Raw genomic sequence first — 144,179 nt, 5'->3', positions numbered from 1 at the left:
AACAGGCCCAAAAAACGAAAATCACTGAAAAATCACCACAATCCCATGCCATGATGTTTATATTCAAGACAACCCACAGAAAGACTAGGCACATGCACCACTCACTACCCCTGGGCCCTGGGCATAATGGATGAAAGCTAGGCAAAATGGGTGCAGGCCTGAGAACACTCCCTGCATTCAAAATGGCCCCCTCCATCACAGCACATGGCCAGGGCCTGTAGCAGCACTCAAAATGGCCCCCAACCACATGGCCTGTCCATCCACAACAGGCCCAAAAAACGAAAATCACAGAAAAATCACCACAATCCCATGCCATGATGTTTAAATTCAAGAAAACCCACAGAAAGACTAGGCACATGCACCACTAACTACCCCTGGGCCCTGGGCATAATGGATGAAAGCTAGGCAAAATGGGTGCAGGCCTGAGAACACTCCCTACATTCAAAATGGCCCCCTCCATCACAGCACATGGCCAGGGCCTGTAGCAGCACTCAAAATGGCCCCCAACCACATGGCCTGTCCATCCACAACAGGCCCAAAAAACGAAAATCACAGAAAAATCAGCACAATCCCATGCCATGATGCTTAAATTCAAGACAACCCACAGAAAGACTAGGCACATGCACCACTCACTACCCCTGGGCCCTGGGCATAATGGATGAAAGCTAGGCAAAATGGGTGCAGGCCTGAGAATACTCCCTGCATTCCAAATGGCCCCCTCCATCACAGCACATGGCCAGGGCCTGTAGCAGCACTCAAAATGCCCCCCAACCACATGGCCTGTCCATCCACAACAGGCCCAAAAAACGAAAATCACAGAAAAATCAGCACAATCCCATGCCATGATGTTTAAATTCAAGACAACCCACAGAAAGACTAGGCACATGCACCACTCACTACCCCTGGGCCCTGGGCATATTGGATGAAAGCTAGGCAAAATGGGTGCAGGCCTGAGAACACTCCCTGCATTCAAAATGGCCCCCTCAATTACAGCACATGGCCAGGGCCTGTAGCAGCACTCAAAATGGCCCCCAACCACATGGCCTGTCCATCCACAACAGGCCCAAAAAACGAAAATCACAGAAAAATCACCACAATCCCATGCCATGATGTTTAAATTCAAGAAAACCCATAGAAAGACTAGGCACATGCACCACTCACTACCCCTGGGCCCTTGGCATATTGGATGAAAGCTAGGCAAAATGGGTGCAGGCCTGAGAACACTCCCTGCATTCAAAATGGCCCCCTCCATCACAGCACATGGCCAGGGCCTGTAGCAGCACTCAAAATGGCCCCCAACCACATGGCCTGTCCATCCACAACAGGCCCAAAAAACGAAAATCACAGAAAAATCAGCACAATCCCATGCCATGATGTTTAAATTCAAGACAACCCACAGAAAGACTAGGCACATGCACCACTCGCTACCCCTGGGCCCTGGGCATATTGGATGAAAGCTAGGCAAAATGGGTGCAGGCCTGAGAACACTCCCTGCATTCAAAATGGCCCCCTCCATCACAGCACATGGCCAGGGCCTGTAGCAGCACTCAAAATGGCCCCCAACCACATGGCCTGTCCATCCACAACAGGCCCAAAAAACGAAAATCACAGAAAAATCAGCACAATCCCATGCCATGATGTTTAAATTCAAGACAACCCACAGAAAGACTAGGCACATGCACCACTCGCTACCCCTGGGCCCTGGGCATAATGGATGAAAGCTAGGCAAAATGGGTGCAGGCCTGAGAACACTCCCTACATTCAAAATGGCCCCCTCCATCACAGCACATGGCCAGGGCCTGTAGCAGCACTCAAAATGGCCCCCAACCACATGGCCTGTCCATCCACAACAGGCCCAAAAAACGAAAATCACAGAAAAATCAGCACAATCCCATGCCATGATGTTTAAATTCAAGACAACCCACAGAAAGACTAGGCACATGCACCACTCACTACCCCTGGGCCCTGGGCATAATGGATGAAAGCTAGGCAAAATGGGTGCAGGCCTGAGAATACTCTCTGCATTCCAAATGGCCCCCTCCATCACAGCACATGGCCAGGGCCTGTAGCAGCACTCAAAATGCCCCCCAACCACGTGGCCTGTCCATCCACAACAGGCCCAAAAAACGAAAATCACAGAAAAATCACCACAATCCCATGCCATGATGTTTAAATTCAAGAAAACCCACAGAAAGACTAGGCACATGCACCACTCACTACCCCTGGGCCCTTGGCATATTGGATGAAAGCTAGGGAAAATGGGTGCAGGCCTGAGAACACTCCCTGCATTCAAAATGGCCCCCTCCATCACAGCACATGGCCAGGGCCTGTAGCAGCACTCAAAATGGCCCCCAACCACATGGCCTGTCCATCCACAACAGGCCCAAAAAACGAAAATCACAGAAAAATCAGCACAATCCCATGCCATGATGTTTAAATTCAAGACAACCCACAGAAAGACTAGGCACATGCACCACTCGCTACCCCTGGGCCCTGGGCATATTGGATGAAAGCTAGGCAAAATGGGTGCAGGCCTGAGAACACTCCCTGCATTCAAAATGGCCCCCTCCATCACAGCACATGGCCAGGGCCTGTAGCAGCACTCAAAATGGCCCCCAACCACATGGCCTGTCCATCCACAACAGGCCCAAAAAACGAAAATCACAGAGAAATCACCACAATCCCATGCCATGATGTTTAAATTCAAGACAACCCACAGAAAGACTGGGCACATGCACCACTCACTACCCCTGGGCCCTGGGCATAATGGATGAAAGCTAGGCAAAATGGGTGCAGGCCTGAGAACACTCCCTGCATTCAAAATGGCCCCCTCCATCACAGCACATGGCCATGGCCTGTAGCAGCACTCAAAATGGCCCCCAACCACATGGCCTGTCCATCCACAACAGGCCCAAAAAACAAAAATCACTGAAAAATCACCAAAATCCCATGCCATGATGTTTATATTCAAGACAACCCACAGAAAGACTAGGCACATGCACCACTCACTACCCCTAGGCCCTGGGCATAATGGATGAAAGCTAGGCAAAATGGGTGCAGGCCTGAGAACACTTCCTGCATTCAAAATGGCCCCCTCCATCACAGCACATGGCCAGGGCCTGTAGCAGCACTCAAAATGGCCCCCAACCACATGGCCTGTCCATCCACAACAGGCCCAAAAAACGAAAATCACAGAAAAATCACCACAATCCTATGCCATGATGTTTAAATTCAAGAAAACCCACAGAAAGACTAGGCACATGCACCACTCACTACCCCTGGGCCCTGGGCATAATGGATGAAAGCTAGGCAAAATGGGTGCAGGCCTGAGAACACTCCCTGCATTCAAAATGGCCCCCTCCATCACAGCACATGGCCAGGGCCTGTAGCAGCACTCAAAATGGCCCCCAACCGCATGGCCTGTCCATCCACAACAGGCCCAAAAAACGAAAATCACAGAAAAATCGCCACAATCCCATGCCATGATGTTTAAATTCAAGAAAACCCACAGAAAGACTAGGCACATGCACCACTCACTACCCCTGGGCCCTGGGCATAATGGATGAAAGCTAGGCAAAATGGGTGCAGGCCTGAGAACACTCCCTACATTCAAAATGGCCCCCTCCATCACAGCACATGGCAGGGCCTGTAGCAGCACTCAAAATGGCCCCCAACCACATAGCCTGTCCATCCACAACAGGCCCAAAAAACGAAAATCACAGAAAAATCAGCACAATCCCATGCCATGATCCAGCCCCTCCATGATGTTTAAATTCAAGACAACCCACAGAAAGACTAGGCACATGCACCACTCACTACCCCGGGTGAAAAGGCCACAACAGGCCAAAAAAACGAAAATCACAGAAAAATCTGCACAATCCCAAGCCACCCAGCCCCTCCATGATGTTTAAATTCAAAACACCCCACAGAAAGACTCAGTGCACCCACCACTGAGTACCCCTGGGCAAAAGGCCCCAAAACAGCCCAAAAATCGAAAATTCCAAAATTGTACTTGCAGCAACTGTAATGCCCCAAACAAACTTACTTGTGAAATTTCTAATCCAAAAGTGATCCAAAGAAAGTGTCAAAAAGGCCTCAAATCCAAATATCCAGCAGCATCCACAAAAAGTAATCCTTCCAGCTCCAGATCCAAATGAAAAGTGACCAGGAGATGGACAAAGCACTGGGAGGAGCCTGCTGGACAGGAACAGGAAGTTGAAGACTGTGGGGCACTTCCTTCCTCCCCCCCCCCCTCCCCAAAATGGACTCCTCGCAAAAAAAGTGCAGGCAAATGTCAACCTAAGGAGTTATTCAGATAAAAATCAGCATTTCAAGAAGGTTTATGCTGCTTGCTGGTGGATTTCTTGTGCAGAATTGCAAATTTTATATTTTCGCGCGTGCGAGATTGTTGCTGCTCGCCGCATCTCAAAGCTCGCAATTGCGAAGTACCGCGATACGTGATCACGGCGTACTCGCGTTGACAAACGCTCGCTGTAAAAGTTGGCAAGCCGCGATTACGTATCCGCGCTTGCCAAATTCCCGCGGGATCCCGCAGCAAGATACAAAATGGCGCAGCACTCGCAAAATATCAAGAAAAGTAACTCGGCAAACAATGATAAACGCCGCGCGCCGCAAAATTGTATCACCGAGAAAAAAAAAATCCGCTGCGTGCGAATTTGCGGATTTTGCGGGAAATTTGCAAATCTCGCGGATTGCGAATTTACCGAAAATCCGCAAAATCCGCGAGCGTAACGGATTTTCCGCCCATACTTAGTAATGACATGCAATGTAACAACATGCGTTGCAATGGATTATGCGATGAAAAAAATGTGTTGTAATGACACACGTTGTAACGCGTGCGTTACAAAGTGTCATATTCCATTCAGTCGTAGAAGTAGTGATCTGTTACCTATGTAGGTATCACAGAAGTTGTACTACTGTTTTTAGTAGCGAAAGTCAGATCATTTACCTAGGTAGCAAACATAGAACCTCTATAATTTAAAGTAAAAAATCTGACTGCCCTATAAAATAAGAAAAAAGTAACGCATATTTTTTCTTGTACACAAATATAGAAAATTAAAGTGTACAGTAATTTATAAATGGTTTTCCCCAGACTTTCAAGCATTTAAAGCTTTGCAAAAGTGCATACTTAGGTAGTGTACATTTGTATTTGTTACTAAGAGAATAGCAATGTAATTGTAAGAAATTGCTTATTGGGTATTATGAATATTAATATATAGTTAATTTAAAATTGTTAATTGATGTAACAAACTATTGAAACCGGTCTTTGTTTTTTAGATATTTATTTCATTTGGAACATAAATTGAAGATGGGAAGAAAAAATGAATAGAAAAGAGAACAAAGAAAACAGTAATACTTAAAGAAAAGTGAAAAGAGCATATTAGAAAAAGAGCAAAATGTTATGCAGGAGAAAATCTCTTCTGGTAAGAGCACTAAACAGTTTCTTAAAACAGTTGTAGAGAAATTTAAAAAAAAGTCATTAATGATGAAAAAAAAGAAACGTTTTACCACAAATCAGAAGGAAAGGAAGAATTGTCATGGTAAAACAAAGTTATTTTATTGAAAAACAACACATATTAAAAGAAGGCAAAAAGAACATAAGGAGATACATACAAGAATGTTTCGAAATAGAATAATTCATAATGTATAACAAAAATGTTAAAAATATATAGGAAGACCAGCAGTATATAAGAAAAAGCAACAGATTGAAAGTGTGGCAGATAGTGCTTTTGAATTGAAACAAAAATAATTTATATTAATATTGAAGAGAATAGGAACATTGGATAAAACAATGGTGTTTATGAAGGATAAAAGCAAAAGAAAAAGACTGGTTAATAGAATTAACTTTTGTAAAACTTTTACTGGGAAATGGAAGCACTCTTTTAGTACTGAGTCTTTCTTCAAGGAAGAAAGCTATTTTCAAGAGAACACATTACTACATGCAGTTGATACTAGTGGTCTCTGCTATGAGATGAAAGATGGTTCTCCCATTGCAAAAGAAAAAATGGTTCCTAGGAATGTGGAGGAAGTAATAGCTGAAGAAGTTCAAGGGAGGCATCACAAGCTCATGTATATAACTGGAATTGCAGCAGTATTTACTTAAGTTGCATCGTCATTCTCTGGCTTGTCTCTCAAGAAAAGTCTGTCAAAGTACTTTTTGTCATTTAAGAATGTTAGCTGTACACCACTCTGAAATGCGGGAGTTAGTAAGAATACTCTATTATGTAAAAACTCCTGCATTATGTTTAAGTGAAATGAATACAGCTCTTTTGCACGGTTATGTATCAGATTTAGAGAAAGTTTGTGATGATGTACAGTTTTGTTTTTTTTGTTCAGAAGAGGAGTGTAGGAAACTGAGAGTTTGATAAGTGTAGTTGTTGAAGAACACAAGAAAGAGATTAGTATTGATGAGTTTGCAGAAGAAATTACAAAGTTGAACAACAGTTTAATCTGAAAAACCAAACTATATTTGTATTTGTTGTCAACAAACTCACTATAGAAGTCAAACTAGGAGTGTTGATTTATATTTAGGAAGTGAAATAGAAACCAATGATAAGTGGCAACAATTTGGTAATTATTTGTTGGTAGAAGTTCAATTTGAATTGGCTAGTGATCAAGTTATTTGTAAATACTGTTACAACAAATTAGAAGAAAACAAAATGCCAGCTAGAGCAGTAGATAACAACTTAGAGTTGGTACCTATTCCTCAGGAACTGGCAGATTTAAATGTATATGAGGCTATTCTTATTCAACCTGTACCCCCATTTCAGGCTGTATAGATCCTAAAACAGGTGGGATGCCACCAACAGATTTACAAAAATGTCTCAAAGGAAGAGTTGCGTACTTACCTTTAGATTGTAAGAAAGACATTGAAACTGTTTGTGTAGACAGAGAAAAAAACGAGCCAGCAGTTATTCTAGAAAATGGTGCACCAACAAAGAGAAAAATTTGGCAAGAGTGTGTAGATATTTATAAACTTCAAAAGGCTATATTATACCTGGTATACAATAATATTTATTATAAGAATATAAATGTTGATGAACAGGTAATATGCTTACAAGCTGAAATAGTAATTTCAAGTGGCCAAATTGAAAAAGTGGACAAGTGCAGGACTGAAGAGATTTATGAACATTATACAATACATCCTCTGCATTCAAAAGAAATAATAGGAAACAGTATTGAATTATTTAAAATGTAAGAAGCAAAGGGAATTCCCATGAATGTATGGGGAAAAAGGTTTAGAAGCTCATTGTTTTCCACATCTATTCCCCACTGGAGAAGGTGAACGATTTGATGAGCAAGCTGTACGGGTTCCAGCTTCAGATTACTGATCAACAAGAATGTATTGTGAAGATCCAAGATTTCAGCAGTGCATTCCATAAATATTTCATCTTCTGTTTGAAAGTGATTTATCTGCACTTTCATATGTAGTGAACCATATATTAAAAACAAGAGTTAATCTTCAACATGTTTCTGCAAAAGTGTTCATGAACAAAATTCAATAAAGGGATGAAAATTTAGAATCTAAGTTAATTAAAATTGATGGCGTGCCAAAGTGGTACCAATGAATATTGGTATCATTGTAATGGTGAACTTAAAGGCATGTTAAGAAACGTAGGTGCACCTACATGGTTTGCAACACTCAGTTGTGCTAAATATGTGTGGGAAGATTTGCATGAATTTCAACGAGAAGCAAATTCAAATGTTACAAACATTGAATTCAAGACAGCTGGAGAATTCTGTTCCTTTGATCCTGTAAATGTGTGCAGGTATTTTAACCATAGGTTTGAAAGTATGATGTAATTTATCTGCAATAAAAAACATTTCACCTCTTGGAGAGGTAACTGATTTCTTTTGGCGAAAAGATTACCAAGCCTGAGGTGCTGCTCGTATACATATGCTATTATGGATAAAAAATTGCACCAACATTTGGAACAGATCGCGATGAAACTTTTGTCTTTCATTGAACAGGATGTTACATGTGCCATTCCAAGAGATGGAGGAGAAAAGAGCTTGAGAAAACAGGTTTTATGCTTTCAAAGTCATCGATGTGGGAAATACTGCAGACGAAAATACAAATATAAAGGGACATTTTATACAATTTGTTGTTTTGGAAGACAGAGGAACATCAGTTCAGTTATACACCCCAAAAAATAGAAAAAAAAACTGAAAAATCAGCACAATCCCATGCCCTCCACGATGCTTAAATTCAAGACACCCCACAGAAAGACTAGGCACATGCAACACTCACTAGTCACTACCCCTGGTGAAAAGGCCACTACAACAGGCCAAAAAACGAAAATCACAGAAAAATCACCACAATCCCATGCCATGATGTTTAAATTCAAGACAACCCACAGAAAGACTAGGCACGTGCACCACTCACTACCCCTGGGCCCTGGGCATAATGGATGAAAGCTAGGCAAAATGGGTGCAGGCCTGAGAACACTCCCTGCATTCAAAATGGCCCCCTCCATCACAGCACATGGCCAGGGCCTGTAGCAGCACTCAAAATGGCCCCCAACCACATGGCCTGTCCATCCACAACAGGCCCAAAAAACGAAAATCACTGAAAAATCACCACAATCCCATGCCATGATGTTTATATTCAAGACAACCCACAGAAAGACTAGGCACATGCACCACTCACTACCCCTGGGCCCTGGGCATAATGGATGAAAGCTAGGCAAAATGGGTGCAGGCCTGAGAACACTCCCTGCATTCAAAATGGCCCCCTCCATCACAGCGCATGGCCAGGGCCTGTAGCAGCACTCAAAATGGCCCCCAACCACATGGCCTGTCCATCCACAACAGGCCCAAAAAACGAAAATCACAGAAAAATCACCACAATCCCATGCCATGATGTTTAAATTCAAGAAAACCCACAGAAAGACTAGGCACATGCACCACTAACTACCCCTGGGCCCTGGGCATAATGGATGAAAGCTAGGCAAAATGGGTGCAGGCCTGAGAACACTCCCTACATTCAAAATGGCCCCCTCCATCAGAGCACATGGCCAGGGCCTGTAGCAGCACTCAAAATGGCCCCCAACCACATGGCCTGTCCATCCACAACAGGCCCAAAAAACGAAAATCACAGAAAAATCAGCACAATCCCATGCCATGATGTTTAAATTCAAGACAACCCACAGAAAGACTAGGCACATGCACCACTCACTACCCCTGGGCCCTGGGCATAATGGATGAAAGCTAGGCAAAATGGGTGCAGGCCTGAGAATACTCCCTGCATTCCAAATGGCCCCCTCCATCACAGCACATGGCCAGGGCCTGTAGCAGCACTCAAAATGCCCCCCAACCACATGGCCTGTCCATCCACAACAGGCCCAAAAAACGAAAATCAGCACAATCCCATGCCATGATGTTTAAATTCAAGACAACCCACAGAAAGACTAGGCACATGCACCACTCACTACCCCTGGGCCCTGGGCATATTGGATGAAAGCTAGGCAAAATGGGTGCAGGCCTGAGAACACTCCCTGCATTCAAAATGGCCCCCTCAATTACAGCACATGGCCAGGGCCTGTAGCAGCACTCAAAATGGCCCCCAACCACATGGCCTGTCCATCCACAACAGGCCCAAAAAACGAAAATCACAGAAAAATCACCACAATCCCATGCCATGATGTTTAAATTCAAGAAAACCCACAGAAAGTCTAGGCACATGCACCACTCACTACCCCTGGGCCCTTGGCATATTGGATGAAAGCTAGGCAAAATGGGTGCAGGCCTGAGAACACTCCCTGCATTCAAAATGGCCCCCTCCATCACAGCACATGGCCAGGGCCTGTAGCAGCACTCAAAATGGCCCCCAACCACATGGCCTGTCCATCCACAACAGGCCCAAAAAACGAAAATCACAGAAAAATCAGCACAATCCCATGCCATGATGTTTAAATTCAAGACAACCCACAGAAAGACTAGGCACATGCACCACTCGCTACCCCTGGGCCCTGGGCATATTGGATGAAAGCTAGGCAAAATGGGTGCAGGCCTGAGAACACTCCCTGCATTCAAAATGGCCCCCTCCATCACAGCACATGGCCAGGGCCTGTAGCAGCACTCAAAATGGCCCCCAACCACATGGCCTGTCCATCCACAACAGGCCCAAAAAACGAAAATCACAGAAAAATCAGCACAATCCCATGCCATGATGTTTAAATTCAAGACAACCCACAGAAAGACTAGGCACATGCACCACTCGCTACCCCTGGGCCCTGGGCATAATGGATGAAAGCTAGGCAAAATGGGTGCAGGCCTGAGAACACTCCCTACATTCAAAATGGCCCCCTCCATCACAGCACATGGCCAGGGCCTGTAGCAGCACTCAAAATGGCCCCCAACCACGTGGCCTGTCCATCCACAACAGGCCCAAAAAACGAAAATCACAGAAAAATCACCACAATCCCATGCCATGATGTTTAAATTCAAGAAAACCCACAGAAAGACTAGGCACATGCACCACTCGCTACCCCTGGGCCCTTGGCATATTGGATGAAAGCTAGGGAAAATGGGTGCAGGCCTGAGAACACTCCCTGCATTCAAAATGGCCCCCTCCATCACAGCACATGGCCAGGGCCTGTAGCAGCACTCAAAATGGCCCCCAACCACATGGCCTGTCCATCCACAACAGGCCCAAAAAACGAAAATCACAGAAAAATCAGCACAATCCCATGCCGTGATGTTTAAATTCAAGACAACCTACAGAAAGACTAGGCACATGCCCCACTCGCTACCCCTGGGCCCTGGGCATATTGGATGAAAGCTAGGCAAAATGGGTGCAGGCCTGAGAACACTCCCTGCATTCAAAATGGCCCCCTCCATCACAGCACATGGCCAGGGCCTGTAGCAGCACTCAAAATGGCCCCCAACCACATGGCCTGTCCATCCACAACAGGCCCAAAAAACGAAAATCACAGAGAAATCACCACAATCCCATGCCATGATGTTTAAATTCAAGACAACCCACAGAAAGACTAGGCACATGCACCACTCACTACCCCTGGGCCCTGGGCATAATGGATGAAAGCTAGGCAAAATGGGTGCAGGCCTGAGAACACTCCCTGCATTCAAAATGGCCCCCTCCATCACAGCACATGGCCATGGCCTGTAGCAGCACTCAAAATGGCCCCCAACCACATGGCCTGTCCATCCACAACAGGCCCAAAAAACAAAAATCACTGAAAAATCACCAAAATCCCATGCCATGATGTTTATATTCAAGACAACCCACAGAAAGACTAGGCACATGCACCACTCGCTACCCCTAGGCCCTGGGCATAATGGATGAAAGCTAGGCAAAATGGGTGCAGGCCTGAGAACACTCCCTGCATTCAAAATGGCCCCCTCCATCACAGCACATGGCCAGGGCCTGTAGCAGCACTCAAAATGGCCCCCAACCACATGGCCGGTCCATCCACAACAGGCCCAAAAAACGAAAATCACAGAAAAATCACCACAATCCTATGCCATGATGTTTAAATTCAAGAAAACCCACAGAAAGACTAGGCACATGCACCACTCACTACCCCTGGGCCCTGGGCATAATGGATGAAAGCTAGGCAAAATGGGTGCAGGCCTGAGAACACTCCCTGCATTCAAAATGGCCCCCTCCATCACAGCACATGGCCAGGGCCTGTAGCAGCACTCAAAATGGCCCCCAACCGCATGGCCTGTCCATCCACAACAGGCCCAAAAAACGAAAATCACAGAAAAATCGCCACAATCCCATGCCATGATGTTTAAATTCAAGAAAACCCACAGAAAGACTAGGCACATGCACCACTCACTACACCTGGGCCCTGGGCATAATGGATGAAAGCTAGGCAAAATGGGTGCAGGCCTGAGAACACTCCCTACATTCAAAATGGCCCCCTCCATCACAGCACATGGCAGGGCCTGTAGCAGCACTCAAAATGGCCCCCAACCACATAGCCTGTCCATCCACAACAGGCCCAAAAAACGAAAATCACAGAAAAATCAGCACAATCCCATGTCATGATCCAGCCCCTCCATGATGTTTAAATTCAAGACAACCCACAGAAAGACTAGGCACATGCACCACTCACTACCCCGGGTGAAAAGGCCACAACAGGCCAAAAAAACGAAAATCACAGAAAAATCTGCACAATCCCAAGCCACCCAGCCCCTCCATGATGTTTAAATTCAAAACACCCCACAGAAAGACTCAGTGCACCCACCACTGAGTACCCCTGGGCAAAAGGCCCCAAAACAGCCCAAAAATCGAAAATTCCAAAATAGTACTTGCAGCAACTGTAATGCCCCAAACAAACTGACTTGTGAAATTTCTAATCCAAAAGTGATCCAAAGAAAGTGTCAAAAAGGCCTCAAATCCAAATATCCAGCAGCATCCACAAAAAGTAATCCTTCCAGCTCCAGATCCAAATGAAAAGTGACCAGGAGATGGACAAAGCACTGGGAGGAGCCTGCTGGACAGGAACAGGAAGTTGAAGACTGTGGGGCACTTCCTTCCTCCCCCCCCCCTCCCCAAAATGGACTCCTCGCAAAAAAAGTGCAGGCAAATGTCAACCTAAGGAGTTATTCAGATAAAAATCAGCATTTCAAGAAGGTTTATGCTGCTTGCTGGTGGATTTCTTGTGCAGAATTGCAAATTTTATATTTTCGCGTGTGCGAGATTGTTGCTGCTCGCCGCATCTCAAAGCTCGCAATTGCGAAGTACCGCGATACGTGATCACGGCGTACTCGCGTTGACAAACGCTCGCTGTAAAAGTTGGCAAGCCGCGATTACGTATCCGCGCTTGCCAAATTCCCGCGGGATCCCGCAGCAAGATACAAAATGGCGCAGCACTCGCAAAATATCAAGAAAAGTAACTCGGCAAACAATGATAAACGCCGCGCGCCGCAAAATTGTATCACCGAGAAAAAAAAAATCCGCTGCGTGCGAATTTGCGGATTTTGCGGGAAATTTGCAAATCTCGCGGATTGCGAATTTACCGAAAATCCGCAAAATCCGCGAGCGTAACGGATTTTCCGCCCATACTTAGTAATGACATGCAATGTAACAACATGCGTTGCAATGGATTATGCGATGAAAAAAATGTGTTGTAATGACACACGTTGTAACGCGTGCGTTACAAAGTGTCATATTCCATTCAGTCGTAGAAGTAGTGATCTGTTACCTATGTAGGTATCACAGAAGTTGTACTACTGTTTTTAGTAGCGAAAGTCAGATCATTTACCTAGGTAGCAAACATAGAACCTCTATAATTTAAAGTAAAAAATCTGACTGCCCTATAAAATAAGAAAAAAGTAACGCATATTTTTTCTTGTACACAAATATAGAAAATTAAAGTGTACAGTAATTTATAAATGGTTTTCCCCAGACTTTCAAGCATTTAAAGCTTTGCAAAAGTGCATACTTAGGTAGTGTACATTTGTATTTGTTACTAAGAGAATAGCAATGTAATTGTAAGAAATTGCTTATTGGGTATTATGAATATTAATATATAGTTAATTTAAAATTGTTAATTGATGTAACAAACTATTGAAACTGGTCTTTGTTTTTTAGATATTTATTTCATTTGGAACATAAATTGAAGATGGGAAGAAAAAATGAATAGAAAAGAGAACAAAGAAAACAGTAATACTTAAAGAAAAGTGAAAAGAGCATATTAGAAAAAGAGCAAAATGTTATGCAGGAGAAAATCTCTTCTGGTAAGAGCACTAAACAGTTTCTTAAAACAGTTGTAGAGAAATTTAAAAAAAAGTCATTAATGATGAAAAAAAAGAAACGTTTTACCACAAATCAGAAGGAAAGGAAGAATTGTCATGGTAAAACAAAGTTATTTTGTTGAAAAACAACACATATTAAAAGAAGGCAAAAAGATCATAAGGAGATACATACAAGAATGTTTCGAAATAGAATAATTCATAATGTATAACAAAAATGTTAAAAATATATAGGAAGACCAGCAGTATATAAGAAAAAGCAACAGATTGAAAGTGTGGCAGATAGTGCTTTTGAATTGAAACAAAAATAATTTATATTAATATTGAAGAGAATAGGAACATTGGATAAAACAATGGTGTTTATGAAGGATAAAAGCAAAAGAAAAAGACTGGTTAATAGAATTAACTTTTGTAAAACTTTTACTGGGAAATGGAAGCACTCTTTTAGTACTGAGTCTTTCTTCAAGGAAGAAAGCTATTTTCAAGAGAACACATTACTGCATGCAGTTGATACTAGTGGTCTCTGCTATGAGATGAAAGATGGTTCTCCCATTGCAAAAGAAAAAATGGTTCCTAGGAATGTGGAGGAAGTAATAGCTGAAGAAGTTCAAGGGAGGCATCACAAGCTCATGTATATAACTGGAATTGCAGCAGTATTTACTTAAGTTGCATCGTCATTCTCTGGCTTGTCTCTCAAGAAAAGTCTGTCAAAGTACTTTTTGTCATTTAAGAATGTTAGCTGTACACCACTCTGAAATGCGGGAGTTAGTAAGAATACTCTATTATGTAAAAACTCCTGCATTATGTTTAAGTGAAATGAATACAGCTCTTTTGCACGGTTATGTATCAGATTTAGAGAAAGTTTGTGATGATGTACAGTTTTGTTTTTTTTTGTTCAGAAGAGGAGTGTAGGAAACTGAGAGTTTGATAAGTGTAGTTGTTGAAGAACACAAGAAAGAGATTAGTATTGATGAGTTTGCAGAAGAAATTACAAAGTTGAACAACAGTTTAATCTGAAAAACCAAACTATATTTGTATTTGTTGTCAACAAACTCACTATAGAAGTCAAACTAGGAGCGTTGATTTATATTTAGGAAGTGAAATAGAAACCAATGATAAGTGGCAACAATTTGGTAATTATTTGTTGGTAGAAGTTCAATTTGAATTGGCTAGTGATCAAGTTATTTGTAAATACTGTTACAACAAATTAGAAGAAAACAAAATGCCAGCTAGAGCAGTAGATAACAACTTAGAGTTGGTACCTATTCCTCAGGAACTGGCAGATTTAAATGTATATGAGGCTATTCTTATTCAACCTGTACCCCCATTTCAGGCTGTATAGATCCTAAAACAGGTGGGATGCCACCAACAGATTTACAAAAATGTCTCAAAGGAAGAGTTGCGTACTTACCTTTAGATTGTAAGAAAGACATTGAAACTGTTTGTGTAGACAGAGAAAAAAACGAGCCAGCAGTTATTCTAGAAAATGGTGCACCAACAAAGAGAAAAATTTGGCAAGAGTGTGTAGATATTTATAAACTTCAAAAGGCTATATTATACCTGGTATACAATAATATTTATTATAAGAATATAAATGTTGATGAACAGGTAATATGCTTACAAGCTGAAATAGTAATTTCAAGTGGCCAAATTGAAAAAGTGGACAAGTGCAGGACTGAAGAGATTTATGAACATTATACAATACATCCTCTGCATTCAAAAGAAATAATAGGAAACAGTATTGAATTATTTCAAATGTAAGAAGCAAAGGGAATTCCCATGAATGTATGGGGAAAAAGGTTTAGAAGCTCATTGTTTTCCACATCTATTCCCCACTGGAGAAGGTGAACGATTTGATGAGCAAGCTGTACGGGTTCCAGCTTCAGATTACTGATCAACAAGAATGTATTGTGAAGATCCAAGATTTCAGCAGTGCATTCCATAAATATTTCATCTTCTGTTTGAAAGTGATTTATCTGCACTTTCATATGTAGTGAACCATATATTAAAAACAAGAGTTAATCTTCAACATGTTTCTGCAAAAGTGTTCATGAACAAAATTCAATAAAGGGATGAAAATTTAGAATCTAAGTTAATTAAAATTGATGGCGTGCCAAAGTGGTACCAATGAATATTGGTATCATTGTAATGGTGAACTTAAAGGCATGTTAAGAAACGTAGGTGCACCTACATGGTTTGCAACACTTAGTTGTGCTAAATATGTGTGGGAAGATTTGCATGAATTTCAACGAGAAGCAAATTCAAATGTTACAAACATTGAATTCAAGACAGCTGGAGAATTCTGTTCCTTTGATCCTGTAAATGTGTGCAGGTATTTTAAACATAGGTTTGAAAGTATGATGTAATTTATCTGCAATAAAAAACATTTCACCTCTTGGAGAGGTAACTGATTTCTTTTGGCGAAAAGATTACCAAGCCTGAGGTGCTGCTCGTATACATATGCTATTATGGATAAGAAATTGCACCAACATTTGGAACAGATCGCGATGAAACTTTTGTCTTTCATTGAACAGGATGTTACATGTGCCATTCCAAGAGATGGAGGAGAAAAGAGCTTGAGAAAACAGGTTTTATGCTTTCAAAGTCATCGATGTGGGAAATACTGCAGACGAAAATACAAATATAAAGGGACATTTTATACAATTTGTTGTTTTGGATTCCCACGGCTTATAATTTTTAAAGAAAGTATAAATAGGTGTTTGTCAGCAGTAGAACATACAATAAGTCAAAAATCTCCCAAGAATACATACAACTTAAAAAGAACAGATGTTTCAAAGTACATTAATTACTACAATCCAGTTATTTTGAAAATGTGAAATGCAAACATGGATATTCAGTATATTGCAGATAATTCAATTGTTGTTGCTTGCTATGTTACATAATATATTCAAAATCTCAAATGACAAATATGGAAGAAATGTGGGAAAAAATTTCAGCAGAGAAGAGTCTTAACAAGAAATTGTACAGCATCAGCTTAAAAATGGTTACACATAGAGAGATTGGATTCTATGAATGTTCAGATCTCTTGAGCTCAGCCAGTTTATATTCAAAGTCAAGAGGAATCATTTGGGTAAGTTTAGGTCTTGCCTCCCCATGAAATAGAGTTTTGAAATCTTTACAAGAAAGTGAATACTTAGCACAGTATGAACCAGAAAGTACTGATATTGTTAAAACTAATATTTTGGATACATACTATCCCAAAAGGAGTCCACAACTTGAAAACCTATTTCTGTATGAAATACTTCAGCATACATTAAAAAAGAAGTAAGAGAAAATACAAAAGAAGAAAGATATGCAGCCATTTGATGTGATGGATGTCTAGTGAAACATGTCAAAGGGAATCTTATTAGTCACAGAAAACTAGTTGTGTTAGTGCAGATGAGAGAGACTCTTTCTATTTAGCACTGTTGTGTAGTTCCTATATAACCTATACAGGATCTGTGCATTTTCAATAACATTAACTGTGGGATTGGTGGCAGACTTGTTCCGTGCACCCCCACGGGATATTCTGGCCTGTCTGTATCAGATAGCTCACAGTGCCACTATAATCTCCTCTTATCTGGATAGTTTCTGGCAACCTCAGAACATGACAACGGTGATCCCTCAGAATCATGGAAACAATATACTACCTTTCGCTCAGTCACTCGTGCTCACTTAGTTTGTCTCAGAGATACACAGAATAAACAGTTTGGGTGTTTAAATAAAAATGTATTGAACAGTTGTTATTCTAGTGTAGAATAGAAGAGCTGCAAGAAACATTAGACAGTAGCAGAGAGATATTATTAGCAGTACTACCAAAATAAAAGGATGGTACAGTTCTACCATTTTGCAATAATCATGAATATATACAAGTATATAAAACACATGATAAAAGTGCGTACTCCTACGATCTCTCCCTCACTAGATGTACCAAAATGTACCTAGCATCTGTGAAGGTGTTATGCCAAGGATCCCTCTAGGATTTAGTCAACCCCATTACCTGAGAATGAGAGAATATGGGACCCCATCCTGGTCTCGAGTTGGACACCCCGTGAGGGATGTTAGACCACTGCTAGCTGGAGTGTTTGCATTCAGGAACCTCAGCGTCTCTGGTCAGTGTGTCAGCCGGGAAATCACGGTCTCCTCTGTTTTCTAAAGCAAGATGTGATGTATATATATACCCCCAGGTCTCCCCAGGGTTCTACCTTGCTATGTTACTGTGTTGGCATAAAGGATGTCGTCAGGCCTGAACTTTATACAGAGATGTTATACAAGAGATGTTCGTCCTGCTGTTCTTCCAAGAAGCCTTATGCATAATGTATGAGTTTCGGACTAGCGAAAAACCTGCGTTCTGAATGCAATGTTGTATCTAGGTAAATGGTCAGTCCCTATGAACCGTTATGTATGTAATGTAGGGAAGGATATAGGTGAAAGGTTACAGTGTTACCTGCACCTATATAGGGTTCCTATATGGAATATAACAGCACTTCTGCAACTGTTCAAGCCTTGGCGTAGTGAAACTAAATTACTTTAAAGATTTTGACTTCTATAAAGATTCTTTTACTGCAGCTAAAGATAGCATTCAGTGCATAATTTTCCCAACTTTTCTACAAATGTTAAATGATGAGATTGAACAATAAAGTACTATTGCAGCTGAAAAAGCTAGAGAAAGTTCACAAGGCAGTCAAAGTTCTGGTCCACTAAGTCAAGATTCCCTGGGGCAACCAATTCTTGAAAATGAAGCAATGGCAATGAATGAGGTAGAAACTACAATGCTACAAGCACAATAGGATATTATTCAATTGGAATAGTTAGAGGAGCATCTAAATATTGGACAAAAATAAATATATCTTCAAGTAAAAAAACAGGTACCACATGGTTTGCTGCACGGAAAAAAATGCCAATGTTCATCATTTAAACCTATTCTATTGTACATCAGTGGTCAAGATGGAACTGGAAAAAGCTTCTTAATTAAAGTTTTGACTAGTTATCTATACAAAACTACAGAATCACATGTATCTAGTGTTGTAACAGCTCCAACTGTATTAGCAGCACACAACATTAAAGGTATTACTTTACATCGATTACCTATGCTACTTGTTGAACATGATAATACATTGGAATTTCAGAAGCTATCTGGGGAGGCTTGTTATGAAATCTCAAAAGTTCCGAAGAAAATTAAACTTTGAATCATTGATGAGGTGAGAATGGTCTCAAACTTAATGTTCATCATGAAGATCCATTATCTCAGGGGTCAACTCCCCCAGAGAGAGACTGTCCGAATATGTGGACAAGTTTTTGCAACCATTTGTCCACAACTTACCAGACTTCATCAAGGACAGCAAGGATATCCTCAATAAATTTGAGGGGTTGGTTTGGTCTAAGGACTTGCTTTCCGTAACCATGGATGTAGCCAGTCTGTATACATGTATCAAAAAAGAGTTTGGTTTTAGAGCTGTTGAATTCTTTCTGGGACAAAGGACAGTGGATCATTATATGCATAATGAGGTCCTGCTGGAGATGATAGATAGTGTACTATCAAAGAACTTCTTTCTGCATGACAATCAATGGTACCATCAGGTGCAGAGCACCACAATGGGTTTCAGGTTTGCTCCTGCTTGACTCTTAATGGGCTGGCATGAGTGGAAGCATGCTTGGGGACATTGGGCGGCCACCTGGACGGAACATATAATATTTTTGAGGCAGGTACATCAATGATGTGATTATGCTCTGGGATGAACCTGTAGCCAAATTATTGGAATACCATACATTTCTTAATGACAACCCGTATAATATTTGCCTTACTATCAACTACAATAGGGAGCGTATTGAATTCCTAGACATTGAATTCTATGTCCGTAATGATCAGGCATATAGCACTATTTTCCGTAAATCTACTGCATGTAATAGCACTCTACACGCTTGTAGTGCACATCCTGGGCATGTAATCAATAACATACCATACGGATAAATGGTACATATCAGAAGAAACGGTAGTTCTGATGATGTTTTTGCTGAAAACATCAAAAAGACTAAACAACGATTCCTTGCAAGGGAATATCAACTAGGAACTTTGGAAAAGCTGAAAAAAGAATTGCTAGGTTACCTAGAATAAATACTCTGACAGATAATGTTTCAAGAAAGACCAGAGCAACACCGGTTTCTTTTAATACACAATAAAGCATCTGCAGCAACTCAATTTATAATGAGTTAAGAAAAAATTGGCACCTCCTCAAGTATATACCCAGTCTGAAGGAGACAATAACCTCTAGACCCAAAGTAACATATAGCAGAGGTAAAACACTAAGAATCTGTCTCTGTTCAAGTTACAATACTACCCCAAGGTCAGGGACTTTGCTGTCAAATACAATGAAAGGCTTCTATACCTGTAAGGATTGTAACATGCGTAAACTTGGGAAGGATAAGACTCAGACCTTTTATTTTAATACAGGCAGGAAACATAGCATCAAATACCTGATTAACTGCAAAACTAAATATGTTACTTACATATTTGGTTGCCCTTTTAGTAAGATCTATGCAACATATGGCCATTGCCTGCTTTGATCAGATCTCATCTATGGTATTGTGATTTTCCTTATGCTATATGTATGTGCTAAGGATGCCTTCTCTTAGGACTATCAAAATGTAATTCAAGTTTCAGTCTCTATCATTATTATTGGGTTTATGTTTTAATGCTTACTGTATCAACTCAGTGATTGTATCTGTACATGCTATGTGATGTGACCTATAATTGTCCTCACTAGGGCCTAGATGTAGGTAATAGCAATTTACCGAATGATAAATACCGAATTTTACAGATTCGGTATTCACTATTCGGTAATTGCTATGTAGGTAAAATAATCGGTAAAAATACCGAATCTGTATGATTCGGTAATTACCGATTCTGTAATTACAGAATCGGTATTTGCCATTGATTCCTATGGGCCTTGAAGCCCATAGGAATCAATGGCAAATACCGATTCTGTAATTACAAAATTGGTAAAATTACCGATTTTGCAAGGGTGACAGGGTGTCACTTTGACACCCTGTTGCACCCCTGTTTCTGGCTTGTGTGCCATTTGACACACAGACATGCCCTTAGGGCATGTCTGTGTGCCACATGGCACAGGTGTACATGCACAGATGTGCATGTACACTGGAATTCGTTATTTACCATGGAATAGTATTCCATGGTAAATAACGATTCGGTAAGGGCCTGTGGCACTGATTACAGTGCCACCTACATCTTGATTTACAGAATCGGTAAATTTACCGAATCGGTATTTTACCGATTCTGTATATTTACCGAATCGGTAAATATACCGATTCTGTAAATAAAATGCCCCCTACATCTCAAAAGCCAAATACCGGTCGGAAACGGCCGAAATCGGCCGTTACTGACCGGTATTTGGCTACCTACATCCGGCCCTGAATCTTCTAATGTCAATACATGACTGTGATGTCCTGGCTGTTGGTAAAAATGTGAAAGGCAGTGTCTTTCTGTTCACAATTTGTCCTTTGATGGTGTTTTCTTGTCTAACTTCCTCATTCTTTGACTTGTTTGTCATCTTCTTGCACAGCACATCGATATGTTTACAGCACTATGATTCTCACTGTGCCCAATCGGGGAGGGTCATTTGTTTGATCTATGCAGATTGGTTGAGCACAGATAGTGGTTTAGTATAGGTTATTCAGCGCCACTAAGAAAATCTCACAAATAATATGATTTTGGAGCTATAATTGACGGTGCTAAAAGGTAGAAGGAACCACCCTAATCCTTCTCAAAAGCGGCACGAGCCTTACACAAGCTATAATACTCCTTAGCACACGTAAGTTACAGTAATGTTATATATACAAGTGTTTCCACATTCTGATACAATCATGAGAAGTAGTTGTTATTGGTTCATCAATTCCTGTTTTATTCTTGTTCACTGGAAATTTTCAACACAGCCGACACGTGTTTCGTCGTATCTGGGAATGTAACCCACAACTTTTTCAAGGCTGCAGAGTTTAAAAACAAAAGGAACATAGACATATTGCCATATGTATGTGTACTTCAGATCACTATTTTCAATTTGATTAACCCAGTATTCATTTTATCATACAAATTTATGACTGTGGCCCACACCGTGATTAGGTGCCAAACTTTGTCTATTAGTGAGCACAATAGAAAACATAATGCATGTCATCCCTTCCTATTTCGAAGAAATATTTCACACCTTGATAAGTTGTCATAGTTCATAGTACAAAATCAACATTGTTCCCAATTGGGCGTCAAAACCTAATACATGATAAATCCACTTTCGTGTAACACAGAATGTACCTCTGTTTTTTACAGAAGGTCTATGAACCTGTATGAAGTGGAGAGATCTCATACTTGGATGGTCTTATTAAGGCGTGATTCAATATCATGTACTATCATCATCAGTGTGCACATTCTATTTTTTATATAAGAACCTTAAACCAAACACCACGTGTCAAGGTTTCCAAAGGTTATAGTGTTTTGTTTTATGAGTGCTCATATTCGTATTCATTAAAAGGCTATTTCATGCATGACTAGTGATAAAGTATATGGTTGGCGCATGTTGGTGAATACCTATTTCCAGATCTGTTCTTTTTCACTGTAAGGATAGTAAGTAAAAAACAGTATAAGTGCTTTCTGTTATTTTATTTTTTGTTTTTTTATCACATTGGACTTTTATGCAGAATTTTAGGGGGGCTGACTTACTCAGTATGTCGTGATAATTCCAACCCGCAAGGGGGTTCTACGGGGGCCCTCTGCTGTATATTATTCTACGATTGCAGTCCGATTATCTCCAAATTTTAGTTGTTGTTGGAAGGCTGAAAGGAATATTATTTGTTAGAACTCTTATTTCTTATTCGTTACTATTCTATAACATGAGTACTAAATGGTATTTTATTACAGATTTATAGTGCAATTGAAATGATTCTTTTGACTCTCCAATTTTATTTATATATTTTCCCTTTTAGTTAACATTATTTGTACATTCCATGCTTGTTTAACATCATGTGTGATGTTTCTAATCTTGTATATTTTTAAGTATCACTATTTTTTCTCTATCCCCTTTATGTTTTAAATAAATTGATCGAGGCATTATAGTATCCTCCCATATTTTGTAAATGAAGTGCAGGGTCATACATACTGATTTCCTTAAATGGGACCTGTTAACTTTTGAAAGATGCCCATGGTTAAAAGTTGTTAACCCCTATATTCTGATTACTAAAGTTAGTTGAACGATCCAATTACAGAGCTTAGTACTTAGCTTGCATCTTTCCAAATACAGATTTGCTGGTTCGCTTACCTTTCGCCCGGTATATCGCAGCCCGAGAAGTGTTCCCCGTTTATGATCAGCGTGTCCGCTCGATTGTCGTCTCCTGAGCCCGCCGCCTATTTATTTCAAAGTACTTCCGTGTTTTGGAGGCGGTGGTGAATGGTCAATCAAGGCACATGACCTGCGTGTCAGTGTTCAATTTGCCGATTGGGCTAAAACTACACGTGACCTTGGTTTAGTTGTTTTCTGTTTATTGGTTCCGAATTGCGGTCGCCATCTTAGACCGTGCATATGAAGGCTCATATCGGTCTATCCTATCCCTTATTCTCTGGTTTACCAATATTTCGTAATGCTTATTCAAGTAAACAAAATACAATTCAATATCACCGTATGGTCTAGCGCTTAATATGACGATTAAAGAAAAGAAAATTGGTACATGTTAATGGTTGACAGTTTATTTATTTAAATAAGCGAGATGCAATTCCGTATTTAGTATCACCGTATACTCTAGCAATTAGAGTTTTGGTGCTTCTTAATGGTTAATAATCTGTATGTGTATTCAATTTTCATCTCTCAAACTTACCACATGTTTATTTAAGACAATTCCGTATTTTAAAGGAATGACTAAGATACACAGTCGCCATCTTAGAGCATTCATATTGAGATAGATATTGGTCTCTTTATTTATACGTTAACCCATTTACTTTGACTTATCGGTTTGTAATGTCATTGTATTTGAGTAATCCGGTTACAGTTTGGTATCATTGAATAAGAAGAGTGATTCAGGTATTATTCAGTATTTATCAGTATTATGACGATACACACAATATTATTCCAAAAGTTGGCATTTGGATGATATTGTTATTACATATTATAGGTAATATCTCCATTCTTATTATTATCACTTATTGTTGTTTTTAAGCATCCCTTATTAATTTTATTTTTCATCAATCAAATCTGCACCGGAGTGTTGCAGTTAATCCAAATTTCATTTATTTTAATCAGAAAGTTATACGAATTATTCTATTATAGATATCGGTGCGATTTTATGAACTATTATATTATAAAGTGGGCACTAATTTCAGTCCAAAGTTGATCTAAATATTTCCACTCTTTTATTGATTTTTGCGCGTATTTCATTAAAAAAAGATTGTTAATCCTTATTCCACCAAATTTCCAAGTATTAAAGTCATGTTCTAAGGGACCGTGAGTGCTCCTAATGTGAGGGGACTTTCTATTAACGGTATGTTTTTCACTGTGGTAAGATTTTGTTCTATATTGGTTGCCAATGGTAAACCAGCCATCCATTTATATAGTGTCTCGAGTGTGAGTGAAAAGTTAAAATCTCAAAAGGTTTGTGAGCTAATGGTCTCTCCATCATGTAGGATCAGTACATGGTCATGTTACTAACATTAGGAAGCAAGTTTACAAGCCACATTAATCATACACTCACATGTATTTTTCACTTTTCAGTTGTATTTCATTTAGGCGCATTTACATGTGATTACATTGTGTACAGAATATGTGTTTTGTCAACTACCTCCGTAGGAAGTAATGTAGCTCATGGCGAAGTTTGTAATCTACACTTTAGTCTGCAAATGTGGTAAAAAATATATAGGCAGTACTATACGCACATTAAGAGAAAGAATCAATGAACACATTAGGGCAGTGAAACAGGGTGATATGCGATACCCTGTTGCTGCCCACATGTCAATCTGCCCTGCACAAACAACACACCGGACGTTTGAATTTTTTGGAATAGAACACACACCAAGACACCCTAGGGGAGGCAATAGGGAGCTAACCCTAAGACAGAGAGAAGCCCTATGGATTATGAAGATGCGAAGTGTAGAACAGGGCTTAAACCTTGACCATGAGCTACATTACTTCCTAGGGAGGTAGTTGACAAAACACATATTCTGTACACAATGTACTCACATGTAAATGCGCCTAAATGAAATACAACTGAAAAATGAAAAATACATGTGAGTGTATGATTAATGTGGCTTGTAAACTTGTTTCCTAATGTTAGTAACATGACCATGTACTGATCCTACATGATGGAGAGACCATTAGCTCACAAACCTTTTGAGATTTTAACTTTTCACTCACACTCGAGACACTATATAGATGGATGGCTGGTTTACCATTGGCAACCAATATAGAACAAAATCTCACCACAGTGAAACACATATCGTTAATAGAAAGTAAGTATGAGCGCAAAATCCGTTCCGCTCGCGGATTTTGCGAATGTTCGGTAAATTCGCGATCCGCGAACTCCCGCGAATTTACCGCGAATTCGCAAATCCGCGAGCGGCGGATTCCGGGGGCAAAAGTTGAAGCCTGGCTGGCCTGTCAACTTGTAACTATTTTAGGATGGCGCCGGCAAGCTGCCAGCGCCATCCTAAAATAGTTACTAAGTTAGCTTCAACAGGAAGCTCGAATAGATAAAATAAAGCAGGTGCTCGCACCTGCTTTATTTTATCTATTAGAGCTTTCTGTTGAAGCTAATTTACTAAGTATTTTAGGATGGCGCTGGCAGCTTGCCGGCGCCATCCTAAAATAGTTACAACATGCCCTTCCTGTGAGCCCAAAAACAATCGTGAGCGTCGTCGAGGCAGGTGTGCCTTCTTCACAAATCTACCGTGGAAAATCAGCTGTGATGCTGGATAGAGGCTTTTGCATCCTTGACTTTCACGAGCGCAATACCCGTGCTGTTTCTGTGACCAGGAGCTTATTTCTCTTCATCTGCTGAACTGATCTTTCTCTGACCTTTTATGCACACAAGAAGCATGTGTGAACTCGCATGGTAGCCCTGCCCGTTTGGCCCCGCCCACACACTCGCGGTTTGCACCGTCTTCCCGCCATTCACCCACTATGATGGACAGCTCAGTCAAGGGACCCCTGCGCCCTTCGGGGCGATTGCATAGTAACACACACATGGTCGCTCGAACTAGTTGATGCTCAAATTCAGTGACTCATTCATTAGCCCAAAAACAATTGTGAGCGTCGTCGAGGCTGGACAGGTGTGCCTTCTTCCCAACTCTACCGTGGAAAATCAGCTGTGATGCTGGATAGAGGCCTTTGCATCCTTGAATTTCACGAGCACAATACCCGTGCTGTTCTTGTGACCAGGGGGTTCTTTCTCTTCATCTGCTGAACTGATCTTTCTCAGACCTTTTATACACACAAGAAGCATGTGTGAACTCGCATGGTAGCCCTGCCCGTTTGGCCCCGCCCACACACTCGCGGTTTGCACCGTCTGCCCGCCATTCACCCACTATGATGGACAGCTCACTCAAGGGACCCCTGCGCCCGTCGGGGCGATTGCATAGTAACACACACATGGTCGCTCGAACTAGTTGATGCTCAAATTCAGTGACTGCACTCGCATGGAAGCCCCGCCCCAAATCCGCGGATCCGCAAATCCGCAAAATCCGCGGATTTTGCGGATCCACGATCCGCAAATCCGCAAAATCCGCGGATCGTGGATCCGCAAAATCCGCCCATGCTTAATAGAAAGTCCCCTCACATTAGGAGCACTCACGGTCCCTTAGAACATGACTTTAATACTTGGAAATTTGGTGGAATAAGGATTAACAATCTTTTTTTAATGAAATACGCGCAAAAATCAATAAAAGAGTGGAAATATTTAGATCAACTTTGGACTGAAATTAGTGCCCACTTTATAATATAATAGTTCATAAAATCGCACCGATATCTATAATAGATTCGTATAACTTTCTGATTTAAATAAATGAAATTTGGATTAACTGCAACACTTCGGTGCAGATTTGATTGATGAAAAATAAAATTAATAAGGGATGCTTAAAAACGACAATAAGTGATAATAATAAGAATGGAGATATTACCTATAATATGTAATAACAATATCATCCAAATGCCAACTTTTTTAATAATATCGTGTGTATCGTCATAATACTGATAAATACTGAATAATACCTGAATCACTCTTCTTATTCAATGATACCAAACTGTAACCGGATTACTCAAATACAATGACATTACAAACCGATAAGTCAAAGTAAATGGGTTAACGTATAAATAATGAGACCAATATCTATCTCAATATGAATGCTCTAAGATGGCGACCGTGTATCTTAGTCATTCCTTTAAAATACTGAATTGTCTTAAATAAACATGTGGTAAGTTTGAGAGATGAGAATTGAACACACATACGGATTATTAACCATTAAGAAGCACCAAAACTCTAATTGCTAGAGTATACGGTGATACTAAATACGGAATTGCATCTCGCTTATTTAAATAAATAAACTGTCAACCATTAACATGTACCAACATTTTTTTCTTTAAACGTCATATTAAGCGCTAGACCATACGGTGATATTGAATTGTATTTCGTTTACTTGAATAAGCATTACGAAATATTGGTAAACCAGAGAATAATGGATAGGATAGACCGATATGAGCTTTCATATGCACGGTCTAAGATGGGGACCGCAATTCGGAAACAATAAACAGAAAACAACTAAACCAAGGTCACGTGTAGTTTTAGCCCAATCGGCAAATTGAACACTGACACGCAGGTCATGTGCCTTGAGTGACCATTCACCACCGCCTCCAAAACACAGAAGTACTTTGAAATAAATAAGCGGCGGATTCAGGAGACGGCAATCGAGCGGACACGCTGATCATAAACGGGGAACACTTCTCGGGCTGCGATACACCGGGCGAAAGGTAAGCGAACCAGCAAATCTGTATTTGGAAAGATGCAAGCTAAGAACTAAGCTCTGTAATTGGATCGTTCAACTAACTTTAGTAATCAGAATATAGGGGTTAACAACTTTTAACCATGGGCATCTTTTAAAAGTTAACAGGTCTCATTTAAGGAAATCAGTATGTATGACCCTGCACTTCATTTACAAAATATGGGAGGATACTATAATGCCTCAATCAATTTATTTAAAACATAAAGGGGATAGAGAAGAAATAGTGATACTTAAAATATACAAGATTAGAAACATCACACATGATGTTAAACAAGGATGGAATGTACAAATAATGTTAACTAAAAGGGAAAATATATAAATAAAATTGGAGAGTCAAAAGAATCATTTCAATTGCACTATAAATCTGTAATAAAATACCATTTAGTACTCATGTTATAGAATAGTAACGAATAAGAAATAAGAGTTCTAACAAATAATATTCCTTTCAGCCTTCCAACAACAACTAAAATTTGGAGATAATCGGACTGCAATCGTAGAATAATATACAGCAGAGGACCCCCGTAGAACCCCCATGCGGGTTGGAATTATCACTGCATACTGAGTAAGTCAGCCCCCCTAAAATTCTTCATAAAAGTCCAATGTGGTAAAAAAACAAAAAATAAAATAACAGAAAGCACTTATACTGTTTTTTACTTACTATCCTTACAGTGAAAAAGAACAGATCTGGAAATAGGTATTCACCAACATGTGCCAACCATATACTTTATCACTAGTCATGCATGAAATAGCCTTTTAATGAATACGAATATGAGCACTCATAAAACAAAACACTATAACCTTTGGAAACCTTGACACGTGGTGTTTGGTTTAGGGTTCTTATATAAAAAATAGAATGTGCGCACTGATGATGATAGTACACGATATTGAATCACGCCTTAATAAGACCATCCAAGTATGAGATCTCTCCACTTCATACAGGTTCATAGACCTTCTGTAAAAAACAGAGGTACATTCTGTGTTACACGAAAGTGGATTTATCATGTATTAGGTTGTGACGTCCAATTGGGAACAATGTTGATTTTGTACTATGAACTATGACAACTTATCAAAGTGTGAAATATTTCTTCCAAATAGGAAGGGATGACATGCATTATGTTTTCTATTGTGCTCACTAATAGACAAAGTTTGGCACCTAATCACGGTGTGGGCCACGGTCATAAGTTTGTATGATAAAATGAATAATGGGTTAATCAAATTGAAAATAGTGATCTGAAGTACACATACATATGGCAATATGTCTATGTTCCTTTTGTTTTTAAACTCTGCAGCCTTGAAAAAGTCGTGGGTTACATTCCCAGATACGACGAAACACGTGTCGGCTGTGTTGAAAATTTCCAGTGAACAAGAATAAAACAGGAATTGATGAACCAATAACAACTACTTCTCATGATTGTATCAGAATGTGGAAACACTTGTATATATAACATCACTGTAACTTACGTGTGCTAAGGAGTATTATAGTCTATGCAGATTGGTACTTACTCTGTAACCAATCTACAAAGGTCAAATGCCTTTCTTCTGTGTTATAACTGTAGTTCTCTGATTGCTTATATAGGGCAACCAGGTTTTCCAACATGACGTCCATTTCTGTGTAGAATTACATTTAATAGAGACTATTCATTTGTAAGATACCTACAGCAGGGTCCCGCTTAATTTATTGCAATGTATCAGGAATCAATGCCCCGTTTGATATGTTAAAACCTCTTTCCAAATACATATTGGAGATTTCTGACAGCTCACTCAGCTCGAGGGACTGTCCGTGGTCCAACCCCTCGGGACGCCACATATGTTTCCAATATGGCAGACGTATTTTGCTCATATGTTCGGTATATATAGAGAAGGTCCAGCTTTAAAACACTTTACCTCATAGATCATATGTTTTAAGCGGGGTATTGCTTACGAGATTACTCTACATTCTCCTTCTTATGTATTATACTAAAAGCCCACCTTGACCAGTTTTCGAGTAGTATGTTTCATCGCATGGATTTTTATTTATTTCTTGTTCCAATATGGCGTCGATTGTATGCATTCAGACAGACCAAAACTTCGCCAATATGGCGCTCGTTCATAGATATTTATCCATCCGTCTTTAACACTAGAGAATCATTTCACTAAATTCTCGCGCCCCTATGGTTATTGCCATTCTCTTCGACATTTTGCATCAAGGTGTGGTGAATTGCTGTAATTCTATATGTATATATATTTATTTGGGTAAAACACACCACGAAGTTACAGGGGTTTGCCATTCCAAGATGGTGACGAAAAATACACGATATTATGCCAAGTGGTTAGCATTCCATTTTGAAACGCTGCCCTGCCTCAGGTGTTTAGGGGTTCCTATCTGGCGTTGGGGATCATGATCGAACGGGGATTGGACTACTCTTAATGCCGGTGCCTAACATGGCGAGTTTATCAAGGGGGCATTACTTGTGGTTCTTAGGACCTGTAGTAACGGGGATATTCTGGCTTGTTTATTTTAGGCATTCTCTCTCTGATAATGGGGATTGAGAGAGGGTTATGGTGGGGATTTGAATATGTTTTACCCACCTACGGTAGCATTTACTGGGATCTTGGCTGTCCACCGCTTGGACCATGATATAGGCTCAAGATATTACATGTAAGGGGCTTGTCTAGCATGTACAAATAATATTTTGATAACTTTAACTATGTTATCTATATTATGATTACATTTGGTGAAGCCCAGGTAGCCATAATCACAGATATCATTTTTATTGTACATACCCAGGTGCTGAACTATTTGACATATCTGACATGAATATTTCTTGCTGATTACCCATGTGGGGTTCTACTTGTTGCTGGTCTACCCACAATTTCGGACTTTTCTATTCTGGAAGGCTATACACCATACCCTATACTCAGCATCGGCGTCTCATATGGTGAGTATCTTAGGAGTGATAGTTATGTGCCCTTTATGACAGGGACCACCTGTACGGCCCATGCCACTGGCATAGCAGGGGTGATGTCAAGGGACTGTGGGCAGCCTCCTATGCCATTACGGGATTTATTAACATTATCTTGAAAGTTACCTTGAATTCTGGTGCCCTACCTGTTTGGATTATAGAGATCTGTTAAGGAAGACTCATGGACTATAAATCGGAAGTTGCCCATTTCTCCATATTTACACTTTATTGGAAAGATGAGGTTATATCGCTAGGCAACCACTAGCAGTTTTATAGATATATTTCTGACGTCCCATATCTTGGATGGGTTGTCATGATGGATTCTTATCTCTGATCTTTTTTTACTTAGGTGCTAAGCAGTGCTTATCATAGGTTCTGATTGATTTATAGATTTTTTTTTAATTGTGTTATCTACCCCTGGATTAAGGATGTTATATCCACCCAGTAACTGGCCTTTGAATATAGCTGTTACAACTATTTAAGTTAGTTGACTTGTCACTGCATGCCTCTACTATTATCAAATAAGTTACTATGTAGCCCAACTGTTAGAAATGGGGGTCTCTAGTTGGCAGAGGTAAGTACCTTTGTCCATATAGGGACCCTTGCTTCTGGTGAGGGTAAGGGGTATACACTTCTAAAATAACTCCTGTTCACCCCTTGGTAGCTTGGCATGAGCAGACAGGCTTATCTCAGAGGCAGTGTCTATAGTATTTGTGAACACATACAGTAATACAGTGAAAACACTACAAAAGGACACCACACCAGTTTAGAAAAATAAGTAATCTTCATCTAAACCAAAACAAGACCAAACAACAAAAATCCACAATACAGTATTAAAAATAAGGCTTTCAAATGGTAGTAATAGTTCAGTTCAATGCAAGTTGTAAATGCAACACTTTTCACAAAAGTACCTTACATGCGTCACGCAATACAAACAAAACGGCCGCAGGGAAGTTGATGCGCCGATTCCTTAAGCTCAGGGGAGGTGATGCTTTGGTTTCTTACTGTAGCTAAGGGGAGGTGATGCGTCAATCCCTTACTGTGTGGGGAATTAATGGGTCTGTTTCTTACTGCGGCCCCAATGATGCAACAGTCTTGCTGCCTCGATGCGATGCGTCGATCAGCTACGATGCATGGTTTTGTGAAGCTGCACAGCAGGCTTACGTCGGGATCGTTGTGGTGATCTCAGACTTTGGAGATCGTTGCACCCGATGCGTCATGCGGCGATTTCTCGAGCCGCGGCAGGTGCGGCGACGGTTTCTTCGGCAATGCATCAGAAAACAGGTGTGGATGTGACACACTTCTTCGATGTTGCGTCAATTTTCCAGCTCTGAGTGACAAACAGTCTCTCGAGGTCCTAAACAGCAGCAGGCACCTCTATGCAGGTTGGAATTCCCAGCAAGGAAATTCAGGGGAGATGGTGGTGTAGTATTTGTGTCTCCGAGACTTCAGAACAGGAGGCAAGCTCAGTTTCAAGCCCTTGGAGATCTTCTTCAAGATGACAAAGCAAACAACAAAGTATTTTTTTCCTTTCCTTGGTAGCAAGCAGCCACTGCAGGCCAAACCCCGACAGCAAACAGCACAGGGGCAGTATTCCTCCTCAGCTTATCCAGCTCTTTTCCTTGACAAAGGTGCCTCTTGATATCCCAGGAGTGATCTTAAAGTCTGGGGTCTGGGCCCCTCTTTTTATACCCAAAAGTCCTTTGTTCTCTGAAGACAGAGAGTGTCTGTACCCAGCCAAAACCAGTTCTGTGGGACACTTTGCAAGTGCACAACAACCTCCATTGTCAGTGTGAGCCACGGCTCCAGACACATCAGAGGGGGTGGATCTGTCATTGTGGAAGGCAGGCACAGCCCTATTCAGGTGCAGGTGTTACTCCTCCCACCCTTTCAAATGCAGATCAGGCCTATTCAGCCCAGCCCTGACTCATCAGACTTCTGGAGCTGCAGCCTCTCTCCTGCCCCTGTCATTCCAAAACCAGACATGCAATACACAAACCTAGCAGAGGCACACTGGATGGTTAGGCAAGAAAATACCTACTTTCTAAAATTGGTATTTTCAAACACAGAATGTAAAAATCACCCTCACGAAAAGATGAATTTTAACATTCTGAGTTCAGGCATACTAAACTTTATTTTTCTACCTTGTTCCCAGGGCCATTTATGTTTATAAGATGATATAAACAAACTACCTATTCTGTCATATGTGAACAGGTAGCCTTGCAATAGTGAAAAACGAAATTGCCAGTAATTCAGTATCAGGACATGCCACACACATTAAGGCATGTCCTACGGTTAACATACAATGCACCCTGCCCACAGGGGTACCTTGGCCCTACCTTAGGGGTGACTAATATGTAGAAAAGGGAAGGTTTAGGGACTAGCAAGTGTGTGCACTTGTCAAGTCAACACACGCTCTGCAATGGTAAGCCAGAGTTACATTTTACATGCTGCTTCTGTGGGTGGCACAATCAGTGCTGCATCCCACTAGCAGCATTTGATTTAGAGGCCCTGGGCACACACAGTGCACTATACTAGGGTCTGACAAGTAAATCAAATATGCCAATCATGGAACCACTAATCCATAACATCAAGTAACAAAGGAAGAACTTGCACTTTGGCACCGAAAAGCAGTGGCAAAGTGCCCAAAGCATCTAGACCAGCAAAATGGAGTCCAACACACAGCAAAAACATAGGAGGCAAAAGCAAAAAATGAAGGGAGACACACGCCAATGGTGCCAGGTCTAACACCAACCTATTAATAAAGACGTTTGTTAAAAACATTATTCTTCTTAAATATATTTTTAATAGATTATTATCGAAGTGATTGAGTTGTCCGAGTTCCAGTCATCCATTCTTGCCACAGATATATTGGTCCACTGCTTTGTACTTTATCAGTTTTGGTGGGTAATGAATTGTTCTTGACTTTGGGCACTGTTGCATGTCCTGGATAGTGTCTTACCGGGAGGGATTTCTTATATAATCATCTTTGTATTTCCTACGCCTTTTTCATATTACTGTTACAACTTGATCTTTGGCTAAGACATTTTAATGTTCCTCTAAGGTCTTAGTACACACTTCGTACTCTTCCTTCTCTTCTCTTTTTTTTTTCTTTCATTTACTAGGTACTGCTTAGATTGTTATTTTGAGTTTGTACATACAAAACACGACTGTATAGCATGCTTTCTGGTTGTGGTACTATCCTGACTGTGGTTTCTCATTTTTGGTTTCATCCCTTTCTCATTTTTTTCTTTTTCTCACGTTTTATTGAAAAAGGTATACTAAGTTCCACATGGAACAGTTTGTATCAATTTAATTTTGTTTCTGTTTCTGCATGTTTTACATTTGTATTTGTCCTGTATAATTGTTTGTTGATTTCTCTTGAAGGGTTGATTCTTAGGTCCTATTATGTGGGACAATATGGTTGTTAAATCTTCTGGCAGAGTGGTTTTATTTTCTGTCAGTATGTTCTCAAACTGATTGTCTGTCAGTCACTTGTGAGTCGAAGCTTTTTAATGTTTTTTATATATGAATTTTTATGTAAGTATGTATTTGTCAATTTACAGCCCTGAAGAAGTCCACCTCTTTGGACGAAATGCATTGGCTGGTCTACCTTATATATTGTTTGATACTACTGATCAATAAAAGTTGACTCGAAAAACAAATTTGGGATAGAGATTGTATAATTGTCAATGTATTGATGTGTTGGTGCACCAATTGCTCTCTATGTGGAACATGTTGGGTCCAGTAGGACAGCACCTTGACAGTGGGTGCTTGGTTTGAGTGCACACATTTTGGGGTACATTCCCCCTTGTTCTAAAAGTGATATCTTCAGGACATTAGGTTAGGTGTGAGCTAGTACAGGGTTTCACTGTCAACATTTGTATGAACCTTTGTACACTTGAGAATGCGACAAATCTTAAAAACAGATTAAGATGTTCTGCTTGGAGGAAAACAATTAATTGTATTTGGAGATCTACTACAACATACTCCTATTAAACGACAAGCTGTTTTTAAAACACGTCTCCATAATGACACAAGGAAATCTTTGGGAAGTATAGGAAATGTAAATATTTGGTTATACTTTGAATATAAAGAACTTGCTATGAATGTGTGACAAGCAGGTGATTACGTTTATGGAAATATTGCTAAAGACATAAGAATTGGTGTCTTAACGGAACATTGTAAACAAGCTTTAGAAAGCTGGCTAATAAGGAACTTGTTTACAACTGGAAAAACAGCAGCTGAAGTAATGTACAATAGGCGTGTAGAAAACAAGTCTGTAGTTTGTCTAAATCCTACATTGCAAGAGTGTTGTACATTTAATCAACAACTTCTCAAAATGGAAAAACAACAAATTGTTGAAATTAAAGCTATTGACAAAATCGAACACCAGGGAGTGACAATTCGTCCTACTGAGAAACTACAGGCTAAAGTGGATTCTTTGGAAAAGTTGTATTTAAAACTTCAGGATTAGAAAAGACTTTGCATGTATGTAAAAACTGACGAGTAATTGTGCGACATAATTTGAATGTAGAAGAAGGATTAGTAAATGGAGCAATGCGAAAAGTTGTTGATTTTGTAAATTTTCAAAATAGAGATGGAATAGAATTTTTTTATCATAAATTTGATCAGATTAACGAAGTAAGACAGATTGGGCGTTGTGTTGTACGTTTCTTGCTTGTAAAAAACTTGCATGTTTGCAGACAACAATTTCCCCTGTCTCTAGCATATGCAGTAACTATTCATAAATCTCAAGGTTTAAGTATAAACAGAGCTTTTGTAAATATTGGAAGTATGGTGTTCAAAGAGGTAATGGGATATGTTGCATTGTCTCGAGTAAGAACATTGTCTGGTTTGTATTTGATAGATTTTGATGAGAAAAAGGTTAGTGCTGTTGTAAATTGTGTAGGGGAGTAAAATCGTTTAAGTAGACTTTATGCTTCTCATTTAGGTGGATATCCCATATATGAGTGTTGATGACATTGTAGGATACCAGTTGGATACAGTTCAGGTACCAACGGTAATGCTAATGTGAATCTGAATGTTGTGTTTCATCTACCATATCTTCATCATGAAATCATGGAAAATCGTGAAAAAGATTCTGTTCTGCACTACATCATGTATTTCAACAGTTGGTAAGTTATAGAACAAAAATACATACTACTTGTGGCATTGGACATCTTTTCGATATATGTACTGATTCATTGACATTTACTCTACACATACAACAAGATGCACAAGAATTTTTAATGCTAATACTTAGAGTATTAGGACATGAAGGAATACACATTGATAACTTTTTGGACTAAGTTACAGATGGGACCATAACTGTGAAGAGTGTTCATTTAATTCTACCACTCAAATACAAACAGAATGAGTACTATACTTGACAATAACAAACTGCAAATCAGTACCTTTTAACAAATTGATAAAAACAGCAAATCAGGATATGGCATGTTTACATTGTAGATCAGTGATGCTGTCTGCATTACATATACAAAGATTTGGAAAATATCTCATTTTAATGTTACAAACTTGTAGAGCAAGTGGAAGAAAATTAGAATCAAAATTTACAAATTTTAAAGGAAGTCAAATATCGATTTCTGGAAGAGCCTTTACAACAGTGGCTATTATTTTCAATGATGGTCCTACTACAACATCTGGACACTATACTGTTTATTTAAAGTATAACAAAGGATGGACCCATTGCAATGATGCCCACTTGGAATTCAAACTTAGATTGTATTATGAATTACCAAATTCTTATATGTTATTTCTCCAGCCAAAGTTTTGAGTACATCATTCGGCCTATTGGGGAAGATGTCAACAGAAAGTAGACAGCAATGCAAACTCTTAGTGTTTATAATTAGTGTTTTGATTATTATTTGCCCTAATTGATATTACATTTGGAAAATTGTGTTTAAAAGCAAGTAGTTTATATATTTGTTGTCTATATTTTACCGGATGTAAATGAGATTGTACGTTTTGTAAAATGTATTTGTGATATATAATAGAGTTAATGTAGATGAAAGAAGTGATTAACAAAATGTAGATAGGAAAACGCATAGCTAGGCATATTGATAATAATGTTCTATGCTATTTTTTTTTCTACAATCAATTTGATTGTTTCCTTAACCTGTGTTCAATGATAATGCTACATTGAAATCGCTGTGTATGGTGAAGTTATGTGCAATCTGAGAACAGCAAAAAAGGGAAACTGAAAATGTTATATAATGTTTAATTAATATTGTGTTCTCAAAAATATAATATTATAATTTCTCTAATATAGTATCATTAAATGACAGTTTATCTTTTTCTTTTTTGTAGTTGCTACTGTTGAAGTTGAAAAACAATTTAAATGCTGTTTAGGAAAATACTAATCTAAAAAGATTTAATGAACAATGTCTGTAAATTACTTGAAAAGGTAAGAATGCATAATACAATATGCATGATAACCTGGAAAAAAAAATTATATGCTATTTGTCTCTAATATAAATAATGTTCATCCTTTAGACTATTTAAAAAGTATCATTTTTCTGAGGAGCAGTATCACACTTACCTTTTACAAAAGTGCATTATACAGGGTAGGTGTGTATTGAGCTCTCTATTCAAGGACTTCTGAGATGCATAAATAGGTAACAAATATGTGCTTCTGTGACTCAATGCTCTAGTATAACTGATAAGATTTGTGCAACTGTATGATAAACTACATAGCTTTTAAGTTAGAGTCATCAGATGCATAACACATGTCAGAATACATGTAGAAGCCTACACATACTAGAATACTTCTGATTCACACCATATGTTCTTGAAATGTGCGTACAAGAAGACATATGTATTACTTTCTCCTTATACAAGACAGGTTGGTATTGAAAGTGCTTTTTATTACATTTGACAGTTTTGAAGTTTAATGTATCTTCTCCTTTGAAGAAGTATTTTAAGATATATTATAGAGTTAATAGGCCTAGCATTTAAGGAATAGAATGTATTGTATACTGTACAGCCCATGCACTCATACATTCATCCCCACACCACTTGTACACTTATAATTCACATAGCGACTAGCTTTGCACTCATCCATTTACTCTGGCAGTACATATACACTCATTCATTGACTTAAACACTATCAGTGCGCTCATGCATTCACTAAAGGAGTACCTTTGCACTCATCTCAACAATCATACACTAATCATTGCACTTATCCATCTGTTCATGGACTACCCATGCATTGATCGGTTCACTCAGCCACTATTTATGCACTCCTCTATTCACTCAGCCACTACCTATACACTCATGGAATCACCCAGGTAGTACCCATGTACTCATGCAACCAAACAGGTACTATGCATGCACTCATCCAATCACCCAGACAATACTCATACACTCATTAATTTACTCAGGTACTATCCATGCACTCATGGAATCACCCAAGTACTGCTTGTGCACTCACCCATTCATCCAGGCACTACCCTTGTACTCATCCATTCACTCAAGCACTGCCCATGCAATCATGCAATCATCCAGGCACTACCCATGCATTCATCCAATCACTCAGACATAACCCATACACTCATCCAATGAGCCAGGCACTACCCTTGCACTAATCCATTTACTCAGGTACTACCTGTGCACTCATCCATTCACTCAGGCATCATCCTTGCACTCAACCATTCACTCAGGTACTACACATGTATTCCTCTATTCACTCAGGCACTATCTTTGTATTCAACTATTCACTCAAGCACTCCCCATGCACTCATCCATTCTCTCAGGCTGTACTCATGCACTCACCTAATCACCCAGGCACTATCCATGCACTCCTCCAATCACCCATACACTACCTTTCCACTCATGCATGCACTGATGTACAACCCATGCACTCATCCAATCATTCAAAACACTATCCTTGCACTCATTCATTCACTCAGGCATGATCTATACATCCATCCAAACAGCCAGACACTACTCATGCACTCATTTGATTACCCAGACACTACCCATGCACTGTTCCAATCACCCAGGCAGTACCTATGCTATCAGCCATTCGCCCAGGCACTATCCCTGCACTCCTCTATTCATCCAGCCACTACCTATGCACTCATGGAATCACCCAGGGACTACCCGCCCACTCCTGCAACCAAACAGGCACTATGAATGCACTCATCCAATCACCCAGGCACTACCCATATACTCATTCATTCACCCAGGTACTATCCATACACTCATGGAATCACCCAGGCACTGCTCTTGCACTCACCTATTCATCCAGGCACTTCCCATGCACTTATCAATTCACTCATGCACTGCTCATGCAGTCATGCAATCATTGAGGCAGTACCCAAGCATTCATCCAATCACTCAGACACTACCCATGCACTCACCGAATGAGCCAGGCACTACCATTACAATAATTCATTCAATCAGGTACTACCCATGCACTCATTCAATCAACCAGGCACTATTCATACATTCTTCCAATCACCCAGGCACTATCCATGCACTCGCACAATCACCCAGGCTCTAACCTTGCACTCATCCATTCACTCAAGCACTACCCATTAAATCATCCAAACACTCAGACTCTATGTACACATTCATCCAGTCACACAGACAGTACCCATTGTCTCATCTATTCACACTACATATACTTTTTTTTTTTAAACCAGAATGGGTGGTTCCTTAAGAACTGTTTTTTTTCTTCTTTTGTAAAAACTATTTTATATATATATTTTTTCGAACAATGTTGTGGTTGTTTTTTTTTGTTTTTTATTTTAACAATGAAAATGTAAACAAAAAGCAAGCTCAAAACAGCGTGCCTAATTGGGGGAAAAAAATTAAGAACTGTGGGCCATATGTAGGTAATTGACATTTACAGATTCTTAAATACCAAATTTTATCGATTCGGTATTTCAGAATCGGTAAATGTTATGTAGCAAAAAAATCTCTAAATATTACCGAATCGGTAATTTTCGGTATTACCGAATCGATATTTACCGATTCGGTAATTCCCATTCATTTCTATGTGCCTGGAGGCCATTAGGAATGAATGGGAATTACCGAATTGGTAAATACCAATTTGGTAATATGGGGAACACATTCAAGGATGGCATGGTGTCCTAATATTAAACAATACATAAAAAGAGATTTATAGAGCGCCTGGCTACACCCACTGGTGTGTCCCCGCGCTATGGTGAGAGGCAACCACACAGAGCTAGAGAGCGAAAACAGAGATTAAGAATGCCCTAAATCCACACGAAAAAGGTGAGTTTTCAAGTCCTTCCTGAACTTGGTTTCCGCTGCCTCCTGCCTAAGGCTCAATGGCAATTTATTCCAGTTTTGAGGGGCCAGGTGACAAAATGATCTGCCACCCATCCTGAACTTCGAGATCTTAGGGACAGTCATCAGACCCGATCCACAGGATCTCAGCTGCCTAGTAGGCACATAGTGAGAGACCAAGTCCGCCAAATATGCAGGGCCCTTAGCTTGGGAGATGCGATGGCACACACAGAGTGCCTTAAACCTCACCCTCTCTCTGAAAGGGAGCCAGTGGAGAGACACCAGAGCCTTCTTCGAAGAAGCCCTTCTACGTATCATGAGAACCATCCTGGCCGCGGCATTCTGCACACATTGGAGCCTATTTAAACGCACCCCATTGCACCCAGATACAGTAAATTGCCGTAGTCCAGGCGGGAAGTTACCAGGGCGTGCACCATGGTCTTCCTGGCAGGCACCGGCAGCAGGTCCAAGGTCTTACGGAGGCCTTTTAGGACCCCAAAACAGGTACTTGCTACCCGTCTGGACTGATACTCGAAAGAGAGCTTAGAATCCAGCCACATGCCCAGGTTCTTCACCTGATTACACGGTATGGGGGTGGGACCCAAGGTCTGAGGCCACCACGCTGATGACCAAACTGATGGGGTGCGGCCTACGATCAGCACCTCGGTCTTGTTGCCGTTCAGCTTCAAGCAATTATTAGACATCCAGGATGCCAATTCCTGTTGACATGCCGTGAAGTTGAGGGCCACCGAGTCCAGATCCTGCGTAAGGGACACCACCAGTTGTGTGTCGTCGGCGTATGACACAACCCTGATCCCGAACCGCTCGGCGATGTTGGCAAGGGGGGCCACATAGAGATTGAAAAGGGTCGGGCTCAAGGCCGAGCCTTGCGGTACCCCTTGAAGTAGCTTAATGCTCTTAGAGTAGTAGGAGCCCTGTCTCACCTGGAAGCAACGCTCTGCTAGGAAAGAACCTAGCCACTTCAAGGCAAGACAAGAGACACCACCCGCCTCTAGACACTGTAGCAAGGTGTGGTGAGCCACAGTGTCAAAGGCGGCGCTAAGGTCTAATAGGATCAGGGCCACTGTCTGCCCAGCATCCACCCTCAGCCTGATGGTTTCGACGGCATAGAGCAGTGCCGTCTCGGTGGAATGACCAGCCCGAAAGCCCGATTGAGAAGAGTGAAGAAGATGGAATTTCTCCACATGCGGCGTCAGTTGGTTATTCACTACTTTCTCTGCCACTTTAGCAAAGTAGGGAAGAAGAGAGATGGGTCGCAGATTATTGAGTTGTTCAGAGCTAATATGAGGTTTTTTGGGTAGGGGCAGGACCACTGCTTCTTTCCAGCAGTTGGGTACCACGCTAGTCCCAAAAGAGATCTCCAAAAGGTGTCTGATATATGGTTCCAGGACGGAGATGCTCTCCATGAGAGCTTTAGGGGCCGCAGGATCCCTAGGAGAGCCTGACTTCACCTTCAAGCATATTTGAATAAGTGTCTCAGGAGATGGGATCAGGAGGTTGCTCATACCTTCACCCTCCCAAACACCTATCTCACACAGCCCGATGCTTTTACCATCCCTAGCTTCGTCAGGGAAGGTGGAGTATATTTTGTCTACCTTATTAGAGAAGAAGTCAGCTACCCGATTGCAAGACTCTACTGAGCCCAAGACAGAGGGAGTGCGATTAGCCAAAGAGGAAATGTCCTTATAAATCTTGAACATTTCTTTGGCCGCATTCTCTGCAGCCCCAATTCTCTCTTGATAATAGCAAGCCTTTGCTTTCCTAATGAGCCCATGATATGTGTATAACCTTGCATGGTACTCTTTCCCCTCCTGTTCTGACAAACCCTTTCTCCAGCTTCTCTCCAGACATTTACACTCTTTTTTTGCGAGGCGTAGATCACCGTAGTACCAGGGAGCAGATTTTTTAACCCTACCCTGCATCTTTCATCTTACCCAAAGGAACCGTGCTTTCCAGAGCTTCCGTTATGCGCCTAAGGGCATGTATGTCTGCGACATGGCACAGTTAAAAAAGCACAAATTTGCTTTTTTAAAGGTTTTCGATATTTACCACCAACTTGTAGTTGTTGGTAAATAACGAATCCTAAATGCACATAAGCACTCTAATATGTGCTTCCTACATAGCATTTACCGATTCAGTAAATACAGAATCGTTAAATACCGATTCTGTATTTACCAAATCATCACCTACATAGGAAATGGCTCAATACCAGTCAGTAAGCCTGAAATTTACTAAATTTCGGGTTTACCGACCGGTAATGAGCCACCTACATCAGGCCCTCCGTTTCCTAATAGTGTCCAACACTGTTTGGATAACCTGTTCCTCAATACTCAGATCATTGATGCATTTAGGACAAAAAACCCTGCCTTCACAAAATCAGGGAGAGTCTGTTTTAATTGACTGCAGCCTGCCACCAGCTCTTGAGGTAAAAGGCTGCACAGCTTGGTTCCCATCATCAAGTCTTGCAAGTTTAGCTTCTGCAAGCTGGTTTTCATGCATCCTCTTAAGGTGCTTATACATTGACGATGTAACACTCCAGTATGACTGTTGCCAACCACACCCAAAATTAGAAGAAAGAGGATGGGATCAAACAAACTTAAGGATGACAGGATCTTTAACCAAATAAATCTCTCTTTCTTGTGTCACATGGGGTGCTCGACCCCTATGCGGTCCCACCCCGTACCGGACACGATTCTACAACTTCTTGCAATTTTTCATTTCAACAATATTTGCTTGTATTTTATCATATTTTATTTACTAACAATTGTGCCTCTTTACTTAAAAAAAACCAAATGAATCTATATTGATATATAATATTGTTTAAAAAAAGTTAGATTTGCATCCTGTACGTGAATCCGGAAGTTGTGATCAACGCGGACGTACCGCGATTCCGGAAATTACTATTAAAAAAAGTTTTAATAACTTTCCTTTATTAATATACAAGTTTATTTACTAACTTAACAAAACTATAACCTTGAATTTAAGATTACTATTGTCTATATAAATGTATTGATGTTACAAATGAAAAAGAAAGAGTCACATCCAAGTCGCTATTCTGCATTTACATTTACTAAAGAAACAAGGACACTTAATATAATTTAAACTAAAATTTTAAAGTAATAGTCAATTGTAAATTATACATTATGTAAAATCTAACTGTTAAAAATTATGCTGGAGGCGCTATTCATACGGGTTTAATTACCATTTAGCATCACTACATATACTTTATATAACTCTACAACTAAACTACTACTCCTAAAACATACATAACGTTTTAATTTCACTATATTTTAAACTTTTAAATATATAAAGGGGTTCACATACATAACGCTGCGTATCGCGTCCGGTACGCGACTCCATTTTTATATTAAAAAAATATATATGTGTATAGATATATGTGATGTCACTGACCAAGTCATGAATGATGTAATATGTGACATCATTAGCAGTGGATTGCGGGTGCGCGATATATAGTTAGTGCAACTAACTATATATGCGAATTTCAATGGTTTTGTGTGAGTAAAATAAGGTTTTGTAAATGCTAATTCCTAACTATATATGGTCTATAACCCATGGTTTTTTCAGTGAATTTTCAAGGTTTTGTAAATGCTAATTCCTAACTATATATGGTCTATAACCTATGGTTTTTTCAGTGAATTTCAATGGTTTTTTAATAGCAGATATCAAAAGCTTTAAAATGTCAAGTACGTGGTAGGTAAAAACATTTTCGTGTTTTAAAGATGGCTCTGGGCAACCGTGGAACTCGGACGCTTGACTGCTAGGGCATGGGCCCCATTCCCAAAAGAGTCCCCTCAGCCTTGAAGATTCTACAACAGTCACCAGGACCCCCAACTCCCGTAGACTTCCGGTGGGGAGCGACTGCCATGATTGCTCGTGGAATGGCCACGACGTAGCCACGAGATGGTGGTGCTCTCATGCTGACGCCAGCGTCAGTCTGAAACATCCAGAAACACTGTAGACTACCAATTTGATCACTTCCGGTGGAGCCCCAACGTGACCCGGTAGAGAAGAACTTGCCCTCCCCTCTTTGACTGATGGTTCTTGTTGCCTGTCCCTTCTGTTGTCATTTAACAGAACTTTTTGGACTACTGAAAGGGGTTGTGTTCCGACCGCTGGTTGGTGAAGACATTTTGACTATATTCTGGACCTGCGTTGTCGCGTAATGCGTCATATGACGTGCCGCGTTAGCGCACCCGGAAGTGCTCCGGTGCGCGAGGCGCAGCTTCCCGGAAGCGATCCAGAGCGCGGCGCGCAGCGCGTAACGTAAGCATAACAGGTCATGTGACTTGTTAATAAAACTTTTCATTGGTTCATTTTACTTTTGTTTTTCTAATGATGGAAGGCTTGGTCATATGACCTAAAAATAACACTTTTCATTGCTTTCGAAAAAATTTTTTCCCCAAATGAAGAAAGCCCCACCTTTTTTTTTCTCACTCTGACTTGTAAAGCAAAGGACCCAGATGCATTTACAGTTTATCACTAACAATGTTCCAGGCTAATGTATTTTCCCGGGAAATTTACAACTGTCCTGCAAGTAAAATATTCCTATTTCGAGAAAAAGGGCGTTTCTTCGTCCCATGAGGGAGCCGTTGAACAAAAGAGGCTCGACCTGCTGTCTTAGTCGCTGATAGGCATGAATATCGGATTCTTATCGATCACTTTATGTTGCAGGAGTGGAAAACACAACAGCCCTTGACCATTTATCTTTACTGCGTTCCTGCGTATTATACCTTTTAACCGTCATGTAATCGGGCTGCTTTATTTCACTTGCCTTTTACTGATTCGAAAACAGTGGCTATTATTCAAAACTTTACCAATCTAGGTACTACTACCATGTTTTGTTTTAAAAACCTTTATTGTGAAAATGTCAGTATACAAATACAGGCCTATAACCACGTGGGCCGGCCACGGAGCAAACTGGAATCGTATATGATGAGGGGACATTTACACTGTAGAAGAACGTAACGGGCGGGCCATTAGGTTGCAAGAACTAAGGTGTCTAACAGTTGCGGAATCGGTGGACGTACATTTTATAATTAAAGTACGACAGGGCCAGTTACAATAAAATTATCTAGATATACATTTGCGGGCAAGTACCATGGGTGACGTTAATTCGAACTTTCAATAGTACAGTAATCAATAACACATCAGAACTCAATATCAATAGGGATGTCCAAATGTTCAATCAGTACTCGTCCCCGCCCGCCATGTGCTTTAAAACTGCATACGTATCTCGTGATATCAAGGTTGGGCAACCAGTACACAACAAGGAGTTACGAGTCCCATTTATACCGGCGCCATTTTGGGCGAGGCCGGGCAGGTCTAGGATATAGTCAAAATGTCTCCACCAACCAGCGGTCGGACCAGAACCCCTTTCGGCAGTCCAAAAAGGTTCCGTTAAATGACAACAGAAGAGATAGGCAACAAGAACAATCAGTCAAAAGAGGGGACGCTTTCGGGAATGGGGCCCATGCCCTAGCAGGCAAGGGTCCGAGTTCCAAGGTGTCCCAGGGCCATTTTAGTGGACCAGGCCCAAATCCAAAGAGCCGGCCGCCATTTTGAGAGTCATGTTGCAGCCGCCTATCGCTGCACCGCAAGAGTGGGTGCAATTCAGCTGGATGGTGGGCGAGACGCTGTAGCCGCAAGAGCAGGCGCAACTCAGCTGGATGGCAGGTGAGGCACTGTGCCGCAAGAGCGGGCGGAACTCAGCTGGATGGCGGGTGAGGCACTGTGCCGCAAGAGCGGGCGGAACTCAGCTGGACAGCGAGTGAAACGCTAAGAGGCGCCCCACTGCAGATGAGGTGCCTCCACCTGGGGAGGCGGGAGAGGCCCGTTTGCGCCGCCCCACCCCCCCCCCCCCCGGGCACCCTACGCCGTCTTTCGGCGCAGCAATGTAGGATGGCCACACCATTGAAACTTGCTGGACACCACCTCGGTGCCATCCGGATCTCGGCGCGTTGTGCTGCCTTCGGCCTACTGTAGCAGCAAGTGCGGGCGCAACTCAGCTGGACGGCGAGTGAAACGCTAAGGGGCGCCCCACTGCAGATGAGGTGCCTCCACTTGGGGAGGCGGGAGAGGTCCGTTTGCGCCGCCTCCCCGGGCACCCCACACCGTCTTTCGGCGCAGCATTGTAGGATGGCCAGACCAGTGCAGAAACTTGCTGGACACCACCTCGGTGCCATCCGGATCTCGGCGCGTTGTGCTGCCTTCGGCCTACTGTAGCAGCAAGTGCGGGCGCAACTCAGCTGGACGGCGAGTGAAACGGTAAGGGGCGCCGCACTGCAGATGAGGTACCTCCACCTGGGGAGGCGGGAGAGGCCAGTTCGCGCCGCCTCCCCCCCCACCCCCCGGGCACCCCACGCTGTCTTTCGGCGCAGCATTGTAGGATGGCCACACCAGTACGACAACTTGCTGGACACCACCTCGGTGCCATCCGGATCTCGGCGCGTTGTGCTGTCTTCAGCCTATTAGCACATCGGTCCGCTACTGACGCCGCCTCACAGGCCAACGGATTTTGTAGGCTTTTTATAGCCCAAAGCCGCATAACAGGTCATGTGACTTGTTTATAAAACTTTTCATTGGTTCATTTTACTTTTGGTTTCCTAATGATGGAAGGCTTGATCATATGACCTAAAAATAACACTTTTCATTGGATTGAAACATTTTTTTTTCCTAAATGATGAAAGCCCCACCTTTTTTTTTCTCACTCGGCAATCCAAAAAGGTTCCGTTAGATGACAACAGAGGGGACAGGCAACAAGAACCATCAGTCAAAAGAGGAGAGGGCAAGTTCTTCCCTACCGGGTCACGTTGGGGCTCCACCGGAAGTTATCGAATTGGTAGTCTACAGTGTTTCTGGATGTTTCAGACTGAAGCTGGCATCAGCATGAGAGCACCACCATCTCGTAGCTCCGTCGTGGCCATTCCGCAAGCAATCATGGCAGCCGCTCCCCACCGGAAGCCTGCGGGAGTCGGGGGCCCCAATGACTTTTGTAGAATCTTCAAGGCTGAGGGGACGCTTTCGAGAATGGGGCCCAAGCCCTAGCAGGCAAATATCCGAGTTCAAATGTGTCCCAGGCCCATTTTAGTGGACCAGGCCCAAATCCGAAGAGCCGGCCGCCATTTTAAGAGTCCTGTGGCAGCCGCCTATCGCTGCACCGCAAGAGTGGGCGCAACTCAGCTGAATGGCGGATGAGGCACAGTGCCGCAAAAGCGGGCGCTAAACAGCTGAATGGCGACTGAAACGCTAAAGGGCGCCCCACTGCAGCAGAGGAGCCTCCACCTGGGGAGGCGGGGGAGGCCCGTTCGTTCCGCCTCCCCCCCCCGGGGCGCCCCACGCCGTTTTTCGGCGCAGCATTGTAGGACGGCCAGACCAGTGCGGCAACTTACTGGACACCACCTGGGTGCCGTCCGGATCTCGGCGCGTTGTGCTGCCTTCGGCCTATTCGCACAACGGACCGCTACTGATGCCACCTCACAGGCCGACGGATTTTGCCGACTAAAAGACAAACCAAAGCAGCCCATTGTTGCTTTGAGATGGATGGATGTTGCAGCAGGCTGCCATGTAAATAGTTGTTTAATTTTTTTTTTTTAACGTGTTTACTTTGTTGGAGCGTTGTATATATTTATAAGTTATTAAAGTGTTATAATCCTACTACTTTGTTGGAGTGCTATATATTTTTAATGTGACACATAATTGTGAAGACTTTGATGTACAAAAAGGCATCCCTGGAATCTTCCGCTTCAGGCTCGGTCCCACACACCCTTACAGTGAGAATCCCCTCCCGAATCACAATACAGGATCGTTATCAGATAGTAGGAACGCGTGTGGTGTGACGGATCTCATGGGGTGGGGGCCTTGATCTACTGTAACTCCTTTGAAGAGGGGTGATTCTTTACAGTTGGGGCCATAAACTACATCCGCAGGGCTAGGTGATAGCCTGGGACCGGCCTGGACAATCAGACACAGAGGAAGAGGAGTGTCAGAGGGTGATGTAGCCGCTGGAAGACATGTATCAACATATATGAGTATCCTCAGCCACCCTCAGAAAACATAGGGGGTCAGGATACGTCTCCCGTACCCCCTTATACCCATTTCTCACATTGTTTTTCCTCCATCTTGTAATTTAATTAAAACAAAACACAAAATGGCGAATTCCCGTTTCGCGACCCGGTTCGCGAACCGGGAAGCGCTTCTACCGCGAAAAATCAATTTTTTTTTATTTGCCCCACGGGACCCTTTAATAACACCAACATCATTCCTAGGGGGTCAAGAGGGGTCTACCTTGCCCCCTTTCATTAAATTCCCCCTTCGTTTTTTTTCTCCTCCTCTTGTCTCTCGATCCTACCGAGAGACAAGATGGCGGCCGTTCTGGACTGTTTAGAATGTTGACAGACACCGGAGAGCCAATCAGCTTCGCTTCGCAAAGTTCCGTAACGCGAAAAGTACGCGAACCGGAGCGCTACCCGGGACGCTGTCACAGATATATCTGTTTTTTAAAACGTTAATTTCTCAAAATCCACTGGAGCACATATATTGAGACCCAGCAAAGGCACATCGGGCTAACAGTCCCTACAATTTTGCCAAGTTTCGTGCAAATCCATTCAGCCGTTCGAGCTAAAAGTGAGGCCAAACGCCCTATGGAAAAATGAATGGGAAAAATGCGTTTTGGGACCCCCCTTTTTTCTCGGCCCCCCCTTGACGAAACCCCCCAAATTTTCAGGAACTGCTCAGAAACAAAATGTGCCATTTTCCTGAAAATTTCAGCCGATTCCGTCCACAAACGCCTAAGGTATTAGACATAGAATTTTCAAAAGTCCCATAGAGAAAAAATACTAACTATATATACCTACTGGCGACCGCCAGTAAGTAATATATATATATATACATATATATATATATGTATATATATATATTGCTACACGTTCCTCCTCTCATCCGTTGTTTCGGAAAGAATACGGCTGGCACACTGGTATCCGTTTAAAGAATTTATTACACCAAACGCCCCTCACCCCCAACAGACATGTTTCGCCTTTGCAGGCTTCGTCAGTGTTACGTTTGTGCCACATATGAGTCACCATTTTAAACCTTTAGCCAGTCTAACATAATCATGGACATAGAGGACGGCTACTAGCATTCAAAAAGATGGGGGCCATCTTGTAACGTGCAAATTGCATAAAAATGTACATGGCTTTAAATGGTGACATTAAATAAAGTGCATAGTGCTCATTTAAAAACATATAACACGAAACTTTCATAAAACAGTTTGTAAACACAGTACATTTCATAAATGCATTCAATTCTACTATTTTATATATTCATATAAATTTTCTATTTTTGGCATCTTTCATAGATATTTACCAATAAAGTGCAGAATTGATAGGATCAATCTTTCCTATAGTGCATCACACTAGTTATACAGCCCTGGATGGGCAATTATGTTAGCAGCACAAGTTCCCAAAGGGGATATTTGGTTTAGCAGTGGAGTGTTGTTATTATCCTTAGGGTATATTAGATGGATACATATGACCCTTGTGTCCCATGTGTCAGATTATATGTAAATTAAAGGTGAACCCATAATTCTTCATTGTTGTTGAGGCCCCACGGAGTCATGGTTTTGAGACTGATGATACACTTTGACTCGAGAATGCGTAGGGCCTTGTCTCTGTCTCCTCCCCGTTCCAATTTAGGGGCCTGATCTATGCAGTAGAAACTAAGTTTCTCCCAGTCACTTTGATGGTGTTCGGCAAAGTGGCGGGCAACGGGATATGTCTTGTCCTTATTAGTAATTGCCCACATGTGCTCCAGGACTCTTAGTTTGGCAGGTTTCATGGTGCTGCCAATGTATCGCAGCTTACAGGGGCAGGTTAAGCAATAAATGGTATATTCTGAGTTACAATTAAGCAACTGTTTGATTTTTATGTTGGGTTTCTTTTCACCAGTACGGTTGGAATATTCTGACACTTTGCTGCTAAATCTACATGCCTTGCATCTTAGACATGGAAAAAAGCCCGCTGATTTAGATAGTTTGATGGGTTGGACCATTGTTCTGAAATGACTGCGGACCAGATGGTCGGCCAGAGACGGACATCTTTTATATGTAATTAATGGTCTCTGTGGCCTGTGGTTTTTTAGTGTTTTGTTTGTGGTGAGTATATGCCAGTGCTTTTTAAATATGTTCACGATTTCCTCCGATTTGGTATTAAATTCGGTAATCATTCTCACCTCATCAGGCACCTCTACTTTTAATTTTGGTGTCAGGAGGTCCCTCCTGTTGATGCCTGATGCTTTCACACTGGCCTGTTGTAAGATGTTCTTATTGTACCCTCTTCTCTCAAACCTCTCTTTAGCATCCTTGCTAGCCTGCATGTAATCTTGTTCTAAGGAACAATTCCTCTTTAGGCGGAGAAATTCGCCGTAAGGCCCATTCTTCACCAGGCTCTTAGGATGGTAGGAGCCAGCATGCAGTATCGCATTTCCCGCCGTCGGCTTTCTGTATAGGCGGGTTTGTAAAGTGTCATTATATACAAATATTTCAAGATCTAAATAGTTGATGCTGCTAGCAATAATAGTGCTAGTGAATCTTAGATTAAGGTTATTTGTATTAAGGGTAGCAATGTAATTCTCCGCAGACAGACGATCACCATGCCAGATAATAAACAGATCATCTATATATCTGGTCCACATTAACATTTTTTCAGTCCATATACCATTGGTATCCTTCCAGGCCTCGTGCTTCTCCCATCAGCCGACGAACAAGTTCGCGTAGCTGGGGGAAAAGCACGAGCCCATGGAAGTACCTCTCTTTTGATTATACATTGTCCCATCAAACAGAAAATTGTTGTTGTACGAGCAGAATCTTATCATAGAAAGAATCATGGAACTGTGACTGTTAAAGTGATCTGGTTTCTGATCTAAGAACCACTTAATAGCAATAAGACCCTCCTCATGGTTAATGCAGGTGTATAAGTTAACTACATCTAATGTTATTAATAACATTTCAGAGTCCCATGTGACACTATCCATGATACTTAGGAAGTCCTGAGTGTCCCTTAGATAGGACGGAAGGTCCTTTACGAAAGGTGCCAGGTAAGAGTCTATGAATCTGGAAGTGTTCTCTAAGAGGCTCCCAATCGAGGACACTATTGGGCGTCCCGGAGGTCTTTTAGCATGTTTATGTACCTTCGGGAGGTGATAAAAGGTTGGTACAATAGGTGCTTCACATTTTAAGAAAAGATATTCGTCCATACTAAGCATACCTTCTTTTTGCCAGTCTTCTAGCATATTATGAAACTTTATGATGCCCTTGTATTCAGATCTTTGTATGGGAATGTAGCAGTCCTTATCACTTAGTTGTCTTTGTGCCTCCGAAAGATAATGATCCCGATTGAAAATGACAACGTTTCCTCCTTTATCCGAAGGTTTAATTTCGATTGTTTTATCCTCTTTGAGTGATCTAATAGCCTCCCATTCTTTCCTTGATATGTTGGAAGTTTTTCGATTCATTTTTTTCTTTGTTTCAGTTGTAATCTTTTCCAGATCTCCTAGCACTGCTTCGTTGAATAAATCAATAGCATCAAAGTTTGTCATCTGTAGCTTTTTTGATTTATTCTTCATCGCACTCGGGTCTCTTTTTTGTTCAGTCATTGTCTGTTCCGCCATATCAGCGTTCATAGTCGTTGTTAACAGTTCTTGTGTAGGTCTCAAAAGTGTGTCCGCCAGTTCCTCACACGTGGGTACATCATCTACATTTGTGGCCAAAATGGAAGTCCTGGGTTCTATAGTGTCAGGTTTTGGTGGGTGAAGTAAAAAGATCTTTTTGAACTTCAGTTTTCTAATGTACTTAAATAGATCAATCCGTACATTAACTGGATCAAATTCGCTGGCTGGGCAGAAGCTTAAACCTTTTTTGTGGACATTAGTTTCATCGATCGTCAATGTTCTCTTTGAAAGATTTATTACGTTGTTCTCCTCTCTGTCTTTTATCTCCTGCGGTTTAGTCCACTCCTCGTGACCCTCGGAGATGCCATTTCTTGTTGGGCACCACCTCTTGCCCCTCTTGCCCCTCCGCGTCCTCCTCTTTGATTTTGTTGGGGTGCAGGTGGGTGATTTCTTTGTTGGGGGCGGAGACGAGTTTCCTTGATTACTTCGAACTCATCGAAAAAAGGACTCGCACTTGCCGGCGCTTTTTCTCTGGTCACCTCGGATTTCTCTCCTTCCGAAACTTCTGACTCCTCAGTGTCTTCCTTTGTTGGCGTTGCATTGGTCTGGGCCAACCGTTTTCTGGTGGCATCAAATTTTCTTGCGAACGTCAGGATTCTTCCTGAGAGATAGTCCTGCTCATCTCTGAGAAATTTTGATTGTTTTCTCTTACGGATGCTTAGTTCATAGTCTTTAATTCTTTTGTTCATAATACCTCTTAGTTCTTCAATCTCCTTGGAGTCTTTCTCTTTGCTTATTTGTTCCTCAATGTCTGCTATTTCTTTTAGACATTTTTCTCTATCACTCCATGCATACTTGATAAGTATGTGCACCATTCCCTTCGCAGACTCCCCTGTGTAATCCGCCCAATCCTTTAATAGTGCCGGGTCCGGATTTTCATACGAAGGCACAGTGTATATGCGCAGCCCTCTCGGTATTCTACCACACTCGATATATCTTTCTAGTGAGGTCGCCTCCCACCATTTTCGTATCTCCCGTTCCGGCACTTTTTCTAATTTGGCAAATAATGTTTTTAAAGTGCTGGTGGGGGCGTTTTGGGCTGTGGGTTTGTTTGGTTGCGCATGCCTATCCGTTGAATTTCTAAACATGAAGTTGGCAGCAGACTCTCTTTCTCCAGAAATATTATCAAGGTTAGACATGTTTGTATTGTGCTGCAATCGCTGTGTTTGTTTTTGATTTTAGACGTCGGAAAAATACTATTTTCTTCAGAGTCTTGTTTTAAAGGGGCGGTGACAAAGTCACGGCGGCTCGCTGGGGTTTGGTATATTTTCTCGGTACCTTCGGAAAGAGGCTAAGCATGTACAATCGACAATGCGATTCGACGTTCACTGATCGGGTCCGCCGCGGGTTCTTGGTTCTCGTCAGCCGACGTGTTCCCAGTCTCCGTGCGGCAGACTCTGCTGGTGGCGCCGTTGTATGTTGTTTGAAATCCGCGTTCCAACACGCCATCCAAATGTTTCTGCGTTTTATTGCTTATTCTGCCTCGGGGCAAACAGCCATATTAGTTTCAAGCACAGTTTCTTTTCACCGCCGTCGCTCCACTTTTTTCCGGGTGCCAAAAGCCGGCGCTGGTGAGACGCCTCAATATTGCTACACGTTCCTCCTCTCATCCGTTGTTTCGGAAAGAATACGGCTGGCACACTGGTATCCGTTTAAAGAATTTATTACACCAAACCCCCCTCACCCCCAACAGACGCGTTTCGCCTTTGCAGGCTTCGTCAGTGTTACGTTTGTGCCACATATGAGTCACCATTTTAAACCTTTAGCCAGTCTAACATAATCATGGACATAGAGGACGGCTACTAGCATTCAAAAAGATGGGGGCCATCTTGTAACGTGCAAATTGCATAAAAATGTACATGCCTTTAAATGGTGACATTAAATAAAGTGCATAGTGCTCATTTAAAAACATATAACACGAAACTTTCATAAAACAGTTTGTAAACACAGTACATTTCATAAATGCATTCAATTCTACTATTTTATATATTAATATAAATTTTCTATTTTTGGCATCTTTCATAGATATTTACCAATAAAGTGCAGAATTGATAGGATCAATCTTTCCTATAGTGCATCACACAAAAAAAAAAAAAAAATATATATATATATATATATATATATATATATTCACTGAAAAAACCATTGGTTATAGACCATATATAGTTAGGGATTAGCCTTTTCAAAACCTTATTTTACTCGCACAAAACCATTGAAATTTCATATATAGTTAGTTCCACTAACTATATATCGCGCACCCGCAATCCACTGCTGATGATGTCACATATTACATCATTCATGACATGGTTAGTGACATCACTGATGACATCACTGATGACATCTCAAATGACATCACTGATGACATCACTGATGACAACATCCAGTGACTGTATGTTTCTGTAAAGTTAAAATATGTCTTACATATTGAAGAATGAGTGGATGTATAAGTGTCTGGATGAAGGATTTAGTAGGTGCATGACTGACTGTATGAGTGAGTGATTAAATGTGTCTCACTGAGTGCATGGGTTAGTGACTAAACTGTTTTAATTTGTGCATCATTATATCTGTTGTTCTACAAACTGCTGCATATGTTGATCAGTAGCTATATGAGTAACTGTATGGGTTATTCATTGGTTGTCCAAGTATTTGTATGGGAAACTGAGTGTGTGTGTATGGGTGGCTGGGAGGTGTGTGACTCTGTACATAGATGTGTGAGTAGTTGATTCACTATATGTATGGGTTCAAAAGTGCATGTGGAAACAGCTGTATGGGCGGTTGACTGTGCATGAGTGTATTAGTGAGTGAATGGATATCTCAGTGCTACATGTCAAAGTAAGTACATATGTAAAACACAGTACATGTGAGAGTTGACATATATAAATAACGGTGCATAAGAGCCAGTGAATGTGTGAGTGGCTGTATGGATCATTGTGAACATGTATCAGGGATTGTATAAGAGAGTAAAGTAAATATGTGTTAGTATATGTTTGAATAAGTAAGGTGTGTATAACTGTATAGTTGAGAAAATGGAGGTGTGATTGATTTTTTGCATAACTGACTAGGTGTGTGAGTAACTCCATGGATGAGTGACAGTCTGTGACTGTCTGTTTACACTGATTGTATCTAAGGTTATATTAGAGTCTGAAGAGGTTCATGGTATTATCACATGAATGATATCATCAGTGATGTGATCAGTCATGTCAAATGAGATGTTATCAGTGATTTTATCAGTGATGTCATTTGAGATGTCATCAGTGATGTCATTTGAGATGTCATCAGTGATGTCATTTGAGATGTCATCAGTGATGTCATCAGTGATGTCACTAACCATGTCATGAATGATGTAATATGTGACATCATCAGCAGTGGATTGCGGGTGCGCGATATATAGTTAGTGGAACTAACTATATATGAAATTTCAATGGTTTTGTGCGAGTAAAATAAGGTTTTGAAAAGGCTAATCCCTAACTATATATGGTCTATAACCAATGGTTTTTTCAGTGAATTTTCAAGGTTTTGTAAATGCAAATTCCTAACTATATATGGCCTATAACCTATGGTTTTTTCAGTGAATTTCAATGGTTTTTTAATAGCAAATATCAAAAGCTGTCAAATGTCAAGTACGTGATAGGTAAAAACTTTTTCGTGTTTATGCACGCTGATGTGCTTTGAACGCTGCCCCCCCCCCTCTTTTCTCTTAGTAGTACTCTCTCTTTGCAGATAGTGAAGAGTAGTTAACGCAGGCCTTTACCCCCGTTGTAATCCGTCGTGCCTGCTTGTCTCTTCATTTGATTGATTGTTATCCAAGCATTTACTGTTTTACAATTGATTCTCTTTGGTTCATTCTCTATTTACAAACAAGCACAAAGTCGCAATACTCTGTTTAGTCTTTGCAGATAGTGAAAAATTGTGAAAAATCGTGTAAAAAAATAAAATTCATCGAGCAAAATCAGTAGGCCACTAATTGGATCTCTTTTTGACCTCGCTAAAATAGAAATATTAGGAAGAACCCTTCATGAGAAATACGAAAATAGTGAGATGAACTGAGCTCCACACCATGAGGGCTGCAAGACAGCTCGGCTCCGTCACCCACCCCGCTCAAAAAAAACGACAAACCCTATGCAAATATTAAAAATATATACAACACACCAGCAAAGAAACAGGGTAAAACATTTTATTAAATAACTATTTACATAACTATTTTATACTTTTTATTGCCCGATCCGGCTAGCTCAATCGATCGAGCATGAAACTCATGCACTCTGATAGCAAGCGTTGCTACTGATGCTATGCAGACCAAAACTGGTTTTCAGTTTGTACATTTTTCTAGATTTTTCCATCCAAGGTTGGTTGAGTTTGTAGAACGATGGCTTCAGATTTTCAACATACGGTGTGGTGGCGCTGACTGGGAGGGGGCGCTTCGCTCCTGCCCCCTCCCCAAGTAAGATTTTCATACGTGAAAGTACGTTTATGGTTTTGGTCCCTGAGTTGCTTCGATGTCACTGCCATTCTCAAATGGCATAAGTTCTGGATGTTGGGTGCCATAGTTCAGAGTTCTGAGCAGCGCTTGTAACACTGTCTGAAGCTTATTTCCACCTACTGCAGCTTCACTATTCTCAAAGTAAGTGAGTGTCGTTTGTGGACCTGACTGCATTTGAAAACAATGTGATATGGTACCTCCATAAACCGCTTGACGGAGGCCCCCGAGGGGCGGTGTGATGGCACGGACTCGGAGAAGACGCTTGGCTCCGACCCCCTCCCCAAGTCTTATAGCACCGGTTTAGCCTGAGATCGCCCCCGACATAGGCGGCCGGCTCCCGGGGTCCGGCGGAACTTTTTGCCTTTTGATGACTCTTCTATTCTGGACCTTGTCCCACAATCCGTTTGACCTGAAGACACGCTGTAGTGGGGCGCCCCTTTCCCGTTTTAGTTGCCATTCCGCCCGCTTTTGCTACACTGTGCCTCTTCCGCCATTCAGCTGTTTACCGCCCGCTCTTGCGACTACAGCGTCTCGCTCACCATGTAGTTGAGTTGCTCCCGCTCTTGCGATGCAACGATAAGCGACTGCCACAGGACTCTCAAAATGGCGGCCGGCTCTTCAGATTTGGGCGTGGTCCACTAAAATGGCCCTGGGACACCTTGGAACTCGGACGCTTCCCTGATAGGGCTTGGGTCCCATTCTCGAAAGCGTCCCCTCAGCCGTGAAGATTCTACAAAAGTCTTGGGAGCCCCCGACTCCCGCAGGCTTCTGGTGGGGAGCGGCTGCCATGTTTGCTTGTGGAATGGCCACGACGGACCTACGAGATGGTAGTCCTCTCATGCTGACGCCAGCTTTAGTCTGAAACATCCAGAAACACTGTAGACTACCAATTCGATCAGTTCCGGTATAGCCCCAACATGACCCGGTAGAGAAGAACTTGCCCTCCCCTCTTTGACTGATGGTTCTTGTTGCCTGTCCCCTCTGTTGTCATTTTACAGAACTTTTTGGACTGCTGAAAGGGGTTGTGTTCCGAACGCTGGTTGGTGGAGACATTTTGACTATATTCTTGACCTACGTTGTCGCGTAATGCGTTATATGACACGCCGCGTTAGCGCACCCGGAAGTGATCCGGGGCGCGGCGCGCAGCGCGTAACGTAAGCATAACAGGTCATGTGACTTGTTAATAAAACTTTTTATTGGTTCATTTTACTTTTGTTATTTTAATAATGAAAAGCTTGGTCATATGACCTAAAAAATACGCTTTTTATTGATTTCGAACTTTTTTTTTTAAACATATATATTATAATATTCCAGGCTAATGTACTTTCCCGGAAAATTTACAACTGTCCTGCAAGTAAAATATATTCCTTTTTCGAGAAAAAGGGCGTTTCTTCGTTCCATGACGGAGCCGTTGAGTAAAAGAGACTCGGCCTGCTGTCTTAGTCGCCGATACGCCTGATTATCAGATTCTTATCGATCACTTTATGTTGCAGGAGTGGAAAACACAACTGCCCTTGACCATTTATCTTTACTGCGTTCCTACATATTATACCTTTTATCCGCCTGTAATTGGACTGCTTTATTTCACTTGCCTTTTACTGATTCGAAAACAGTGACTAAAAGTAAAAACTTTACCAATGTAAATACTACTACCATGTTTTGTTTTAAAAACCTTTATTGTGAAAATGTCAGTATACAAATACGGGCCTATAACCACGTGGGCCGGCCACGGAGCAAACTGAAATCGTATATGATGAGGAGACATTTACATTATAGAAGAACGTAACGAGCGGGCCATTAGGTTGCAAGAACTAAGGTGTCTAACAGTTGCGGAATCGGTGGACGTACATTTTGTAATTAAAATACGACAGGGCCACTTACAAAAAAATCATCTAGATATACATTTGCGGGCAAGTACCATGGGTGACGTTAATTCGAACTTTCAATACTACAGTAATCAATAACACATCAGAACTTAATATCAATAGGGATGTCAAAATATTCAATAATTCTCGTCCCCGCCCGCCATGAGCATCAAAACTGCATTCATATCTCGTGATATCAAAGTTGTTCAACCAGTACACAACAAGGAGTTACGAGTCCCATTTATACCGGCGCCATTTTGGGCGAGGCCGGGCAGGTCCAAGATATAGTCAAAATGTCTCCACCAACCATCGGCCAGACCAGAACCCCTTTCGGCCCTTTATGCTACAAGATGGTGTCTTCCATTCAGAAAATATTGTTGGCAGCATTTTGAAAGGAAAGATAAACAGCCGTTCTCCTAGTAAGTCTCACATTGTTACATTTACGAAGAATGTTGAAGAGTAGTATGTGGAAAATCTGAAGCCATTTTTCTACAAACTCTCAATCAGCCTTGGATGGAAAAAAAAATCCTGAAGAATGTACAAACTGAAAACCAATTTTTGTCTGTATAGCATCAACAGCAACGCTTGAGTCAGCTTTGTGTCAAGCCGCCATTTTCATTCAATCAATAACGTCCCCCTGCACACATTCAGAGACCTGGTCGTGTCTTCAGTTGAAACGGATTGTGGGACAAGAAGCAAAAAGGAAAAGGAAAAAAGTTCCGCCGGACCTCGGGAGCCCGCCGCCTATGTCATGTGCGACCTTTGGCCACACCAGGGCAATAGTGAAGCTGCAGCAGGTGCAAATAAGCTTCAGACAGTCTTACAAGCACTGCTCAGAACTCTCAACTATGGCACTCAACATCCAGGACTTGCCATTCGGATCTTGGCGCCTTGTGCTGGTTACGACCTATTCACACATCGGTCCACTACTGACATCACCTCATAAGCCAACGGGGCACCCCACGCCGACTTTCGGCGCAGCATTGTAGGATGGCCACACCAGTGCGGCAACTTACTGGACACCACCTCAGTGCCATCCGGATCTCGGCGCGTTCGAGTCACTGTACCGCAAGAGCGGGAGAAACTCAGCTGAACACGCCGTCTTTCGGCGCAGCATTGTAGGATGGCCACACCAGTGCGGCAATTTACTGGACACCACCTCGGTGCCATCCGGATCTCTGCGCGTTCGAGTCACTGTACCGCAAGAGTGACCGCAACTCAGCTGGACACGCCGTCTTTCGGCGCAGCATTGTAGGATGGCCACACCAGTGCAGCAACTTGCTGGACACTAACTCGGTGCCATCCGGATCTCGGCGCGTTGTGCTGCCTTCGGCCTATTCGCACATCGGTCCGCTACTGACGCCGCCTCACGTGCCAACGGATTTTCTACGCTTTTTGTAGCCCTATGCCGCATAACAGGTCATGTGACTTGTTTATAAAACTTTTCATTGGTTCATTTTACTTTTGGTTTCCTAAAGATGGAAGGCTTGGTCATATGACCTAAAAATAACACTTTTCATTGGTTTAGAATTTTTTTTTTTCCAAAACGATGAAAGCCCCACCTTGTTTCTGGATGTTTCAGACTGAAGCTGGCATCAGCATGAGAGCACCACCATCTCGTGGCTCCGTCGTGGTCATTCCGCGAGCAATCATGGCAGCCGCTCCCCACCGGAAGCCTGCAGGAGTCGAGGGCCCCCAAGACTTTTGTAGAATCTTCACGGCTGAGGGGACGCTTTCGAGAATGGAGCCCAAGCCCTAGCAGGCAAGCGTCCGAGTTCCAAGGTGTCCCAGGGCCATTTTAGTGGACCAGGCCCAAAACCGAAGAGCCGTCCGCCATTTTGAGAGTCCTGTGGCAGCCGCCTATCGCTGCACTGCAAGAGTGGGCAGAAGTCAACTACATGGTGAGCGAGACGCTGTAGCCGCAAGAGCGGGCGCAACTCAGCTGGATGGCCGCCACCTGGGGAGACCCGTTCACGCCGCCTCCCCCACGCCCCCCCCGGGCCGCCCCACGCCAATTTTCGGAGCAGCATTGTAGGATACCAAAACCAGTGCGGCAGTTTACTGGACATCACCTGGGTGCCATCCACATCTCAGCGCGTTCTGCTGCCTTATGACTATTCGCACTTCAGACCGCTACTGACGAGGCCTCCCCCCGCACCACCCGGGACGCCCCACGCTGTTTTTCTGAGCTGCATTGTAGGAAACCAAAAACCAGTGCGACACCCAGGTGACATCACCTGGGTGCCGTCCAGAACTCAGCACGTTGTGCTGCCTTGGGACTATTCGCACAAAAGACAGCTTCTGACCATTGTTGTTTTTTTTGTCAAAAAATGTTTAAATGTATTTACAGTTTTTGTTCCGTTCGTTATATTTAAAAGTTAATAAAGTTTTATAATCCTACTTTGTTGGAGTGCTATATATTTTTAAAAAATCGGGTGAATGGGGCCTTGAATCGGGTTATTGTCATGTGTGGGCTTTGCAAGTGTACTGCTACAGGATCGGACATTTCAAACTCAAATGCACGTTCTTTTTCTTACCTTTCCGAAGCATGGAGCGCAATAGCAGGCAGAGAAAGGGTGATGCAAGTGTTGAACACTGCCTGGCCTGGCAAGTTGCTGGCAGTGCCCCCCCCCCGCCCGCTCCTGAAAGAGGACACACACACACCGCCGCCCCGAGTACTTCACAGATCGTTAAAAGACCATGCGCTTGTTCATGAGGCTTAAATGGTTTATCACCCCTTCTAGAACCCCTTCATCGACCCTCTGACGTTTCCTGGAAGAATTACCACGTAACACAATACCAAGCCCTGTCACCTGAAACCCCCGAGGAATCGTGGGGCATATTATCAAGGGGGTTTATCTCCGCTTTTTTGGCTTAAAAAGCCAAGAAAGCGGAGATAAAATTATCTCCCTATTACCAAGCTGTCGCTAACACCAGTTAGTGACAGCTAAAAGGAGATAGCGACCATCTTGGGCCCCGCTTTGCATGTCAGTGATATTTATCACTAATGACATGCAAAGTGGGCGTGCCAAGATGTTAGCGACTGGAAACAGTCCCTAACATCGCTTTCTCCTATTACCAACTTTTGGAGATATTCGCGCTAAGCGCGAATATCTCCAAAAGCTAACACCTGCCCTGAGCAGTTCTTAGCCATGTTATCCAATGGGAGGTGGATAACATGGCTAAGAGCATTTGCTCGATAATGCATGAATATCGCTGACTTTTCAGCGATATTCATGCATTGCGGCCGTTTTTTATCGCATTTGCGATAAACCTTGCTAATAGCAAGGTTTATCTGCGATAAAAATCGCCGATGTGCGGCGATAATTTTTGTCTCTAAACAAGTTAGAGACAAAAATTATCGCTAGTTGTTGGTAATATGCCCCCGGGTTTTTGCTTGCAGAAATCGGGAGGCGGGAGACTAGCACTGAAATCAGTAGTCTCACGCCTGAATCGGGAGGGTTGGTATGTCTGGATTCTCTACAGCTGGGGCCATAAACTACATCCGCAGGGCTAGGTGATAGCCTGGGACCGGCCTGGCATCTAAAATGGCTGCCGTGCACGACAAAATTGTGGCATTGGAAAAAAGGCAAGATGGCGCAGACAATGTTTATCAATAAGGATTCATTTATAACAAAATATTTTATCGCAGTGACAAATTGGCGGTCAACACTTCCTGATTTCCATCGAATCGAACGTTAACAGACGTCACGCAGCAAAAAAAAAAAAAAAACATGCACTGCCGCTGGAAGACATGTATCAACATATATGAGCCTCCTCAGCCACCCTCAGAAAACATAAGGGATCAGGATACGTCTCCCGCACCCCCTTATACCTAGTAATTTAATTAAAACGAAACACAAAATGGCGAATTCCCGTTTCGCTACCAGTTTGCGGCCCAGTTCGCGGCCCGAGAAGCGCTTCTACCGTGAAAAATCATTTTTTTTTTATTTTCCCCACGGGACCCTTTAATAACCCCGACATCATTCCTAGGGGGTCAAGAGGGGTCTACCTTGCCCCCTTTCATTAAATTCCCCCTTCGTTTTTCACCTCTTCTTCTCTCTCGATCCTACCGAGAGATAAGATGGCGGCCGCTCCGGACTGTTTAGAATGTTGACAGACACCGGAGAGCCAATCAGCTTCGCATCGCAAAGTTCCGTTTCGCGAAAAGTAAGCGGACCGGAGCGCAGCCCGGAGCGCTGTTACAGATATATATCTTGTTTTGAACGTTAATTTCTCAAAATCCACTGGAGCACATATATTGAGACCTAGCAAAGGCACATCGGGCTAACAGTCCCTACAATTTTGCCAAGTTTCGTGCAAATCCATTCAGCCGTTCGAGCTAAAAGTGAGGCCAACCGCCCTATGGAAATGAACATGGGGAAAACGCGTTTTGGGACCCCCCTTTTTTCTCAGCCCCCCCTTGACGAAACCCCCCCAAATTTTCAAGAGCTGCTCAGAAACAAAATGTGCCATTTTCCTGAACATTTCAGCCGATTCCGTCCACAAACGCCAAAGTTATTAGACATAGAATTTTCAAAAGTTCCATAGACAAAAAATCCTAACTATATATACCTACTGGCGAGACGCCAGTAGGTAATATATATATATATATATATATATATATATATATATATATATATATATGTGTAAATTCTCCTCCGAGGAAAAGAAACAGTGACCCAGGCAGAGGATTCAAAGGGGCACTTTATTAAAAGAAATGTCCTCAGCGAATGCATTTCGGCATGTGTGCCTTCGTCAGCGCTCCTTCCAATCTGCTTGCTCTGCTGTGGCGTAGGCAAACCTGCCTCGATGTAAGTACAAGTCCACATTGCTCCGCTCCCTGATGGTTTTGAGTTCCCACGTGCAGTCCTGTAGGCAAAGACTGCAAGTCCCAGAATGGCACGGTACGGTGCCAGCTCGGGAAGGAGATGCTCGGCGGGGTTTCACTCGCGGAGAGGGAATCGATGACAGGCACAGACTCCAAGTATGATGGCAGGTAGGGCATCTCAATAATCCAGCGCCCCCTCAAGACCCCTATATTGTGACCGCAGCAACCTCTTAGCCGGGAGTTCATCGCGGGGATGTGCACAGGAATCCCGGTCACCCAACAAGGAAGTGGAATACTTCCTAACCGCTGCATGGTCCCGGCTTCCTGGTGGGTTCTGGGCGAAATTGCTAGCGCAATTAATGTATGAGAAATGTTCGGACGAGCAAGCCAGAGCGCCCAGGCCTCTTGTGCTGCGGGGGTAACACTGAGTGCGAACTGGCAGTCGCATTGCTAGATGAGTGTAAATTCTCCTCCGAGGAAAAGAAACAGTGACCCAGGCAGAGGATTCAAAGGGGCACTTTATTAAAAGAAATGTCCTCAGCGAATGCATTTCGGCATGTGTGCCTTTGTCAGCGCTCCTTCCCATCTGCTTGCTCTGCTGTGGCGTAGGCAAACCTGCCTCGATGTAAGTACAAGTCCATATTGCTCCGCCCCCTGATGGTTTTGAGCTCCCACATGCAGTCCTGTAGGCAAAGACTGCAAGTCCCAGAATGCCACGGTATCGTGCCAGCTCGGGAAGGAGATGTTCGGCGGGGTTTCACTCGCGGAGAGGGAATCGATGACAGGCACAGACTCCAAGTATGATGGCAGATAGGGCATCTCAATAATCCAGCGCCCCCTCAAGTCCCCTGCATTGTGACCGCAGCAACCTCTTAGCCGGGAGTTCGTCGCGGAGGTGTGCACAGGAATCCCGGTCACCCAACAAGGAAGTGGAATACTTCCTAACCACTGCATGGTCCCGGCATCCTGGTGGGTTCTGGGCGAAATTGCTAGCGCAATTAATGTAGAGAAATGCTCGGACGAGCAAGCCAGAACGCCCAGGCTTCTTGTGCTGCGGGGGTAACACTGAGTGCGAACTGGCAGTCGCATTGCTAGATGAGCGTAAATTCTCCTCTGAGGAAAAGAAACAGTGACCCAGGCAGAGGATTGAAAGGGGCACTTTATTAAAAGAAATGTCCTCAGCGAATGCATTTCGGCATGTGTGCCTTCGTCAGCGCTCCTTCCAATCTGCTTGCTCTACTGTGGCGTAGGCAAACCTGGCTCGATGTAAGTACAAGTCCACATTGCTCCACCCCCTGATGGTTTTGAGCTCCCACGTGCAGTCCTGTAGGCAAAGACTGCAAGTCCCAGAATGGCACGGTACGGTGCCAGCTCGGGAAGAGATGCTCGGCGGGGTTTCACTCGCGGAGAGGGAATCGATGACAGGCACAGACTCCAAGTATGATGGCAGGTAGGGCATCTCAATAATCCAGCGCCCCCTCAAGTCCCCTGCATTGTGACCGCAGCAACCTCTTAGCCGGGAGTTCATTGCGGGGATGTGCACAGGAATCCCGGTCACCCAACAAGGAAGTGGAATACTTCCTAACCGCTGCATGGTCCCGGCGTCCTGGTGGGTTCTGGGCGAAATTGCTAGCGCAATTAATGTAGAGAAATGCTCGGACAAGCAAGCCAGAGCACCCAGGCCTCTTGTGCTGCGGGGGTAACGCTGAGTGCGAACTGGAAGTCGCATTGCTAGATGAGTGTAAATTCTCCTCTGAGGAAAAGAAACAGTGACCCAGGCAGAGGATTCAAAGGGGCACTTTATTAAAAGAAATGTCCTCAGCGAATGCATTTTGGCATGTGTGCCTTCGTAAGCGCTGCTTCCCATCTGCTTGCTCTGCTGTGGCGTAGGCAAACCAGCCTCGATGTAAGTACAAGTCCACATTGCTCTGCCCCCTGATGGTTTTGAGCTCCTACGTGCAGTCCTGTAGGCAAAGACTGCAAGTCCCAGAATGCCACGGTATCGTGCCAGCTCGGGAAGGAGATGTTCGGCGGGGTTTCACACGCGGAGAGGGAATCGATGACAGGCACAGACTCCAAGTATGATGGCAGATAGGGCATCTCAATAATCCAGCGCCCCCTCAAGTCCCCTGCATTGTGACCGCAGCAATGTCTTAGCTGGGAGTTCGTCACGGGGTGTGCACAGGAATCCCGGTCACCCAACAAGGAAGTGGAATACTTCCTAACCGCTGAAAGGTCCTGGAGTCCTGGTGGGTTCTGGGTGAAATTGCTAGCGCAAATAATGTAGAGAAATGCTCGGACGAGCAAGCCAGAGCGCCCAGGCCTCTTGTGCTGCGGGGGTAACACTGAGTGCGAACTGGCAGTCGCATTGCTAGATGAGCGTAAATTCTCCTCCGAGGAAAAGAAACAGTGACCCAGGCAGAGGATTCAAAGGCGCACGTAATTAAAAGAAATGTCCTCAGCGAATGCATTTCGGCATCTGTGCCTTCGTCAGCGCTCCTTCCCATCTGCTTGCTCTGCTGTGGCGTAGGCGAACCTGCCTCGATATAAGTACAAGTCCACATTGCTCCGCCCCCTGATGGGTTTGAGCTCCCATGTGCAGTCCTGTAGGCAAAGACTGCAAGTCCCGGAATGCCACGGTATGGTGCCAGCTCGGGAAGGAGATGCTCAACGGGGTTTCACTCGCGGAGAGGGAATCGATGACAGGCACAGACTCCAAGTATGATGGCAGGTAGGGCATCTCAATAATCCAGCGCCCCCTCAAGTCCCCTGCATTGTGACTGCAGCAACCTCTTAGCCGGGAGTTCGTCGCGGGGGTGTGCACAGGAATCCCGGTCACCCAACAAGGAGGTGGAATACTTCCTAACCGCTGCATGGTCCCTGCGTCCTGGTGGGTTCTGGACGAAATTGCTAGGGCAATTAATGTAGACAAATGCTCGGACGAGCAAGCCAGAGCGCCCAGGCCTCTTGTGCTGCGGGGGTAGCACTGAGTGCAAACTGGCAGTCGCATTGCTAGATGAGCGTAAATTCTCCTCCGAGGAAAAGAAACAGTGACCCAGGCAGAGGATTCAAAGGGGCACTTTATTAAAAGAATTGTCCTCAGCGAATGCATTTCGGCATGTGTGCCTTCGTCAGTGTTCCTTCCCATCTGCTTGCTCTGCTGTGGCGTAGGCAAACCTGCCTCGATGTAAGTACAAGTCCACATTGCTCCGCCCCCTGATGGTTTTGAGCTCCCACGTGCAGTCCTGTAGGCAAAGACTGCAAGTCCCAGAATGCCACGGTATGGTGCCAGCTCGGGAAGGAGATGCTCGACGGGGTTTCACTCACGGAGAGGGAATCGATGACAGGCACAGACTCCAAGTATGATGGCAGGTAGGGCATCTCAATAATCCAGCGCCCCCTCAAGTCCCCTGCATTGTGACCGCAGCAACCTCTTAGCCGGGAGTTCGTCGCGGGGGTGTGCACAGGAATCCCGGTCACCCAACAAGGAGGTGGAATACTTCCTAACCGCTGCATGGTCCCGGCGTCCTGGTGGGTTCTGGGCGAAATTGCTAGGGCAATTAATGTAGAGAAATGCTCGGACGAGCAAGCCATAGCGCCCAGGCCTCTCGTGCTGCGGGGGTAACACTGAGTGCAAACTGGCAGTTGCATTGCTAGATGAGCGTAAATTCTCCAACGAGGAAAAGAAACAGTGACCCAGGCAGAGGATTCAAAGGGGCACTTTATTAAAAGAAATGTCCTCAGCTAATGCATTTCGGCATGTGTGCCTTCGTCAGCGTTCCTTCCCATCTGCTTGCTCTGCTGTGGCGTAGGCAAACCTGCCTCGATGTAAGTACAAGTCCACATTGCTCCACCCCCTGATGGTTTTGAGCTCCCACGTGCAGTCCTGTAGGCAAAGACTGCAAGTCCAAAGAATGCCACGGTATGGTGCCAGCTCGGGAAGGAGATGCTCGGCGGGGTTTCACTCGTGGAGAGGGAATCGATGACAGGTACAGACTCCAAGTATGATGGCAGGTAGGGCATCACAATAATCCAGCGCCCCGTCAAGTCCCCTGCATTGTGACCGCAGCAACCTTTTAGCCGGGAGTTCGTCGCGGGGGGATGTGCACAGGAATCCCGGTCACCCAACAAGGAAGTGGAATACTTCCTAACCGCTGCATGGTCCCGGCGTCCTGGTGGGTTCTGGGCAAAATTGATAGCGCAATTAATGTAGAGAAATGCTCGGACGAGCAAGCCAGAGCGCCCAGGCCTCTTGTGCTGTGGGGATAACACTGAGTGCGAACTGGCTTTCGCATTGCTAGATGAGCGTAAATTCTTCTCTGAGGAAAAGAAACAGTGACCCAGGCAGAGGATTCAAAGGGGCACTTTATTAAAAGAAATGTCTCAGCGAATGCATTTCGGCATGTGTGCCTTCGTCAGCGCTCCTTCCCATCTGATTGCTCTGCTATGGCGTACGCAAACCTGCCTCGATGTAAGTATAAGTCCACATTGCTCCGCCCCCTGATGGTTTTGAGCTCCCACGTGCAGTCCTGTAGGCAAAGACTGCAAGTCCCAGAATGCCACGGTATGGTGCCAGCTCGGGAAGGAGATGCTCGGCGGGGTTTCACTCGCGGAGAGCGAATCGATGACAGGCACAGACTCCAAGTATGATGGCAGGTAGGGCATCTCAATAATCCAGCGCCCCCTCAAGTCCCCTGCATTGTGACCGCAGTAACTTCTTAGCTGGGAGTTCGTCGCGGGGTGTGCACAGGAATCCCGGTCACCCAACAAGGAAGTGGAATACTTCCTAACCGCTGCACGGTCCCGGCGTCCTAGTGGGTTCCGGGTGAAATTGCTAGCGCAATTAATGCTGAGAAATGCTCAGACGAGCAAGCCAGAGCGCCCAGGCCTCTTGTGCTGCGGGGGTAACACTGAGTGCGAACTGGCAGTCGCATTGCTAGATGAGTGTAAATTATCCTCCGAGGAAAAGAAACAGTGACCCAGGCAGAGGATTCAAAGGGGCACTTTATTAAAAGAAATGTCCTCAGCGAATGCATTTCGGCATAAGTGCCTTCGTCAGCGCTCCCTCCCATCTGCTTGTTCTGCTGTGGCGTAGGCAAACCTGCCTCAATGTAAGTACAAGTCCACATTGCTCCGCCTCTGATGGTTTTGAGCTCCCACATGCAGTCCTGTAGGCAAAGACTGCAAGTCCCAGAATGCCATGGTATGGTGCCAGCTCGGGAAGGAGATGCCCAGCGGGGTTTCACTCGCAGAGAGGGAATCGATGACAGGCACAGACTCCAAGTATGATGGCAGGTAGGGCATCTCAATAATCCAGTGCCCCCTCAAGACCCCTGCATTGTGACAGCAGCAACCTCTTAGCCGGGAGTTCGTCGCGGGGTGTGCACAGGAATCCCGGTCACCCAACAAGGAAGTGGAATACTTCCTAACCGCTGCATGGTCCCGGCGTCCTGGTGGGTTCTGGGCAAAATTGCTAGCGCAAGTAATGTAGAAAAATGCTCGGACGAGCAAGCCAGAGCGCCCAGGCCTCTTCTGCTGCGGGGGTATCACTGAGTGCGAACTGGCAGTCGCATTGCAAGATGAGCGTAAATTCTCCTCCGAGGAAAATAAACAGTGACCCAGGCAGAGGATTCAAAGGGGCACTTTATTAAAAGAAATGTCCTCAGCGAATGCATTTCGGCATGTGTGCCTTCGTCAGCGCTCCTTCCCATCTGCTTGCTCTGTTGTGGCGTAGGCAAACCTGCCTCGATGTAAGTACAAGTCCACATTGCTCCGCCCCCTGATGGTTTTGAGCTCCCACGTGTAGTCCTGTAGGCAAAGACTGCAAGTCCCAGACTGCCACGGTATGGTGCCAGCACGGGAAGGAGATGCTCGGTGGGGGTTCACTCGCGGAGAGGGAATCGATGACAGGTACAGACTCCAAGTATGATGGCAGGTGGGGCATCTCAATAATCCAGCGCCCCCTCAAGTCCCCTGCATTGTGACCGCAGCAACCTCTTAGCCGGGAGTTCGTCACGGGGGTGTGCACAGGAATCCCGGTCACCCAACAAGGAAGTGGAATACTTCCTAACCACTGCATGGTCCCGGCATCCTGGTGGGTTCTGGGCGAAATTGCTAGCGCAAATAATGCAGAGAAATGCTCAGACGAGCAAGCCAGAGCGCCCAGGCCTCTTGTGCTGCGGGGGTAACACTGAGTGCGAACTGGCAGTCGCATTGCTAGATGAGCGTAAATTCTCCTCCGAGGAAAAGAAACAGTGACCCAGGCAGAGGATTCAAATGGGCACTTTATTAAAAGAAATGTCCTCAGAGAATGCATTTCGGCATAAGTGCCTTCGTCAGCGCTCCCTCCCATCTGCTTGCTCTGCTGTGGCGTAGGCAAACCTGCCTCAATGTAAGTACAAGTCCACATTGCTCGCCCCTGATGGTTTTGAGCTCCCACATGCAGTCCTGTAGGCAAAGACTGCAAGTCCCAGAATGCCATGGTATGGTGCCAGCTCGGGAAGGAGATGCCCAGCGGGGTTTCACTCGTGGAGAGGGAATCGATGACAGGCACAGACTCCAAGTATGATGGCAGGTAGGGCATCTCAATAATCCAGTGCCCCATCAAGACCCCTGCATTGTGACAGCAGCAACCTCTTAGCCGGGAGTTCGTCGCGGGGTGTGCACAGGAATTCGGTCACCCAACAAGGAAGTGGAATACTTCCTAACCGCTGCATGGTCCCGGCGTCCTGGTGGGTTCTGGGCGAAATTGCTAGCGCAATTAATCTAGAGAAATGCTCGGACAAGCAAGCCAGAGCGCCCAGGCCTCTTGTGCTGTGGGGATAACACTGAGTGCGAACTGGCTTTCGCATTGCTAGATGAGCGTAAATTCTCCTCCGAGGAAAGGAAACAGTGACCCAGGCAGAGGATTCAAAGGGGTACTTTATTAAAAGAAATATCCTCAGCGAATGCATCTCGGCATGTGTGCCTTCGTCAGCGCTCCTTCCCATCTGCTTGCTCTGCTATGGCGCACGCAAACCTGCCTCGATGTAAGTATAAGTCCACATTGCTCCGCCCCCTGATGGTTTTGAGCTCCCACGTGCAGTCCTGTAGGCAAAGACTGCAAGTCCCAGAATGCCACGGTATGGTGCCAGCTCGGGAAGGAGATGCTCGGCGGGGTTTCACTCGCGGAGAGCGAATCGATGACAGGCACAGACTCCAAGTATGATGGCAGGTAGGGCATCTCAATAATCCAGCGCCCCCTCAAGTCCCCTGCATTGTGACCGCAGCAACCTCTTAGCCGGGAGTTCGTCGCGGGGGTGTGCACAGGAATCCCGGTCACCCAACAAGGAAGTGGAATACTTCCTAACCGCTGCATGGTCCCGGCGTCCTGGTGGGTTCTGTGCGAAATTGCTAGCGCAATTAATGTAGAGAAATGCTCGGACGAGCAAGCCAGAGCGCCCAGGCCTCTTGTGCTGCGGGGGTAACTCTGAGTGAAAACTGGCAGTCGCATTGCTAGATGAGCGTAAATTCTCCTCTGAGGAAAAGAAACAGTGACCCAGGCAGAGGATTCAAAGGGGCACTTTATTAAAAGAAATGTCCTCAGCGAATGCATTTCGGCATAAGTGCCTTCGTCAGCACTCCCTCCCATCTGCTTGCTCTGCTGTGGCGTAGGCAAACCTGCCTCGATGTAAGTACAAGTCCACATTGCTCCGCCCCCTGATGGTTTTGAGCTCCCACATGCAGTCCTGTAGGCAAAGACTGCAAGTCCCAGAATGCCACGGTATGGTGCCAGCTCGGGAAGGAGATGCCCAGCGGGGTTTCACTCGCGGAGAGGGAATCGATGACAGGCACAGACTCCAAGTATGATGGCAGGTAGGGCATCTCAATAATCCAGTGCCCCCTCAAGACCCCTGCATTGTGACCGCAGCAACCTCTTAGCCGGGAGTTCGTCGCGGGGTGTGCACAGGAATCCCGGTCACCCAACAAGGAAGTGGAATACTTCCTAACTGCTGCATGGTCCCGGCGTCCTGGTGGGTTCTGGGCGAAATTGCTAGCGCAAGTAATGTAGAGAAATGCTCGGACGAGCAAGCCAGAGCGCCCAGGCCTCTTCTGCTGCGGGGGTATCACTGAGTGCGAACTGGCAGTCGCATTGCAAGATGAGCGTAAATTCTCCTCCGAGGAAAATAAACAGTGACCCAGGCAGAGGATTCAAAGGGGCACTTTATTAAAAGAAATGTCCTCAGAGAATGCATTTCGGCATAAGTGCCTTCGTCAGTGCTCCCTCCCATCTGCTTGCTCTGCTGTGGCGTAGGCAAACCTGCCTCAATGTAAGTACAAGTCCACATTGCTCCGCCCCTGATGGTTTTGAGCTCCCACATGCAGTCCTGTAGGCAAAGACTGCAAGTCCCAGAATGCCATGGTATGGTGCCAGCTCGGGAAGGAGATGCCCAGCGGGGTTTCACTCGCGGAGAGGGAATCGATGACAGGCACAGACTCCAAGTATGATGGCAGGTAGGGCATCTCAATAATCCAGTGCCCCATCAAGACCCCTGCATTGTGACAGCAGCAACCTCTTAGCCGGGAGTTCGTCGCGGGGTGTGCACAGGAATTCGGTCACCCAACAAGGAAGTGGAATACTTCCTAACCGCTGCATGGTCCCGGCGTCCTGGTGGGTTCTGGGCGAAATTGCTAGCGCAATTAATCTAGAGAAATGCTCGGACAAGCAAGCCAGAGCGCCCAGGCCTCTTGTGCTGTGGGGATAACACTGAGTGCGAACTGGCTTTCGCATTGCTAGATGAGCGTAAATTCTCCTCCGAGGAAAGGAAACAATGACCCAGGCAGAGGATTCAAAGGGGTACTTTATTAAAAGAAATATCCTCAGCGAATGCATCTCAGCATGTGTGCCTTCGTCAGCGCTCCTTCCCATCTGCTTGCTCTGCTATGGCGCACGCAAACCTGCCTCGATGTAAGTATAAGTCCACATTGCTCCGCCCCCTGATGGTTTTGAGCTCCCACGTGCAGTCCTGTAGGCAAAGACTGCAAGTCCCAGAATGCCACGGTATGGTGCCAGCTCGGGAAGGAGATGCTCGGCGGGGTTTCACTCGCGGAGAGCGAATCGATGACAGGCACAGACTCCAAGTATGATGGCAGGTAGGGCATCTCAATAATCCAGCGCCCCCTCAAGTCCCCTGCATTGTGACCGCAGCAACCTCTTAGCCGGGAGTTCGTCGCGGGGGTGTGCACAGGAATCCCGGTCACCCAACAAGGAAGTGGAATACTTCCTAACCGCTGCATGGTCCCGGCGTCCTGGTGGGTTCTGTGCGAAATTGCTAGCGCAATTAATGTAGAGAAATGCTCGGACGAGCAAGCCAGAGCGCCCAGGCCTCTTGTGCTGCGGGGGTAACTCTGAGTGAAAACTGGCAGTCGCATTGCTAGATGAGCGTAAATTCTCCTCTGAGGAAAAGAAACAGTGACCCAGGCAGAGGATTCAAAGGGGCACTTTATTAAAAGAAATGTCCTCAGCGAATGCATTTCGGCATAAGTGCCTTCGTCAGCACTCCCTCCCATCTGCTTGCTCTGCTGTGGCGTAGGCAAACCTGCCTCGATGTAAGTACAAGTCCACATTGCTCCGCCCCCTGATGGTTTTGAGCTCCCACATGCAGTCCTGTAGGCAAAGACTGCAAGTCCCAGAATGCCACGGTATGGTGCCAGCTCGGGAAGGAGATGCCCAGCGGGGTTTCACTCGCGGAGAGGGAATCGATGACAGGCACAGACTCCAAGTATGATGGCAGGTAGGGCATCTCAATAATCCAGTGCCCCCTCAAGACCCCTGCATTGTGACCGCAGCAACCTCTTAGCCGGGAGTTCGTCGCGGGGTGTGCACAGGAATCCCGGTCACCCAACAAGGAAGTGGAATACTTCCTAACTGCTGCATGGTCCCGGCGTCCTGGTGGGTTCTGGGCGAAATTGCTAGCGCAAGTAATGTAGAGAAATGCTCGGACGAGCAAGCCAGAGCGCCCAGGCCTCTTCTGCTGCGGGGGTATCACTGAGTGCGAACTGGCAGTCGCATTGCAAGATGAGCGTAAATTCTCCTCCGAGGAAAATAAACAGTGACCCAGGCAGAGGATTCAAAGGGGCACTTTATTAAAAGAAATGTCCTCAGCGAATGCATTTCAGCATGTGTGCCTTCGTCAGCGCTCCTTCCCATCTGCTTGCTCTGCTGTGGCGTAGGCAAACCTGCCTCGATGTAAGTACAAGTCCACATTGCTCCGCCCCTGATGGTTTTGAGCTCCCATGTGCAGTCCTGTAGGCAAAGACTGCAAGTCCCAGAATGCCACGGTATGGTGCCAGCTCGGGAAGGAGATGCTCGACGGGGTTTCACTCGCGGAGAGGGAATCGATGACAGGCACAGACTCCAAGTATGGGCAGGTAGGGCATCTCAATAATCCAGCACCCCCTCAAGTCCCCTGCATTGTGACCGCAGCAACCTCTTAGCCGGGAGTTCATCGCGGGGGTGTGCACAGGAATCCCGGTCACCCAACAAGGAGGTGGAATACTTCCTAACTGCTGCATGGTCCCGGCGTCCTGGTGGGTTCTGGGCGAAATTGCTAGGGCAATTAATGTAGACAAATGCTCGGACGAGCAAGCCAGAGCGCCCAGGCCTCTTGTGCTGCAGGGGTAACACTGAGTGCAAACTGGCAGCCGCATTGCTAGATGAGCTTAAATTCTCCTCCGAGGAAAAGAAACAGTGACCCAGGCAGAGGATTCAAAGGGGCACTTTATTAAAAGAAATGTCCTCAGCGAATGCATTTCGGCATGTGTGCCTTCGTCAGCGCTCCTTCCCATCTGCTTGCTCTGCTGTGGCGTAGGCAAACCTGCCTCGATGTAAGTATAAGTCCACATTACTCCGCCCCCTGATGGTTTTGAGCTCCCACGTGCAGTCCTGTAGGCAAAGACTGCAAGTCCCAGAATGCCACGGTATGGTGCCAGCTCGGGAAGGAGATGCTCGGTGGGGTTTCACTCGCGGAGAGCGAATCGATGACAGGCACAGACTCCAAGTATGATGGCAGGTAGGGCATCTCAATAATCCAGTGCCCCCTCAAGTCCCCTGCATTGTGACCGCAGCAACCTCTTAGCCGGGAGTTCGTCGCGGGGGTGTGCACAGGAATCCCGGTCACCCAACAAGGAAGTGGAATACTTCCTAACCGCTGCATGGTCCCGGCGTCCTGGTGGGTTCTTGGCGAAATTGCTAGCGCAAGTAATGTAGAGAAATGCTCGGACGAGCAAGCCAGAGCGCCCAGGCCTCTTCTGCTGCGGGGGTATCACTGAGTGCGAACTGGCAGTCGCATTGCAAGATGAGCGTAAATTCTCCTCCGAGGAAAATAAACAGTGACCCAGGCAGAGGATTCAAAGGGGCACTTTATTAAAAGAAATGTCCTCAGCGAATGCATTTCGGCATGTGTGCCTTCGTCAGCGCTCCTTCCCATCTGCTTGGTCTGCTGTGGCGTAGGCAAACCTGCCTCGATGTAAGTACAAGTCCACATTGCTCCACCCCCTGATAGTTTTGAGCTCCCACGTGCAGTCCTGTAGGCAAAGACTGCAAGTCCCAGAATGCCACGGTATGGTGCCAGCTCGGGAAGGAGATGCTCGGCGGGGTTTCACTCGCAGAGAGGGAATCGATGACAGGCACAGACTCCAAGTATGATGGCAGGTAGGGCATCTCAATAATCCAGTGCCCCCTCAAGTCCACTGCATTGTGACCACAGCAACCTCTTAGCCGGGAGTTCATTGCGGGGGTGTGGACAGGAATCCCGGTCACCCAACAAGGAAGTGGAATACTTCCTAACCGCTGCATGGTCCCGGCGTCCTGGTGGGTTCTGGGCGAAATTGCTAGCGCAATTAATGTAGAGAAATGCTCGGACGAGCAAGCCAGAGCGCCTAGGCCTCTTGTGCTGCGGGGGTAACTCTGAGTGAAAACTGGCAGTCGCATTGCTAGATGAGCGTAAATTCTCCTCCGAGGAAAAGAAACAGTGACCCAGGCAAAGGATTCAAAGGGGCACTTTATTAAAAGAAATGTCCTCAGCGAATGCATTTCGGCATAAGTGCCTTCGTCAGCACTCTCTCCCATCTGCTTGCTCTGCTGTGGCGTAGGCAAACCTGCCTCGATGTAAGTACAAGTCCACATTGCTCCGCCCCCTGATGGTTTTGAGCTCCCACATGCAGTCCTGTAGGCAAAGACTGCAAGTCCCAGAATGCCACGGTATGGTGCCAGCTCGGGAAGGAGATGCCCAGCGGGGTTTCACTCGTGGAGAGGGAATCGATGACAGGCACAGACTCCAAGTATGATGGCAGGTAGGGCATCTCAATAATCCAGTGCCCCCTCAAGACCCCTGCATTGTGACCGCAGCAACCTCTTAGCCGGGAGTTCGTCGCGGGGTGTGCACAGGAATCCCGGTCACCCAACAAGGAAGTGGAATACTTCCTAACTGCTGCATGGTCCCGGCGTCCTGGTGGGTTCTGGGCGAAATTGCTAGCGCAAGTAATGTAGAGAAATGCTCGGACGAGCAAGCCAGAGCGCCCAGGCCTCTTCTGCTGCGGGGGTATCACTGAGTGCGAACTGGCAGTCACATTGCAAGATGAGCGTAAATTCTCCTCCGAGGAAAATAAACAGTGACCCAGGCAGAGGATTCAAAGGGGCACTTTATTAAAAGAAATGTCCTCAGCGAATGCATTTTGGCATTCTCTGCAGCCCCAATTCTCTCTTGATAATAGCAAGCCTTCGCTTTCCTAATGAGCCCATGATATGTGTATAACCTTGCATGGTACTCTTTCCCCTCCTGTTCTGAGAAACCCTTTCTCCAGCTTCTCTCCAGACGTTTACACTCTTTTTTTGCGAGGCGTAGATCCAGGTTGTACCAGGGAGCAGATTTTTTAACCCTACCCTGCATCTTTCTCCTTACTCAAGGAACCGTGCTATCCAGAGCTTCCGTTATGCGCCTAAGAGCATGTATGTCTGCGACATGGCACAGTTAAAAAAGCACAAATTTGCTTTTTTAAAGGTTTTCGATATTTACCACCAACTTGTAGTTGTTGGTAAATAACGAATCCTAAATGCACATAAGCACTCTAATATGTGCTTCCTACATAGCATTTACCAATTCAGTAAATACAGAATCGGTAAATACCGATTCTGTATTTACCAAATCATCACCTACATAGGAAATGGTTCAATATCGGTCAATAAGCCTGAAATTTACCGAATTTTGGGTTTACCGACCGGTAATGAGCCACCTACATCAGGCCCTCCGTTTCCTTCAATACTCGGAGCAGTGATGCATTTAGGACAAAAAACCCTGCCTTCACAAAATCAGGGAGAGTCTGTTTTAATTGACTGCAGCCTGTCACCAGCTCTTGAGGTAAAAGGCTGCACAGCTTGGTTCCCATCATCAAGTCTTGCAAGTTTAGCTTCTGCAAGCTGGTTTTCATGCATCCTCTTAAGGTGCTTATACATTGACGATGTAACACTCCTGATTGAGTATGACTGTTGCCAACCACACCCAAAATTAGAAGAAAGAGGATGGGATCTAACAAACTTAAGTAGGACAGGATCTTTAATCAAATAAATCTCTCTTTCTTGTGTCACATGGGGTGCTCGATCCCTTTGCGGTCCCATCCCGTACCGGACACGATTCTACAACTTCTTGCAATTTTTCATTTCAACAATATTTGCTTGTATTTTATCATATTTTATTTACTAACAATTGTGCCTCTTTACTTAAAAAAACAAATGAATCTATATTGATATATAATATTGTTTAAAAAAAGTTAGATTTGCATCCCGTACGTGAATCCGGATGTTGTGATCAACGCGGACGTACCGCGATTCCGGAAATTACTATTAAAAAAAGTTTTCATTACTTTCCTTTATTAATATACAAGTTTATTTACTAACTTAACAAAACTATAACCTTGAATTTAGGATTACTATTGTCTATATAAATGTATTAATGTTACAAATGAAAAAGAAAGAGTCACGTCCGGGTCGCTATTCAGCATTTACATTTACTAAAGAAACAAGGACACTTAATATAATTTAAACAAAAATTTTAAAGTAATAGTCAATTGTAAATTATACATTATGTAAAATCTAACTGTTAAAAATCACGCTGGAGGCGCTATTCATATGGGGATCCGGAAGTAAGGCCCGGCAGTGTACACCATAACCTGTGCAATATATAAATGTAATGTTTAATTACCATTTAGCATCACTACATATGCTTTATATAACTCTACAACTAAACAACTACTCCTAAAATATACATAAAGTTTTAATTTTGCTATATTTTAAACTTTTAAATATATAAATGGGTTCACATACATAACGCCGCGTATCGCGTCCGGTACGCGACTCCATTTTTATATTAAAAAACACATATATGTATATATATATATCTATATATATATATATATTACCTACTTGCGGTCGCTAGTAGGTAGTTATAGTTACTTTCCATAGGAAATCCGCAACATTCTATTGGGATTAACTTTGACGCCGGTGGACGAATCTTCGCGAATTTCTCCAAGAAAATGGCCCGCTCCGCTCCTTCCCTGAAAGTTTGGGGGGGATTCGTCAAGTGGGGGCCCAGATAAAAGGGTGGTCCCAAAACGTGTTTTCCCCATGTTAATTTCCATAGGGCGGTCGGTTTCACTTTTAGCCCGAACGGCTGAATGGATTTCCACCAAACTTGGCAAAATTGTAGGGACTGGTAGCCCGATGCGCCTTTGCTATGTCTCAAGATATGTGCTCCAGTGGATTTTGAGTAATTTAGGTTAAAAAAAATATATATATCTATGGCAGCGCCCCGGTATGCGCACCGGGGAGCGCTCCGGGCGCGCCACGCGACTTGTGCACAGAAAGCTGATTGGCTTTCGGGTGTATGTAAACATTCGAAACAGTCCGGAGCAGCCGCCATCTTGTGTCTCAGTAAAATCGATACATAAGAGGTGGAAAAATCAAAGGGGGAAATGACCATAAGGGGGCAGGGATAGACCCCCCTGACCCCCTAGGTTTGATGTGGGGGCCATAAAAGGGCCCAGCGGGGCAAAAAAAAAAATTTTTTTTTTTATTTGCGCAGGTAGAGCGCCATGTAAGCGCACCGGGGAGCAGACCGGGGAGCGTACCATGGGGAAGAAAGAATGACAGACTTTTCCAAAAATGAAGCCTTTTTTTATAAATTGGAGGTAGTTCTAAAAAGAACTTTTTTTTTTCTTCTTTTTGTTGTTTTATATTTTTTTATTGTTTTTTTGAACATTTTGTACTTTTTGGGGGTTTTCTGAACAGTTTTATATTTTTTTTGTATTTTTCATGGGGAGAAACGAAAAAACATGGAATTGAAAATGGCTCAACTGGAGCAAAAAAAAAAAAAAAAGAAATAATTAGGGTTGATTGGGGCATTTGTGGTTGTCCCCAGCAAGGACGATGAGTTTTACGCTCTGTTCTCCGTAGGAGACGGTTTTCCCACAATATTTACAGATAATTCTGAAATCTGCAAATCGTGGCTGAATGCAAGGCATCGTCTCACTTTCCTCTGGTGCCGACGGAGTGGGTTGCTTCCTTTTTGAGGTGGTGCTTGAGGATTGGGGAGGGTTACTGGCCAGTTCCCTCATCTCTGCAGCAGAATAATTTATTGGATGCTTGCGCTGCATGTGGCGTATCATCGTGTTGTTCCCAAATGAATATTTCTTATTCGGGTTTCCCCTGGAAAGTTCCACGCCACAGATTTGGCAAGTCACCTTGGCTGCATTTACTTTTTTCTTCCCCTCTGGGATAGAAAAAAACTCCCAAATAAGGTGTGGTCTTGGCTGGTATGGGGTATTTTGTTCTTCAAGCCATCTTGTACTCCCCTCCTCCTCCTCGTCCTCCTCTTCCTCCTCTTGTTGACCACCAATGATATCTTGAGGTGGTCCTCTTGGAGGTTGTGGTGGTGGTGGTGGTGCAGATGCACCAGCTGCTGCTACTACTGAAGCCATTATATTGATCAAAAAGGTACAGAGAGGTACAAACAGGTCTTCCTAAGTCAAAGGACAAAGTCAGAATAAGGAAAAAAGGTGGGGTCTTTCATCCTTTTGAAAAAAAAAATGTATTGAACCAATGAAAAGTGTTATTTTTAGGTCACATGACCCGACGCGTCGCGTAAGCGCGTCGGACGCCTACGTTGCGCGATCGTATTCGCTCGAGTGCTTCCAGGTGCGCTTACGCCATGCGTATCACGCGGACGCGGCTACGCGATACGTCACGATCATGTTTTCGTTCGCGATATTGGCGCTTACGGGACGCTCCCCGGTGTGCGCCCCGGGGCGCTTCATAAAACTACGCTTTCCAGGGCGCTCACCGGGGCGCGCACCGGAAGCGCTCCAAGGCAAAAAAAAAAAAAAATATTCAAAAAAAAATATTGGCAAAATTGTAGGGATTGGTAGCCCGATGTGCCTTTGCTATGTCTCAAGATATATGCTCAAGTGGTTTTTACGAACATTAACTTTGAAAAAATATATATTGGGCTACATTGGGCTATATATATGTTAGAGCCCAAATGTAGCCCAAATGTAGCCCAATGTAGCCCAATGTAGCCCAAAGATGGCCACCAGAGACAAAAAAAACAAATGTAGCCCAAATGTAGCCCAAATATCAGCCAGATGTAGCCCAACTATAGCCCAAAGACAGAATGAACCAGAGTGTTCTAAAGAACAACTAGAGCACTAACAGTCTTACTTATAAAGTGAGACTTATAGTTAGGAATTAGCATTTAAAAAACCTTTGAAATTCACTGAAAAAACCATAGGTTTCACACCAGTTATAGTTAGGAATTAGCATTTAAAAAACCTAAGAAATTCACTGAAAAAACCATAGGTTTCACACCAGTTATAGTTAGCTGGAAATTTTACTGACATAAAACCAATGAAATTCCACATTATAGTTAGTTGGACTCACTATAACTTGCGCGTGTAATGCACTGCTGATGACATCACATATTACATCACTCATGACATGGTCAGTGACATCACTCATGACATCACTGATGACACCATCCAGTGAATGTGTGTCTTTCTGAAAAATACATATGTTTTATATATGTATATGTAAAGGTCGATGGAAAAATACATGTTTAAATTATTGTCTTAATGAATGTTTTTTAAAAAAAAAATGATTGGATAACTGGCTTATTAAGTGTATCTTAGTGAATACATATATTAGCGAGTAATGTTTAAATATTTAAATGTTTGTATCAGTGTTTCACTTTGTGTATTAATGGCTAAATGGGTTGGTGAGTAGCTACATGTGTGTGTAGATGTTTTTTTAGTATTAGTATGAGTGTCTGTATAGTTTGGTGGGGGTGTTACTTAGCATATAGATGCATCAATGACTGACTCACTGTTTATATGTTTTTTGAAGACAGCATATGTGCAGGACTGTATGGGTGGATGAGTGTGTATATGTGTGTGTTAGTAAGTGAATGACTGCCTCACTAGTGTCTTTATCAGTAACTACATATGTTTTAATCTAGTTTATGTGAGTATTGATATATATAAGTCAGTATATGTGAGAGTGAGAGACTGAAACAGTTCCTGTTTAAATAAGTATGTGTTTCTATAAGTGATTGTTTAAGAGAGTAAGTATGTGTAAGTTTCCTTAGAAGTAAGGTGGTAGTGTTTGTATATCTGTATATGTAAATAAATGGATGTTTATTAGTTTATTTGCATGTGTGAATATGTGTGTGAGTAACTTTTTGATGACTGTCGGTGTGTAACAGGATGTATAGGTGTATCACTACATATGATGAGTGAGTATATGTATGAGTGACTATATAGAACTGTTGGGGAATGAGTGGATGTGTATATAGATGGTGGAATTACTGAATTGGTTGTTGTAACTGGTATGGGTATATCCACTTTTTTGAAAATGTTAGTTTCTATTTTTGAATATATGTTTCAAGGGTTACTTTACAGTGAAAGGAGGTCTGTCACTCTGTCACAAGGATGGTGTCATAATTGATGTCATGAGTGATGTCACTGACCATGTCATGAGTGATGTAATATGTGATGTCATCAGCAGTGCATTACACGCGCAGGTTATAGTGAGTCCAACTAACTATAACGTGGAATTTCATTGGTTTTATGTCAGTAAAATTTCAGCTAACTATAACTGGTGTGAAACATATGGTTTTTTCAGTGAATTTCTTAGGTTTTTTAAATGCTAATTCCTAACTATGACTGGTGTGAAACTTATGGTTTTTTCAGTGAATATATCTATATATATATATATATATATATATATATATATATATATATATATATATATATATAGATATATTCACTAAAAAAACCATAGGTTATAGACCATATATAGTTAGGAATTAGCATTTACAAAACCTTATTTTACTCACACAAAACCATTGAAATTTCATATATAGTTAGTTGCACTAACTATATATCGCGCACCCGCAATCCACTGCTGATCATGTCACATATTACATCATTCATGACATGATCAGTGACATCACTGATGACATCACTGATGACATCACTGAAGACATCTCAAATGACATCACTGATGACAACATCCAGTGACTGTATGTTTCTGAAAATATCAAAATATGCCTTACATATTGAAGAATGAGTGGATGTATAAGTGTCTGGATGAAGGATTTAGTAGGTGCATGACTGACTGTATGAGTGAGTGATTAAATATGTCTCACTGAGTGCATGGGTTAGTGACTAAACTGTCTTGATTTGTGCTTCATCATATCTGTTGTTCTGTAAACTGCTGCATGTGTTGATCAGTAGCATAATGATTAAGTATATGGGTTAATGATAGGTTGCCCAAGTATTTGTATGAGAGAGTGAGTGTGTGTGTAGGTGGCTGTGAGGTGTGTGACTATGTGCATAGATGTGTGAGCAGTTGATTCACTAGATGTATGGGTTCAACATTGCATGTGGAAACAGCTGTATTGATGGTTGAGTGAATGGATATCTCAGTGCTACATGTCAAAGTAAGTACATATGTAAAACACAGTACATGTGAGAGTTGACATATATAAATAACTGTGCATAAGAGCCAGTGAATGTGTGAGTGGCTGTATGGATCATTGTGAACTTGTATCAGGGATTGTATAACAGAGTAAATATGTGTTAGTATATGTTTGAATAAGTAAGGTGTGTATAACTGTATAGTTGAGGAAATGGAAGTGTGATCGATTCTTTGCATGACTGACTAGGTGTGTGAGTAACTCCATGGATGAGTGACAGTCTGTGAGCGTCTATTTACTCTGAGTGTATCTAAGATTATATTAGAGTCTGAAGAGGTTCACCGTATTATCACATGAATGATGTCATCAGTGATGTGATCAGTAATGGCAAATGAGTTGTCATCAGTGATGTCATCAGTGATGTCATTTGAGATGTCATCAGTGATGTCATCAGTGATGTCATCAGTGATGTCATGAATGATGTAATATGTGACATGATCAGCAGTGGATTGCGGGTGCGCGATATATAGTTAGTGCAACTAACTATATATGAAATTTCAATGGTTTTGTGTGAGTAAAATAAGGTTTTGTAAATGCTAATTCCTAACTATATATGGTCTATAACCTATGGTTTTTTTAGTGAATTTTCAAGGTTTTGTAAATGCTAATTCCTAACTATATATGGTCTATAACCTATGGTTTTTTCAGTGAATTTCAATGGTTTTTTAAAAGCTAATATCTGTAGCTGTAAAATGTCTTTTTCTTTAAATCCCAAATTATATTTTATATGTTTATGATTAATTTTTTAAAAAATATTTTTTTGGTTCGCTCCTGGTTCGCGAACCGGGAAGCTTTCCGTTAGCTCAATTTGATGCCGCGACCCGGTCCGCTAACCGGTAAACGTTCTGTTTGCTCAACTACCGCATCAGAAATCAACATCGTGACGCATCGCGGAAGCGCGACATATCACGTTGTCACGTAATGCGTCTTATGACGCGCCGCGTTAGTGCTCCCGGAAGTGCTCCGGACCGCGAACCGGAAGCGATCCGGGGCGCGGCGCGCAGCGCGTAACGTAAGCGGAACAGGTCATGTGACTTGTTTATAAAACTTTTCATTGGTTCATTTCACTTTTGGTTTCCTAATGATGTAAGACTAGGTCATGTGACCTAAAAATAACACTTTTCATTGGTTTAGAACAATTTTTTTCCCAAATGATGAAAGCCCCTACCTTTTTTCTCACTCTGACTTTCAACTTTGAGAAAGGAAGACCTGATCATTTTCTCTGATGGCTTCAATAGTAGCTTCAGCTTCTGCACCCCCACCACCACCACCACCATCTCCTAATAGGAAGAGAGGACCACCTGCACAGTTTATTGGAAACACAGAGGAGGAAGAGGAACAAGAAGACGGAGAGGAAGAAGAGGGACCACAATTTGTCCAAGAGTTACCCCAGGTATCTCATCGGAAAGAAAGCTTTATCTGGCAATTTTTTTCCATTCCTCCAGGAGAAAAAAAAGTCAATGCACGCCATGCTACGTGCCTTATCTGCCAAGATAAATTATCCAGGGGAACTAATAAAAAATACAACTTTGGAAATTACACGATGCACCGACATATGCAGAGGTGGCATCCAATCAACTATAGTCGTGCAGAGATGCGTGAACTACAACAGAACCCCCCAACTTCGGTGGCCAGAACATCTTCTGATATCTCTCTCTCAGTGGCAGAGGCAAACGAAACAGTGCCAAATATACAAAAAAATGTTGTCCATCTGAAGCTGACATGCTTATATTGTGGAACATTAATTTCATGCGCAAACATGAGTGTGAAATTAATTAATCTGGCTTTCGAGAAACACCAATGTTCCAAACGCAAGAAGTTTTAATTTTTTTTTTTGCTCCTATTGAGCCATTTTCAAAGCCTCTTTCTGTTCTTTCCCTTTGAAAAAAACCAAAAAAAACAAAAAAGTGTTCAAAAAATACAAAAAAAACAAATAATGTTCAAAAAAGAAAAAAATATATAAAACAACAAAAAAAAAAAAGTTCTTTTCAGAACTACCTCCCCTTTTTACAAAAATTGCTAGAAAGTGTAACACTCTGGCAAGCTGTTTTTTTTTTTAGTTCGCTTTCTGGTTCGCTCGCCGGTTCGCGAACCGGGAGCTAACCCCAATTTTTTTTTAAAAAAAATAAAGGAGTAAGTACAAGAGAAGAAAACAGAGAGTGATGTAAAAAGAAAGACAGCTATAGGGACTAAACCAGAAATGGTGTTTAATAGATTTATTTACCTAAGAAAAGAAGGAAGAGGATATAATTGTGGAAAACAAAATACATAAGGAAGTGAAAGAATCAAGCATTGAAAATGCAATAGGTTTCACAATAGAAGAGTTTGTTCGTTTGGTTTTGCAAATGGATGAGTGGCGTTGTGTGGATGAGAGGCATTGCGTGGATAATTGGCGTTGTGTGGATTATTGGTGTTGCGTGGATGAGTGGTATTGCGTGGATTAGTGGCATTGCGTGGATGAATTGCGTGTGTGAATGGCGTAGTGTGTGTGAGTGACGTTGTGTGTGTGAGTGGCGTTGTGTGTGTGAGTGGCGTTGCGTGTGTGAATGGCGTTGCGTGTGTGAATGGCGTTGCGTGTGTGCGTGACGTTACTGTGAGGGGGGGGGAGAGGAGAAATGCACACGGCAGACAGGAGAGGGGACGAAGCGAGGACAGTAGAATGAGAAGGTAAAGCAGCCGGGGCATTTATAGTGAAGCTAAACTTCACTTCAAAGGTGTGGGAGGAGTACGCCTGAGGAAACAGACGGCGATTTGGTAATGTGCACACGCATTTTAGGTCAATGTACACTATAAATTAATATGGTAAACTTTTTCTGATAGTTATATACTATCCCTCTGTAGTAGTTATAGATTTAGATAGACTTCTCTGTTATAGTTATGGATGGAGTTAGGCTTCTCTTGTATAATTATGAATTTACTTACGTAAAATCACATACACTTTTTTATAGTCCTACTTCCACTCTGATACTATACACTGCCAAAAGATAAATTCACTGATAAAAACTGCCTATCTAAAATTAATCCCAACAGTGCCCTATCTCTACTAATATATATTTTTTTATCCAAATTTCAGGCAAAATGGAAGGCGAACAGAAAGTTGAATTTAAAATTGTCCTGCAAGAAAGCAGCCAAGAAAATGAATTTATGGATGAAACTAGGGACCAGGAACTACTGCAATGTGTCCAAGCAGTAGATGACCTCCTTAAAAATGAGGACATTTTACATCCTCAGACTCTACAAAGTATATTCAATGAGAATTATGAAATTTCTGACAGTGAAACACAATCACAATAAAAAAAAATGCTTAAAAAAAAAATAATCAACAAAAACAAAAAACAATTAACATACAGTATTTGAAAAGTCTATCATTCTTTTTTCCTTATAGTACGCTGCCCAGAACGCTTTCCGGTTCGCGAACTGGGCGCTCCCCACGCAAAAAAAAAAAAATTCTTTTTTTTTTGCCCTGCTGGGCCCTTTTAAAACCTCCACATAAAACCTAGGGGGTCAACGAGGATCTACTATGCCCCCTTATGGTAATTTCCCCCTTTGTTTTGGCCTCCTCTTGTCTCTCGATCCTACCGAGAGACAAGATGGCGGCCGCTCCGGACTGTTTAGAATGTTGACAGACACCGAAGAGCCAATCAGCTTCGCATCGCAAAGTTCCGTTACGCGAAAAGTACGCGAACCGGAACGCTGCCCGGAGCGCTGTTACAGATATATATCTTTTTTTGAACGTTAATTTCTCAAAATCCACTGAAGCACATATATTGAGACCTAGCAAAGGCACATCGGGCTAACAGTCCCTACAATTTTGCCAAGTTTCATGCAAATCCATTCAGCCGTTCGGGCTAAAAGTGAGGCCAACCGCCCTATGGAAAACTCAATGTTAAAAACACGTTTTGGGACCCCCCTTTTCTCTCGGCCCCCCCTTGACGACCCCCCCCAAATTTTCAGGGGCTGCTCAGAAACAAAATGTGCCATTTTCCTGAAAATTTCAGCCAATTCCGTCCACAAACGCCAAAGTTATTAGACATAGAATTTTCAAAAACCCCATAGGGAAAAAATCCTAACTATATATACCTACTGGCGAAAATAACATTTTTTGGCGAATGGAAAGAAGTTACATCGCCCCCACTCGGGGTCATGACACTACAAGCACCAGAAGGCAGTGGGAGTGCCACGCCCATACGGGCAGGTGTGTTAAATGTACGGAAGTCGAGAGCGATGCTTTCACGTTCTGCTAAGCTGCCACTGATGAAGGAATATTGAATTCCAGAAACGCGTCTGGCTGAGTAAACCATGAGATGCCTGCCTTGAGAAATAAAGACTGCTGGCAAGTGTTCGATTTGAAGAATAAAACTCGAAGTTAAGCTGACTGCAGGTCTTCCTTACCTGTGCTTCCTGGTTTGATGAATTTTTTGGGGCTTGCACGCCTAACAAGGAAGACTCACCGTCACCATCCGGGTCTGACACGGCTTCGTGTGAAGCCATGAAGTATCAGAGACAGCGGCGCGCATTGCAATTCAGGACTGCAATGTGCGCAGAGTTTGGTATCGAGCACTGCAAAGCAGGGTGGTCTTTGTCTCAGGTGCATGAACATCATTCCACTGGGAAAATAACATTTTTTGGCGAATGGAAAGAAGTTACATCGCCCCCACTCGGGGTCATGACACTACAAGCACCAGAAGGCAGTGGGAGTGCCACGCCCATACGGGCAGGTGTGTTAAATGTACGGAAGTCGAGAGCGATGCTTTCACGTTCTGCTAAGCTGCCACTGATGAAGGAATATTGAATTCCAGAAACGCGTCTGGCTGAGTAAACCATGAGATGCCTGCCTTGAGAAATAAAGACTGCTGGCAAGTGTTCGATTTGAAGAATAAAACTCGAAGTTAAGCTGACTGCAGGTCTTCCTTACCTGTGCTTCCTGGTTTGATGAATTTTTTGGGGCTTGCACGCCTAACAAGGAAGACTCACCGTCACCATCCGGGTCTGACACGGCTTCGTGTGAAGCCATGAAGTATCAGAGACAGCGGCGCGCATTGCAATTCAGGACTGCAATGTGCGCAGAGTTTGGTATCGAGCACTGCAAAGCAGGGTGGTCTTTGTCTCAGGTGCATGAACATCATTCCACTGGGAAAATAACATTTTTTGGCGAATGGAAAGAAGTTACATCGCCCCCACTCGGGGTCATGACACTACAAGCACCAGAAGGCAGTGGGAGTGCCACGCCCATACGGGCAGGTGTGTTAAATGTACGGAAGTCGAGAGCGATGCTTTCACGTTCTGCTAAGCTGCCACTGATGAAGGAATATTGAATTCCAGAAACGCGTCTGGCTGAGTAAACCATGAGATGCCTGCCTTGAGAAATAAAGACTGCTGGCAAGTGTTCGATTTGAAGAATAAAACTCGAAGTTAAGCTGACTGCAGGTCTTCCTTACCTGTGCTTCCTGGTTTGATGAATTTTTTGGGGCTTGCACGCCTAACAAGGAAGACTCACCGTCACCATCCGGGTCTGACACGGCTTCGTGTGAAGCCATGAAGTATCAGAGACAGCGGCGCGCATTGCAATTCAGGACTGCAATGTGCGCAGAGTTTGGTATCGAGCACTGCAAAGCAGGGTGGTCTTTGTATCAGGTGCATGAACATCATTCCACTGGGAAAATAACATTTTTTGGCGAATGGAAAGAAGTTACATCGCCCCCACTCGGGGTCATGACACTACAAGCACCAGAAGGCAGTGGGAGTGCCACGCCCATACGGGCAGGTGTGTTAAATGTACGGAAGTCGAGAGCGATGCTTTCACGTTCTGCTAAGCTGCCACTGATGAAGGAATATTGAATTCCAGAAACGCGTCTGGCTGAGTAAACCATGAGATGCCTGCCTTGAGAAATAAAGACTGCTGGCAAGTGTTCGATTTGAAGAATAAAACTCGAAGTTAAGCTGACTGCAGGTCTTCCTTACCTGTGCTTCCTGGTTTGATGAATTTTTTGGGGCTTGCACGCCTAACAAGGAAGACTCACCGTCACCATCCGGGTCTGACACGGCTTCGTGTGAAGCCATGAAGTATCAGAGGCAGCGGCGCGCATTGCAATTCAGGACTGCAATGTGCGCAGAGTTTGGTATCGAGCACTGCAAAGCAGGGTGGTCTTTGTCTCAGGTGCATGAACATCATTCCACTGGGAAAATAACATTTTTTGGCGAATGGAAAGAAGTTACATCGCCCCCACTCGGTGTCATGACACTACAAGCACCAGAAGGCAGTGGGAGTGCCACGCCCATACGGGCAGGTGTGTTAAATGTACGGAAGTCGAGAGCGATGCTTTCACGTTCTGCTAAGCTGCCACTGATGAAGGAATATTGAATTCCAGAAACGCGTCTGGCTGAGTAAACCATGAGATGCCTGCCTTGAGAAATAAAGACTGCTGGCAAGTGTTCGATTTGAAGAATAAAACTCGAAGTTAAGCTGACTGCAGGTCTTCCTTACCTGTGCTTCCTGGTTTGATGAATATATATATATATATATATATATATATATATATATATATATATATATATATATATATATATATATATATATAAACCCTCCAGCAGAACTGTAGGAAGAGGCCACACGAGGAACTAAGGAAACAGCCTTTATTGGACACGCAGGTAAGGCATAATGCATTTCGACAATTCAGTCTTCCTCAGATGCCACTGCTGCACTAGAAAACAGCCCCACTCCTCCACTTTTGAATCCATCTGCAGACCTCCCACACTTGAAAAGAAGCATCTCCCCTACCATGCGATCGCTCACCTACTGTAGCGCAATCAGTCCTACAACTCCCAGAATGCATCATCTCTGGGTAGGTGCTGCGAGGGGAATAGATGAATGGAATACTTGTGGCATTGGTGCACTGTTACTGGTGCATATCAAGCCCTCTGGCTTCCCTGGGTCCCTGCATACGTCCTAACCACCACAGCACAAGTCCACAGAGTCATGGACCGGTAAAAGAAGGGTTCAGGTATGTTATAGTTAGGAATTAGCATTTAAAAAACCTTAGCAATTCACTGAAAAAAACACAGCTTTCAGGGACGTTATAGTTCGGAATTAGCATATAAGAAACCTTAGAAATTCACTGAAAAAACACAGGTTTCAGGGATGTTATATTTAGAAATCCGCATTTACAAAAATCTTAGAAATTCACAGAAAAAACAAAGGTTACAGGGACATTAGAGTTAGGCTGACATTTCACTCGCACGAAACCACAGAAATTCAACCATTATAGTTAGCTGAGCTAACTATAACTTGCGCCCCTGCAACACACTGCTTAGGACGTCACATATTACATCACTCATGATATGGTCGTGACATCACCGATGACATCACTGATGCCATCTCAAATGACATCACTGATTACATCATCCACTTAAACTCTGATATAACCTTTCATACACCCACTCTAACTTCCACACTAACATTCTCAAAACCATTGACACACCAATACCAGTTAGAATATACCCACTCACTGATTCATAGGTCTACACACACATCCACTCACTCACCCATGCAGTCACTCATACACACAGTCACTAGTCAATACAGCCACTGATATATACTCTCATATACCCATACAGACACTCACACACTGACACTCACCCATAGAGTTACTCACACACCTAATCAGTCACCCAAAGAGTCAATCACACTGCCATTTACTCACCTATACAGTTATACACACACCACCTCACTTATTCATACAGATACTAACACATACTTACTCTCTTATACAATTACTTACACAATCCCATACTCATCAATACAGCCACTCTCAAAATCACTCACTCTTACAAACAGTCACTTATGTACTCCACCACTCACATATACTGCCTTTCACATATGTAGTTACACACACATATACCACTGAGACATCCATTCACTCACCAACACAGCCATATGCACACTTACTCACTCATATATCCCCTTGCAGATGCACTCATGAACCCATACACCCAGTGAATCTCCCATTCACACATCCATGCAGGGAGTCACCCCCAACCCCCCACCACACAGACACTCAGGCACCTATACAGGTACTCAAACAATCAATCATTAACCCTTGTAGAGACTCATGTAGCTATTCACCAACCCATGCAGCCACTTACACACCAACTGACAGACATTGACACAGATTAGTCACTCCCCATATATCCACTAAGACACGTTTAATCCCTCACTTATACAGTCAGTCACGCACCAACTAAAGCATCCATACAGACAGTCATACACTCACTCATTCTTCAATCCACCTTGGCGTATATATATATATATATATATATATATATATATATATATATATATATATATATATATATATATATATATATATATATAACATTCCTAAACTCTTTAGAAACACTCAGCCCCTGGATGATGTTATCAGCGATGTCATTTGAGATGTCTTGAGTGAAGTCACTGACAATTTCATGAGTAATGTAATATGTGACATCAGCAGTGCATTGCTGGGTAGAGTTATAGTTGGCTCAGCTAACTATAATGGCTGAATTTTTCTGGTTTTGTGCAAGTGAAATGTCAGCCTAACTATAACGTCCCTGTAACTTTTAGTTTTTTCTGGGAAAATATATATGTATATATGAGATAGCACAGGGAAAGCATTTATTGTGCCCGTAACTTGGCCGCCGCTTGAAGAATCTTCACAACATTTCAAAAGATTACCCCTTTTTGGATCTGCAGCAAAATGTTAACAAAAGGTTCCCAGGCTTCTGCATGTCTTTTTCATGAAGCTCCCTGGTGGGCCAAATTCCAGGGACAGGAGCACTACGTGCATCAGGGACTACCATCTCCCAAAGCAAACAAAGTAAACTGATGCAGGGGGGCTATCACGGCCCCCTACAGTGCCCAGATACAACCACCTCCCTGGGGCTATTTATAAAATTAGTGTGGTGGAGGCCTATATGGTCTCTCCCTCAGCCCTGGAGACAGCCACCTCCCCGGGACTTTATGTATAAAGCAAGCGAGGGGGCCATGTGAACCCCCTGCAGCCCCCGGGGCTGTCACCTCCTAAGGCTTTAAATATATATAACACAGGGGCAAGTGGACCCCTCTGCAGCCCCGGGGACCACCACCTACTCAGGGCTTTGAAAATATTAATGCGGGGATGTGTGTCACCCCACCACCCTGGAAGCCACCACCTCCCTGAGGCTTTAACGTTAATAATGGGGGGCCTCGTGGACCCCCCCACCATGGGGGCTGTCATCTCCCTGGGACAATTTACATTACAAGGCAGGGTGTTCGCATGGCCCCTTAGTAGCCCAGGGGAATGCGACCTCCCCAGGGCAATTTCCATAGAAACGTGGGGGTACCACCACCTTCCCAGGCTCAAATAATATAATGAAGGGGGTCTGTTGCAGAACCCTATTCCCGATGACCACCAACCCATGTGACTAAAGTGAGGATTGGAGGTGGACTACGTTGCCCCTCTCATGGAGCCAAAGACGGTCCTGGGGACTGCCACCTGACAGGGTTGGCTCCTGGTATGTCCAGGGGTGCCCACCCCCAGGACATAGCTGTTAGCAAACGGTGCTCTGCTTTGAGCAAGTGAGAACATTTTCCTGAGCACAATTGCTTTGACAGAGAGGGAGAGGCATGTTAGCAGCTCCATCTCTATCGTTGCAATGCAGGCTCCTGCAGGAGGTGAGGAGGAGGCAGGGGCCTGAAGGCCTTGAATCTCCAATCGAGATCCCCAACATTGCTAAGTGGGTGCCATGAGTATGACCAGGGTACCCACACTAGAGGATGAGGTCCCTCTGGACTGGGAGGGGGCCACTCATTTTAGCTTTTTGAAAATATTATAGCAAAGGCTGTGTCCCAGGGGATGGAGTCTCAGGGGCCAATATTGTCCCAAGAAAGGGCAAAAAATAAAAAAAGTTTTTTATATGGCAAGTAGCCGAAGGCCCTTCCACTGGGGGATGAAGTCCTCTTGGCTCCAGAAGGTCCTTGGGGGTCAACTACTCCTCCTGTTACCTCCAGTAAGTTCCACAGAGCGTGACTGGTGTGAGGACTTCAGAGGCCACGCCCCCTTTCTCCACAATTCTTCATAAGTGTCTTCAGGCACAATACTGGTTGGGGGAAGAAGCCCTTCTGTTACCTCCAGTAAGTCCCTTAAAGCAGTATTCCTGAGAGATGGTCAGAGGGCATTCCCCCTTTCTCCACCTCTCTTCAAACGTGACTACCAGTTAAAAAACCTTAGCAATTCACTTAAAAAACAAAGGTTACATGGACACCATAATTAGGAAATAGATTTTCAAAAAACTTGGAAATTCGCTGAAAACACCAAAGGTTACTCGAATGTTAAAGTTAGGAAATAAAATATAAAAATCCTTTGAAATTCACTGAAAAGACCAAACATTACAGATACGTTATAGTTAGTCTCTGATTCTCTTGTCCAAAACCTGTGAAATTCAGCAGTTATAGTTAGCTGAGATAACCATAACTTATGCCCTCGCAATGCACTACTTATGACCTCACATATTAAATCACTCATGACATGATCAGTGACATCACTGCTGACATCTCAAATGACATATATGTGAAACGGTAACACTTTGTAATGGTAGCTGCTTTGTAATGTCTAAGAGGAAAAAAATCACCCAGGCACTCAACTCCCCAAAGGAACTTTTCAGAGTAGTCAAAACTCTGACCACACCTCCAGAAATGGTTGGATCACCAAAAGCCATTAAAAGAAAGATGCAACGAAATAGCTTCCTTCTTTCACAAGAAAGTGACAGATATCTATAGTCTCTTTCAAAACACCACCATACCAGCACATGAGGGGTCAAGGAAGGCCAGTGAAATGGCTGCAGCGCCATGTCTATCACAATTCCCTTTGCTCGAGGAAGAGGCTGTCCTCAAGCTGATCATGTCCACCAAATCTGGTTCCCCGGTAGACTCAGCTCCCCCACATGCCCTTTGCAAGGAGACTAAGGTTATACTTCCCTCACTTATGATGATCTTTAAAAAATAACTTGAGTCAGGCATGGTCTCACTACATTGGAAGCATGCCATTATAAGACCAATTCTGACAAAAACCCCAGCTGGATCCTGACAAACTTGGTAATCTGCGACTTATCTCAATACTTCCTCTCCTCAGTAAACTCCTGGAGAAACATGCCAACTATACATTAGTCAACTACCTTGAGGAGAATCATCTACTCCACCCTACGCAGATGGGCTTCTATGCCCAACATATCACCAAAGCAGCTCTCCCGGCAGTTACAGAGGAACTTAAAGCCCTACTAGATAATTGAGGGTCTGCCGCCATTGTTCTGCTTGACCTCAGTGTGGCATTTGACACCGTCAATCATGCTATACTGAAAGACAGATTAAGGGAAATAGGTATCCGGGCAAAGCGATGGACTGGCTCTGTTCCTTTCTGGAAGATCGGTCCTTCCAAGTGATGGAAAAAGACAGTTTCTCAGACCGCCTTCCAATAAAGTATAGAGTGCCACAGGGCTCCTCCCTCAGCCGTACGCTATTCAATATTTACATAAAACAGTTGGTCACTATCATGCTGGAATTTGGCATTTTGGGTGTATCGTACGCGGACGACAAGGGGTAGCAGCAAAGGAAGGACTTGGACAATCAGTGGAAAGTAGAAAAAAAGGTAAATTTCTACCTCATCTCATTTTAATTCCGCCAACTCCAGTTTGGAGGTTTCCCACCACAGTTTCCTTGACAAAATGGCATATAATAATTGGTCCAGTGGAAAGATTGGCTGGACTCCCTCCGACAGCCGCTTGATGGCCTATGGTGCCATCAACGTGGAAGAAAAATTCTGGTGGAGAGAGCAGATCTTGGACAGACTATCGTCCATAGACCCACCAACCTCTAAATTGAGTGGGCGGACCGCCAAGTAGTTGTGCACAGAAACCATTGTAAAAGTGACAATGGGACCAAAAATGCCAGGATCTAAATCAGGCCCTAAATTAATAATAAAACAATCAGTGTGATAAATGCCAGTCTTGGGGTTGTTTATTGAACTGCCATTGGCTTTTTTGGTTTAATCTGGTATATTTGCTTATCTAGGAGAGCCCCATCTGCCATTTCTGGGGGAGTGGAGCCAGATTATGTAAATTGCTTAGCTCAGGAGCTTAACACAGGCCCCTGCAGCCTTGTGGCGCAGAGGGCCCCAAAAACCCTCAGGGCCCCTCAACTCATCAGGGGGCTCCCATTCAACCCAAGGCAAAGGAATATCTATGAAATATGGGACTGTCAGGGAGCCCTCGTCACTTTTTGAAACGGGACCTATCATCTTGGGTTAAACCACTGGCACATCTGCTTTGCAGTTTTGCACTGGAGCAAGCCAATTTTACACCTGTGCTGTGCAATTTCCTGCAACATTTCCCTCGAATGACTGATGCAATATATTGTTGTTTGCACTTATCTAGTTGGTTGAAATCTTAGTTTTCCACTGGTCGGTCAGTGAAGAGATCGGTCTAACTCTTCCAGGCAAGGCTACAGGTGAGATACAATGGTCTGAACTGCCCCGTGTGCAAAACAAATATCCAGCAACTACATAGAGGAGCAGCGATTTGTAACTGGTCAAATGGAATATGAATTTCATTAATTTGCAATAAAATATATTTTAAACTCAGCCTTTCTGATATAGCGCTGTGGTGGGATTTATAATTGGTTGTGGTGGGACTGTGACCTAAAGTAATGCAATGCTGTGCCTTGCCCTGCTTTGCCTTACTTAATCCCAAGGGGGTGTTCCCTGGGTAGTGCTGGGAGTTCCCATACACCCAAACATGGGTTTTTATATAAATCCCTTTTTAAAATGAATTGTAGGCAGGGATTTGGCCCAACATCTTTCACCTCCTCCACGTAGGCATAACGAGGAGACATTTTTTAATTCCTCCTCCTTTTTTACACTTTGCATGTGTGATGCATTGTACAGCACCCTTACACAGTGAAAAACACCTTAAAGCACAGTTTTGTACTGAAAGGGACCCCTTCCAGCCCAGAAAATATGCTTTCCACAACACAGACACCCTTGCACTATGGAGCAAGGTTTCATCGTTTTCACATGGGCACATGGCAGCCAGCGTGCCCCAGCACTGGGAGAGCACAGAACAGTGCCACATATTAGTAGACATGACTCTGTCCTGCTCTCTCCCATTCAGTAAACTTTGCTTTTTTTTTTTTTTATTTAAATTTGTTTTTATTGTTGCAGTAAAGTATATCAGTACAGAGTAAACAATCCGCCGACGTGGCCTCAACATTCAGCCACGAACAGCTATGTGTGCAACATTTTCTCACTTTATAGAACTGGTACACATAATCATGACTTCGGTTAATCAGTGCATTATGATCGTGTAAAGGCGCCTGCAGGTTGGGAAGCGATGGAACGGTATCGCCGTGGGGGCGATGAATAAGAACAGGCGGGCACTTTCTTGCCATAACAGCGCAGGATCTGGGTCTGTACTGTGCATATAACGGTGTTACCAGTGAACAGGGGGGTAACGGAACTGTGGGAGGGAAGCATGTAGGCGCTAGCAGGGTCCAAACAGGGAGATATTGGCGGCGGGTGTCGAGGGGGGGGAACCCACGTGGCCACGCACCCTACGTTCCAAAGTGGGGGGGGAGAGGGGGGGGGGGGATTGGCAGGGGGGGGGTTGCTGTATCTCGGCCAGCGAGGCGGGGGTCGGGTGGCCGGACATACGAGAGGCCGCTTAAGATGCAGGGGGTTATCGGGATCTCAGTAAACTTTGCTTGTTGCTCTGCATTGCATGACGTCTATATAAATCTGGGCCCATGTATGTCGCGCCCTCGGTTCAACATCCTGGGGAAGATTTACAATCCCCTTGCGTCATTTTCGCATCACTTTTCCCATGTTAAAAATGACGCAAAAGTGGCACAAGGGGCTTGTAAATCTGCCCCACTGTGTTTTTGCACGAATCAGTTAATTTGCCTGTGCCTTTACAGCAACAAACTATGTAATTTAATCTGGTGCACATGTCAATCGCTCTCATACCCTAAATCCAAGTTCGCCTATATACATTTTCAAAAAAATAGAAGTAAAAAGAACACTGGGGACAGCAAACTTGAACACTCGCTATTCCCCATTCTGAATAGTTTAACATAGCACTCAGTTGCTTAGGTAAGTAGCACTCTCTCAAATGAATACATACTTTCTCCCAAAAATTATTCCATTTGGATATTTCTTGTAGCCAGTGAAAAATAAATAAAAGAAAACAAGCATCTCATAAAATATTAAAACACATAACTGAATTCCATATCTCTTCTTCATCACCGAGTGCAATTCTCAGCACTCTCATTTTCGGAAGGCGCTGGATCAAACAGACGGAAATCTTTGCTCATAAAAGTGTAATTTATTTGCTTGCCGTGAAAGAGGTCTGCAAAGTACTGTATAAATAATGGTAAAGTGACAGTGTAAGTGTTTGCGATGTGGCCAATGAAATGTAAAATAAATAAACATAAAAACACCACGCAGTAATCTAGCTAGAGGCAAATGGCCCGTGAGGTTTCAGACTACGTACCTGACTTTGGTTTCTTCAAATATCAGACATTATTTGTATTTGTTTTATGACTCTGTTTATTAAAACAGCGCTCTGAAAGAAGAAGGAGCGGTAAATAAAAAGATGAAAATCATGAGCTCTGGAAGCCATCTATTTAAGATAATATTGCTACATATATTTGTGTGTGTTATATGCTTGTATAAAATATTACTTTAGAAGAATTGCTCATTATCTGATGCCCCTGATTTTTTGCTTACCTTGTATTTATTTTTTGGATCAGTTTGGACAGCAATCAGCACTGCTAAACACTATGGCCTATACAACGAGACTGTGCTGTGATTTTGCTAATATGACAGACTGTGATGTGCTATATATTGGCAATTGTTGAGTTTGGGGAAGAGCAGCATGACCCACTCGAGGCTTCGCTTTTTATGAAAAAGCATATTGCAAGCCTCCACATTTTTCTTTATATTGTATTATATGATTAATGTTTGCCCTTTTTTGCAAAAGCAGTATATTTCTGGGAGTTGTGTCATGTAAAGAAGTGAATTCTCCAAGGGTGGCGAACACCCACAATATAAACCACTAGCTTTGAGCTGTGGGGATTTTCCACAGGGCCTTGCATCCAGGCAGGCCCTGAACTTAACATTCCACTGACTGGTAACTCACACTGTGCATGACCTTCCACAGTCACGGTGGGGGTTTGACCTATAGGCTTTGGCCTTCTGCTAGCCTGTGTGCCCACTTTCCTTAAGTCATGCGCAGACAGGGTTAGCCAGCAGGCCTGTCCTATGGTTAGCCCCTACAGCCAGCATTATTCAAATGGCCAAATGCAGCTGTGCACAGCCTTCATCCTTGCAAAGTGAGGGGAAGGTAGCAGGCCCTCAACTGCACCTAATATATGGCTGTTAACCAAGAGCAGCAGTAATGCTCTACAATCTTTATTTTACATTATTTGATAGAAGGATTAATGTACTCTATGCTGAATTTCTGAAACTTGAGGCCCAGGAGTGTTCTGGGAACCCAACCCGCTTCCAGCATCTGCAAAAAAGCACCAAATTGTGGAGAACCTACAATAAAAATAATTTTTATTTTTATATTATGTTTATTACAGTTACCCGATTTGGGCTCTTCCTCATGTGCCTTAGGGTCAAGGAGCACTAACTTTGCCTTCCGTTGTAATTTTTCTGACAAAGTGCTAGGCATACTGTGTTGGGTAATAGTGCCTGAAAAAAAGATTTTTCTGCCATGGTGTGCTAATCAGAATGTCATGGGTTTACAAATCCACACTAAATGATGGGCAGAGAAGCTCCCTTGTCCAAAGTGTGTCTATATTTTTATAATTGGAGCCGCAAATCCTCCACGTTTTCACAAATCTGCAGAGGATCCACATATTAATGGCCTATATATCTCAAAAATGTTATATTTTTTTGCACAACCTGAGCAGCATTTTAAAAGCTAATATTGAAAAAAAACGACTGAATGGATTCAAACCAAAGCAAGTAAAGCACATTAGTTGTGTAAAGTTCTATCTTCATGCTAAATTTGATGTAATTCCATTCAGCCATGTTTACCTGTGCATCGAAGACCAGAGAAACCTATAAGAATTGTAATAGGAAATTGTGCTTTTCAGACTCGTTTTTTTGGTCTTCAACTATCCGAGAAAACCACTAAAAAACACGAGGATTAAAAAAACATTATAAATAGGTATGGCAATAAAATCTCAACTTATTTGTAAAAGAAAACTGTTAAATGATGTTATAGTGAGGTATGGTAATACGATATTAGCTTATGTTACAAAATCCTATAAATTCACTAAAAAAAGATTAAATTCATGTTACAGTTAGGCGTTTCAATAGCATAAACGGTAATGTTTAACAAAAAAAAATTACATTTACCAGCTATAGTTATCCAGCTAACTCTAACTTGCACCTCTGCCATGCACTGCTTATCACCACATATTACACTACTCTTGACATGTTAAATGACGTCACTGATAACACCTCAGATTACATGATCCATCGTTACAGTGTCCTATTCTACAAGATTCCTGGACTTGAAGTAACTCAACATGCTACCCCTGTGGCCAATTTTCTGTTCAATATAATGGGATTACTCTCTTAAAAATTTCACATAAAACACAATATAATGTCATGTGGTTGACAGGTATGCATTTGCCACTTAAAAGACACCTTCTGCCAGGCCCCATGGGCAACACTTCATAGTTCGGTAAAATAAACTATGCGAATTCCTGAGATGGGCACAATGTCATGCTACTTTAGAGCTATGCTTACAATGCCAGTGTAAAATAAACCACTTGTCGGCAGCAAAGATCTGGAAATAAACATCCACACCTTCGAAATGTTCTCACTACATATAATTTCTTTAGCACTGTATTTCAGCTATTTAAAATAGGCATGTTTCCAAATTGTATTGTCAGTGGATGCTTTTATTCATCTCCCTCGTAAACCAAAACTAAAAATTCCCTTGTGAACCAAAACTAAAAACTCAATATTTCAAAGAGTCCCAATCTAAACGTGGTATGTCTTTACTAAAATGCAACTTACCATAAAAAAGCCTGAACATCCAAAAATGTTTAAAAAAAATGAAAATAAGAAAAGTACGCATAATTGCTATGAATAACAAATCATCAAAGCTTTATTCGAGAATTATACTCATAAAAGCACAAACATACATGTAAGATACATCATTAAAAAAAATTATATCCTTTTTATGCAAAATTTTAAAACAATTGTGCAGACATAAACAATAAAAAACTTTGATGCATGTTTACACAGAAACCACAAAACGTACCCCAATCAATTTACATTATTAGGAATTAACCTCCGTCTAATGGACCATGCCCACCCCAAATACTTTGCTGTTGCTAAAACAACAAGCATGTCAGTGGTGGTACAAAGTATTCGTAGTGCTTCAACACCCCTAGATGTCCCCAAGTTTCTACAGACAGGAGCTAACCAGACTTTTCTCGGGGTGGTGTAAGCTTTGCACAAAAATAGAAAGTGGCCTATACGTTCATCTACTGCACCACAGGCTGGGCAGCAAGAGGTGGTGGAACTCCTCCACCTACCTGTCAATGATCTCAAAGGAAGGGCACCTGATCTTAGCTGGAAGAAAAGCTTCCTATCCCCAGGATTAGTAATACTGTCCCAATATGGTTCCAATGCAGGATACAGTTTGAATTCGAAAAAACGCCCCGTCATGGTGTCAGATCTCGTTTTATTCCAGAGTCTTTCAGTTACCCAGTCCCAGTATAGGCCTTTGATCATATTTTTGCTTGGGAAGGGTTCCCCAGATGGATTGTCCCATAGATTAGAGAGGCCAAGATCGCCTAGGGCAGTCCTGAGATTTTTTAGCCAAACTATCTTGTGGAAAGTATCAGCTTTAATTATGGCCAAGAACCCCTCTGCATAGTGCCGGATCTCCGGGGTAGTCCAGCGGCGTCTCCTATAGAGAATCGGGCGCAACCTCGCTTGGTCACTAACTGGTCTTCTCCCTAAATCAAGACCAAGTGGGATTAATGGTGTGCTCTGCGGGAGTCCTGTGATTCCCCTAAAAAACCTATTCTCGGATAACTGCAAGGGGAGGAGCTTCCCAAATCCCCACAGCTCTGCCCCTATGAATAACAGAAGTGAATCCCCACTTAATAATTAGACACCAAATAGTTATAAGACTCAAAACCATGACCTTATTCCTTCACATGTAATTAAACTACTGCCATGCTATACAAGAACTTACCAATCTTTTATCTTTCAAACTACCCATATGACCCCCGTATTAACAAAATAAACCACAAGATCATATATAACACCTTAGCAAAACAATTAGCAAACGTTTGTATATCTAGTTCAATATGAAACCTTCACAATTAAAATATAAACATCTAATGTTACATGTTGATCATAAAAAGTATTTTTCTTAAAGAATATAACTCTAGACCATATCATTAAATATTCTTACACGATGCCCTTGCACTATTCTGTCATATGCTGCCAACACACAATGAATGTCATACAATTATTAAAATTTGCCAATTTTAGTTCCGTTTACCTTCTCACTGTAGGGTACATTACTGTATCAACATAAATCTCTTCAAAGAGTACAATTAAAAATATAATCTATCATAATAAGACCATCTAATATATTCTCAAATGTCACTAGTGATATAAATACAATATAAACAGTTTTCAAAAAGTCTTACTTAGACAGTTTTTAATTTATTGATCCCGTAAATCTCTCTACTTCTAACTTTCAATTCCATGTTACTTCCCCACATCAATGAAATTGAATATGTTCAATAGCTAATAATCTGATGTTGTCAATGACATTCCTGGGATGCTTCTCTTTAACATGTAAAACCATACTTCACTTTCATGACACTTTATGATTGCTCTTATACATTACTAGCAGCCCGTCCCAACGTTGTCCGGGTAGGCTTGAGGTACTCACCAGCATCGCGCTCCCCTGAGCATGTAGCTGTCAACGCTCCTCCCCGCGCTCCTGGCCGCTCCTACCCCATGTGAATTAGGCCTGGCGGGGTGTCGCTTCCGCGCTCCGGACCTCGCAGTTTGTCGCTTCCTTTCTCCTGGGCGCTCCTCGCAGGGTGTGGCTTCCACGCTCCGAAACTTGCAGGGTGTGGCTTCCGCGCTCCTGTCCGCTCCTCACAGGGGGTCACTTCCGCGCTCCGGCCCTCGCAGGGTGTTGCTTTCGGCTTCCGCGCTCCTGGCCGCTCCTCCCCGCGCTCCTGTCCGCCGACCCGTGATGTCAGCACGCACGTTGTTGGCTGGCGCTACTTCGAAGGGACTGCTTTTCCCAAAAAGTTACTTTGCCCTTATAACATATATTTTTATGAGATATATAGCCTATGCCCATCTGTTTACCCTGACAATTCCAATGATGTATTGGGTGTTTGGATTGGCGCTATGGTTCCCGAGTTTTCCCGCCTCAAAGGTTCCCAGTTCTCACTTTATAATAGTACTGTATAGATTTCCAACAACCTTTGAGTCTTTGAGTAGTTGATCCAATATATTAAAGACCACACACACAATGATATATATATATATATATATCATATATATATATATATATATATATATATTACCTACTGGCGGTCGCCAGTAGGTATATATAGTTAGGATTTTTTCTCTATGGAACTTTTGAAAATTCTATGTCTAATAACTTTGGCGTTTGTGGATGGAATCGGCTGAAATTTTCAGGAAAATGGCAAATTTTTTTCTGGGCAGCCCCTGAAAATTTGGGGGGGTTTCGTCAAGGGGGGCCGAGAAAAAAGGGGGGTCCCAAAACGCATTTTTAACATTGAGTTTTCCATAGGGCGTTTGGCCTCACTTTTAGCTCGAACGGCTGAATGGATTTGCACGAAACTTGGCAAATTGTAGTGACTGTTAGCCCGATGTGCCTTTGCTGGGTCTCAATATATGTGCTCCAGTGGATTTTGAGAAATTAACGTTTTAAAAAACAGATATATCTGTGACAGCGTCCCGGGTAGCGCTCCGGTTCGCGAACTTTTCGCGTAACGGAACTTTGCGAAGCGAAGCTGATTGGCTCTCCGGTGTCTGTCAACATTCTAAACAGTCCGGAGCGGCCGCCATCTTGTCTCTCGGTAGGATCGAGAGACAAAAGGAGGAGATAAACGAAGGGGGAAATTAATGAAAGGGGGCAAGGTAGACCCTTCTTGACCCTCTAGGAATGATGTTGGGGTTATTAAAGGGTCCCGTGGGGCAAATAAAAAAAATTTGTTTTTTTGCGGTAGAAGCGCTTTCCGGTTCGCGAACCGGGTAGCTAACCGGGACGCGAAACGGGAATTCGCCATTTTGTGTTTAGTTTTAATTAAATTACAAGATGGAGGAAAAACAATGTGAGAAATGGGTATAAGGGGGTACGGGAGATGTATCCTGACCCCCTATGTTTTCTGAGGGTGGCTGAGGATGCTCATATATGTTGATACTTGTCTTCTAGCGGCTGCGCGTGAGAGTTTTTTTTTTTTTTTTTGCTGCGTGACGTCTGTTATCGTTCGATTTGAAGGAAATCAGGAAGTGTTGACCGCCATTTTGACACTGCGAGTAAATATATTGTTAAAAATAATTGTTATAAATTAATCCGTATTGATAAACATTGTCTGCGCCATCTTGCTTTTTTTCCAATGCCACACTTTTGTCGTTCACGGCAGCCATTTTAGATGCCTTGACCAGACCCACTCTCTGTACGCCGCCGATCGTGACGTCTGTTAACGTTCGATTCGAAGGAAATCAGGAAGTGTTGACCGCCATTTTGACACTGCGAGTAAATATATTGTTAAAAATAATTGTTATAAATTAATCCGTATTGATAAACATTGTCTGCGCCATCTTGCTTTTTTTCCAATGCCACACTTTTGTTGTGCACGGCAGCCATTTTAGATGCCTTGACCAGACCCACTCTCTGCACGCCGCCGATCCTCAGCATGGCTCCCCACCCTCGCAAGCATCTCCCCTACGCACTGGTCACCCCCGCTCTCTCTCTTATGCATGGGCCATAAACCTCCCTCCATCTGCGCTGCTCTTCCCTGAGAATCACACCCTGTGCCCGCCCGACACCTCCCTTTCACCCTATTCACTACCGCACCCTCTGACACTCCTCTTCCTTTGTGTCTGGTTGTCCGGGCCGGTCCCAGGCTATCACCTAGCCCTGCGGATGTAGTTTATGGCCTCAACTGTAAAGAATCACCCCTCTTCAAAGGAGTTACAGTAGATCAAGGTCCCAACCCCATGAGATCCGTTACACCACACGCGTTCCTACTATCTGATAACGATCCTGTATTGTGATTGGGGAGGGGATTCTCACTGTAAGGGTGTGTGGGACCGAGCCTGAAGCGGAAGATTCCAGGGATGCCTTTTTGTACATCAAAGTCTTCACAATTATGTGTCACATTAAAAATATATAGCACTCCAACAAAGTAGTAGGATTATAACACTTTAATAACTTATAAATATATACAACGCTCCAACAAAGTAAACACGTTAAAAAAAAAAATGTAAACAACTATTTACATGGCAGCCTGCTGCAACATCCATCTCAAAGCAACAATGGGCTGCTTTGGTTTGTCTTTTAGTTAGTAGCGGTCCGTTGTGCGAATAGGCCGAAGGCAGCACAACGCGCCGAGATCCGGACGGCATCCAGGTGGTGTCCAGTAAGTTGTCGCACTGGTCTGGCCATCCTACAATGCTGCACCGAAAAACGGCGTGGGGCGCCCCGTGGGGGGGAGGCGGAACAAACGGGCCTCCCCGCCTCCCCAGGTGGAGGCTCCTCTGCTGCAATGGGGCGCCCTTTAGCGTTTCAGTCACCATCCAGTTGGACGGCACCCAGGTGGTGTCCAGTAAGTTGTCGCACTGGTCTGGCCATCCTACAATGCTGTGCCGAAAAACGGCGTGGGGCGCCCTGGGGGGGGGGGGCGGAACAAACGGGCCTCCCCCGCCTCCCCAGCTGGAGGCTCCTCTGCTGCAGTGGGGCGCCCCTTGGTGTTTCACTCGCCATCCAGTTGTTTAGCGCCCGCTTTTGCGGCACTGTGCCTCATCCGCCATTCAGCTGAGTTGCGCCCACTCTTGCGGTGCAGCGATAGGCGGCTGCCACAGGACTCTCAAAATGGCGGCCGGCTCTTCGGATTTGGGCCTGGTCCACTAAAATGGCCCTGGGACACATTTGAACTCGGACATTTGCCTGCTACGGCTTGGGCCCCATTCTCGAAAGCGTCCCCTCAGCCTTGAAGATTCTACAAAAGTCATCGGGGCCCCCGACTCCTGCAGGCTTCCAGTGGGGAGCGGCTGCCATGATTGCTTGCGGAATGGCCACGACGGAGCCACGAGATGGTGGTGCTCTCATGCTGACGCCAGCTTCAGTCTGAAACATCCAGAAACACTGTAGACTACCAATTCGATGACTTCCGGTGGAGCCCCAACATGACCCGGTAGGGAAGAACTTGCCCTCCCCTCTTTTGACTGATGGTTCTTGTTGCCTGTCCCCTCTGTTGTTATCTAACGGAACCTTTTTGGATTGCTGAGTGAGAAAAAAAAAGGTGGGGCTTTCATCATTCGGGAAAAAAAACATGTTTCAATCCAATGAAAAGTGTTATTTTTAGGTCATATGATCAAGCCTTCCATCATTAGGAAACCAAAAGTAAAATGAACCAATGAAAAGTTTTATAAACAAGTCACATGTCCTGTTATGCGGCTTTGGGCTACAAAAAGCCTACAAAATCCGTTGGCCTGTGAGGCGGCATCAGTAGCGGACCGATGTGCGAATAGGCCGAAGGCAGCACAACGCGCCGAGATCCGGATGGCACCGAGGTGGTGTCCAGCAAGTTGCACTGGTGTGGCCATCCTACAATGCTGTGCCGAAAGTCGGCGTGGGGTGCCCGGGGGGAGGCGGCGCAAACGGGCCTCTCCCGCCTCCCCAGGTGGAGGCACCTCATCTGCAGTGTGGCGCCCCTTACCGTTTCACTTGCCATCCAGTTGAGTTCCGCCCGCCCGCGTTGTGCGGCCGAAGGCAGCACAACGCGCCGAGATCCGGATGGCACCGAGGTGGTGTCCAGCAAGTTGTTGTACTGGTGTGGCCATCCTACAATGCTGCGCCGAAAGACGGCGTGGGGTGCCCGGGGGGGGGGAGGTGGCGTAAATGGGCCTCTCCCCCCTCCCCAGGTGGAGGCACCTCATCTGCAGTGCGGCGCCCCTTATCTTTTCACTTGCCGTCCAGCTGAGTTGTGTCCGCACTTGCTGCTACAGTAGGCCGAAGGCAGCACAACGCGCCGAGATCCGGATGGCATCGAGGTGGTGTCCAGCAAGTTTCACTGGTGTGGCCATCCTACAATGCTGCGCCGAAAGATGGCGTGGGGTGCCCGGGGGGGGGGGAGGCGGCGTAAACGGGCCTCTCCCACCTCCCCAGGTGGAGGCACCTCATCTGCAGTGGGGCGCCTCTTAGCGTTTCCCTCGCCGTTCAGCTGAGTTCCGCCTGCTCTTGCGGCACAGTGCCTCACCTGCCATCCAGCTGAGTTGCGTTCGCTGTTGCGGTACAGCGTCTTGCCCGCCATCCAGATGAGTTCCGCCCGCTCTTGCGGCTACAGTGACTCACCCGCCATCCTGCTGAATTGCGCCCACTTTTGCGGTGCATCGATAGCCGGCTGCAACAGGACTCTCAAAATGGTGGCCGGCTCTTTGGATTTGGGCCTGGTCCACTAAAATGGCCCTGGGACACCTTGGAACTCGGACGCTTGCCTGCTAGGGCATGGGCCCCATTCCCAAAAGCGTCCCCTCTTTTGACTGATTGTTCTTGTTGCCTATCTCTTCTGTTGTCATTTAACGGAACCTTTTTGGACTGCTGAAAGGGGTTCTGGTCCGACCGCTGGTTGGTGGAGACATTTTGACTATATCCTGGACCTGCCCGGCCTCGCCCAAAATGGCGCCGGTATAAATGGGACTCGTAACTCCTTGTTGTGTACTGGTTGCCCAGCCTTGATATCACGAGATACGTATGCAGTTTTGAAGCACATGGCGAGCGGGGACGAGTACTGATTGAACATTTGGACATCCCTATTGATATTAAGTTCTGATGTGTTATTGATTACTGTACTATTGAAAGATACAAAAAATTTGAAACATGCACATGTTGGTCATTTTTTTCATTTCCTCAACATGAAAAAAAGACTCCTTGTTGTGTACTTGTTGCCCAGCCTTGATATCACGAGATACGTATGCAGTTTTGAAGCACATGGCGGGCGGGGACGAGTACTGATTGAACATTTGGACATCCCTATTGATATTAAGTTCTGATGTGTTATTGATTACTGTACTATTGAAAGATACAAAAAATTTGAAACATGCACATGTTGGTCATTTTTTTCATTTCCTCAACATGAAAAAAAGGTAAATGCCCGGTACGTTACCTGTCTCATCTGCCACAATGTACTCTCCAGAGGAACCGAAAAAAAGATAGTTATGGTAATCATACCATGCATCGCCATATGGAGAGGTGGCACCCGATGAATTACAGTGCTGCCCAAATACGAGATTTGGTGGATAACCCCCGACCTGCCAGTACATCCACCAATGACAAGTACTGATTGAACATTTGGACATCCCTATTGATATTAAGTTCTGATGTGTTATTGATTTCTGTACTATTGAAAGTTCGAATTAACGTCACACATGGTACTTGCCCGCAAATGTATATCTAGATAATTTTATTGCAACTGGCCCTGTCGTACTTTAATTATAAAATGTATGTCCACCGATTCCGCAACTGTGAGACACCTTAGTTCTTGCAACCTAATGGCCCGCCCGTTACGTTCTTCTACAGGGTAAATGTCCCCTCATCATATACGAATACAGTTTGCTCCGTGGCCGGCCCACGTGGTTATAGGCCCGTATTTGTATACTGACATTTTCACAATAAAGGTTTTTAAAACAAAAAAAGGTAGTAGTACCTAGATTGGTAAAGTTTTGAATAACAGCCACGGTTTTCGAATCAGTAAAAGGCAAGTGAAATAAAGCAGCCCGATTACATGACGGTTAAAGGGTATAATACGCAGGAACGCAGTAAAGATAAATGGTCAAGGGCTGTTGTGTTTTCCACTCCTGCAACATAAAGTGATCGATAAGAATCCGATATTCATGCCTATCAGCGACTAAGACAGCAGGTCGAGCCTCTTTTGTTCAACGGCTCTCTCATGGGACGAAGAAACGCCCTTTTTCTCGAAATAGGAATATTTTACTTGCAGGACAGTTGTAAATTTCCCGGGAAAATACATTAGCCTGGAACATTGTTAGTGATAAACTGTAAATGCATCTGGGTGCTTTGCTTTACAAGTCAGAGTGAGAAAAAAAAAGGTGGGGCTTTCATCATTTGGGAAAAAAAAAATGTTCGAAACCAATGAAAAGTGTTATTTTTAGGTCATATGACCAAGCCTTCCATCATTAGAAAAACAAAAGTAAAATGAACCAATGAAAACTTTTATTAACAAGTCACATGAGCTGTTATGCTTACGTTACGCGCAGCGCGCCGCGCGCCGCGCCCTGGATGGCTTCCGGGAAGCTGCGTCTCGCGCACCGGAGCACTTCCGGGTGCGCTAATGCAGCGCGTCATATGACGCATTACGCGACAGCGCAGGTCCAGAATATAGTCAAAATGTCTCCACCAACCAGCAATCATGGCAGCCGCTCCCCACCGGAAGCCTGCGGGAGTCGGGGGTCCCGGTGACTGTTGTAGAATCTTCAAGGCTGAGGGGACTCTTTTGGGAATGGGGCCCATGCCCTAGCAGTCAAGCGTCCGAGTTCCACGGTTGCCCAGAGCCATCTTTGCAGGCCAGGCCCAAGTCTGTGGAGCCGACCGCCATTTCGTGAGCTCCGTAGCAGCCGCCTGTCGCTGTACCGCAAGATTGGGTGCAATTCCGTTGGATGGCGGGTGAGACGTTGTAATAGCAAGAGCAGGCGCAATTCAGCTGGCCGAGCTAGGCACTGTGTCGCAAGAGCGGGCGCAAGTCAGCTGGTCGAGTGAAGCGCTGGGATGTAGCTGAGAAACCTCCACCTGGGGAGGTGGGGGAGGCTCGTTCGCGCCGCCTCTCCCTTCTAGTGCACCCCACGCCGTTTCCTGGCACAGGTATATGTGATGATCGGACCAGGACACCGCAGGACGTGTCTTCAGGTCAAACGGATTGTGGGACAAGGTGTGGAGCAGGCGCAATTATCTCGGGGGCCTCCGTCAAGCGGTTCAGGGAGGCACCGCATCACATTGTTTTCCAATGCAGTCAGGTACACAAACAGTCCCCACTTACTTTGAGAATAGTGAAGCTGCAGCAGGTGCAAATAAGCTTCAGACAGTGTTACAAGCGCTGCTCGGAACCCTCAACTATGGCACCCAACATCCAAGACTTATGCCATTTGTGCAAGGCAGTGACATCGAAGCATCTCAGGGACCAAGCAACATACCATATCCAGAGTCCTTCCCACAGCCTCTGCCTTCCTTCTTACCTAGTTATTGTTCTTTCACTCCCACTCCAGGCTTTTAGTCTGTGGATGGAAAACCATGAACCTACACTCACCTATGAAAATCTTACTATTGATGGTTGATTTTGAGCCCCAAATACAAAGGCTTGTTTAGATCGATGTTGCAGCAGGCTGCCATGTAAATAGTTATTTAATAAAATATTTTACCCTGTTATTTGTTGATTTTGAGCCCCAAATACAAAGGCTTGTTTGGATCGATGTTGCAGCAGGCTGCCATGTAAATAGTTATTTAATAAAACGTTTTACCCTGTTACTTTGCTGGTGTATTGTATATATTTATAATATTTGCATAGGGTTTGTCGTTATTTTGGGTGGGGTGGGCGGCGGAGCCGAGCTGTCTTGCAGCCATCATGGTGTCGAGCTCAGTTGAATGAACCAAAGAGAACCAATTCCAAAACAATAAATGGTAGGATAACAATCAATCAAATGGAGAGGGAAGCAGGCACGACGGATTACAACGGGGGCAAAGGCCTGTGTTACCTACCCTTCACTATCTGCAAAGAGAGAATACTCCTAAAAGAAAAGAGGAGGGGGGGGGAGGGGGGCAGCGTTCAAAGCACATCAGAGTGCATAAACACGAAAATGTTTTTACCTACCACGTACTTGACATTTTAAAGCATTTGATATTTGCTATTAAAAAACCATTGAAATTCACTGAAAAAACCATAGGTTATAGACCATATATAGTTAGGAATTAGCATTTACAAAACCTAGAAAATTCACTGAAAAAACCATAGGTTATAGACCATATATAGTTAGGGATTAGCATTTACAAAACCTTAATTTACTCGCACAAAACCATTGAAATTCGCATATATAGTTAGTTGCACTAGCTATATATCGCGCACCCGCAATCCACTGCTGATGATGTCACATATTACATCATTCATGACATGGTCAGTGACATCACTGATGACATCACTGATGACATCTCAAATGACATCACTGATGACATCACTGGTGACATCTCAAATGACATCACTGATGACATCACTGATGACATTTCATTTGACATTACTGATCACATCACTGATGATATCATTTATGTGATAATACAATGAACCTCTTCAGACTCTAATATAACCTTAGATACAATCAGTGTAAACAGACACTTACAGACTGTCACTCATCCATGGAGTTACTCACACACCCAGTCAGTCATGCCAAGAATCAATCACACCTCCATTTCCTCAACTATACAGTTATACACACCTTACTAATTCAAACATATTCTAACACATATTTAATTTCCTATACGATCCCTAATACAAGTTCACAATGATCCATACAGCCACTCACACATTCACTGGCTCTTATGCACGGTTATATATGTCAACTCTCACATGCACTGTGTTTTACATATGTACTTACTTTGACATGTTGCACTGAGATATCCACTCACTCACCAATACACTCATGCACACAGTCAACCGCCCATGCAGCTGTTTCCACATGCACTTTTGAACCCATACATCTAGTGAATCAACTGCTCACACATCTATGCACAGAGTCATACACCTCCCAGCCACTCATAGACATACTCAGTCTCCCATACAAATACTTGGGCAACCAATGAATATCCCATATAGTTACTCATATAGCTACTGATTAACACATTCAGCAGTTTACAGAACAACAGACATAATGATGCACAAATTAAGACAGTTTAGTCACTAACCCATGCACTCAGTGAGACACATCTAATCACTCACTCATACAGTCAGTCATGCACCTACTAAATCCAGACACTTATACATCCACTCATTCTTCAATATGTAAGACATATTTTAACTTTACAGAAACATACAGTCACTGGATGTTGTGATCAGTGATGTCATCAGTGATGTCACTGGCCATGTCATGAATGATGTAATATGTGACATCATCAGCAGTGGATTGCGGGTGCGCGATATATAGTTAGTGCAACTAACTATATATGCGAATTTCAATGGTTTTGTGCGAGTAAATTAAGGTTTTGTAAATGCTAATCCCTAACTATATATGGTCTATAACCTATGGTTTTTTCAGTGAATATATATATATGTGTGTGTGCTAGTCACACCGTTTAAGAAAAAAATCTAAGTAAGAGGTAACATAACATGCTAATCAATCTTTGTTGTGTATATCCTCAAATATCCGTGCAAGTAAATGTATTTAGGGAATACCATCTTACCCATGCATAAAAGAATATTACATCAAATAAGAGTGATTACAAATAAAGATCAGAGTTACCCTGTTGCACAACACTTTGAACAACACCATCAGAGTAACCCTACAAATTTAATGTACATCTGTATAGCACAAGTCCCCAAGAGGAAGAGGGGAGGTGACAGGGAGGAGGAATTATGTAAATTGGAAACATGGTTTATTTTTGAGCTACCTAGTAAAGAACCATTTGGTTTTAATATGGATGAAGAATTGTATACATGTCTTCTTTAAATTGAGTCAGGAACAACACATACACCTAAGGCGCTGTTGTATGAATTACAGTTTTTCGACAACACTTAACTTGGTCAATAAGGGTATACAGTAAGGTAATAAGGCACTTCGAATTTTTGGGAATTTGCAATTGGTAATTCAGATATTACTTATATAACAGTTTTTTACAAAAGGTTAAGAAGTATTTTGATACTATTCAATAGAGGGGTCCTGTTTAGGATAGCTATATTCATTTGGATAATGTAATGTGTAATCATAGGGAGTATTTGAAGTATTTATGCACATGTTTGTATAAAGTACTTTATTTTGATACACTAAATATAGATGCATCCTTTTTTTCACTAGTATTTGTAATATGATTTATAAGATCATCTGTATATATAGTCATATTTCTAAATTAGAGCAATGTATAGATTTTTGTATTCAAGCGCAGTGTACTTTATTTGGTGACAGGGGACTGTGAAAGAAGATTACAAACAGGCACCGACCTATAAAATTAATATAACCCATTCTGAATTGCCACTAAATATGAGTTTCATAACAGGTAATTATTGCAATTGATATTTAGGTCAGCAGGAGATGTTTGTAGACATATTGTTTTTTAACAATATATGTAGATATTGAGAATGTTCTTAGAACATTCAAAATGTGCTAAATAAATGTGTGAACTATCTATAATATGATTAATGTAAATTAAGACTTTATATAATTGCAGGCTGTAAAATTAATTGGTTAAGCAGTGGATCTATTGTGGAATGTACCGTGGTAATATGTCTCAAATTTTATTCACTCAAAGATGGCGATAGCCTAAGCATTCCCCGCAACCGAAATCCGTTTTTAATATTTACTATCACTATTGTATTCATTCACACACAAGATGGCGCACATTGTCATGAACAAGATTGCTAGGAGCAATCGAAACGCATCGACATTTAGTCATATGCGTATAAATAAATAGAAAAGGAACTCACCGAGGAGTGCCGTTGTATCTCTTTATGAAAAAAGCTGATACGTTCTTTAGAATATATATATGTGTGTGTGTGTGTCTGCATATCTGTATAAATATGTGTGTGTGTGTATATATATATATATATACATATTCACTGAAAAAAACATAGGTTTCAGGCATGTTATAGTTAGGAATTAGCATTTAAAAAACCTTAGAAAGTCACTGAAAAAAACATAGGTTTTAGGGGTGTTATATTTAGCTAGACATTTCACTCGTATAAAACCATTAAATTCCCCCATTATAGTTAGTTGTACTAACTATAACTCCCACGCCCGCAATCCACTGCTGATGATTACACATATTACATCATTCATGACATGGTCAGTGACATCACTGATGACATCACTGATGACATCTCAAATGACATCACTGATGACATCACTGATGACATCAGTGACAAACTGATACACCTCATCATACAGTAGCATAACCTTTCAAAACTCATTATAAAATATGGAGTACCATATTTGAAACCATTGACACACCAATACAAGTTTTTAAAAACTCACTAAGTGATTCCTACATCTACACACACATCTAAACACTTATGTATAGATTCAGTTATACATGCTAACAACGATCAATAGAATACTATTAATTATACTGATACACCTACATCAACTTTACACACCAGCACACATCCTATTCACTTATGCAGACATCCTACTAACTTATGCAAACAATTGATCATACTTATATTTACTAAGCTACACACTTAATCAAACACATAATCAAACACCACTTTATTTATTCATATTATTTATTCATATAGTTAGAAAGTCATACTAAATCACTATTACAAGTATACAGTTATCCATATAGTTATCCATACTTTCACTCATACAATCACTGAGTCTTAGGTATACTTATTTATATACAACAACTGTCACATACACTGACTTCTATATTTCTAGTTTGTTGGACATATATGATTGAGAAATATATTTACTCACCACTACACCCATAAAGAGATTCACTCACTCAAACAAGTGTTTCCACTTACAGTCTTAACCTCATATACCTAATAAAATAAATATTTACACATCTTTGGGCAGTCATACACGTCCCACCCAACCACACACACATTTATTCACTATCCCATACAAATACTCACTTAACTAATTAATAACTAATATAGACTTTCACATAGCTAGTAACCAACTTATGTAGTTGTTTACACAACAAGAGATAGAGTTATACAGGTATTCACACAGTTTAGTCACTATCCCATATATTTAGTGAGACACATAAAATTTGTCACTTAGACAGTCAATCACATTGCTACTAAATCCTCCATTCAGACACTTATACATCCACTCACTCTTCAAGGAAGATTGCTATATATATATAATACTTCTTTATATATCGAAGGAAACCACAATCACTGGATGATGTCATCAGTGATGTCATCAGTGATGTCATTTGAGATGTCATCATTGATGTCTTCAGTGATGTCACTGACCATGTCATGATGAATGATGTAATATGTGACATCATCAGCAGTGGATTGCGCGAGTTATAGTTAGTACAACTAACTATAACGGGGGAATATCAATGGTTTTATATGAATGAAATGTCTAGCTAACTATAACACCGCTAAAACCTATGGTTTTTTCAGTGACTTTCTAAGGTTTTTTTAAATGCTAATTCCTAACTATAACATGTATGAAACCTATGTTTTTTTCAGTGAATTTCAAATGTTTTGTAAATGACAATTTTTAAATGTATTAATTCTTATATTTATTTTTTTGATACTGATTTACTAAATTGTTTTAAACTATTTATTTTCAATTATTTTATTTTTTTAATTAGATTATAATTACATTATACTTTACATTACAAAATATACTTTCTCAGAATAAATTACTTTAGTTTAAATACTTTGCAAAAAGTCAATAGACTTTTAAGTACAGTAGTTACTTCACTTTCAATCTTTATTTCGGCATGAATACCATAAAAGAACAAATACATCAATACAATAAAACATTACATTTAAAAAAATGCACAACGTGCTATATAAATACATTCAATTTTCATGTCGTTTTTAAGATTACATGCAGTTAAGTCAAGGTATTTAAAACATACATAATACTTGGTGAGAACACTTATGGGCAACAGGAATAGAATTTCATTAATTAACCCTCAATTAGTACTAAGCAGCACTTTTGACATAACCACATTTTACAGTTTATAGCCCATCTTTCTTCTTAAGAAAAAGATACTGTGCAAAAATCTGCTTACGCTAAATACAATAGGTTGACTAGTATTAGACAAAAGAATCCTTAAGGCCTGGGAACACAATCTTACACCTAATGTTAAACATATAGGTTTAATCCATCTTTATCTAGCCTGGACATATGCTGGGCAGAAGAAGAGGATATGTGATTCGTTTTCTTTTTGGTTACATCCACATATGGTACACAGTTCATCTTCTACATAATTCTCCGAGTTTACACCACCAGACCAACGGACTAGTGTTGAACCAATCTGAAGATTTCCGTATCTAAATTTCATGAATAGGGTCTTTGCTAAGGGTGGTTCTATTTCATCAAGGAAGGTCTCGAAGAATGGGTCTTCTTTGAAGGTAAGAAACCTTGTTACGAGTGACCCATTAGAAGAAGCGTTTTTGATCATTTCCATAATATACGACCAAAAGCACTTTTTTACCATGGTTTTTGATTGGGACGAAAGTGAATCAGGATGTTCCCAGTAATGCGACAAACCTAGTAGGGTAAGCCAGAATTTAATATGTTTAAACCAGGGTATCACCTTAAAGATGTCAAGCTCCATAATTTCTATTAACCCATCCTTATATACTTTCAGCTCAGGTACACGCCACAACCTAATCCATAACAGTAAAGGACGTAGAATGATATGGTGGTCCGTTCTACGAAAATTTAGGTCGAGCTGGAGTGGGACCAGCGGAGTACTTCTAGGGACTCTGACCAAACTTCGCAGGAAGTTATTGTCCAAGACCCTAAAGGTATCTTTAGACCCTGGGCCCCAAATTTCCGAGCCGTATAGCACTGCAGGTTGGACCTTAAATTTAAAAAGTTCAACTGCCGGAGACACGGCCTTACTTGTACTTTGGCCCTGCTCCCTAAGTATGGGTTTTGCGTTCTGGTTAAACATCATCTTGCATTTTTCCAATTGGGCTTTCCAAGTAAAATTGGAGTCCAAAGTTACGCCTAAGTATCCAAAGTGTGGAACTGATTCCAATTTTAGTCCATTCAAAGTTAGGCAGCCCTTATCAATTTTAGTTGGATTTAAGACCATACATTTTGTCTTTTTCCCATTTATCTCCAATCCTTTCTTGATGCAATAATCATTAAAGGAATTTAAAAGAGCTTGGAGACCTTTTTTTGTCTGGGAGATCAAAATAGTATCGTCCGCAAACAATAGGGAAGTAACTTTTTCGCCATTCAACTTAGGAGAATCATTTTTACATCCCTCCAAGTGTGTAGGGATGTCATTCACAAAAAGCGAGAACAAAGTGGGGGCCAGTACACACCCCTGGCGCACACCACGTTCAATTGGGATTTTTGGAGTTAGTTCGCCTTTAGGGCCCCATCGTACTCTGGCGAAATTGCCTCTATGGAGTTCTTTTATTTGTGCTATCAGGGTGGGTGGCATCCCTACTAGGCTTAATGTTTCCCACAGTAAATTACGTGGGACTAAATCGAACGCCGCCCTTAAGTCGACAAACGCGACATATAGTTGTCCCTTTTTGATCTTGATATACTTCCAATAAAGGCAACAAAAGCGAAAGATTTGATCAATGGTACTAACTTTGGATCTGAATCCCGCTTGATATCTAGACAAAATTGCCTTTTCCTCCAACCAAACATTAACTCGAAATAGGATATGTCTTGAATAGATTTTTTGTAAAATATCCATAAGGCTTATTGGGCGATAGTTTGAGGGATCCATCCTGTCACCTTTCTTATATATTAAGACTATTTCAGCCCCTTTCCAACTCTCTGGGAAGTCTAGACTCCGGGATAGCTCGTTGCACAGATGGTTAATGTATGGAGCCCAAATTTTTACTTCATGCTTGTATAAGTCTCCCGGAATCTTGTCTAACCCAGGGGCTTTACCAGACTTAATCTGGGTTAATGCCAGTTCTGTCTCACCTAAGGTAAAATCCAGGGTATCCCCCGGAATAGCCTTGCTTAAAGTTCTATCTAAAATGGGTGCCTCATATTCCTTATAAAGGTTAGAAAAGTGGTTTACCCATGTCTGTTCGTCTAGGTAGACGTCCTTGACCACTCTGCCTTGACGGTTTCCATTCGCTATCAACCTCCAGAAGGCTATGTTATCTCTGGTTTTTGCTGCATGCAGGAGATCTGCCCATTTTGCTTCCTCCCATGCCATTTTACATATCTTTTGGACCAGTTTATAATTTTTCCTGGCTAACAAAATGTCTAAGCGCTCCTTTGATTTTATCGTGATTAAAAGTGCCCTCTTGGCCTCCCTGCAGTCCTTGTTATACCAGGGTTTACTATGGGGCAAGTTTTGTGTTTTCTGCTGCCTTTTCTTGGGCATCTTAGTGACTAGGGGTTTTAAGGCATCAAAAATTTTTTGATGTAATTTCATAAAAAGACCACCGCTCCCCTCCTTTAGGGTGTTATTTGAATATCCTCCAAAGATGCTAGCAAAAAGCTTATAGATTTCTACAATAACTTCACCATTATCCAATATTAGTAGCCATTTGAGGGAGCGTCTATTATTGCTAATATGTATCTCATTTTGGTCACAGTTGGTTACTTCCCCAGGCAAAGGAAAAACTGGATCCCCTAATAGGTAGTCCTTAATCTGGAGAGCTAGAGGAAAATGGTCGCTTTCAAATCTTTCTATTACCTCCATGTCAAGGAGGAATTCCCAAGATGGCACTGAGGCAATAATGAAATCTATGTTGCTTTTATAATTCCCTCTATAGAAGGTAGGCTTTTTCTTAGCATCTGAAGGTAACCGCCCATTGCACGCTCTAGTGCAATGTTCCGCACATAGCCTATTCATTTGGAGGGCCTGGGGGCAGCATTTAACTGTTTTAATGTTATCTAAAACAGGGATACCATTTGCCTCGTCTTCTTCTAGGAAGATGTCACTGAACCCCACGACGGGCTCAAAATTACAATTAAAATCCCCTGCCATGATCACATAATTCTCTCTAGTGTCTAAGTTACCCAGTAGGAGATCTAGGTGGGTTAGTAAGGGAGATTCCTTTGAAATAGGTGTTGGTCTGTTGTAGGCGTTCACCAAATAAAGTTTTTTCCCTCTGGAAGCATTAATTTCCAAGATCAATATATCAGGGGAATTGGTGTCCACAACTTTTATATTCACTTTTAGATTAACCTTTACCCAAATCAACAACCCTCCCGAGGGTCTTCCACTTCTAGAGGGGATCGCACTGATACCATAGGATTTATAGCCTAGCCTGTGAGTAATTTCAACTGACCAGGTCTCTTGCATCATACAGAAGTCAAAGGTATCAATAAAGCTTGACCATTCCGGGTCCCTTAGGTTTTTTGAAATCCCAGCTATGTTCCAGGAAACCAGTTTAATAGTTTGCCATGGTTCCTGAATTGTTTGCGTCAATACATCTCCCACCACCTCAGGCGCTATGATATGGCATTCTTGGCTAGTTACATCAGATTCTGAGAACAAATCATTTTGTGGTACAGCACTTCCCCTTATTGTTAGGCTGTCCCCTATTGTAGGGACCAACACAGGTGATACGATTGCATCCTCAGAAAAAATAGTTTCAATAGTGGTAACATCAGCTCTTTGGAAACAGGGTTCACTCCCTATTCCCCCCCCCCAACAACTTAACATTCAACAATTCATTTCCATCCAACCCCTTAGACTGTTGGCATCAATCACAGTCATCTAGACCGCTAAAAATGTCAAACCTGTTAATGGTTTCTAAAGGGGTAAAGGGCTTTAGGTGGTCCATTCTTCTGTTGGGGTTATTTTGCCTATGCGGGACATAGTTCCAACCAAAAGCTCCAGGTGCAGGTGGAGGATTTGGGGGATAAAAGGGCTCCATGGGATTAGGTCTAGTAAGTGGTTGCATTATTTGTTGTATATTACCAGCCCTCTGCATAACTGATGGATAAGTGCAGGATGTAATTTGGGATGTTACATGAGAGGCTGGTTGTTGCTGGGAGGGAAAAACCACAGACCTAGGGTAAAAATATGTCAATGGTCTGGGTATTATGCTATTATTTGTAATTCCCGGGGGCCAATTCAGTACAAATTGTACTGCATTGGGATCCCTGAAATTTACAACCACCACATCTCCCTCAATATTTTTCGATCGGCTTCCCAACCATTGGAGGCGGCGGACATGGACAATTTCTCCATTTATATGGGGTGCTATAGGCCTATATAGACCTAGCCAGTGCATAATCTTATTTTTAAGTTGTGCGAAGCCCTCCCTTTTATTATTTGGTAACACCGGAACCCCCGTTAGAACTACCACAAAGGGCACTGCCTCTGGTGGTAATTCTGGGTTTGGAATCGGTTTGGGCCTTCCCCATCCTGGCTTTTGTCCCCTTGCTTCCATCCGTTGGTTTTCATTTGGGATGCTAGCTACTTCATTAGGTGGTTTAGTTGTGACAGTAGCTGGCTTAGAAGCAGATTTATTTTGTGGATTTTTTGGCGGTGGGATTAATTGAACAGTTGTTGTAATGTTCCCTTTAGGCACCAAATTAGGGGGGTTCACCAACGGTGTAAGACTAGCTGATGGAACTGGGGCAACTGTGCTGGGCTTAGTCACGCTAGATGTTTTGTGCGTTATTATGTTTGGTGTTTTTACAACCAATTCGCCCTTATTTCCCAGTGCACGTTCAAGTGAGCTTAGCCTAGATTCTACTTCAAACAACCTCTCCAGGATCGATGCAGAGTAGGTTTTAATTAAGTTTTCTATAGAATCTAGAGTAGCAAAATCGCAGGCTATAATAGGCGCCTTAGACTGCACAGAGACTTCCATGATGTCCTCCGTGTCTATGGCTACAGCAGTAGATGGCGGAGAAACAATAGTGGTAGGCCCTTCATTGTCAACGGGTGTGATAACAGTGCTGACTGTAGGACCTTTAGCCTTTTTCCCAAAATCCGAGTGACTTAATTTTGATTGCACTTGAGCCCCCCCTTTTCGTCGTTTTTTACATGGAGGTGGCCCATGTACCCTTGAAACTAACAAGGGTTTCTTAGCTCTACTACGCACTACTTTTGATGGTATAGGAGTGGGTGGTCTTAGGGCATTAGGCGTACTCGTATGTGTAATGCCCTCAAGACCAATCGTATCCAGTTATATATATAATACTTCTTTATATATCGAAGGAAACCACAATCACTGGATGATGTCATCAGTGATGTCATCAGTGATGTCATTTGAGATGTCATCATTGATGTCTTCAGTGATGTCACTGACCATGTCATGATGAATGATGTAATATGTGACATCATCAGCAGTGGATTGCGCGAGTTATAGTTAGTACAACTAACTATAACGGGGGAATATCAATGGTTTTATATGAATGAAATGTCTAGCTAACTATAACACCGCTAAAACCTATGGTTTTTTCAGTGACTTTCTAAGGTTTTTTTAAATGCTAATTCCTAACTATAACATGTATGAAACCTATGTTTTTTTCAGTGAATTTCAAATGTTTTGTAAATGACAATTTTTAAATGTATTAATTCTTATATTTATTTTTTTGATACTGATTTACTAAATTGTTTTAAACTATTTATTTTCAATTATTTTATTTTTTTAATTAGATTATAATTACATTATACTTTACATTACAAAATATACTTTCTCAGAATAAATTACTTTAGTTTAAATACTTTGCAAAAAGTCAATAGACTTTTAAGTACAGTAGTTACAGTTGTTGCAATGGGCAACACAATTTTAATGCAACATTGAGATCAATGTGAATTTCTAGTTAAATGCAATTAGTTACTTTATGGATTACTTTTCTAACCACAACACTGGATCCTAGATTCAGTTCTTGGACATCTCCTGTAAACAGTTTAGTAAAAGCGTTTTGGTTAGAGTAGTGATTTTTAAGGAATATTATTGTATTTTAAAAGTTGACACTTAGAAATGTGTTCACATAGAATCACCAATGTTATCCTACGGGAAGAAATTCACTTCGCAGGTAAGTAGTGTTATCATTACTTTTTCTTACTCAGTGGTGGATCCTGGATCCAGCACTGGTGCATCTCCTGTACACAGTTAAAAGAAAGCGTTTAAGTCATACAGGCAATTTTGTAGGAATATTTTTAGTTTGTGAAAATAGACACTTAGAAACTTTTCTGGTGAAAACCAGATAATGGATTCCTATGGAAGGAAATACAAGTTACTGGTAAGTACAGTTAAAATTACTTTTCAGGATCAATACTGGGCTCAAAGAAGCAGCAGTGGGTTCACTCCTGATAACAGGTGACTAAATCAGAATTCTTAGTTCTGCTGATTTTATAGGATTTTTTTAAAGTTCAAAAACTCCACACTTTGAAGAATTTCCAAGTGAAACCAATCAATGTTAGCCTATGGAAGGAAATTCAAGTAACTGGTAAGTATGGTTAGAATGACTTTTCATGATCAGTACCGGGCTAAACAATGCAGCACTGATGTCTCTCCTGATAACAGGTGAGTAAATCGGAATTTGTAGTTCAGCTGATTTTAGAGGAACATTTCTACGTTTCAAAAATCAACACTTAGAAACTTTTCTGCTGAAAATCACACAATGGATTCCTATGGAAGAAAATACAAGTTACTGGTAAGTATGCTTAGAATTACTTTTCAGGGTCAGTGCTGGGCTAAAAGATGCAGCACTGGGTTCTCTCCTGATAACAGGTGAGTAAATCGGAAATCGCATTTTGGCTGATTTTAGAGGAATATTTATACGTTTCAAAAATCGACACATAAACTTTTCTGCTGAAAACCACACAATGGATTCCTATGGAAGGAAATACAAGTTACTGGTAAGTATGCTTAGAAATACTTTTCAGGGTCAGTGCTGTGCTAAAAGATGCCGTACTGGGTTCTCTCCTGATAACAGGTGAGTAAATCGGAATTCGTAGTTCGGCTGATTTTAGAGGAATGTTTGTACAATTGTGAAGGAAGGGGGCGGGGTCTGAGGTGACATGTGTGCAAACATGCCCTCCCTTCACCACTGTGCAAACGCGCTCCGTGGCGCGTTTTAGGTTGAGGAATTAAGTCCCTTTGAATCCTGGGGGTCCCTGGGGTCCAACTAGTCCACCAGGTACCTCCAGTAGCGCCACAAGGCGGGAGACCGTGTTTCATTTTTTTGATATAGCTAGGATGCAAGGATCCTACGCGCATCCCGCAATTTAAAAAAAAAATTATAATTCAGGGAACCCTGGGGGTCCTTGTGGGACCCCCTGAGCAGGACTAGGGGTCAGGGTGTGTCTACCCTGCCCCCTTTTTGCGTTTTGTGGTGTTTGGTTTGGGTTCCTTGTGCCTTGGTTCTACCGAGGCACAAGATGGCTGCCAGCACTTCCTAATTTTGACTGTTGACATCCAATTAGCATACAGCTCATGCATGCCAGGGTGTGCTTAGGCTGCGCGTAGGGTACGCGGATAGATACTGGGATCCATCGAGCCCATAGATATATAAATGAGTTTAACTGTCAATTTCTCAGGAACTACTATACGGATTTACACAAAATAAGCAAAAGGCACGAGTTTGAATCAAGGACTACCTCTTTGCCAAATTTGGTGTAATTCTGTTCAGCCGTTCGGGCTGTAGCTGCGGCTAAAGGTCCCATGGGAAATTGCATGGGGAAAATGCGTTTTCTGACCCCCTTTTTTCTTGGCCCCCGCGTCATGAATCATCATGTAACTTTCGGGATTGGAGCGGACCGGAGCTGGGCACAAGTTTGGAAAATTTCACGCAAATTCGTCAATCGGTGCCAAAGTTATTCCAAATAGAATGTTGCAGATTTCCTATGGATAATAGTTCCTAACTATATATATATTCACTGAAAAAACCATAGGTTTCACACCAGTTATAGTTAGGTGGAAATTTTACTCGCATAAAACCATTGAAATTCCCACGTTATAGTTAGTTGGACTCACTGTAACTTGCGCGTGCAATGCACTGCTGATGACGTCACATATTACATCACTCATGACATGGTCAGTGACATCACTCATGACATCACTGATGACATCTCAAATGACATCACTGATGACATCATCCAGTGAATGTGTATCTTTCTGAAAAATAAATATTTTTTATATATGGATATCTAAAGGTTGGTGGAAGAATAAATGGGTAAATAAATGTCTAAATGGATGTTTTTTTTGTGTAAAATTGATTGGTTAACTGACTTATTAAATGTATCTTAGTGAATACATATATTAGCGATTATAGTTTTTTCAAAGTTAATTTTCGTAAAAACCACTGGAGCATATATCTTGAGACATAGCAAAGGCACATCTGGGTACCAGTCCCTACAATTTTGCCAAGTTTGGTGGAAATCCATTCAGCCGTTCGGGCTAAAAGTGAGTTTGACTGCCCTATGGAAATTAACATGGAGAAAACACGTTTTGGGACCCCCCTTTTATCTCAGCCCCTGCTTGACAAATCCCCCCCACATTTTCAGGGAAGGAGCGGAGCGGGCCACGAACTTTGAGAATATCGCGAAGATTCGTCCACCGGCGTCAAAGTTATTCCCAATAGAATGTTGCGGATTTCCTATGGAAAGTAGATCCTAACTATAACTACCTACTGGCCACCGCCAGTAGGTAATATATATATATATATATATATATATATATATATATATATATATATATATATATATATATATATATATATATTTATATATATATTACCTACTGGCGGTCGCCAGTAGGTATATATAGTTAGGATTTTTTCTCTATGGGATTTTTGAAAATTCTATGTCTAATAACTTTGGCGTTTGTGGACGGAATTGGCTGAAATTTTCAGGAAAATGGCACATTTTGATTCTGAGCAGCCCCTGGAAATTTGGGGGGGGGGGTTCTTTAAGGGGGAGCCGAGAAAAAAGGGGGGTCCCAAAACGCGTTTTTCCCATGTTAATTTCCATAGGGCGGTTGGCCTCACTTTTAGCTCGAACGGCTGAATGGATTTGCACGAAACTTGGCAAAATTGTAGGGACTGTTAGCCCGATGTGCCTTTGCTAGGTCTCAATATATGTGCTCCAGTGGATTTTGAGAAATTAACGTTCAAAAAAAGATATATATCTGTGACAGCGCTCCGGGCAGCGCTCCGGTTCGCGTACTTGACGCGTAACTGAACTTCGCGAAGCGAAGCTGATTGGCTCTCCGGTGTCTGTCAACATTCTAAACAGTCCGGAGCGGCCATCATCTTGTCTCTCGGTAGGATCAAGAGACAAGAGGAGGCCAAAACAAAGGGGGAAATGACCATAAGGGGGCATAGTAGATCCTCCCTGACCCCCTAGGTTTGATGTGGAGGTTTTAAAAGGGCCCCGCGGGGTAAAAAAAAAAAAATTTTTTTTTTTTGCTTGGGAAGCTTCCGGTTCGCGAACCGGGAAGCGGCACGGGGAGCGTACTATGAGGAAAAAAGAATGATAGACTTTTCAAATATTGTATGTTAATTGATTGTTTGTTTTGTTGATTATTTTTTTTATTTACTATCTTGAACAATTTAACTTATAAAATTTAAATTTATTGCTCTGATTTTTCAAAATCTAAAAGAATTTGTAACATTAAATCATCAGGAATGTCTTCTTTTAACATTACTCTCTGTTTACTTCCCTTGTACTTACTTTTAAAAAAAAAATAATAATTGGGGGGTTAGCTTCCGGTTCGCGTACCGGCGAGCGAACCGGAAAGCGAACTAAAAGAAATAGAGCTTGCCAGAGTGCTAAACATTCTAGCAAATTTTTGTATAAAGGGGAGGTAGTTCTGAAACTTTTTTTTAATGTTTTTGTTGTTTTATATTTTTTTTTACTTTTTTGAACATTATTTGTTTTTTTTGTATTTTTTGAACAATTTTATGTTTTTTTTGGTTTTTTTAGAAAGGGAAAGAACAAAAAACAGGCATTGAAAAGGGCTCAACAGGAGTAAAAAAAAGAAAATTATTTCTTGGGGCGTTTAGAGCATTTGTGTTTTTCAAATGCTAAATTAACTAACTTAATACTCATATTGGCACATGATAATAAGGTGCCGCAATATAAACAAACAATCTTGTATTGCGATTTATATAGCGCACGTATCACCCGAAGGCATCAAGGCGCTTGCCTTGGGAACCCGTCCTGGTATTCCCCTGTGAGATAACCCCAGCAGGGTATCCACAAGGTGAAAGCCAGGCATCCCGCCGCGAGGGGCCGTAGTGGAGATTAAGCAAGCTATTGCCCAGAGTCGCAGAGTGTGAACCCGTGAGTTGAGTAGGCACCGGAACGAGAATTATCGAGTCCGTGGAATTTTTGAGCCCAAGACCCGCCGAGGCGGGGAATTGAACCCTGGTCCAGGACCGATCTCAGCTTCCGGGTCTGCCGCCTCTAACCCCTGAGCCACACTTCTCCACCCATATGCACAAAATGTTCCTGAATGTTTGGCACTGTTTCTCGTGCCTCTGGCCTCTGGCCCTGACAAAGATATATCTGCTGATGTCCTGGCCACAGAAGTTGGAGGGTTGTCTTGCAGATCACGCATCTCTGCCCGGCTATAATTTAGAGGATGCCACCTCTGCATATGACGGTGCATTGTATGGTTCCCATAACTATACTTCTTTTCTGTGCCTCTGGATAAGTTCTGCTTGCATATTAGGCACGTCCTATAGCGTGCATTAACTTTTTTTTCTCCTGCTGGAAATGAAAAAAACTGCCAAATAAAACTATTTTTATAATGAGATACCCGGGGCAACTCTTCTAAAAATTGTGATGCCTGTTCTTCCTCTTCCTCTTCTTGATCCTCTTCCTCTTCAGGGTTTGCAAGGAACTGTGGAGGTGGTCCTCTCTTCCTATGAGGAGGTGGTGGTGGTGGTGGGGGGGGTCCACCAGCTGAAGCTACTACTGAAGCCATTTCCCACTGTGCAAAATAGGTCTTCCTTTCACGAAGTTGAAAGTCAGAGTGAGAAAAAAGGTGGGGGCTTTCATCATTTGGGAAAAAAAATAGTTCTAAACCAATGAAAAGTGTTATTGTAAGGTCACCTGACCTAGTCTTACATCATTAGGAAACCAAAAGTGAAATGAACCAATGAAAAGTTTTATTTACAAATCACATGACCAGTTACGCTTATGTTACGCACTGCGCACCGCGCTCCGGATCGCTTCCGGGAAGCTGCGTTTCGCGCCTCAGTTCGCGGTCCAGAGCACTTCCGGGTGCGCTAACGCGGCGCGTCATAAGACGCATTACGCAACAACGTGATATGTCGTGCTTCCGCCACGCGTCACAATGTTCATTTCTAACGCGGCAGTTGCGCAAACGGAACGTTTACCGGTTAGCGGACCGGGTCGCGGCATCAAATTGAGCTAATGGAAAGCTTCCCGGTTCGCGAACCGGGAGCGAATAAAAAAATATTTTAAAAAAATTAAACATAAACATATAAAATATATTTTTGGATTTAAAGAAAAAAACATTTTACAGCTACAGATATTAGCTTTTAAAAAACCAATGAAATTCACTGAAAAAACCATAGGTTATAGACCATATATAGTTAGGAATTAGCATTTGCAAAACCTTGAAAATTCACTGAAAAAACCATAGGTTATAGACCATATATAGTTAGGAATTAGCATTTACAAAACCTTATTTTACTCACACAAAACCATTGAAATTCCATATATAGTTAGTTGCACTAACTATATATCGCGCACCCGCAATCCACTGCTGATGATGTCACATATTACATCATTCATGACATGGTCAGTGACATCACTGATGACATCACTGATGACATCTCAAATGACATCACTGATGACATCACTGATGACATCTCATTTGACATCACTGATCACATCACTGATGACAATACTCATGTGATTATACGATGAACCTCTTCAGACTCTAATATACCCTTACATACACTCAGTGTAAACAGACACTCACAGACTGTCACTCATCCATGGAGTTACTCACACACCTAGTCAGTTATGCAAAGAATCAATCACACCTCCATTTCCTCAACTAGACAGTTATACACACCTTACTTATTCAAACATATTCTAACACATATTTACTCTCTTATACAATCCCTGATACAAGCTCACAATGATCCATACAGCCACTCACACATTCACTGGCTCTTATCCACACTTATTTATATATGTCAACTCTCACATGTACTGTGTTTTACATATGTACTTACTTTCACATGTAGCACTGAGATATCTATTCACTCACCAACACACCCATGCACAGTCAACCGCCCATATAGCTGTTTCCACATACACTCTTGAACTCATACACCTAGTGAATCAACTCCTTACACATCTATGCACAGAGTCACACACCTCCCAGCCACCCACACACACACTCAGCCTCCCATTCAAATACTTGGGCAACCAATCAATAACCCATATAGCCACTCTTATAGCTACTGATCAACACATGCCGCAGCTTACACAACAACAGACATACTGATGCACACATTCAGACAGTTTAGTCACTAACCCATGAATTTAGTAAGACACATTTAATCACCCACTCATACAGTCAGTCACGCACCTACTAAATCCTTCATCCAGACACTTATACATCCACTCATTCTTCAATATGTAAAACATATTTAAATTTTACAGAAACACAGTCACTGGATGATGTCATCAGTGATGTCATCAGTGATGTCAAATGAGATGTCATCAGTGATGTCATCAGTGATGTCATTTGAGATGTCATCAGTGATGTCATCAGTGATGTCACTGACCATGTCATGAATGATGTAATATGTGACATCATCAGCAGTGGATTGCAGGTGCGCGATATATAGTTAGTGCAACTAACTATATATGGAATTTCAATGGTTTTGTGTGAGTAAAATAAGGTTTTGTAAATGCTAATTCCTAACTATATATGGTCTATAACCTATGGTTTTTTAGTGAATTTTCAAGGTTTTGTAAATGCTAATTCCTAACTATATATGGTCTATAACCTATGGTTTTTTCAGTGAATATATATATATATATATATATATATATATATATTACCTACTGGCGGTCGCCAGTAGGTAGTTATAGTTAGGATTTTTTTCAATGTTAAATCTCAAAATTCTATTTGGAATAACTTTGGCGCCGGTTGACGAATCTGCCTGAAAATTTCCTCAAAATGGCCTCGCGGCGTTCCGGTCCTTCCCTGAAAGTTTGGGGGGGATTCGTCAAGCGGGGGCCGAGATAAAAGGGGGGTCCCAAAACGCGTTTTCCCCATGTTAATTTCCATAGGGCGGTCGATTTCACTTTTAGCCCGAACGGCTGAATGGATTTCCACCAAACTTGGCAAAATTGTAGGGACTGGTAGCCCGATGTGCCTTTGCTATGTCTCAAGATATGTGCTCCAGTGGATTTTGAGTAATTAAGGTTCAGAAAAATATATATATCTATAGCAGCGCTCCGGTAAGCGCACCGGTACGCGCACGGGGCGCGCCACGCGACTTGCGCGCAGAAAGCTGATTGGCTCTGGGGTGTCTGTAAACATTCTAAACAGTCCGGAGCGGCCGCCATCTTGTGTCTCGGTAGGATCGAGACACAAGAGGTGGCCAAAACAAAGGGGGAAATGACCATAAGGGGGCAGAGTAGACCCCCCCTTGACCCCCTAGGTTTGATGTGGGGGCCATATTTTCGCGGGGGGAGCGCCCGGTACGCGCACCGGGGAGCGTACCGGGGAGCGTACCATGGGGAAAAAGAATGACAGTTTTAAAAGTAGCTGATTAGAAAAAAAAATGTTTAGTTGTTTTTTTTATACATACGCATACATATATATAAATGCATATGCACATATATATATGCATATATGTCTATATGTGTGCGTGTAGAGAGAGGTAGAGAGGTAGAGGTGTAGAGGTAGAGAGGTAGAGAGGTAGCGGTAGAGAGGTAGAGATTAGTAGAGAGAGAAGAGAGAGGTAGAGAGGTAGAGAGTAGAGAGTGAGTAATAGAGAGTAGAGAGTGAGTAGTAGAGAGTAGTAGAGAGCAGTAGAGAGAGTAGCAGAGTGAGTAGTAGAGAGTAGTAGAGTGAATAGTAGAGTGAGTAGTAGAGAGTAGTAGAGAGTGAGTAGTAGAGAGTGAGTAGTAGAGAGTAGTAGAGAGTAAGTAGTAGAGTGAGTAGTAGAGAGCAGTAGAGAGTGAGTAGTAGAGAGTAGGAGAGAGTAAGTAGTAGAGAGTAGTGGAGAATATTCCAAAGTTTGGCACAGCACCACTTTCACAATGAGTCCAATCAAATCATATCACTTAGAGTACTTATTGAAGCGCTGAATCTTGGTGTATATTCAAATGCTTTTATTTTCCTTAAGTTTATGTACCACAGCCAGCCGAAATGTTTCGTTCTGTACAACAGAACTTCTTCAGGGCGTTCTTATTTCCTTCAAGTTATGTCGGTATCCCGTTGTCATATAACTAGATATTTCTTCCAAATGTTAGACGAGACATAAGTATATTCTTATTAAAAGTGACTAGGTATCAATTTTACCCACACAATTCGGGCAGACTTGAGTAATTTATAGCATCCTCAAAGTCAGTCTTTCAAAAATTCCAAAGTATACGACATGATAATCCAAATCCAAATGTTTCTCAAGAAAAGTCATTTACAATTGTTCGGAATATCGGTGTTTGGGCAGATATGATCCAGGGACCCCCAGTATGCAAGGGGAATTAGTCCCCCCTCTGCAAAGGCGCCAGTGGCCTGCATTGCAGATAGGTGTAACAAGGGTGTGGCCTCATTACACTTCTCTGCAATGCAGCTCCTTTGCGCATACTGGAGGCTCCTGGTGGACTAGTTGACCCCAGGGACCCCCAGTATGCAAGGGGAATTAGTTCCCCCTCTGCAAACGCGGCAGTGGGCTGCGTTGCAGAGAGGTGTAACAAGGGGCATAGTCTCATTACGCCTCTGCAATGCAGCCCCAGGCGCATACTGGAGGTTCCAGGTGGGCTAATTGGCCCCCAGGGGCCCCCAGTATGCAAGGGGAATTAGTTTCCCCTCTTCAAACATGCACGGGGGCTGTGTTGCAGAGAGGTGTAAAAAGGGTTGTGGCTTCATTACACCTCTCTGCAATGCAGTCCCCTGGCACATACTGGAGATTCCTGGTGGGCTTTCAGGTCTTATATAGTTAGGAATTAGCATTAAAAAAACCTTTGAAATTCACTGAAAAAACCACAGGTTTCACACCAGTTATAGTTAGGAATTAGCATTTAAAAAACCTTTGAAATTCACTGAAAAAACCATAGGTTTCACACCAGTTATAGTTAGGAATTAGCATTTAAAAAACCTATTAAATTCACTGACAAAACCAGTTATAGTTAGCTGGAAATTTTACTGACATAAAACCATTGAAATTCCCACGTTATAGTTAGTTGGACTCACTATAACTTGCGCGCCTGCAATGCACTGCTGATGACGTCACATATTACATCACTCATGACATGGTCAGTGACATCACTCATGACATCACTGATGACACCATCCAGTGAATGTGTGTCTTTCTGAAAAATAAATTTGTTTTATATATGTATTTGTAAAGGTCGATGGAAGAATAAATGTTTAAATAGGTGTGTAAATGGATGTTTTTTTAAAAAAAAATTGGTTGGTTAACTGGCTTATTAAGTGTATCTTAGTGAATACATATATTAGCGAGTATTGTTTAAATATTTAAATGTTTGTATCAGTGTTTCTCTTTGTGTATAAGTGGCTGCAGGGGTTGGTGACTGACTCACTGTTTGTATGTGTTTTGAAGACAGCATATGTGCAGGACTGTATGGGTGGACGAGTGTGTATATGTGTGTGTTAGTGAGTGAATGACTGTCTCACTAGTGTCTTCATTAGTAACGACATATGTTTTAATCTAGTATATGTGAGTATTGATGTATATAAGTGAGTATAGTATATATAGTGAGAGATTGTAGGAGTTCCTGTTTAAATAAGTATGTGTTTCTATAAGTGATTGTTTAAGAGAGTAAGTATGTGTAAGTTTCCTTAGAAGTAAGGTGGTAGTGTGTGTATAAATGTATATGCAAATAAATGGATGTTCAATAGTTTATGTGCATGTGTGAGTATGTGTGTGAGTAACTTTTGGATGACTGCTGATGTGTAACAGGATGTATAGGTGTATCACTACATATGATGAGTGAGTATATATATGAGTGACTATATAGAACTGTTGGTGAATGAGTGGATGAGTATATAGATGGTGGAATTACTGAATTGGTTGTTGTTACTGGTTTGGGTATCTCCATTTTTTTGGAAATGTTTGTTTCTATTTTTGAATATGTGTTTCAAGCGTTACATTACACTGAAATTAGGTCTGTCACTCTGTCACAAGGATGGTGTCATCAGTGATGTCATGAGTGATGTCACTGACCATGTCATGAGTGATGTAATATGTGACGTCATCAGCAGTGCATTGCAGGCGCGCAAGTTATAGTGAGTCCAACTAACTATAACGTGGGAATTTCAATGGTTTTATGTCAGTAAAATTTCCAGCTAACTATAACTGGTTTTGTCAGTGAATTTAATAGGTTTTTTAAATGCTAATTCCTAACTATAACTGGTGTGAAACCTATGGTTTTTTCAGTGAATTTCAAAGGTTTTTTAAATGCTAATTCCTAACTATAACTGGTGTGAAACCTGTGGTTTTTTCAGTGAATATATATATATGTATATCTATCACAAAACAATCCAAGAATCAGCACGCTATCAGGAAAGAAGGGATCCGTTCTCGTAAGTTTTGACACCAAGTGTTTATTCCACTAATATATAGATATATGTGTATATTTGTATGAATATATAATATACAAATCTATATATCCCTATAAATATATATCCATATATAGTTACCAGTAGGAAGTTATAGTTAGGCCTGTGTTTCCATAGGAATTTTTTTTTTACTTGCCTATATCTTTTGCACAGTTTAACAAATTCTTACTAACTTTTCCAAAAAAAGTTTACCATTGAGCCTAGTTTTGTTTGTAAAGTTTCGGGGTGATATGTGAAGTGGAAACCGAGAAAAAGGGGTGGTCAAAAAAAGTATGTTTCCCATGTTAATCCCCAATGAGAATTTAGACACAACTACAGCCAGAACCGCAGGATGGAATTACACCAAAGTTGGTTGGCAGAAAGGTAGTTCTTGGTCCAGAAAGCACACTTTTTGTTATTTGGTGTAAATCTGTTCAGTAGTTTTCAAGATAATTAAAGAAAATCCAAATTTGTATATCTGGGTAGAGCCTAAGCACATATTTCATGGTGAGAGCTGAATGGCTGTCAACACTTCAACCAGGAAGCGCTGGCAGGCATCTTCGGACCAAATACATGATAGCACCACATGGAAGTGCATTGTAGAGAATGGCAGGTTTTGAGGGTCACAAACAGGAGAACGTATAGAGGGGGATAACAGATCTTAGTTACAATATAAATCATTTGTTGATGGCACCATACTAATTTTAGGAATTGTGGTGTGTTCTAAGGTGATTTTAACACATGAAAAAAATTTCTTCTGGGATTTCATTAATCATGTTTGAGAGAAAACTGATTTCTCATGATTTTCCCATACGGGTTATGGAAGGTGCCCCAGAAGCTGGAATGAGAGAATATTTACTGTAAATTCACACTATCTTTCTCAGCAATATGAGTTTTAAGTCTGACATTCTCAGTAAAACATGTACACCAAACAGGAGCAACCTGTCAGTTGTTTCCCTTGTGTTCTACTGCAGCCTCCCTGAGTGTTCCAAAGAACATCTAGAGCGCCAACAGTTTTATGTATGACAAAAGTATGTCACACCTGAAGCCATCTTGTTTGAGCCAAACTGGGACAATTTAAAACAATTAATTTAGAAAGAAACAAAATAAGGGGGTTTCATTTTGTCATATATCTTCCTGTTCTATTTCATTAAAGCCTTCTTACATGCAAACTGAAACACACTTTGATTACCAGCAGCAGACTGCCAGTTAACTACCTGGGGCCGTATTATCAAAGTACCCCGGAGGCGCAACAGGCATATGTGCCCGCTTTGCGCACCCCAGGGCTCTTTGGTATTGCAAAAGGGTCCGCAGATGCTTGGGCAGCTCCTTCTGTAATACCGATAGAGCTAGGGCACATAAAGGGCCAGCTCTATGTTCTGGGGACATTCCCTTATTTGCATGGGAGCGTGCCCCATGCATTGAGGGAATCCCTTTGCTTCTGTACCTGCACCATATTACATACACGGACGCAGAGGCAAAGAAGCTCTCAGGAGGTGCACTGATATTGCAACACCTAAAAGGTGGTGCATTGTCAGTGTGCCACCTGAGAACATCCCTCTGGAGGAGGAAAGGGGGGCCCATGGATCTCAAGACATCCTTTTGCAGGAGGGTGCAGTCACTGATTGCACCTGTCTGCAAGGTGATCTCTAACCCCCTTTAAAAGTGCAGTTGGGTGCCGCCTGCACAGTGAAAATACAGAGTGGCTTTAAAGCAGACGCTCTGTGTTTGACCTCAATGCACTGTGGCAAGTTTGTGGCTGCCCTGGGGGAAGCACATTCCATGTAACAGGGCGCACTTTCCCTGTTTGCACCCGGCATTCCTGTTTTAAGGTGCACCGGGTACAAACAGGGAAAGAGCACCCTTAACATAATAGGGCTCCGGGAGATAAGCAGCTTTACTACAGTGTTATAAGAAACTAGAGTGCTAACATTCTGAATTTATGCCAAAAGTGTGGTACATTGGAACACCATCTTCATGGAATAAAGGTGGAAAACTGAAAGCATTTTCTACTGAGGATACTGTAGTAAATGAAGAAATTAGGGGGCTTCATAACAAATAAGTCTCTCAAGATGGCCACCAGAGCAAAAAGAGCTGAAATGTTGCAGAAATATTACCCAAATGTAGTACAAGCATAGTCCAATTACAGAAGTGTGCACAACACTTAATTGTTTAGTTTTTTCAGTTTTATATAGCACATGTGTGACCCAAATGTACTGGAGTGCTTTACATGAGCACCAGTTACATTACACAAGGACACATACATTTTGGTTTTAGGCATGGGGAGATTAAGTAATTTGTCCAGAATCACAGGATGTTAAGCTGACGTCAAAACTTGAACCTCGTTCCCCAGTTGCAAAGTCTGCAGCTCTGGCCATAACCCCATGTCCTCTGTGTGACATGTAATCAAGTGATCAACTGGATAAAAAAACATACAGATAGCAAACAATTTAAAAGTGCTTTGTTGCTAAAATATGTCCTCATTTTAGTTCTTTAGAGCACTAACCATAATTTCTACGGCAATAAGACCCTCTCATTTTTATAATTTCTAAAGAAAATGCTTTAGGTATGCCCAACAGACCACACAGACAGGAGGAGCTGTTGCAGCACAACAGAGCATGGAGGGTAGAAGTGAGTGGCAGCAAAATGGACCATGGTGGCAGGGTCATTATAGTTAGGTTCAGATTTTACATGCACAAAATCATAGAAGTTCAGCTGTTATAGAGTTTTTTCAAGTAACTATAACTCATGCCCTAAGGTAACAATAACTTGCACCCTCACCATACACTGCTAAAACCCCAAATAGTAGGTCACTCATGACATCTTCTATGACATCATTGAAAATGTCCCTGAACCATTTGCAGTCAAATTATTGATGTGAAAACTGTGTATGGTGTGTATGGTGAGGGTACGAGTTATAGTTACCTTAGGGCACAAGCTAAACTACTTGAAATAACTCCAACTATAGCAGAGGAATTTCTATGATTTTGTGCGTGTAGAATCTGAGTCCAAGTATAACCTCCCTATTTTATTGGTGAATATATATAAAAAAATCCACCAAAAAACCAAAGGTTACATAGACGCTATAGTTCGGCTTTGATTTTTAATGGCACAAAACCAGTGAAATTCAGCAGGTATAGCTACCTGATCTAACTATTACTTGCCCCCTAGCAATGTACTGCTTATGACCTCACATACTACATCACTCATGACATGGTCAGTGACATCACTGATAGCATCAGTGATAACATCTCAAATGGCAACAGTGATGACTTTACTGATTACATCATCCAGTGAGTGTAAGTATTTTCTAAGAGTTTATGATTGTTAAACATATATACTAAGCTAATACAACAGTTAGATTAGTGGCTGAGTAACTGTGTTTATATCTACATGTGGGTTGGTGCCTTAGTGGCTATATGGGTGTGTGAGTAGATGTAAGGGTATATAAGTGGGTGTGTGAGTAGCTATGTGGGTAAGTGAGTGGCTGCATTGGTGAGAGAGTGGGTGTATCAGTGGCTGCATGGGTGAGTGGTTGTGTGAGTGGCTGTATGGGTGAGTGAATGGGTGTGTGCTTGACTGAATGTGTGAGGGAGTAAGTGTCTGCATGGCTGACTGAGTAAGTGACTGGGTGTGTAAGGCGCTGCATGGGTGAGTGTGTGGCTGTTTGAGTGAGTGTTTGGTTAAGTGGGTTGTTGTGTGAGTGGCTATATTGGAGAGTGAGTGTCTGTGTGAATGCCTGTATGGGTGAATATGCAGATGTATGAGGGCTTGTAAAGATGTGTTAATGGGTATGCAAGTGGTTGTGTATGTGTGTGAGGGCTTGTATGGGTGAGTCAGTGGCTGTTTTTAGAGACTGACTGGGTGACTGAGTGAGTGAATGTCTGAGTGACTTTATAGGTAAAAAAGTGGGTGTGTGAGTAGCTGTTTAGGTGAGTGCATGACCCCCATAATATTTTCTGGATAATCCCTAGGGAAGTGGCAGTCCCGGGGCTGGAGGTGTCCGAGAGGCCCCATCTAAAAAAATAAACAAGCCCCGGGAAACTCTGGTCCATGGGTCAGTTGGGGAGGCTGTATGGTCCTCCCCCGCATTTTTTGTAATCAGGCCCCGGGGAGGTGATGGTCCCCGGGCATCAGTAAGACCTAGGAGGGAGGCCTGTGTGCCCCATTTATCATTTAAATGTCCCCAGGACCACTCCCACCTGTGGGCCAGTTAGTAATGAGGTGTGGCAGCCCACACTATGGTTTTTGAAAATGTTTTGGTGGAATCCGCAGATCCCGCCAAAACATTTAAAATAAAATGCTTTTTTGGCCCTTCGGGGGACTCTGTGGGACCTCTGCAAGAGGCCAACAGGGTCAGGGTATTTCTATCAAGCCAGCTTTTTTTTTTTTTATGGTTTCTCTGGGACTTGGCTCAAGCCGAGTCCCAAGATGGCTGGCAACACATTCTGGTTTAAGTGTTGCCAGCCAATCAGATTACAGCATGGGGACTGTGGGATCCATGGATAATCAGAATCCCCAGATATATAAATTTATTTTCCAGTTAATCTCTTCCAAGCTACTAAATGGATTTACACATAATCACAAAACGCATGATCTGCGTACCCAGAAGTAGCTTCCTGCCAAATTTGGTGTAATTCCGTCTAGCGGTTTGGGCTGTAGGCTTGTTTAAAGGCCCCATGGGAATTAACATGGGCGTAAAGCATTTAGGGACCCCGATTTTTTCTCAGCCCACACTTGAGGAACCACCCCAAAACCTTCCAGACACCATCTGAAGTACCGGGCAAATATTTTTGTACAATTTCCTGAAGATTCATCCCCTGGCGCCAAAGATGTAGTGACCTGAAAATTACCTCTTCCTATGGAAACTAGGTCTTAACTATACATATATGAAAGCCAAATCCCTCCGTGTACGAACGCCAACCTCCGCGCTGCCACACCATCAGGAACGGACCACAGCAAAGGTAGTTTATGATATATATATATATATATATATATATATATATATATATATATATATATATATATATATATATATATATATATATATATATATATATATATATGTATTCCAATGGCTCTGCTTGAAAGGATCACTCGAGAGAAAGTAGGTAAGAACCAATTTTATTGCATATGCAGGCAGACTCAAGTCCCGTTTTCTTTTTCCTTGCAGTCCCGACGCGTTTCAGTGCTGTCCGCACTTTCTTCAGGGGAAAAATGTTAATGCGGCGTTTTGGCAGTTTAAGCTTCCTTTTTGTACTGAAGCCGTTGGTGCTTTGTAGCATGTGATCCCTCCTACTGGGTTCTGGGATTTGTAGTTTTTTATCTGCCAACAGTTATATCTCATAGTGAGTTCCGCATCTCCATATGATGAGCAAGTTCGTAGTGGTTAGTGAGAACCCACCACGTTGTTCAGGCACCACAGTGTGCCCCGTTCTCTGACCCTGCCTTTATTGATGCTGCAGCTTGCTCCCGCCATCACTCAGCTGTGAGTGTCACAGCGAGCCGGCCCCTTTCTCCAAAAACTCCCTCCTCCAGTAACAAGGCGGTGCTCCTTTCCACGACGAAGCTGTCGCGGGTAAATTTGTATTCCAATGGCTCTGCTTGAAAGGATCACTCGAGAGCAAGTAGGTATGATAAAAAACTACAAACTCCGCATTAACATTTTATATATATATTCACTGAAAAAACCATAGGTTTTAGGCCTTATATAGTTAGGAATTAGCATTTAAAAAACCTTGAAAATTCACAGAAAAAACCACAGTAAGCGCTACATGAATCTATTACTGCTGTGACGTCGGGTGTTGTCGTACTTCACTTTGAAAGTAAAGTAAGCAATTACTTGCCTCAATATTTAGAACTTGACTTTTAGATTTATTTATTTTTAAAGAAAGGCCCTCAAAAGAATTTGACATTTTCCAAAAACGCATCCTCTCGTGGCTGACAGACAGCTTCGCTAAATTGACCCGAGGCCATTTCGGCCTAGATGCGCCAGTGAGAAATTCCCTTGACAAATTATGCAATTTTTTTTCTTGGCAGGTGCACTGGAAAACAACAGCATCGTCCAATGTTCTTCACTTAATGTGTTCGTTTTTGCATGTTTTCTGGATTTTGAGCCAGTATCCATATTTAGTCATTTCGGTTTTAGCCCCGCCTACTCTTAGACATTGGGGATTTGGACATATCCTGGTGTTGAAGGTCTATCCACAACAACTAGTCTGGTAAAGGGGTGTTTGGCTCTACACACAGATTATGAAGTAAGCTTATTATAGATGCCCCTGATTCTCGTCTGGCGCTCGCTAACGAAAGCTCGAAAAAGTGGCCAGAAGGCGTCATGGCGCTACACCAAACACCTAAAGTAAATATTTTAGAAGCGGAGGGGAGTGCACTTACCCCAGGAAAGTGATGTACTTGGGTTCTGCGGCCAGACTGGCATCGACGGTCACAGAAAGGAATCTGGGGTCAACTTCGGATGTTTCCTTCCAATCCACCTGCAGCCTCACAAGGTTTACATCCCGCGCCCGCGTCAGGGCGGGCAGTACCAACAGGAAGAGGGCGGTCTCCATCATCCCTGGGGAGCACTTGGCGAGGGGCAGCTGGTCCTCGCCCCACAGCTGCTGGGAGGGATGTGAGTCAGGGGAGGGCAGTTTTGAGCAGCCCTTCTCTCGTGTAGTCAGTCCTCTCCTCCCTTCATTTACTAGTAAATCTGCAGCTTCCTCCTAGCTGCCCTCGCATGCACAAAAACCGAAACCGAGGGAGGAACCAAAGGCAGCCAGGGGAGGGGCGAGGCCTGGAGCCGCCCATGGGGGCGGGCCCAGGTGCGGAGAGGTGAGACCGTAGGTGCTGCGACGGCGCTTCCTGTTCTTGGTGCTATAGCAATATAACACAGAAGGAGACACAACGCCTGCCCCCAACCGAACTTACATTTGTCTCATTCCACTCTGCCGTGCGTGGGGCAAACATTCAGAACAAGAACACGAGGGACCCCACTTTCAGAAACATTAAAAATTCTGTTTTTCAGATCTGGCTCCTCTTTGACGTCTATGGCAGGCGCACAACGCCCATAGGGCTAAAATGGCTTTAGTGCTAGGGCCAGTGCACTGGGCCAGCCCTGTCTCGGAGTGTAAGCCCCCTGAAGTTCTGGTCTAGTTGCTCCCCTGGTCTATGGCAGTATAGAGAGCGGACAAGACGCGATCATACCTGGCAAACAGACCCAAATCGTCTGTGATACATTTAACTTGTTAGCAGTAGGTGCTTTGTATACTGGAGTTGTGGTTTTGATTTTCATATGTATGTCATGCAGAATCAGTGCAATTTCAGTAAGAGCTTTTCCAGTTTTCTGTGTCCAGGCTTGAGTCATTCACCCAGGCAGGCATTTCATTGGCGATCTGAAAGTTGCAATCTTGTTCGGGAGACCGGGCGGACACATGGAAGGCTTCCCCCAGGCAGGGGGAAGCGGAAACCAAGTCCTCCCGGCCCCGCCCACAACCAGGCGGCGGCCATCTTGAGGTGGCTCGGGCCACGGCGGTGATCTCGGGGGGTAAAACGAGGGGTGGGCACCCTCGAAATTAAAATAAAACAGATAAAAATAAAAGAGAGAAGCCCCCCAAGCCCCCCCCCCCAAATTTCTTTTCCAAAAAATCGCGGGGTGCGCGCATGGTGCGCGCTTACAGATATATAATTTTTTTCTCTTTTTATTTTCTTAGGAACCACTGGAGGGATTTACACTATTTTACCAAAAGTGTGATCTGCGTACCAGACACTACCATTTTGACAAGTTTGGTGTAATTCCCTTCAGCGGTTCAAGCTGTAGCCGTGTCTAAAGGTCCTATGGAAATTAACATGGGGAAAACACGTTTTGGGACCCCCCTTTTATCTCGGCCCCCGCTTGACGAATACCCTCCAAACTTTCAGGGAAGGAGGGGAGCGGAGCGAGCCATCTTCTTTTAGAAATTTGCGAAGATTCATCAACCAGCGCCAAAGTTATTCCCAATAGAATGTTGGGGATTTCCTATGGAAACTAGGTCCTAACTATATATACCTACTGGCTACCGCCAGTAGATAATATAATAGATATATAACCAGTACTCAGACCTTAATAACGGGTTACACTCATTTGTCCTTCACCACTATTTAGTCACCTTTGAAATTTCATCACGTCCATGTTTTCCCAGCATATTGTGGGAGATGAAGTTCATTAAAATGTCATCAAAATGCTCTTGTGCTTTGTGCAAAAATCCTCACAAGAATATATTGAAAAAGTGCTTCTGCTTGATGCAAATGGTAACATTTCTTTAAAAACTTCAGGGCATATTAGCAAGAACCTCGTTAAAATTATCGCTGTTTTAGCGGCAGTTTACTGACGTTAAAACGGCGATAATGGGCTTGCTAATATGCATTATAGAATTCCAATAGAAGCCCAGGTTAGATGTGTAATACATCTAACCTGGGCTTCTATTGGAATTCAATAACGCATATTAGCAAGCCCAATATCGCTGTTTAATAGGCAGTAAACTGCTGCTAAAACAGCGATAATTTTAATGAGGTTCTTGCTAATATGCCCTTCTTGAGTGGTTCAATTGTGGGCTTTCTATCCACTTTCTAGCAAGGCGCATCATATTTCATATTATGATTCTAAGGCTGTTGCACAACGATGTTTCCTTTCACATCGTATCTGTGCAAAGAGTCTTGAAACCTAATGTGGTTTTTCAAAGTTGTGTGATTTACAATTTCCGGTCTAATGGCTTGTATAATTGATACATATCCCGGCTAGTCTACCGATCCATCATTGCCCCTCTGGTAATTGTTTGCCCTCCAGTGGGCTTAATTTTAATTTTGATTTTGGTTCCTGTTATGCCCTCCTCAGATCACCTCTGTACATTCCCAGGATTGATTAGTTCTGTCTGGCACAAATGTTAGTGCTCATTGGGCAGATGTGCATGATGCACATTTTATTCTTAATTATTTCAACGCTTGTTGCATTCCTTTTGTGTTGTGAATACATGGATTCTACTTTGGTTATTCTTTTTAGTTTGTCGATGTTAGGTCCATCCATGGGATTACCAGGGGGCATATTATCAAGGGGCCTTGATACCTTCGGGTTTAGTCTGCGCATTACAAATTGCTTAATAAATAAATAAATAAGGGGGTTTATCTCCGCTTTTTTGGCTTTAAAAGCCAAGAAAGCGGAGATAAAATGATCTCCCTATTACCTAGCTGCCGCTAACACCAGTTAGCAACAGCTAGTAGGAGATAGTGACCATCTTGGGCCCCACTTTGCATGTCAGTGATATTTATCACTAATGAGATGCAAAGTGGGCGTGCCAAGATGTTAGCGACTGAAAACAGTCGCTAACATCGCTATCTCCTATTACCAACTTTTGGAGATATTCGCGCTAAGCGGGAATATCTCCAAAAGCTAACACCTGCCCTGAGCAGTTCTTAGCCATGTTATCCAACGGGAGGTGGATAACATGGCTAAGAGCATTAGCTCGCTAATGCATGAATATCGCTGACTTTTCAGCGATATTCATGCTTTGCGGCGATTTTTACCGCATTTGCGTTAAACCTTGGTAATACCAAGGTTTATTTGCGGTAAAAATCGCCGCAGCGCTGCGGTAAATTTTTGTCTCTAACCAAGCAATAGCGATAATTATCGCTATTGCTTGGTAATATGCCCCCTGGTTCTTAAAATTCTTAACTCTATTCATGTGATTCACACTAATTACTGCTCAAAGGCACATTATGATTTTCCATATGTGCATTTTGATTTATTATGATGTTCCTGTCACTTAGTCTAACTCCCCAGTCAGATTGTTCATGTAATTATGCTTTTCAATTCAATATATATTCGTTTTTCTAACCATTTTTTTCTTTTCCTTGGATTCAGTATACAGGGACCTCATCTGAATTATTTTTAAAGTTTAAAAAGTGCAGTAATGTTTTACCTTTACTTGATATTACATGTGGCTGAGCCTCTGTGTTAACCTTGTCAGTTTCACATTTAATTGGTGTTGCATGTCTGCCAGTTTATTCCCATGCATTGTGCCTTTGTGCTTATAATTGCTTGCTTTCCTTTTAATAATATTTGTTTCTTTTTCCTATCTGCTCTTCTATTGCAAGTCTTTTTTCCTTTTTTCTCAATTTTTTATATCTTGAATTCTTGTTCTGTCATTTTACTGCTTTAAGGAGATATTTATTGCTTGATGGTGTCCATAAGTGTACATTGAGCTCCTCATCTTGAATCAATCATTTTGGTGTTAAGGTTCTTAATGATAATATGTATCTGGATTCTCTATGACAAAGAAGTTTCTCCCTGTTGTTCCCTCTTTCTGATGGGAGTATTTTCTCAATTGCATATTAATGGAAATCTTCCCAGTTGCTTTTGTGTTTTAGCTCCATATGTTTAGCTACAGCATTGTTGCAATCTTTGTTGTTGGTTGCTCAGACGTGTTCTAGAATTAATTTTTTGACTTTCCAGGTTGTACTTCCAAAATATTATACTTTTCAGGGGCAGTCCAATATGTACACTATGTACTTGCTCTTCATGTAAATTGCTGTTTGATCTTTCGCAAAGTGATTTTCTACGGTGATTTCTTTTTTATTTACTGATGTCTTGCACACCTTGCATTTATTGCATTTTCAGAAACCAGGAGATTTGATCCATGTCTTCATGTTTTTTGCTCTGAAATGGCTTTGTACAAGTATGTCTTTTACATTTAATGCTCTTCTGTAGGTGATGTTGGGATGATCGCCTATAATTTTCGCCACAATTGAATCTAGTTTGAGTAGTCCCCAGTGCTTTTTTAGAATATAATGCAATTTGCTGGTTTCGGCAGAGTATGTTGTTACTATTCTTATTTGATGTTTTTGTTGCTCATTGGTTTCCTTTGTGCCATGCAGGATTTGTGTGCTTTCTTTTATTTTGGCTCTTTGAAGGCCTGCTTCAATTATTCCTTGGGGATATTTCCAATTCACAAATCGTTCACGTGTTGCCTGACTCTCAAATTTAGTGTCAAGGGAACAGTTCCTTCTTATTCTAATAATTTTCCCTTAGAGTTAAATTCTGCTTTTGTTACTATTGCCATTCTATGTAGAGTTGTCTGCAGCATGTTACTATGTACAAAGATTTCAATGTCAAGAAAAGTCACCATTGCTGTACTAATTTCATATGTTAGTTTTTGTTTTGCTTTGTTGTTGTTTATCTTCTTATAATATTCTGCAAATTCTTCATTGGTGTCAACATATAAAGCGTGACCACATTATTGTTTTCTCTTTGATTGTATCATTCTCTGGTATTCATGCAATGTTCCATTCCCATCAACCCACTGTTAGGTTGCCGTAATTCTGTGAAAATGAGAATTCCATTGCTGGCCCCTGAGTTTGCTTGAATGTTTCTTTGTTAAACATAAATACATTTTTATACAAGCACATTGACATTATTTCCATGAGCATGTGATTGTGTGAATGAAAGTGAATGTTTTGTTTCCCCAATAAATATTTACATGCATTGAGACCTATTTGTTCTTCTATGCTTGTATAAAGTGAGACCACATCCATTAAGATGAGTTTGCATGGTGTCTGCCATGGAATACCATCCACATATTGTAGCTATCTGTGCTGTCTTTAAAAAGACTTGAGATCTTTTACTAATGGGGCATGAAAATGATATTTGCAATTTGAAATTGGTTCCAATACCGAGCTTCTCGCATAAATAATTGGTCTCTCAGTGGGATTTTGTTGATTCTTGTGAATTTTAGGGAGAAAATATATTGTTGGTGTCAGAGGATGCTCTGTTGTTAAATACTTATATTCACCTTCATATTCATCGATCAGATCCAGATTTATTCATTCTTTGAGTTTTGTTGTTAATGTTTCTGTTTTGTTGGGTCAAAAGTGAGATTGGGTTAACATGTTTCATCCATGAGTTGTCTATTTGCTTCCTTGATATAATCTGATTTATTCAAAATGATGATATTGCCCCCTTTGTCTGCCGGTTTTGTTTTTATTGTTTCATCTTTTTGTAGTTGTTTAAAGCTGTTTTTTCCATTTGTGATAAGTTGTTGTTACATTTGACATTCGCAATTTTACAGAGGTCTTGAATGACAGCTTCGTGAAAAGAATCGATTTTGTTCCCCGGTGGTAAATTCGGGTAGAAGGATGATTTTGTCTTTTTCCCCATATACATACATTAAATGCTAATTTGTAACTATAACGTGCCTGAAACCTATGTTTTTTTTTCAGTTAATATATACATATATATTGTGCACTGTGCAATAAATCAAAGGAGATTTAATGTACTGAGAGTGCTGGTCTGGTCAATTTCGTGGCAGTGGAGCGAGATATATATATATATATATATTGATGTGAACAAGCTCCCTAGTGGAGTGAAACGCGTCGTCTTTAAATTGAATAAATCGTCATCCTGCAACTCACTTGAGGAGTGATTTTTCTTTGTTGGATGTTCGCTGCATTGAGAGGGGCTTTTGGGGGTCCAGACCTGTTGGGTTCCGCCGGCCATTGACGGAACAGGATTGCTTTTTCATATATATATATATATATATATATATATATATATATATATATATATATATACTGAAAAAAACATAGGTTTCAGGCACGTTATAGTTGCAAATTAGCATTTAAAAAACCTTTGAAAAGGCGTCTTCAATGTTCTGGTACCCTCACGCAAATGTCACCATTGTGGGACTCGTGTAGGTTAGGTTTTCTTCGTAACAGTAAAGAGTTCCAGGTCTGGGACAACATAGGCATTTCAGTGGTGGGTGATCTTTGGAAGAAGGGTAAGGTGGTTGACTTCTCCCTCTTACAAACACAATATGACATGGCACGGATGGAACAGTTCATATACTTCCAAATTCGGTATGCGCTGCAAACAGCCATACCGACGGGTAGTGAATTGCAGGAATCCACCCCTCTCGAAGATAGGCTTCTGACGGAACATATGACGGGTAAAGCAACATCTTTCACATACCGAAAATTGGCTAATAACCTTCCTGACATGACGTCCAAACTGAAGATGAACTGGTCTCGAGATGTTGGCACATTGGATGATTCTGAGTGGCAGGAGGCCTTTTCCTCCCCTCGGGAAACGGCAATACCCTCCAGGCTAAAACTAGTTCAACTTAAAATACTACATTGTACGTACTACACCAGAACGACGTTGTACATG

Source organism: Lissotriton vulgaris, chromosome 8 (assembly GCF_964263255.1).
Source record: "Lissotriton vulgaris chromosome 8, aLisVul1.2, whole genome shotgun sequence".
Lineage (NCBI taxonomy): Eukaryota > Metazoa > Chordata > Amphibia > Caudata > Salamandridae > Lissotriton > Lissotriton vulgaris.
The sequence above is the reverse complement of the archived record's forward strand: the minus strand, read 5'-3'. Positions refer to the sequence as shown.